The 135,000-nt window shown below is 43.1% G+C and overlaps 3 protein-coding genes and 1 long non-coding RNA gene across 5 annotated transcripts in view; 2 read left to right on the top strand and 2 right to left on the bottom strand.

Moving 5' to 3' along the window:
* Positions 1-13,352, top strand: part of LOC110506750 (sodium-dependent noradrenaline transporter) — a 96,565-nt gene extending 83,213 nt beyond the window's left edge. Inside the window, exons 11-15 of the mRNA XM_021586593.2 lie at positions 1-40; positions 1,547-1,647; positions 8,317-8,484; positions 10,562-10,636; positions 10,995-13,352. The exon at positions 1-40 is cut by the window's left edge and continues 60 nt beyond it. Of these exons, the coding sequence (XP_021442268.1) occupies positions 1-40; positions 1,547-1,647; positions 8,317-8,484; positions 10,562-10,636; positions 10,995-11,018 (408 nt within the window). The 3' untranslated portion in view covers positions 11,019-13,352. The remainder of the gene's footprint in view (positions 41-1,546; positions 1,648-8,316; positions 8,485-10,561; positions 10,637-10,994) is intronic.
* Positions 13,353-41,153: 27,801 nt separating this feature from the next.
* Positions 41,154-53,074, bottom strand: LOC110506748 (lysophosphatidylcholine acyltransferase 2). Its single transcript, XM_021586592.2, has 13 exons — positions 52,352-53,074; positions 51,695-51,837; positions 49,369-49,586; positions 47,911-48,023; positions 46,645-46,705; positions 45,278-45,371; positions 44,951-45,005; positions 44,674-44,756; positions 44,452-44,577; positions 44,040-44,193; positions 43,523-43,621; positions 43,057-43,198; positions 41,154-42,656 (listed from the first exon to the last, which is right to left on the bottom strand). The coding sequence occupies exons 1-13, from the start codon at positions 52,460-52,462 to the stop codon at positions 42,481-42,483; spliced, it is 1,575 nt and encodes a 524-aa protein (XP_021442267.1). The 5' UTR covers positions 52,463-53,074; the 3' UTR covers positions 41,154-42,480.
* Positions 53,075-53,829: 755 nt separating this feature from the next.
* On the bottom strand, positions 53,830-80,915 carry LOC100135793 (matrix metalloproteinase-2). Of its 2 annotated transcripts, XM_036963145.1 has the most exons (14): positions 80,767-80,915; positions 79,606-79,769; positions 78,971-79,197; positions 78,005-78,153; positions 77,312-77,440; positions 76,890-77,063; positions 75,850-76,023; positions 68,991-69,164; positions 68,563-68,718; positions 68,215-68,341; positions 62,427-62,563; positions 56,926-57,085; positions 56,403-56,512; positions 53,830-54,869 (listed from the first exon to the last, which is right to left on the bottom strand). In XM_036963145.1, exons 2-14 carry the CDS (start codon positions 79,747-79,749, stop codon positions 54,763-54,765), a joined length of 1,968 nt encoding a protein of 655 aa, XP_036819040.1. In that variant the 5' UTR covers positions 79,750-79,769; positions 80,767-80,915; the 3' UTR covers positions 53,830-54,762.
* Positions 80,419-83,302, top strand: LOC110506749. Its single transcript, XR_002471028.2, has 3 exons — positions 80,419-80,682; positions 80,770-80,811; positions 81,395-83,302. It is a non-coding gene; the product is annotated as an uncharacterized LOC110506749 (long non-coding RNA).
* Positions 83,303-135,000: the final 51,698 nt, after the last annotated feature.

The following is a 135,000-nucleotide window of genomic DNA, read 5'->3' as shown; positions in this document are numbered from 1 at the left end:
GGGGTGCTGATTGAGGCCATTGGGGTGTCCTGGTTCTACGGTATGTATAATCGGTCCCCCTTAGCCTAGTACAAAGGCACATACTAATTCTGACTTCTTACTGTGGTGAACCTGCTTATCTACTGTACCTTTCCTCATCCTCTTCTGTTGTTCATTAGAGCCCAGCCCTTTGTTCTGTCCATCCCTCCATCACCCCACCCTCCATCACCCCCTGCCCACAGTTGCCTCTCCTGGCCTGCCCTCTCCTCTGCTGGGCTTTCTCAACCTCCCTAACTCCCTGGCATCTTCACTACCAAGGCCCTGCAGCTACACCTGACATTTACTGGCAGTGTAGAGACACCGTGGTTCCCTTCCTTAGACCTCCACTGTTAACCCCCTTTCTCCATCTCTCCCAGTACTCCTCTTTCCATTTCTCCATGCACTCCCTCCCTCCTCTTATCTTCTAGACTGCCTCTCTTCACTAATAGATCTCCATCTCTCCCAGTACTCCTCTTTCCATTTCTCCATATACTCCCTCCCTCCTCTAATCTTCTAGACTGCCTCTCTTCACTAATAGATCTCCATCTCTCCCAATACTCCTCTTTCCATTTCTCCATACACTCCCTCCTCTAATCTTCTAGACTGCCTCTCTTCACTAATAGATCTCCATCTCTCTGCGTGAGGGAGTGTAGTGAATGATTATATGGTGTGTGAACAGTCGTATGCAGTCTGTTTAGTGTTTTATGTATTGCACAGAGATAATACTGTACATCGACAAGATGACTTGTGCTTTATCTATAAACTACAGCCCATCAATGTACACCATGATTTATAGTCAGCATTAACAGTTGAAACTGAACCTCATGAGGAGGTGAGACAGACAGAGCACGCCAGATGCTGAGCTGTTCTAGGGAGGAGATAAAAGGAGTGGGTCTTCTTGTAGATGTTAACAGGCCTGGGCTGCCCTGATAAAGAAACATTATGCCCAAGCTATAGAAACATCATGGTTGTGTACCACATTCCCTATATAGTGTACTACTTTTGCTCAAAAGTGCCGTTTGGGACACAGTCCATCTCCTATAGGCAGACTTAACCCTGTGTGAAATTATAATATAACATAATTGGAAGGCTCAGTGACTTTTATGAAACAGATATCATTGAGCTACATTTTTACTGCTGTGTGAACTCATAATTATACAAGAAATTGGAGTTGTGTGCCATGAAGCTCTTTCTCGGCCAATGCTCCACCTGTTATGTATGGAAATTGATGAGAGGAGCGTTAGTTCTCCTGTGAACTTGAGACATCAGAAGCAAAGCTGAGTGTGGGTGCAAATAGTATTTGAGTACGTTGAGTGTTTGATTCAACCTTCCCATAGTGCCAGATGGGCAGGGTTTATACTTTCGGGACTATTGGTTGTATTGCACCGGGCAAGCTCAATCAAGCTCAGCTTCAGTGTTTGTAAGGAAACAAGTACTATTTGAACCCAACCCCTGCCGGTGGTTTATGGGTCTGGTTCTGTGTGCGTGAGTTCAAGCCCTGGTCTTCTGTCCTGTGTTTCCTCTCCAGGCGTGGACCGCTTCAGTGAGGATATCGAGCGCATGATGGGCTTCAAGCCAGGTCTCTACTGGAGGCTGTGCTGGAAGTTTGTCAGCCCCACCTTCCTACTGGTGAGACCCCCGGGGGGGGCAAGAAAGGGCTGGTTGGTGGACTGGGGTGGGGTGGAAGCCTTTGGCATGGTGCTGGGAGTAGGGATGGGAGGGTAAAGTACCTGACACAAGCCTAAGTTATTAAACATACTGTAGGAATCATGATCTATGGTATGTCATTGTGTTTGAAGGAGGAAATGAGGAAATTCACAAGAGAGGTTTCTTAATTGTTACTGGCTGCTATATACTGTACTATAGTCTTTTAAACTCCTATTATGTGCCAGCAATTTGTAATTTGCCACAAGAAATATGTTTTCCTGTTTTTATAAAGGTTGTTCGCCTCCATGTTAGAAGTACTGTATCTCCAAGAATAGATTAGCATCACATGAACTCTGCATGAAAATGGATTAAACTACAATATAACTATGTTTGAACATCTTGGTCATACCCAGCCAACCCTGCACGGCCAGAAGAGGACTGCCCCCCCCCCCCCCCCCCCCCCCCCCTCAGAACCTGGTTCCTCTCTAGGTTTCTTCCTAGGTTCCTGCCTTTCTAGGGAGTTTTTCCTAGCCACAGTGCTTCTGCGTCTGCATTGCTTGCTGTTTGGGGTTTTAGTCTGAGTTTCTGTATAGCACTTTGTGACATTGGCTGATGTAAAAAGGGCTTTATAAATACATTTGATTGATTGATTGAACTACAACTTACTGAACATATTGATTAACAGAGTGTTTAGTGCACTAGGAGTTAGTTAAGGATGTTGTCGTGTCTTTGGCATCATTAAAGTGAAGACTTATTTTATCAAATCAATTCTCTGTAATAATAATTACATGATGAAACTAATCATGTAAATGTAATTAACTAGGAAGTCAGGGCACCAAGGAAAATATTCAGATTACAAAGTTATAATTTTCCTAATATAACTTTTCAGATATTTTAATATCTGATCAATTAGTCTTTTAATTAATTAATTATTCTTTACCTCACGTTAGTCTCATTCCAAACAAACCCAGTCTTTGCTATGAATCCTCCATACATCAATTGTCTTAATCATTTATTTACTAACTAACTAAATAATCACAGAAATGCATAACAAACAAACAAAGTAGATATGGTTACAAGGAAATGATAGGATAGGATGTGCCCTAGTGGGCTAAACCGGTATGGTGGCTTGATAGACAAAGGGACTGAGAAATAAAAAAGACACTACACAGTTGATAATTATAATACTTGAAATGTTAATCCTTTGCACATGAACACTCACTCATTCGGGAATAATTGCAATCAATATATATATTTACGCTCAGTGTGTCATCGTGATCTCTGTTGGAATCGTCCTTTTCTGTTGGAAAGTTTATCCGAGATTCTCTCTGCGTCCCTGGAGTCTGGTTAGAATGGTTACTTCAGAGTAACATTCAGAAATGTTCTTATCGGATAGATGTTTTGGCGGTTGTCAGTCTTCGCATTCAATGGTACATAATTCCTAGCTGCAGACTAGTAATTAGTATTGAAGATTTGCTCTTATTCTTTCGGTATCGATAGTCTCAGAGTAACCACGTGGTATGGTTAAGAATTCAGCAACCGAGGAATGCATGGTCTCCACTCAAACCTTAGCCCTCTCGATAATCGAGGTACGCTTGGTCGAAAGTGGGCTTCTCTAGGTGGAGGTTTTATTCGGAACAGCAGAAAAGAGAGAGAGAGAGAGAGTTGGTGCTTGCTATATCCAAAGAGGGCCACGTCATGACAATGTGTAGGTCTCTATATTTTATAATATTAGAAATATGCTATGTCAATGAAGCACAGATACTGTATGGGTTTGTATAGATAGGGATTACCGAAAGCACATTATCTGTCTTGTTGGGAAATTATGTTATTCCCTTAATGCTTTTATATTGATTATGATCAGTCATAAGTCAATATTCTTCCTTCCATGTGGGAAGTGCATATGTTTTATATGGCAAATAGGAAATAAAAAGAGCAGAGGAAGATTGAAAGCCAGGAAAGGAGGTAGATTAGATTGTAAACCAATATATCACCATGATCTTCAAACCTTATGTCTGAGGAGAGCTATCATTGTTTAGTTTTAATGTGTAGTGTATGCTACCATGGTTCTGCTAGCCTTACCTCCAGAAGCAAGGCAGAAACAGCAAACATCAGGAAGATAGCACGCAACTTTGGCTGTTGCATAGATGGCATTTGTAGAAGAAGGACATAGAAGAATGTTGTTGGCCTTTGATTTTCAGTTGTAGACGAGGAAGAGACACTTCCCTGACCTTCCAGTGTTGTATTATAACTACTAGTGATGTTTGCTGCTCTCTGGGGCAACAGTTACAAAGCTACAGAGCTACAGTTCAGTGGTGATGGGCCTCCAGTCTCTAGTCTACAGCAGCCTGGTGAACCAGAGTACTTACAGTGAAAGTCTATTACAGTATGTTCAAACCCCAGAGGGAGCGACCATGCCCTAGTCTGTTCTATTCAACTCAATTTCATCTCTGCAATGCTTTAATTTTTTTGTCAAAATGAAAAATGGCGGAGTGGAGGAGGAGTATTCATTATTTCTACAGAAGCTCTGTTTGATGTCTCGTTGGGAATATTATAACCACTGTTGTTTTTTCTCCTCTCCTTACTTTGTGGGGATTTGTTGTTCCTCCTGTCCTCTGTTGATATGGTGACCTAACTAACCATTCTGTTGTTCCTCCTGTCCTCTGTTGATATGGTGACCTAGCTAACCATTCTGTTGTTCCTCCTGTCCTCAGTTTATATGGTGACCTAGCTAACCATTCTGTTGTTTCTCCTGTCCTCAGTTTATATGGTGACCTAGCTAACCATTCTGTTGTTTCTCCTGTCCTCAGTTTATATGGTGACCTAGCTAACGGTTTGGTTGTTCCTCCTGTCCTCAGTTTATATGGTGACCTAGCTAACCATTCTGTTGTTTCTCCTGTCCTCAGTTTATATGGTGACCTAGCTAACCATTCTGTTGTTTCTCCTGTCCTCAGTTTATATGGTGACCTAGCTAACGGTTCGGTTGTTCCTCCTGTCCTCAGTTTATATGGTGACCTAGCTAACGGTTCGGTTGTTCCTCCTGTCCTCTGTTGATATGGTGACCTAGCTAACGGTTCTGTTGTTTCTCCTGTCCTCAGTTTATATGGTGACCTAGCTAACGGTTTGGTTGTTTCTCCTGTCCTCAGTTTATATGGTGACCTAGCTAACGGTTCTGTTGTTCCTCCTGTCCTCAGTTTATATGGTGACCTAGCTAACCATTCTGTTGTTTCTCCTGTCCTCAGTTTATATGGTGACCTAGCTAACGGTTTGGTTGTTCCTCCTGTCCTCAGTTTATATGGTGACCTAGCTAACCATTCTGTTGTTTCTCCTGTCCTCAGTTTATATGGTGACCTAGCTAACCATTCTGTTGTTCCTCCTGTCCTCAGTTTATATGGTGACCTAGCTAACCATTCTGTTGTTCCTCCTGTCCTCAGTTTATATGGTGACCTAGCTAACGGTTCTGTTGTTCCTCCTGTCCTCAGTTTATATGGTGACCTAGCTAACGGTTCGGTTGTTCCTCCTGTCCTCTGTTGATATGGTGACCTAGCTAACCGTTCTGTTGTTCCTCCTGTCCTCAGTTTATATGGTGACCTAGCTAACGGTTCTGTTGTTTCTCCTGTCCTCTGTTTATATGGTGACCTAGCTAACGGTTCGGTTGTTCCTCCTGTCCTCTGTTGATATGGTGACCTAGCTAACGGTTCGGTTGTTCCTCCTGTCCTCTGTTGATATGGTGACCTAGCTAACGGTTCTGTTGTTCCTCCTGTCCTCAGTTTATATGGTGACCTAGCTAACGGTTCTGTTGTTCCTCCTGTCCTCTGTTGATATGGTGACCTAGCTAACGGTTCTGTTGTTTCTCCTGTCCTCAGTTTATATGGTGACCTAGCTAACGGTTCTGTTGTTCCTCCTGTCCTCAGTTTATATGGTGACCTAGCTAACGGTTCTGTTGATTCTCCTGTCCTCAGTTTATATGGTGACCTAGCTAACCGTTCTGTTGTTCCTCCTGTCCTCTGTTTATATGGTGACCTAGCTAACCGTTCTGTTGTTCCTCCTGTCCTCAGTTTATATGGTGACCTAGCTAACGGTTCTGTTGTTCCTCCTGTCCTCTGTTGATATGGTGACCTAGCTAACGGTTCTGTTGTTCCTCCTGTCCTCAGTTTATATGGTGACCTAGCTAACCGTTCTGTTGTTCCTCCTGTCCTCAGTTTATATGGTGACCAAGCTAACGGTTCTGTTGTTTCTCCTGTCCTCTGTTGATATGGTGACCTAGCTAACGGTTCTGTTGTTTCTCCTGTCCTCAGTTTATATGGTGACCTAGCTAACCGTTCTGTTGTTCCTCCTGTCCTCAGTTTATATGGTGACCAAGCTAACGGTTCTGTTGTTTCTCCTGTCCTCTGTTGATATGGTGACCTAGCTAACCGTTCTGTTGTTCCTCCTGTCCTCTGTTTATATGGTGACCTAGCTAACCGTTCTGTTGTTCCTCCTGTCCTCAGTTTATATGGTGACCTAGCTAACGGTTCTGTTGTTCCTCCTGTCCTCAGTTTATATGGTGACCTAGCTAACGGTTTGGTTGTTCCTCCTGTCCTCAGTTTATATGGTGACCTAGCTAACGGTTCTGTTGTTCCTCCTGTCCTCAGTTTATATGGTGACCTAGCTAACCATTCTGTTGTTTCTCCTGTCCTCAGTTTATATGGTGACCTAGCTAACGGTTCTGTTGTTTCTCCTGTCCTCAGTTTATATGGTGACCTAGCTAACGGTTCTGTTGTTTCTCCTGTCCTCAGTTTATATGGTGACCTAGCTAACAGTTCTGTTGATTCTCCTGTCCTCAGTTTATATGGTGACCTAGCTAACGGTTCTGTTGTTCCTCCTGTCCTCAGTTTATATGGTGACCTAGCTAACCGTTCTGTTGTTCCTCCTGTCCTCAGTTTATATGGTGACCTAGCTAACGGTTCTGTTGTTCCTCCTGTCCTCTGTTGATATGGTGACCTAGCTAACCATTCTGTTGTTTCTCCTGTCCTCTGTTTATATGGTGACCTAGCTAACCATTCTGTTGTTCCTCCTGTCCTCAGTTTATATGGTGACCTAGCTAACGGTTCTGTTGTTTCTTCTGTCCTCAGTTTATATGGTGACCTAGCTAACCGTTCTGTTGTTCCTCCTGTCCTCAGTTTATATGGTGACCTAGCTAACCATTCTGTTGTTCCTCCTGTCCTCAGTTTATATGGTGACCTAGCTAACGGTTCTGTTGTTTCTTCTGTCCTCAGTTTATATGGTGACCTAGCTAACCGTTCTGTTGTTCCTCCTGTCCTCAGTTTATATGGTGACCTAGCTAACGGTTCTGTTGTTTCTCCTGTCCTCTGTTTATATGGTGACCTAGCTAACCGTTCTGTTGTTTCTCCTGTCCTCAGTTTATATGGTGACCTAGCTAAACTTTCTGTTGTTCCTCCTGTCCTCTGTTGATATGGTGACCTAGCTAACCGTTCTGTTGTTCCTCCTGTCCTCAGTTTATATGGTGACCTAGCTAACGGTTCGGTTGTTCCTCCTGTCCTCAGTTTATATGGTGACCTAGCTAACGGTTTGGTTGTTCCTCCTGTCCTCAGTTTATATGGTGACCTAGCTAACGGTTCTGTTGATTCTCCTGTCCTCAGTTTATATGGTGACCTAGCTAACGGTTCGGTTGTTCCTCCTGTCCTCAGTTTATATGGTGACCTAGCTAACGGTTTGGTTGTTCCTCCTGTCCTCAGTTTATATGGTGACCTAGCTAACGGTTCTGTTGATTCTCCTGTCCTCAGTTTATATGGTGACCTAGCTAACGGTTCTGTTGTTCCTCCTGTCCTCAGTTTATATGGTGACCTAGCTAACGGTTCTGTTGTTTCTCCTGTCCTCAGTTTATATGGTGACCTAGCTAACAGTTCTGTTGTTCCTCCTGTCCTCAGTTTATATGGTGACCTAGCTAACGGTTCTGTTGTTTCTTCTGTCCTCAGTTTATATGGTGACCTAGCTAACAGTTCTGTTGATTCTCCTGTCCTCAGTTTATATGGTGACCTAGCTAACGGTTTGGTTGTTCCTCCTGTCCTCTGTTGATATGGTGACCTAGCTAAACTTTCTGTTGTTCCTCCTGTCCTCTGTTGATATGGTGACCTAGCTAACCTTCTGTTGTTCCTCCTGTCCTCAGTTTATATGGTGACCTAGCTAACGGTTCGGTTGTTCCTCCTGTCCTCAGTTTATATGGTGACCTAGCTAACGGTTCTGTTGTTTCTCCTGTCCTCAGTTTATATGGTGACCTAGCTAAACTTTCTGTTGTTCCTCCTGTCCTCTGTTGATATGGTGACCTAGCTAACCGTTCTGTTGTTCCTCCTGTCCTCAGTTTATATGGTGACCTAGCTAACGGTTCGGTTGTTCCTCCTGTCCTCAGTTTATATGGTGACCTAGCTAACGGTTCTGTTTTTTCTCCTGTCCTCAGTTTATATGGTGACCTAGCTAACAGTTCTGTTGATTCTCCTGTCCTCAGTTTATATGGTGACCTAGCTAACCTTTCTGTTGTTCCTCCTGTCCTCTGTTGATATGGTGACCTAGCTAACCGTTCTGTTGTTCCTCCTGTCCTCAGTTTATATGATGACCTAGCTATCCGTTCTGTTGTTTCTCTCCTCTCCCCAGGTCGTGGTGATAGCCAGCATTGTGACGTCCACGGGCCTGAGTTATGATGACTATGTCTTTCCTTCATGGTCCAATGTGATTGGCTGGGGCGTAGCTCTGTCCTCCATGATGTTTGTGCCCATCTACGCCATCTACAAGTTCCTCAGTATGCCAGGGACATTCAAACAGGTCAGTGGAAAAACAAATCCCTCTCATCTGCATAGTTGTTGTTTATATAATGTAAAGATAACCTTAGATCGATTTGATTTATTAGGATGCCCATTAGCCATTGCCAATGGCGACAGCTAGTCTTACTGGGGTCAGACATATAACGTAAAAGGCATGACAGACAAACGACTGTACAATTTACATACATTAAAAACATTGTTGCTCGCATGCGATAATGTGACTAGAAAACGTTGTATACACCAGCAACTTTCCGGTCCATAGACACATCTTATATGGGCAGAAAGCTTCAATTCTTGTTAATCTAACTGCAGTGTCCAATTTACAGTAGCTATTACAGAAGAAAATGCCATTCTATTGTTTGAGGATAGTGCACAACAACAACAACACTGGTTTGAGACATTCACCTCTGAAGGTAAATCATGTACTTACATTCAGTAATCTTGCTCTGATTTGTCAGATAAAATGTGACTCACCATCTGGATTCTGTCTTATGTAGCAACATTTAAATTTCTGTTTTTTTACATGGGATAAAAGTAGAGACTTAGAGCTACACAATTGCATATCATACACTGCATTTGAGGAAACAATGAGAAAGTAATTCTGCTTTGAAAGTTTATCAACTTGTAAACTCACTAAATTACACATATGCTACTATCTTAATGTATGGCATTTCTCTTGCATTTTAAAGATTATGGAACAAAAAATAAATAGAATGTTTTCTTGTTTGAATTATCTTTTACCAGATCTAATGTGTTATATTCTCCTACATTCATTTCACATTTCCACAAAGTTCAAAGTGTTTCCTTTCAAATGGCTCCCAGGTGCCGCAGCGGTCTAAAGCACTGCATCTCAGTGCTAGAGGCGTCACTTCAGGCCCTGGTTTGATTCCAGGCTATAACACAACCAGCCGTGATTGGGAGTCCCAAAGGGCGGTGCACAATTGGCCCAGCATTGTCTGGGTTTGGCCGGGGTAGGCCATTATTGTAAATTTGTTCTTAATTAACTGACTTGCCCAGTTAAATAAAGGTAAAATAAATACATAAAAATAAAAAATGGTATTAAGAATATGCATATCCTTGCTTCAGGTTCTGAGCTACAGGCAGTTAGATTTGGGTATGTCATTTTAGGTGAAAAAGAGTACAATCCTTAAGAGGTTTTAACATGTAGTGTTAATGTTGGCAGGTACAGTATGTACTGTAGCTTGAAGTCATGTAGCTTGAAAGCTGTGGTAAATAGCAACCTCTTATCTGTATCCCAGCGGTCAAAACTGGTTGAAATGCCATCCTTATAACCAGATTATCATGTCATTTCAACCAGGGTTGCCCCCCTGGGATAGTATGTGTTTATTTTATGCAAAGATAATCTTAGATCAATGGTAAGCATTTAGCTTGGAGTCTTCACGGCTTGACATTGAACTGATACATAAACTGACTTTTTCCTTTTCAATGGTTGATGGTTGATGATGTCAGTACTTTTGGGATGCTGGTTAGAGATCTTGAGGGTTCAAAGACTGAACAGTGTTCAGTACAATCATAAAAACAACATTCCACAGCTTTGATTATCTTCCTGAGCAGTAAACAGTGTTACCTTGTGTTTTCTTACTCACTCCTCGTGGCATTTCCTTCTGATATCCTGGCAGTGTTTAGACTCCTTCCATGACTATCTCTCATGCTTTTCCTCCAGCTGAGATCACAGTTTATCATACTGTTATCACACCAAGTGCACTCAGTCAGATATGAAGATGGGGGCAATCTGGAAGAGACATCAGAGGTCATGCAGTACACACTACAGTACAGTGTACATCCAGTCCAGCCTGATCACATCAGAATCAGAACGCTGTTCGACGTATTTGAGCTGTCTGGAAGTTCCTAATCTATAGAGGAAATGGTGGATCTATAGAATAAACTGTGACCATAGATTAAAGCGCTAGTTTATTACAAGCTTCAGGATCATGTCTCTTGTGCTTGGGACAATGTGCATCTAAACTCTCTGGATTCTGTTTTATGCAGTGTAAGACTGTGTTTATTGTAAGGTATGACTTATGTAATATAATGTACTGTAATGGTTAATTTTCCAGAGGATCGCCTACTGCATCACACCAGAACACGAACATCATCTGGTGGCGGAGGGAGCTACCATCAGACAGTTCACGGTGAGTACAGATGTTGGATCTTCATTTGAGCCAGTGTGCTAGAGCACACAGGACATTTGAATTATTATGTGTATTATAATGAATGGACATTTTCGTAGGGGTTGATATATTTTTCATTATGGCATATTAAATCTGACATTTTAAAGGTTTTGCCCGACGACTCAGGAATCCTCCTGCAGATCAGAGCTCGTGGATGATAGATACACTTTATGGTTACCAACATACGTTATTAATTCAGTTTGAATGACAATGTCCTTTAGATATTCATCTTACAGCAGTAGAGGTTTTTCCCAGTTGCCTTCTCCAACTTTTGAAACCTACCTGAAACAGATGTGAAAGTCAACCTTTTCTATTTCAGCTCAAGCACTGGTTGGCTATCTGACAACCTGATGTCACCCAACCTTCCCCACTACTCACAATTCCGGGGTGTTGGAGTCATTGTGTTTCGACGGCAGATGTTCCTGCTGCTGAGCCTCCTGCCACTGGAGGATGGACAGGGATAACGCCATGCTCCTTTCTGCCTCTCTGTGTTCTGTTGGTTCTGACCCAACCTGTGACCTGCCATCCCCTCTTTTCCACTCGGCCCCTCATCTCCCTCTCTCTCTCTGTCGAGTGACTACAGATTCTCTCATCAACCTCTGCCTACAGAGTCAACTCAGTATCCTCCATGTTTTTGCTTTTGAAGTATCATTTTATTGAAAACTTTTTACCATGTGACATCGTCATCGTCGTCATTTTTTAAACGTATATACAACTCATAAGATGGAGACATTCCATGCAGAGCATGTACAGGTGTTTTCTGTGTTCATGGACACAGTTATTGTTTTTCATATCGTTTGTTGTTTTTACGACGACTGTTCTGTGTTCATTAGTTATACATGAGTTAGACACTTACACCAAGTCAAAAAGTACCAAATGACCACTTCTGTCATCATGTATGCTCTAGGCAGGGGGAGACAAACATGACTCACATTGCTTTTTATCTTCTTGATTCTTTTCAAAGAGGACCCTCAAGCTTTTAGGTGAATGAGAAAGGGAAGACATCTAGTTTCATTGCCCTCTTTGTATGTCTGACTGAGTAGGTCCCCAGTCACTACTCTAGATAACAGCAGCTCAACTGTGTCAGTGCCTTATCAAGCTAGACACTTCAGAACCTGTCAATGTTGTCATTGGTCCATACAGAAAGGTAAATGTTTTCATTGGTCCATACAGAAAGGTTTTGCCCGACGACTCAGGAATCCTCCTGCAGATCAGAGCTCGTGGATGATAGATACACTTTATGGTTACCAACATACGTTATTAATTCAGTTTGAATGACAATGTCCTTTAGATATTCATCTTACAGCAGTAGAGGTTTTTCCCAGTTGCCTTCTCCATCTTTTGAAACCTACCTGAAACAGATCTGAAGCTTTTGTCACCTGTCTCACAGAAAAGGGAACGATTTATGTTGAGACTCAGAAGTGTTTTGTCTTGCTAGTGGTCGTCCTTATGCTTTACACATGGCCTTTACACAGAGTAGAGGTCTATATTGTCCTGCTATGGTTACTAATGGTACTGTGTGTACCAACTTTAATGTGTTGCATAGTACTAGCATCCTCTTCAGAGAGGCTTGTGCCCTTGATCCAATGATTTGCCTTTGCCGTGCTTGTGGATAAACAGTAGTATTAAACAGTGGTGAAGACACAAAGGGAGGCTTTGATTAAATGAAGTTGAATCCAGCACTTTAACAGAAGTACTTGTTTCAGTTTTCTATGGATAGTAAGCACTCTTAGTGTTTTAGGGAACGTTTTCAGGCATGCTGTTTTATCAAAAACTGACTTACAGCACTAACACAGGTAGACTCAACAAAACAAGTGATTTCTTTACTTTTTCTATAATGTTCTCTTTGTTATGTTGCATCTTTCCAATGCATTCTTTTGTGGTCCATATGGGTGAGGGAAATCAGGAGCTTCTCCTTCAAAGAGTGTGTGTGTGTGTGTGTGTGTGTGTGTGTGTGTGTGTGTGTGTGTGTGTGTGTGTGCCCGCGCGTGTGGAAGGATAGCTAGTGTATTTTAAGTTTGAAATGCCTCATTCATTGTTACGTTAAATAGTTTATGGTGTCTTTATATGTTACTTTGTCATCTGTTGAAGCCTATTTTTTGTCAAACTCGACTTAAAGAAAATTCACCACCAAGGAAGTGCCAAACTGTTCACCCCTTTTTTTTTAGAGATGTCTACTGTTTTTGTCTTTCGTTTTCGTTTTGTTTCTCTTTTCTGTTTCTTTATTTATTCAAATGGAGTTGAAATGTAACTGAATTTTTCTTATTGTGAAATAACATTAATGGCAGGAAGCAAGCCACACACAACAATTATTATTGTATGTGGAGTATAAGACATGGAAAACTATATAAATATATTCTTTTGTTATATATCTAATCTTGTATTTATCAAATTGTTTATAAACGAAACGTGAATGTAAAGTATTTTAAACGTAACTGTCCACTGTTCCTGTTATATCATTGTGTTTGATGTAGGTAAGATGACTCTATTTACAGATGTGTTCTCCAGTGTAACTGGGGTGACTTTGCAACGTGAATGTAGAACCCTGGCATTACCTGAGCTACGTTTACAGAACACTGTGTACAATACAAAAGTCCTGTTGAACGTGAGTGACAACTATCTATGAAGAAGTCAAAATATGCACACTATTATAATAAAGACTTATTCTACACACACAGATGGGGGTATAAGCATTGATTTATTGTTGGAATGGGATTATAAGCTTCTGTGAACGGAATTGAATTCCTGGTCCATTGTGTTGTGTTAGAGAGGGTAGACTGTACAGTAGCCAAAGGATGAATGCATGGGGCTTAGATAATAGAGGAACCAGAAAGGGGGATGTTTGGAGCTCACTGATGTAAAGGGGATTCTTCTTCGCTCTCTCTCTCCCTCTGTATCTCTCTCTCTCTCGCTCTCTTTCTCTCTCTGTATCTCTCTCTCTCTCTCTCTCTCTCCCTCTGTCTCTCTCTCCCTCTGTCTCTCTCTCTATCTCTCTTTCCCTCTGTCTCTCTCTATCTCTCTTTCCCTCTGTCTCTCTCTCCCTCTGTCTCTCTCTCTCCCTCTGTCTCGCTCTCTCTCTCTCTCTCTCTCTCTCTCTCCCTCTGTCTCTCTCTCTCTCTCTCTCTCTCCCTCTGTCTCACTCTCTCTCGCTCTCGCTCTCTCTCTCTCTCTCTCTCTGTCTCTCTCTCTCTCTCTCTCTCTCTCTCTCCCTCTGTCTCACTCTCTCTCGCTCTCGCTCTCTCTCTCTCTCTCTGTCTCTCTCTCTCTCTCCCTCTGTCTCACTCTCTCTCGCTCTCGCTCTCTCTCTCTCTCTCTCTCTCTCCACTGATTCAGCAAGTGTTGCATTATTGTACTTCAACAGAAGAAAAAAAATAAACTTCCATTTTCACTGCTGGAGGCTCCAGCTCCCTGCATCATGCATTTATTCTCAGAGTTCTTCTTTGAAGTAAAGCTATGTGGGAATTGTATTGTTTATGTTTCATCGGGATATATATTCTGCAGCGTTGACTGACACCGATACAGCGAAGTGTCTCTGCCGGTGCATAGCATATTCTCAAGAGTAGAGAGGAATGCAGGTTCCTTAAATGTATTTTTCCATTTTAGTCTCGGCATCAAGTGAAGGATATACAGTACAAAGAGAAGCTAATGGCACTAGCTTTATACAGAGGTGAATAATTTATAACAACAACAACGCCTATTCATTTCTCTCACCTTACACAGACTGATGCAAATCAAATCAAATGTTATTTGTCACATGCGTCGAATGTGTTGTATACCGTGAAACGCTTACCTTAACCAACAATGCAGAGTTTTAAAAAAAAGTATAACAACATTTGCTAAATAAACTAAAGGAAAAATAGTAATACAATAACAATAACGAGTTAGTCAAACAAATCTCACATCTATCAGATCTAGTATCCATGATTCAAAGGCATCGGAATAACTGGACACGATACAGAGTTTTAGTACTCTCCACATATAAAATGAAGTCAACACGATACAGAGTTTTAGTACTCTCTACATATAATATGCAGTTAACACGATACAGAGTTTTAGTACTCTCCACATATGATATGAAGTCAACACGATACAGAGTTTTAGTACTCTCCACATATAATATGAAGTCAACACGATACAGAGTTTTAGTACTCTCCACATATAATATGAAGTCAACACAATACAGAGTTTTAGTACTCTCCACATATAATATGAAGTCAACACGATACAGAGTTTTAGTACTCTCCACATATAATATGAAGTCAACACGATACAGAGTTTTAGTACTCTCCACATATAAAATGAAGTCAACACGATAGAGAGTTTTAGTACTCTCCACATATAATATGAAGTTAACACGATACAGAGTTTTAGTACTCTCCACATATAAAATGAAGTCAACACGATAGAGAGTTTTAGTGCTCTCCACATATAATATGAAGTTAACACGATACAGAGTTTTAGTACTCTCCACATATAATATGAAGTCAACACGATACAGAGTTTTAGTACTCTCCACATATAAAATGAAGTCAACACGATACAGAGTTTTAGTACTCTCCACATATAATATGAAGTCAACACGATACAGAGTTTTAGTACTCTCCACATATAATATGAAGTCAACACGATACAGAGTTTTAGTACTCTCCACATATAATATGAAGTCAACACGATACAGAGTTTTAGCACTCTCCACATATAATATGAAGTCAACACAATACAGAGTTTTAGTACTCTCCACATATAATATGAAGTCAACTTGATACAGAGTTTTAGCACTCTCCACATATATTATGAAGTCAACACGATACAGAGTTTTAGCACTCCCACATATAATATTGAGTTAACACGATAGAGTTTTAGTACTCTCCACATATAATATGAAGTCAACTTGATACAGAGTTTTAGCACTCTCCACATATATTATGAAGTCAACACGATACAGAGTTTTAGCACTCTCCACATATAACATGAAGTTAACAGATGCTTAGTGTGTACATTTAACAACACGATTGATGCTGCTCTTTGACAGTATTTTGACAGTGTTCTCCTCTGTTTCTGCTGAGCAGGGATTTCTCATTGCAGTACTGTAGCTAACTGTGGTGTTCTGCTGTCGTGTCTCTTTTCTCTTCATGTGCGGCTGTTCTGTGCCCATGTCGTACCCCAAACCACACAATGACAGTAGTTATGACTGACACAGTACAGTAGTTATGACTGACACAGTACAGTAGTTATATCTAACACAGTACAGTAGTTATGTCTAACACAGTACAGTAGTTGTATCTAACACAGTACAGTAGTTATATCTAACACAGTTATGGCCAGGAGCATGTTAATCTTTCTCGCCCACATTGACACTTCCACTGCCTAATCACCTCATTAACGTCAAATAAATATGCTAACCTCTTTTTTTTTGCCCATGTTGACAGTTTCATGTCCTGCAAAGATCTGCAGCTGGTGCAGAGATCAACACCTTGGCACGGTGTGATAAACCTAATCAAATGAAGGGGAAATAAGGCTGATTAACGCATGTACAGCCAGTCATTGTGTAACATTACATTTAACTGACAAACATGGCGTATGACGGGTCAGGGGAGTGGGGGGTGTGCTGTAACAGCGGGGGTGTACCATGGTCCTTTATGACCTCAGGTAATCCCAGACTGCTGTTCAGTACATGTTCCTGGGAGAGCAATGCTACAGTTTATCTCTCTGCATTCAGGCATGTTCACGGCCACCATACACAGTTCATCCGTTTTGAAATGACAGCGATTGACAGGCGACAGGTCTCTTACTGTAGTGTAAAGTACTAGTAGTAGTGCACTACAGGGGGCCATTTGAGATGGAGCCTGAGAATCTGTGCCAGTCTGGGATTTGATAGAACAGTCTTTCTTTGATAGAACAGTCCGTCTTTGATAGATAGAACAGTCAGTCTTTGAGAGAACAGTCTTTCTTTGAGAGAACAGTTTTTCTTTGATAGAACAGTCAGTCTTTGATAGAACAGTCAGTCTTTGATAGAACAGTCAGTCTTTGAGAGAACAGTCTTTCTTTGAGAGAACATTTTTTCTTTGAGAGAACAGTCTTTCTTTGATAAAACAGTCAGTCAGTCTTTGAGAGAACAGTCTTTCTTTGAGAGAACAGTCTTTCTTTGAGAGAACAGTTTTTCTTTGAGAGAACAGTCTTTCTTTGAGAGAACAGTCTTTCTTTGAGAGAACAGTCTTTCTTTGAGAGAACAGTCTTTCTTTGAGAGAACAGTTTTTCTTTGATAGAACAGTCAGTCTTTGACAGAACAGTCTTTCTTTGAGAGAACAGTCTTTCTTTGACTGAACAGTCTTTCTTTGAGAGAACAGTCTTTCTTTGAGAGAACAGTCTTTCTTTGAGAGAACAGTCTTTCTTTGAGAGAACAGTCAGTCTTTGAGAGAACAGTTTTTCTTTGAGAGAACAGTCTTTCTTTGATAGAACAGTCAGTCTTTGAGAGAACAGTCTTTCTTTGAGAGAACAGTCTTTCTTTGATACAACAGTCTTTCTTTGAGAGAACAGTCTTTCTTTGAGAGAACAGTTTTTCTTTGAGAGAACAGTCTTTCTTTGAGAGAACAGTCTTTCTTTGAGAGAACAGTCTTTCTTTGAGAGAACAGTTTTTCTTTGAGAGAACAGTCTTTCTTTGAGAGAACAGTCTTTCTTTGAGAGAACAGTCTTTCTTTGAGAGAACAGTCTTTCTTTGAGAGAACAGTCAGTCTTTGAGAGAACAGTTTTTCTTTGAGAGAACAGTCTTTCTTTGATAGAACAGTCAGTCTTTGAGAGAACAGTCTTTCTTTGAGAGAACAGTCTTTCTTTGATACAACAGTCTTTCTTTGAGAGAACAGTCTTTCTTTGAGAGAACAGTTTTTCTTTGAGAGAACAGTCTTTCTTTGAGAGAACAGTCTTTCTTTGAGAGAACAGTCTTTCTTTGAGAGAACAGTTTTTCTTTGAGAGAACAGTCTTTCTTTGAGAGAACAGTCTTTCTTTGAGAGAACATTTTTTATTTGAGAGAACAGTCTTTCTTTGATAAAACAGTCAGTCAGTCTTTGAGAGAACAGTCTTTCTTTGAGAGAACAGTCTTTCTTTGAGAGAACAGTCTTTCTTTGAGATAACAGTTTTTCTTTGAGAGAACAGTCTTTCTTTGAGAGAACAGTCTTTCTTTGAGAGAACAGTCTTTCTTTGAGAGAACAGTCTTTCTTTGAGAGGAGGTTTCTTTACGTAGCAGGATACTTTGTAGCCAAAGGATTAAGACCTAAGCTGAAACTGAGAAAATCCTTTATTAACAGCGCTCCATGGTTTCTATTGGCAACAACATAGAAATATACTGTAACTCATTCCCCGTGTGGATAATGAGGGACTTACATGTTCTTCTCATGTGCCCTTCTATGCTGCCTCTCAGTTGCCTCAGTCTTAGGTTGGGCCTTTTCCCCATTATGACAACAATAAGAACCAAACACAATGTGTAGGCAATTGTCATATAAGAGGGGTTTTGTCAGCCATAAAGTAGACTGTTATCAACACAGGTGACATGGTTATTACCCGTACCGCTGGGTACCTAATGGGGGAAAAGTGCTGTGAGTGGAAGATAACACCGTTTCAAAAAGCAGGATGTCTTTCATTTTATTTAGAAGTCCATTATTGGACACTTCCATTGATATTTACAGGAGATGCCTGCCTCTCTCTCTCTCTCTCTCTCTCGCTCTCTCTCTCTCTCTCTCTCTCACTCTCTTGTGCTCTCTTCCTCTCCCTCTCCCTGCCCCTCACTCTCCCTCTCCTTCTTTCTCTATCCCTCACTCTTTCTCTCTCTCTCTCTCTCTCTCTCTCTCTCTCTCACTCACTCTCTTGTGCTCTCTCGTGCTCTCTCCCTCTCCCCCCTCCTTCTCCCTCTCCTTCTCTCTCTATCCCTCACTCTTTCTCTCTCCCTCTCTCTCTTTCTGGTGATCTGTTCTGATAAGGCCCTGACATCGTCTGCCGTTCCATTTCTTTCAGTCTTATCTCTGCCTGCCTCTCTGAACCTCCCGTTGTGTCTTAACACAATGCAGCAAAAAGGTCAAAACCACAAACTTTCATCAAATTTGTTTAGCCAATAAAAGTCAAGATGGAGCTGGCCTTCCACAGACAGCCTCCTAATTACTGGCTCTGTGCAGAGCTAATGCGATTGGGGAGAAAATAAGGAGTTTTTTTTAGGTTTACCTCCTCTTCATTTCCAAGCCTTGTTTTCTACTTATAATCCAATTGGCGGAGATTAATCCATGTGACCGACAGATCTTTCCTCCTGTTGATGGCAGGCAGCTAAAGAATCATTGATGGATGTAGCCTCTGAGAGAACAGAGAAGGTGTTGTTAAAAAATAGATAAATGCAGAAGTTTGCTTGGTGGAATTCAGAAGTGTGGTTGGCATAGAAGAGAACATTATTCGGCCAAATCTTTGTTGAGGCTTTACCCATGATAAATCAAGTACCATTGCAACCCTCGACCACAGTAGGTACACAATGTTGTAAATTGAAGGAATTGAGCAACTGAATGGAAATAGTAAAACAAATATCAGATTCCATGAGCTCACAAACGAATGCCAAGGTTAACATGAGTTATTGCACATTTCACTAGGATGACCACAATAACAAGCATCCCTGTTACGCAATGATATCTCTCCCCAGCGTACGTTCACGCCTGAGATGGTTCTAGGTATTAGGAAACTAAGTAGTAACCAGCATGATGTTCAATTCAATAGAAGTGCTTGTTTAAACATAGTTTGCCATTAGCAACACACTTGATCATTGTCCTCATAGTGTTATATGAAACATCAGTAGTGGCTCAATGACCATATGATGCCAATAGATCTTCTTTTACATGTTTTTATCTCCTTAGAAATGAATCTGAAAATGACACAAGGCAGTCGGTATAATAATGGTAGACTTTTTGGGATTCTACCTGCTATTTACAGGTGTTTATTTCAACTACTTAGAAAGAATGTTAAACCAGCCCATGCCTGAACTTGTAGCACCCAGAACTGAGAAGTGGCAGTGCCAGGAAATGACTTCTAAGAAATCACTTCTAAGAAATCACTTCTAAGAAAGCCCACCAGGATACAGGGTATTCTGCATGCTGCTGTGAAGCAAATTTGTCCTTCCAAGTGTTGGATGTAAGGGTCTAGAAAACATGTACTCGTACACACAGCAGTGTTCTAGAATATTGTACCATTGGCTTTCACATTTTTCGAACTCTCAGCGCAGCTCAAGCAACTTCTCCAGCTGTCAACACATTGAAATGAATAGAGGAACCGGAGTCGCATTAGTTGCGAACTGTGGGGAAGTGCGTGTTCTCCCGCTGGACTCTGGCCAGACAATTGCATCTCAGGAACATGATTTATGCTTTATTGAAGATTGACATTCTTTTGAAGCTCTGACATATTAAACTACTGGTATGCTAAGTGTACAGTTGTGTGTATAGGAAGCAGAGAGTCTGCTTTCTGTATGAGCCCTATGCACTCTCCTTGTGTCACGTGTGCTCCCTCTCCGGCCTCTAGGTCACCAGGCTGCTCGTTATGGCGCACACCTGTCACCATCGTTACGCACACCTGTCACCATCGTTACGCACACCTGTCACCATCGTTACGCACACCTGGACTTCAAAAGACTGATATTAAAGGGAAGGTCACAATTCTTCCGCACGCACGCACACACACACACACACACACACAATTGAGGAGACTTGCATCGACTGATATAAGAGGAAAGGTCATGCTGGGGTTCTTTCTCCCGTGATGGGGAGTATTTAGGGTGTGGTAAAAAACATGAGCTGGGGCACACCCAGAAAAATGATTTAATGTGGAGGTGCTGACGAACGGCGAATAAACTTTAAAAGAAGGCACAGTGACGCAGAGACGTAGGTGGAACGTATTCATTTCCAAAATGGACATTCTCCTGTAACATACAGTATATATATGTGACACATGCAAGCCCTTTACGGTTGCCCCTCCAGTTAATGACTGGGAGGTGATATATGGAGTGTGCGACTCTCTTTATTTTGATAGTTTATGGAGTATTTAGGGTGCAACACAGGAAGTCAGGCATCGATAGTCTTCTTTAGTACAGTAAATATTCCCTGTGGTTGTTTTTGTTTGACAGGGGAGGAAAGCTTATTGAAGGATGAGTGTTTTTCCTCTGCGCTCGACAATCTCCAGAAAAGACAAACATGTTGGATCAGTCTCTGGCTGCAGGCTCAATGACAGACTGTTTGCTGTTGCTTATAATACCAACACTGTTGATCTAATTGATATGTGTAATATGCCGTTAGCTTTTCCACCGCCATGTGCCGAAACATGTTGCATACCATACGATGTCACAACACTAGAATAGGCAGCAGAGTTGTTGTTGTGAGATTACTGCAAGTAGGTGAGTGAAGAGAGAGGAAACTTTAGAACAACAGTCAGTGTGTAATAGTAGTGACAGTACCATACATACAACATTCTGGGATTAAGGGGGTGGGGTGCAGTAGGACCACATTCCATTTTAATTCAGTGAGGGTCACAAAACCAGCGGTTGTAGCCAAGGCAAAAGGCAAGTCATGATGACAACGTTGTGGGTCTAACCAAGGCTAAACATGACCACATGACCAATATGACCATTAGACTCAGAGGAACCAATGAGAGTAGCTTGTGGGCACAGAGGGCGCAATTAACAGCTAGGCCAGAATTCCTTTCTGCTACAAAACACTTATCGTCACATTGGCACGGCCTCGGTGCACATGTTTCCTGTTTTCTCCCTGGACCACGGCAGTAACCTCTCCCCCCACCCCCATTACAACCATCATAACCACCACCAGCAGCAGACCTACACTGGACCCTGACCTGCCCCACAAGCAACCACATAGATGAGGGCTTTGAAGATGAGGTGTACAAAGGATGGATAGGGTGTCCACAGTGGCTGTGTTGGCCATAATGACAGGGATTGTTTTGTCCTGTCCCCAAAGCTAGTGTAGTGGGCCACACAAGTGTCTAATTAAACCCACTGGGAGACCCCATTATAGCAGTAACCTAGCAACTGGACATCTTCTTGGTAAAAGCTGAACGAACACAAGACTAAACTTTGTTTTAAAATATATAAACTTTAATTTGCTGGAAATGTTGTTTCCATCTATCATGTATTTCCATGACCTGAGGTTAAACATAAAAAGCTCATAGTAACCACAGACATTTTAACCAGACATCTCTCTAGTCAACTTCCTGCAAGGATGAAATAGACTTGATGAAAACTACATTTCCTTCAAATTGAAGTTTGGTTGTATGAAGATAAATGAGCAAGATGCACAATTTCCCATGCAGTTCTGTTTCTTCTGTGATTTGATTGAGCACTTTGTCAAAGCCAGGTGTCCGTGGTCTCTGATACAATAGAGTCCTCCCCTTATCTCTATACAGAGGCTGATAATAAGAGCAGTGTAATTAGCAGAGAAAGACAGAGACAGAGAGAGAGCGAGAGCAAATGAGAGTGAGAGAGAGAGCAAAATAGAGAGAGATGGCAAGAATGAGAGAAATATAGAAATGAAGAGAATCAGACTGAGAGCGAAAAATAGAGAAATAGAGAGAGAGAGGGAGACAAAGAGAAAGAAAGAAAGAAAGAGAGAGGGAAAAAGAGGAAGGAGAGAGAGCGAGAGAGAGAGAGAGAGAGAGAAAGAAAGAAGGAAAGAGAGAGAGAGGGAAAAAGAGGAAGCAGAGAGAGAGAGAGAGAGAGAAAGAGAGAGAGGGAAAAGAGGAAGGAGAGAGAGAGAGAGAGAGGAAGAAGGAGAGAGAGAGATAGATAAAGAGAGAGGGAGAAAGAGGAAGGAGAGAGAGAAATAGACGTGTGCTCCGGGCATGTGCTGACCTACTGGCAGGTGTCTTCACTAACGTTTTCAACATGTCCCTGAATGAGTCTGTAATACCAACATGCTTCAAGCAGACCATCATAGTCCCTGTGCCCAAGAACAGTAAGGCAACCTGCCTAAATGACTACAGACCCGTAGCACTCATGTCCGTAGCCATGAAGTGCTTTGAAAGGTTGGCAATGGCTCACATCAACACCATTATCCCAGAAACCCTAGACCCACTCCAATTTGCATTCCGCCCAAACAGATCCACAGATGATGCAATCTCTATTGCACTCGACACTGTCCTTTCCCACCTGGACAAAAGGAACACCTATGTGAGAATGCTGTTCATTGACTACAGCTCAGCATTCAACACCATATTACCCTCAAAGCTCATCACCAAGCTAAGGATCTTGGAACTAAACACCTCCCTCTGCAACTGGATCCTAGACTTCCTGACAGGCCGCCCCCAGGTGGTGAGGGTAGGTAGCAACACATCTGCCACGCTGATCCTCAACACTGGAGCTCCCCAGGGGTGCGTGCTCAGTCCCCTCCTGTACTCCCTGTTCACTCACGACTGTATGGCCAGGCATGACTCCAACACCATCATTAAGTTTGCTGACGACACAACAGTGGTAGGCCTGATCACCGACAATGATGAGACAGCTTACAGGAAGGAGGTCAGAGACCTGGACTGGTGGTGCCAGAATAACAACCTATCCCTCAACGTAACCAAGACTAAGGAGATGATTGTGGACTACAGGAAAAGGAGCACCAAGCACGTCCCCATTCTCATCGACGGGGCTGTAGTGGAGCAGGTTGAGAGCTTCAAATTCCTTGTTGTCCACATGAACAACAAACTAGATTGGTCCAAACACACCAAGACAGTCGTGAAGAGGGCACAACAAAGCTTATTCCCCCTCAGGAAACTAAAAAGATTTGGCATGGGTCCTGAGATCCTCAAAAGGTTCTGGTACGGCAATTGCTTGGCCTCGGACCGCAAGGCACTTCAGAGGGTAGTGCGTACGGCCCAGTACATCACTGGGGCTAAGCTGCCTGCCATCCAGGACCTCTACACCAGGCGGTGTCAGAGGAAGGCCCTAAAAATTGTCAAAGACCCCAGCCACCCCAGTCATAAACTGTTTTCTCTACTACCGCATGGCAAGCAGGACCGGAGTGCCAAGTCTATGACAAAAAGGCTTCTCAACAGTTTTTACCCCCAAGCCATAAGACTCCTGAACAGGTAACCAAATGGTTACCTGGACTATTTGCATTGTGTGCCCCCCTCCCCCCCAACCCCTCTTTTACGCTGCTGCTACTCTCTGTTTATCTTATATGCATAGTCACTTTAACTATACATGTACATACTACCTAAATTGGCCCAACCAACCAGTGCTCCAGCACATTGGCTAACCGGACTATCTGCATTGTGTCCCACCACCCGCCAACCCCTCTTTTACGCTGCTGCTACTCTCTGTTCATCATATATGCAGTCACTTTAACGATACCTACATGTACATACTACCTCAATCAGCCTGACTAACCGGTGTCTGTATATAGCCTCGCTACTCTTTTTCAAATGTCTTTTTACTGTTGTTTTATTTCTTTACTTACCTATACACACACACACACACACACACACACACCTTTTTCTGCACCATTGGTTAGAGCCTGTAAGGAAGCATTTCACTGTAAGGTCTACTACACCTGTTGTATTCGGCACACGTGACAAATACACTTGATTTGATTTGATTTGAGAGAGAGAGAAAGAGAGAGTGAGAGAAAGAGGAAGGAGAGAGAGAGAGAGAGAGAGAGAGAGAGAGAGAGAGAAGGAGAGAGAGAGAGATAGAGAAAGTACAGATGTATATTCTCCTACTCTTAGAGGACACCAGATGCTCTCCAAGGTTGTCCAGCCTCTTTAATGATCAGGCCTGGATTCATCTGTTATCAGACTTTACCACATTGGCATGGTCTAGGACTTTAGGTCCCTTTCTCTTTCTGTGGCACAGTGTGAATGACAGTATACTGTAGGTCAGGTATTCCCAAACTGGGGTACGCGCAAAGTCATTGGGGGTACGCCAAATAAAAATGTGATTCACATAAAAAATAACCCTTTTTTCACATTTTAAAACAGTGCATTTATATTTCCCAACGAGGCTATACATTTGGGTGAGTTTTTTTCTCGCCTGAGTAGCCTCGTTTCACTGCCAAAAATAAAATTAAACCATCTAGTGTTCAGCGACATAACAACACAAATACAGGTAGCCTAGTCAAATAATTAACATCCATAGAGACACATACCAGCTCTACTGGTAGTACTACACCTGCACCTGTCGACGACACAAGTTGTTCTGCTTCCACGAGCACATCCAATGCTGGCATCAGTAATTCTTCATTTGTTGTTAGCCCAGCTTACATGGACACTGACGGTTGTGAGATGCGTCTTATATGTTGAACTACCGAGTGGCTAGGACAAGCAAACTCCATACTATTGTGGAGGACTTCATTCTTCCTGCTGCCACGGATATGGCTGAGACAATGCTGGGGGAAAAGTTTTAAAAAACTATACAGACAATGACTTCATCAAATTACACTGTTTCACGATTGATCAGTGACATGGCAGGATATGTTTTGAAACAATTACTGCTTCGCATACAAGCCAGTTACAGCTGTGCATTACAGACGTGGCAGGCCTGGCACAGCTCCTGGTATATGTCCTTTACATTTATGGGGGGTCAATTAAGGAAGACATCCTCTTCTGCAAACCACTGGAAACCAGGACAACAGGTGAGGATATGTTTTAAGTACTGGACAGCTTTGTGACATCAAATGGACTTTGGTGGTCAAGATGTGCTGGTATCTGTACTGATGGTGCAAAAGCCATGACGGGGAGACATAGTGGAGTGGTAATGTGTGTGCAAGCAGTTGCTCCCGACGCCACTTGGGTACATTGCAGCATCCACTGAGAGGCCCTTGCTGCCAAGGGAATGTCTGACAGCTTGAAAGACGTTTTGGACACTACAGTGAAAATGGTTAACTTTGTTAAAACAAGGCCCCTGAACTCTTGTGTATTTTCTGAACTATGCAATGATATGGGCAGCAGACCACAATGTTCACTTGTCTGACCTCTTGCATGATAACGAGAAGGTCAGCATCAAGGTGTCGCCTCTTCACTGTGGATGTTGAGACTGGTGTTTTGCGGGTACTATTTAATGAAGCTGCCCCAAAAAATATCTGCTATAATTTCCATTTTTGGGTTGCTAAGAGCAGGCCAGTCTTAAAAATCGACAGGACAGAGATTTGTACTCATTCTAGTTAAATAAATGTTAAATAAAAAATGTTTTTATAGAATGAACTAGCAAATGTTTGAGGGAGATGTCTTTCCAACTAAGAGAAGTAACTCTTTCAATTAGATAGTGGGACACATGCATGACGAAATCTGTTCCATTGATTTTTGTAATTCCCAATGTGTGTACTTCAAAGGAACAGGAGGCTGTGTATTGTTGTGATTGTGGATGGCCAGATAACTAGCAACAATGACAATAAACTGCCATGTAGTAAATTGTAAGTGGATCGTTGCAGCTAGTTTAGTCTTGTTATTGATACCATGTCTTGTTTTGAGGTGTTTTGGCTGATGTCACATCTATGCTAATATGGCTCAAATTTGCTAACTAGCTAACCAACAACTGTAACAATGTATTTGAGACACAAGTGCTCCTTGTGCAACTTAATGTACGTTTTCAATAAACATTGGAGACGAAATATAGTCTACATGTTATCAACTATCTAAGCCAACCTACAGGTACTATCATTTTGAGACATATAGTTAGTAATGGAATAGACATTCAACATCCATATTGTTATTATTTCATTACTGCAATCTTTTTAGTCGTAAAAGTTAAGCAATGCTCTCTGACATAGCCAGACATGTCTGTCTACAACACCAAAGTTAGATAAGTATAGACATCCCTGTTGTGATTCTATAAGATACTTAAGAATGAACTCTTGGCCCTCTCCCTAGCATTTGTGTTTGCAGCGACAATGGCTTCTAATAACATTACAACTGTTCTGCTTAACTGCTCAGTTAATGTCCCCCTGCCAGAACAATGTCTTCTTTCATCATCAGACTACTATAACACATGATGTCACTGTTTGGAATAACATTGTAGGATTTTCACAGAAGACAGATCCAGGAGAAAATGAATTGGCAACGGCTCCTAAATCTTGTGGACTTGAGCTTGAACTCAGAGAGTCTCACGGCAGAAAACAAACTCTGATATGATTTAACATATTAGACTTCATGGATTTATTAGACTTAACCTCCAGAGAGGTTTGACTTTTGGCATATTATTGTAACAGGTTTCTTCTTCCTCCTCTGAGGAGGAGTAGTAGGAAGGATCGGAGGACCAAAATGCAGCGTGGTATGTATTCATAATGTGATTTCATGGAAAACGAATACAAAATACAAAACAAGCGACTCAAAATGAAAACCCGAAACAGTCCCGAATGGTGCAAACACTGAAACGGAAAAATAATCACCCACAACTCAAAGGTGAAACCAGTATGGTTCTCAATCAGGGACAACGATTGACAGCTGCCTCTGATTGAGAACCATACCAGGCCAAACACAAAAATCCTCAATTATAGAAAAAAGAACATAGACTGCCCACCCCAACTCACGCCCTGACAAACCAAAGACAAACCAAAGGAACTAAGGTCAGAACGTGACAATTATAGACGGAGTTCAAGCATAAATGATGTTCATTTAGAGATGATATGATCCACCTACACAAGGCTCTGGTCACAACCCTATCAATTTGCTGGAATATTAGTATTAGGCTCTGGACTTCAACAAACATGACATATTACCTATAAAGTATAACATGACATGAAGCACAACAATATTGAATAGTGCTGTTTCATTATGCTGAGAAAAGTATATGGTGAACGATATCTGGGTGAAAGGTTACCCCTTAATTTCATAACTAAGGGCAGGATTTGATCAAATCCGTGTTAAAATGTAAAGGAAATTTCCAATTGAGCCGACATATGCTGTGTTTAATGGGAAGGCAGTCCGCCAGAACGAAGGCAACATTGCCTTAAATTGTCAATCACGCTATAAAGTGGATCTTCAGCGCTATGGATTGAATAGAGCCCTAGAAAATCTCTAGTAGGAAAAACTGCATTTGATGGAGCTGTGAGAATGCAAAGAGGATTCTTAAAAAATAGATGTATTCTCTTGAGATGAGAATGCCTGTGAGATGACATGCATAAACAGAGTGAGATCACAGCTTGGATACACAATTGCTGCTGCTCTGCACTGTGTAGCCAGCCAGCAGGCTGTGGGCAGTCCTCACTCAGTCACTCCTCAGCTCTTCTAAGAGTATGTTAACGGTTCACATCACGTGTGTTTCCTCCACAGCTGTTTTTGTTTTGCAGTACTGTGTCTTGTTTTGTCTGTTGCCAGGGTGCGGTGACGTCTTTCAGAGGTCAAGCGGGTATCTGCTTGACCTTGCCATGTGGGGTTACATGTGTGTGAGCAGAGATTCAACTCTTGCAGATTTGGCCATGCGTTTCCTGTGCTGGTACAGTACTACTGTACTGGAAGTGTGCAACAAGATAAGAAGACAGTGGGTTGCTATCTTCCAACCCGTTCTGCTGTCAGGTAAAGATAAGTATCAACAGGAAATGTCTCCCAACTCTCGCTTGATTTTCTCTTGATTTCTCGTTGACGTACACCAAATTGAATCCTGAGTCAGGGTGAGTCAGGGGGGTTGTGTAAGTTTGTAGGCATGTCTTTGCTGTTTAACTTCCATTGAAACATATCAAGTCAGAATACAATGAAGTCTTACGTGACACGGCATCATAATGCACGTACTCCAATGTCCAGGTAAGAAAAGCAGGCTGTTCAGTCTAAAAGCTACTGTATCCCAATCATTGTTGTTTATTATGATGAGTGAGTTACAGTGCGTCACTGAAACTGAACCCACAATGAACTAGTTATCTGGCTATTTATCCCTGCTATGATAACAAACCCTAGCTTTTTATGTATTAGAAATTAAGATACATTCGGCCCGCAGAGCCTCGTGTGTCCTACAGTCACATGGTAGATTAATGTGTTGTAGCCTATTGTCGTCAAGAACCAATATACAAGACTATCTTTACTCAATCATCATGCACATAATAACAATGAGAAGCTGTTTCCTAAACAGTTCTAGGAGTTTATTTCATCAGCGTCTACAACAGTATATAATCTATGTCTGTAGGCTATATGAGAAGTCTGTGGAACATTTGAAGACCTCGGAACAAAGGACTTATGGACTTAAACCATTTTTGTAGCTGTCCCCCTTAAACCCTACTCTGCACATCTTGTAGTTATACAGTTACAGCATCATCTCCCCTATGGCCATGAATAATATCATTGCACTTGCACTATGAGGAATCCCTTTGAAATCCAATGATCTCATGAGCAAGGAGAAGTGGCACTTCAGCAATTTGCTAAAAATGTTGACCTCAGGGTACAGTAGAAAATCTTCTGCCCAAGAAGACGCAATGTATATTCAGGAACCAGAAGAACACACTATCACCACAGAAGGTGAACACATTGGTTGTGTCCCAAATTACATCATATTCCTTATATAGTGCACTACTTTTGACCAGGGTCATTTGGGACACAGACTGTTTGAACACTTTGAACCCAACATCAGCTATCTGAGCAGCTAACCGCTGCAGCTGTACATAGTCCATCTGTAAATAGCCCACCCAATCTACCTACCTCATCCCCATATTGTTTTTATTTACTGTATTGCTCTTTTGCACACCAGTATCACTACTTACACACCATCATCTGCTCATCATCATCTGCTCATTCATCACTCCAGTGTTAATCTGTTACTATTGCCTATTTATTGCCTTACCTCCTCATGCCATTTGCACACACTGTATATAGACTTTCTTTTTTTTCTATTGTGTTATTGACTTGTTTATTGTTTACTCCATGTGTAACTCTGTGTTGTTGTTTCTGTCACACTACTTTGCTTTATCTTGGCCAGGTCGCAGTTGCAAATGAGAACTTGTTCTCAACTAGCTTATCTGGTCAAGCTATAAAGGTAAAAAAAAAAGAGTTTTTAAAGAGTGATGGTGGTCACAACAGTTCCCACCATGTGCAACACTGCAACAGCATCCATGATATCGTTGCCAACACATAACACAAACAAGAGGAGGGAGGTGGAGAGAGACAGGGGGGGGGGGCAGAGACGTGGGCAGAGGGGATATGTGGCTACCACACACACACACACACAGAGAGAGAGAGAGAGAGAGAGAGAGAGAGAGAGAGAGAGACAGGGAGAGAGAGATAGATAGAGAAAGAGAGAAAGAGAGAGAGAAAGAGAGAGAGAGAGACAGTGAGAGAGAGACAGAGACAGGGAGAGAGAGAGGGAGAGACAGGGAGAGAGAGATAGAGAGAGAGACAGAGAGAGAAACAGACAGAGAGAGAGAGAGAGAGAGATATAGAGAGACAGAGAGAAAGAGACAGAGATAGAGATATAGAGAGATAGATAGATAGAGAGAGAGAGAGAGAGTGCTCTGTAGTGTTTGTCTCCCTGACTCAGAGTTATGGAGTATACTGTAGATCTTACCTCTCCCTCTTCTCTAATCCTTTCTAGTTCTAGTCCTCTGCTCAGCAGCTTCTCTCTCTGTGATCTGTTACAGCCATATCACAGGCTTGGGGAAGTGGGCTTGATGTTATCCTGTCCATCTGCAGCGAATTTCCTGGGAGGCCGAGGCGAGGTCCGACAATGTGTGTGTGTGTGTGAGGCCCCTGGAGCATCGTCAGACCAGGCTGTCTCTCTCTGTGTGTGTGTGTGTGTGTGTGTGTGTGTGTGTGTGTGTGTGTGTGTGTGTGTGTGTGTGTGTGTGTGTGTGTGTGTGTGTGTGTGTGTGTATGTGTGTGTGTGTGTGTGTATATATATACACACAGGCATCAGTCTATCCATAACACTTACACCTGCAGGCAGGCAATACAATATTGCGAAATAAAAGTACATAGGCAAAACATAGAGGAGTTCATATGCATGTTTTCATATCAAGTATTTGTGAAACACATGAGGTACTATTATAATACTACTACTATATGAATGAAGGGAGAAACAATAAGAATACATAAAGTAGCTATTAGATACTGTAAAATATGTGTTTGTTCTTGAAAGAGTTACAAAAACCCAGGGATGGGAACACAGTAGGATGCTTCTGTCAAAGGAAACAATCCATCTACTGTATAAGCACTGTTTTATCCTGAATTTTACAGAGAGGTCTCTTCATGTTACAATTAGTTACATACTCTGTAAAGTCCTAAGTGTGTTATCCTGTGTTTTACAGAGAGGTCTCTTCATGTTACAATTAGTTACATACTCTGTAAAGTCCCTAAGTGTTTTATCCTGTATTTTACAGAGAGGTCTCTTCATGTTACAATTAGTTACATACTCTGTAAAGTCCCTAAGTGTGTTATCCTGTATTTTACAGAGAGGTCTCTTCATGTTACAATTAGTTACATACTCTGTAAAGTCCCTAAGTGTGTTATCCTGTGTTTTACAGAGAGGTCTCTTCATGTTACAATTAGTTACATACTCTGTAAAGTCCCTAAGTGTGTTATTCTGTGGCAGAGTGTTTTCGTGATCTGAGGAAACAGTACAATAGGTGTTTGAGCCAGGACTTGAGTAAGATATCCATATTCCTTATCTGGTAGATTTCTATCCATGTCAGGGCATCTGGTTCGGGTAGCTCTGAGCTCTCTGCTGCTGTTCTACAGTGGCCATACAGTAGATGGAGTGGCACAGAGAATACAATTAGAAAAACAGTAGACCCTTGGTCCTTACAGTAACTACTATATTCACTACATTCCAGCTGTCAGTCCCCCCACACACTTACAGTATTATAGGCTTACACCATGCACACCCTGCATAAACTACCTGCACACCCTGCATAAACTACTTGCACACCCTGCACAAACTACCTAAACACTCTGCATAAACTACCTAAACACTCTGCATAAACTACCTGCACACCCTGCATAAACTACCTGCACACCCTGCATAAACTACCTGCACACCCTGCATAAACTACCTGCACACCCTGCATAAACTACCTAAACACCCTGCACAAACTACCTAAATACTCTGCATAAACTACCTGCACACCCTGCATAAACTACCTGCACACCCTGCATAAACTACCTGCACACCCTGCATAAACTACCTGCACACCCTGCATAAACTACCTGCACACCCTGCATAAACTACCTGCACACCCTGCATAAACTACCTGCACACCCTGCATAAACTACCTGCACACCCTGCATAAACTACCTAAATACTCTGCATAAACTACCTGCACACCCTGCATAAACTACCTAAACACCCTGCACAAACTACCTAAATACTCTGCATAAACTACCTGCACACCCTGCATAAACTACCTGCACACCCTGCATAAACTACCTGCACACCCTGCATAAACTACCTGCACACCCTGCATTAACTACCTGCACACCCTGCATAAACTACCTGCACACCCTGCATAAACTACCTGCACACCCTGCACAAACTACCTAAACACCCTGCATAAACTACCTGCACACCCTGCATAAACTACCTGCACACCCTGCATAAACTACCTAAATACTCTGCATAAACTACCTGCACACCCTGCATAAACTACCTGCACACCCTGCATAAACTACCTAAACACCCTGCACAAACTACCTAAATACTCTGCATAAACTACCTGCACACCCTGCATAAACTACCTGCACACCCTGCATAAACTACCTGCACACCCTGCATAAACTACCTGCACACCCTGCATAAACTACCTGCACACCCTGCATAAACTGCCTGCACACCCTGCATAAACTACCTGCACACCCTGCACAAACTACCTGCACACCCTGCATAAACTACCTGCACACCCTGCATAAACTACCTGCACACCCTGCACAAACTACCTAAACACCCTGCATAAACTACCTGCACACCCTGCATAAACTACCTGCACACCCTGCATAAACTACCTGCATACCCTGCATAAACTACCTGCACACCCTGCACAAACTACCTAAACACCCTGCATAAACTACCTGCACACCCTGCATAAACTGCCTGCACACCCTGCACAAACTACCTGCACACCCTGCATAAACTACCTGCACACCCTGCATAAACTGCCTGCACACCCTGCATAAACTACCTGCACACCCTGCACAAACTACCTAAACACCCTGCACAAACTACCTGCACACCCTGCATAAACTACCTGCACACCCTGTACAAACTACCTGCACACCCTGTACAAACTACCTAAACACCCTGCATAAACTACCTGCACACCCTGCATAAACTACCTGCACACCCTGTACAAACTACCTGCACACCCTGTACAAACTACCTAAACACCCTGCATAAACTACCTGCACACCCTGCACAAACTACCTAAACACCCTGCATAAACTACCTGCACACCCTGCATAAACTGCCTGCACACCCTGCACAAACTACCTGCACACCCTGCACAAACTACCTAAACACCCTGCATAAACTACCTGCACACCCTGCATAAACTGCCTGCACACCCTGCACAAACTACCTGCACACCCTGCATAAACTACCTGCACACCCTGCACAAACTACCTGCACACCCTGCACAAACTACCTGCACACCCTGTACAAACGTGTCACGCCCTGGCCATAGAGAGGCTTTTATTCTCTATTTTGGTTAGGCCAGGGTGTGAGTAGGGTGGGCATTCTAGTTTCTTTATTTCTATGTTTTCTGTTTCTATGTTTTGGCCGAGTATGGTTCTCAATCAGGGACAGCTGTCTATCGTTGTCTCTGATTGGGCATCATACTTATAGCCTTAGGAAGCTTCATGGTCATGTTTGTTGTTTCATGTTTTTGTTGGCGTCATTCATAATAAAAATAAATGTTTGCTCACAACGCTGCACCTTGGTCCGGTCATTTCCCTGATGACCTTTGTGACAAAACTATCTGCACACCCTGCATAAACCACCTAAACGCCCCTCAAACAATATATGATTCTAATCCTAAACACCTGTCAGCCAATTCAAGTAATTCTACTGAAATTCAAGCAATTTTGCATATTCTCACCAGTTCTGTCTAATTTAACTCTTATTTTAACTGGTCAATTGAGCTGAGAACATTCTCTTATACAGCAACGACCTGGAGAATTGCAGGGGAGACAAGAGTCCTTGAATGAGTCAATAGGAAGCTTGGCCAGAGCCCAGTTGGAGCTTGCCCTGTCCATCCAACAGGTGCAGAGTCAGTCAGTTAGGGTATGTGTTGGCCCTTTGATGGATCGGGTATTAACCTGTCCTTCCCTGACTACCTTAGTTTACCGTACTCAAACTCTGGGATTTAGATGTGAAAAGGAGGCAGCATGTTTTAATAGCCTAGAGAGACAAAAAGGCCAGCCTTGTGTGCCAGGCACACAGCAACAGACTACCTAACAGCAACAGGATACTGTAGTACTTAACTAGGATAAAGTGGATTTTTTGTCTCTGACTGTCGTCATGCTAGCTAGTAATAACTATTCCAGATAGAGACAAACTTTGAATGGAAGAAAACCTACTCTATCTGTCTCTGGCTGGTCCAAACTTACAATCTATGGTCCAAACAGATAATATATATGACACGTTTTACAGCAGCCTTTTCTAGGCTGGGAGCCTTCCTTTGCCTTCACTGTACTGGCAGCAGAATGTGGCTGCCTGACACAAATGGTACCATATTCTATAAAGTGCACTACTTTTGATCAGGGCCCACAGGGCTCTGGTCAAGAGTAGTGCACTACATAGGTAATAGGGTGTCATTTGGGACGCAGCCTGAAACTGAGACAGGTTGGAGATGGAGCAACACTCAGATTTTTTAAGAGGAAATGAAGAGACAGTCACTCTCCACATACCCCTCTCCTTCCAGACTCACATTAAGCATCTCCAATCCAAAATTCCTATTTTGCAACAAAGCCTCCTTCACTCATGCTGCCAAACATATCCTCGAAAAACGGACTATCCTACCGATCCATGACTTCGGCGATGCCATTTACAAAATAGCCTCCAACACTCAGCAAACTGGATGTAGTCTATCACAGTGCCATCCGTTTTGTCACCAAAGACCCATATACTACCCACCACTGCGACCTGTATGGTCTTGTTCGGCTGACCCTCGCTACATATTCTTCGTCAGACCCACTGGCTCCACGTCATCTATAAGTCTTTGCTAGGTAAAGCTCCGCCTTATCTCAGCTCACTGGTCACCATAGCAACACCCATCCGTAGCACTCGCTCCAGCAGGTATATCTCACTGGTCATCCCCAAAGTCAACACTTACTTTGTCCGCCTTTCCTTCCAGTTCTCTGCTGCCAATGACTGGAACGAACTGCAAAAATCACTGAAGCTGGAGACTTATATCTCCCTCTCTAACTTTAAGCATCAGCTGTCAGAGCACTGTACCTGTACACAGCCAATCTGTAAATAGCACACCCAACTACCTCATCCCCATATTGTTATTTATTTTCTTGTTCTTTTGCACCCCAGTATCTCTACTTGCACATCATCATCTGCACATCTATCATTCCAGTGTTAATGCTAAATTGTAATTAATTCGCCTCTATGGCCTATTTATTGCCTTACCTCCCTACTCTTCTACATTTGCACACACTGTACATATATTTTTCTATTGTGTTATTGACTGTACATTTGTTTATGTGTAACTCTGTGTTGTTGTTTTTGTCGCACTGCTTTGCTTTATCTTGGCCAGGTCGCAGTTGTAAATGAGAACTTGTTCTCAACTGGCCTACCTGGATAAATAAAGGTGAAATTAATCAATTTAAAAACGTAAAAATCCCACAGAAGAGATTGGTAAAACAGCTTTAGTTGAGAGGAGAGGTATTACCTTAGTAGAGGTTTTACATTGGAGGTATTAGCATACCCAGCCAGCAGCCTCTAATTAGGACCGTCTCACTGCATGGCAGCCATTGTCCCTGTGTTTGGCATCTCAGTAAAACAAGCTAACGATGGTGGCAGCCAAAGGTAATTGGATAGACTTTATCCTCCTTCGGACAGATCTTAGAGAATGGTAATCAATGCTATACTTTTCTTTCATAAACTATTAGATTTTCTTCTGCGGTTAGGTTTAAATCCCATTCATTTAAATCCACTCCTTTTCTGAGGGACAATTCTTCAGAAAAGTATTTTTGGGTCCATAGTCAACTAAGAGACTTACACAGAAAGAAGAGAGTAGAAAACAAACTACACAGAGCTAACTAATGCCCCTGACTGTGGGAAAAGAAGAGAGTAAAAAACAAAACTACACAGAGCTAACTAATGCCCCTGACTGTGGGAAAAGAAGAGAGTAAAAAACAAACTACACAGAGCTAACTAATGCCCCTGACTGTGGGAAAAGAAGAGAGTAAAAAACAAACTACACAGAGCTAACTAATGCCCCTGACTGTGGGAAAAGAAGAGAGTAAAAAACAAAACTACACAGAGCTAACTAATGCCCCTGACTGTGGGAAAAGAAGAGAGTAAAAAACAAACTACACAGAGCTAACTAATGCCCCTGACTGTGGGAAAAGAAGAGAGTAAAAAACAAAACTACACAGAGCTAACTAATGCCCCTGACTGTGGGAAAATAAGAGAGTAAAAAACAAACTACACAGAGCTAACTAATGCCCCTGACTGTGGGAAAAGAAGAGAGTAAAAAACAAACTACACAGAGCTAACTAATGCCCCTGACTGTGGGAAAAGAAGAGAGTAAAAAACAAAACTACACAGAGCTAACTAATGTCCCTGACTGTGGGAAAAGAAGAGAGTAAAAAACAAAACTACACAGAGCTAACTAATGCCCCTGACTGTGGGAAAAGAAGAGAGTAAAAAACAAACTACACAGAGCTAACTAATGCCCCTGACTGTGGGAAAAGAAGAGAGTAAAAAACAAACTACACAGAGCTAACTAATGTCCCTGACTGTGGGAAAAGAAGAGAGTAAAAAACAAACTACACAGAGCTAACTAATGCCCCTGACTGTGGGAAAAGAAGAGAGTAAAAAACAAACTACACAGAGCTAACTAATGCCCCTGACTGTGGGAAAAGAAGAGCAATTAATAAGGTATCAATGGTATCAACATCATAGCTATCCAATAGGTAAAAACTCTCAGTTATGTATTTATTGTGGTAATCTGGACACAAGTAAAAATGAAATTGAAATAGTTAACTAAAATGCATGTTGGTAAATAGATGCCAGTGAAAAGATGTTGTGCCAGTTTGGCTGCGTCTACACAGCCAGCCCAATTCAGATAACTTTTTTTTTACCAATTGATCTGTTGACCAATCACATCAGATCTTTTCACATCAGCTCCCCTTTGGGCTCCTGAGTGGTGCAGCGGTCTAAGGCATTGCATCTCAGCGCTAGAGGCGTCACTACAGACTCTGATTCTATCCGGGGCTGTATCACAACCGACCGTTATCGGGAGTCCCATAGCGGGCGCACAATTGGCCGGCGTCGTCCGGATTAGGGGAGGGTTTGGCAAGGTTAGGCTGTCATTGTAAAATAATAATTTGTTATTAACTGACCTGCCTAGTTAAAAAAATATATAAATAAATACAGCAGTGCTGATCTGATTGCTCAAAATAACAATTAGTGAAAAAAATATTAGCTGGGTTGCCTGTGTAAACGCAGCAATTGTGTGATACATACATCACTATCTCCACCATGGGGTTCAAAAGTTGTATTTGTCTCCGAGTTTACAATGAATGTGTCACACCCTGACCATAGTTTGCTTTGTATGTTTCTATGTTTTGGTTGGTCAGGGTGTGATCTGAGTGGGCATTCTATGTTACATGTCTAGTTTGTCTAGTTCTATGTTTGGCCTGATATGGTTCTCAATCAGAGGCAGGTGTTAGTCAATGTCTCTGATTGGGAACCATATTTAGGTAGCCTGTTTGGTGTTGGGTTTTGTGGGTGATTGTTCCTGTTTCTGCACCAGATAGGACTGGTTTAGGTTTTCTCACGTTTGTTGTTTTGTTAGTTTATTCATGTATCGTTTCTTTATTAAAGAACAATGAATAACAACCACGCTGCGTTTTGGTCCGCCTCTACATCACACCAAGAAAACCGTTACAGAATGTAGTAAGAAAGAATCAAGTAACAAAAGCTAAAAGAAAGCATTTTGTAGATGTGCACTGCACCACCTCTGCTGACACCGAATCTAAATTATAGCCACAATCATTCCGTGGCCATCATACAATAAGAAATGTAATCATCCCCAGCTTCCAATTGGCTTGTTCAACTCCTATCCTCTTCCCTTGGAGAGAGGGATGACGCTGGTCAAGTGGATGACTTCTGTCACCTGGTGGTGGGTTACAGAACAGAACATGCAGATAAACCACTGAACAGAAATACAAATGCAGCATGTAAAGTGTTGGTCCCATGTTTAATGAGGTGACAAAAAAAATCCCAGAAATGCTCCATATTTTTCTCAAATTTTGTGCACAAATTTGTTTACATCCCTGTTATTGAGCATTTTTTCCTTTACACCTGACCGATGTGGCATATCAATAAACTGATTAAAGAACATGATCATTACACAGGTGCACCTTGTGCTGGGGACAATAAAAGGCCACTTTAAAATGTGTAGTTTTGTCACAAAACACAATGCCACAGATGTCTCAAGTTTTGAGGGAGAGTTCATTACAGCTGCAGCTGTACATAATCTATTGGTAAATAGCCCACCCATTTTCACCTACCTCATCCCCATACTGTTTTTATTTATTTATTTTTCTGCTCTTTTGCACACCAATATCTCTACCTGTACATAACCATCTGATCATTTATCACTCGTGTTAATCTGCATAATTGTAATTATTCGCCTACCTTCTCATGCCTTTTGCACACAATGTATATAGACTCCCCTTTTTTCTACTGTGTTATTGACTTGTTAATTGTTTACTCCATGTGTATCTCTGTGTTGTCTGTTCACACTGCTTTGCTCTATCTTGGCCAGGTTGCAGTTGTAAATGAGAACTTGTTCTCAACTGGCCTACCTGGTTAAATAAAGGTGTTCTCAACTGGCCTACCTGGTTAAATAAAGGTGTTCTCAACTGGCCTACCTGGTTAAATAAAGGTGTTCTCAACTGGCCTACCTGGTTAAATAAAGGTGTTCTCAACTGGCCTACCTGGTTAAATAAAGGTGTTCTCAACTAGCCTACCTGGTTAAATAAAGGTGTTCTCAACTGGCCTACCTGGTTAAATAAAGGTGTTCTCAACTGGCCTACCTGGTTAAATAAAGGTGTTCTCAACTGGCCTACCTGGTTAAATAAAGGTGTTCTCAACTAGCCTACCTGGTTAAATAAAGGTGTTCTCAACTGGCCTACCTGGTTAAATAAAGGTGTTCTCAACTGGCCTACCTGGTTAAATAAAGGTGTTCTCAACTGGCCTACCTGGTTAAATAAAGGTGTTCTCAACTGGCCTACCTGGTTAAATAAAGGTGTTCTCAACTAGCCTACCTGGTTAAATAAAGGTGTTCTCAACTGGCCTACCTGGTTAAATAAAGGTGTTCTCAACTGGCCTACCTGGTTAAATAAAGGTGTTCTCAACTGGCCTACCTGGTTAAATAAAGGTGTTCTCAACTAGCCTACCTGGTTAAATAAAGGTGTTCTCAACTAGCCTACCTGGTTAAATAAAGGTGTTCTCAACTAGCCTACCTGGTTAAATAAAGGTGTTCTCAACTGGCCTACCTGGTTAAATAAAGGTGTTCTCAACTGGCCTACCTGGTTAAATAAAGGTGTTCTCAACTAGCCTACCTGGTTAAATAAAGGTGTTCTCAACTAGCCTACCTGGTTAAATAAAGGTGTTCTCAACTAGCCTACCTGGTTAAATAAAGGTGTTCTCAACTGGCCTACCTGGTTAAATAAAGGTGTTCTCAACTGGCCTACCTGGTTAAATAAAGGTGTTCTCAACTGGCCTACCTGGTTAAATAAAGGTGTTCTCAACTGGCCTACCTGGTTAAATAAAGGTGTTCTCAACTGGCCTACCTGGTTAAATAAAGGTGTTCTCAACTGGCCTACCTGGTTAAATAAAGGTGTTCTCAACTGGCCTACCTGGTTAAATAAAGGTGTTCTCAACTAGCCTACCTGGTTAAATAAAGGTGTTCTCAACTAGCCTACCTGGTTAAATAAAGGTGTTCTCAACTGGCCTACCTGGTTAAATAAAGGTGTTCTCAACTGGCCTACCTGGTTAAATAAAGGTGTTCTCAACTGGCCTACCTGGTTAAATAAAGGTGTTCTCAACTGGCCTACCTGGTTAAATAAAGGTGTTCTCAACTGGCCTACCTGGTTAAATAAAGGTGTTCTCAACTGGCCTACCTGGTTAAATAAAGGTGTTCTCAACTGGCCTACCTGGTTAAATAAAGGTGTTCTCAACTTGCCTACCTGGTTAAATAAAGGTGTTCTCAACTGGCCTACCTGGTTAAATAAAGGTGTTCTCAACTGGCCTACCTGGTTAAATAAAGGTGTTCTCAACTGGCCTACCTGGTTAAATAAAGGTGTTCTCAACTGGCCTACCTGGTTAAATAAAGGTGTTCTCAACTTGCCTACCTGGTTAAATAAAGGTGTTCTCAACTTGCCTACCTGGTTAAATAAAGGTGTTCTCAACTGGCCTACCTGGTTAAATAAAGGTGTTCTCAACTGGCCTACCTGGTTAAATAAAGGTGTTCTCAACTGGCCTACCTGGTTAAATAAAGGTGTTCTCAACTGGCCTACCTGGTTAAATAAAGGTGTTCTCAACTGGCCTACCTGGTTAAATAAAGGTGTTCTCAACTGGCCTACCTGGTTAAATAAAGGTGTTCTCAACTTGCCTACCTGGTTAAATAAAGGTGTTCTCAACTGGCCTACCTGGTTAAATAAAGGTGTTCTCAACTGGCCTACCTGGTTAAATAAAGGTGAAATAAATCAAAAATAAAAAATACAATTTGGCATGCTGACTGCCACCAGGGCTGCCATCAGAGAGTTGAATGTTAATTTCTCTACCAATGTCGTTTTAGATCATTTGGTAGTATGTCCAACCGGCCTCACTGCAGACCACGTGTAACCACGCCAGCCCAGGACCTCCAATTCTGGCCCTATGCCCTCACAGGCTCACCCATGGCTGCACCCCTGCCCAGTCATGTGGAATCCACAGATTAGGGCCTAATACATTTATTTAAATTGACTGATTTCCTAATATGAAATGTAACTCAGTAAAATCTTTAAAATTGTTGCATGTTGTGTTTATATTTTTGTTTAGTATATATATGCCATCCAGCAGACACTTTTTATACAAAGGGATTTACAGTGAAATGCGTGCACACAGGTATAGTATGTGATCCCTACAGGAATTGAACCCCCAACCTCAGAGTTTCTCATGCCAAGCTCGAATCAACTGAGTCAAACAACCATACATTTACATACACACAAGTAAGTACACTAACAGGGAGAATACACATAATTAGAACAAGACAGTTGAAAGCAAAAATACTAATTACAGAAGTTTAAAAGCTATAAAATACAAGTCATCGAAGAGTTAAAATTGTACTGGATTTTATTGCAAAAAAATTAAGTTTGCTGTGTTCACAAAAATTAACAGAATTGCAACAACGCACTCTGCTAAATAAACAACAATGCACGCTAGTTAACTTGAAACCATACATACCCCCTTGGGTACTGTTGTATTACAAGGCACACTTGCCTTTTTGCTCACAAATTGCCTTATTTTTCAATAGATGCTTGGGCTTTAGTTTGGCTAAAGCCATAAGGTTCCACTGCTGCCTCAGCAACATCACTCTTCAATGGAAATGCAAATAGAAACAGATGCAGAGCAAAACCTTTAGCTAATTATACAGCAGCACTACTTACAGTGTGTGTCCCTGAGCAGTGGAAAAACTGTAAAGCACAGCATGTATCCTTATAGCTTGTATTATTGTTCCTTTGCTGGGTTGCCAGATTGGGTTGATATCATTAGAAAAAGCGGGTATTAATGACGTTTCCTGCAATCCAGTCATACATTAAAGACTTTCAACTCATACAAAAGCAACGTTTGGCAGCCTTTCCAGTTATCTTCAAGGAAACTCTGTGGAAAACAGAACAGGTAGACACATTAAAGAGTACAGGATACAGTCATCTCAGAAGGGTATCCAGGTCATTTAAATACATTATGGGCTGGCACTAGGTAGTTTTCATCTGAAGAGGCAAAACTATGACAAAACAATGGGATGCCTTAAATCAAAATCAGCAGGGGTATCTACAAAAAACATTGGCAAAAAGTTCAACATTGCTATGAGCAACTTCCTAAAAGCGTTAGGATTAAGTGGATATCCGTATAATGTTCAACCTTCCTATGACCACATTACTGCCATAAACAAGGATCTGAAAAAATATACTTGGAGGTCTATGATTCCACCCCATCTGTACAGAAACACAAACAATAGCTCTTACAAACCTCGCTTACAAATCTTTTTAAGGCACTAAAAAAAAATCATAGAAAGAATTTTAGCAAAAAATATATTTATTTTCGCAAAAAAGCAACATTAATTTAAACATACATCATACTATTTCCTATGAGGTCAAAATGAGGTTCCAGTTCTCTAAAATCAGTGCAATAGAAAATATCCTGTTGTGGTTCATCAGACTCAGTAGTTCGTCTCTCTGTGTATTCAACTGAGAGCTCAAAAAGAGTTCCGTCTCTGTACATGATCTAGATCGACAACTGCAGACTTGATCAACAAATCACCTTGGATCTTAAATAACTGTATAATTAACAGTAGATCAGTCAGTTTGCTCAGTCCGTGATCAGCTACTGAACAAAATGTATGGTAATGCTCTCAAACACATCGACAGTCTCTGCCTCAGACTTAGTCGTCCTTCTTGTCAGAGATGCTCTCTTCCTGGTTGTCCTCAGAGGAGACGTGATTGGTGGAGGAGAATTCTGACTCCACCCCCTGGAGGGCCTGGTACCGCTGGAGCTCCAGATAGGTGGTGAACAGCTTGGCATACTCTGGGTGGTTCAGGGCAAACGCCTGGAACTCGGCTGGAGAGGGAAATGGAGAGACAGAGGATCAAATCAGAACTTACAGTAGAATATCTGGTATATTATCAATGCTCACAAAACTGGAGTTCAGTTTCAGAGAGGATCAGTGACTAAAGAAGCAATTCTGTTACATCATAAAAATTCTAACAAAATTCCACCAAGTTGTTGTTTAAAATGGCCTACTTTTGGTGAAAGTAATGTTAATTTCCTGTGGAAATTAAAACTAAAGGATAACAAAAACTATACAAATATTAATATCCCACTTTCAAATCCATATAGTATTTCTCTTTCTATATTTCTAGAATGGAGAGATCCAAGGCTCAACCCGGCCAGCTGCCTTTAGTTCATGCTGGAGTCCTCCACTTCAGATAACCTTTGACCTTCACAAGGGTCTACTTACAGAAAGTGATGAATTCAGAGCTGTCTGTATCTATCTCCTTAAAGAGTTTGGAGACGTTGAGGTCACACACGCCTAGAGCAGAGCGAAGCATGGAGGAGAACTCTTCATGAGTGATTCTTTGGTCCTCGTCAGTGTCAAACAGCTGAGAGGAGAGGGAGACAATTAGTTAAGTAATGACAACACATAGGCTTGATTATTGAAATCGAGACTGCTCTTATGACCGTGTGGCTTTCAAACCTACTTCATGTTCCCCTCAGACAACCACAAAATACAGTACCCCCCCCCCCCCCCCCCCCCCCCCCCACGTATTTGACTTTATCATAGCCACTGAGTGCTCCTCTATTGCTTCCAAACCTTGGGTAGACACATTCTGCGTCAGCTATGTTCCAACGCCCCAATGTCATGTGTTGTACAGCTAAATGTGACACGGCAACATTCGCAACAAGCAGGTTTTTTTTGGCCGAACCTGGAAAGCTGTGCGGAGGACCTCTTCGGTGTTAGCTGGCCGACATAAGATGGTTACACCGATGACATACTCTCTGAAGTCAATGGTGCCATCTCCATCCTAGAGAGACAGAGTGACAGCTACGTATCAGTTAACAAAGCCAGACTACACATTGCATTCAGTGGACGACAATACTCTACAAATACAGTATGTTTTGCCAAGATGAACAATGGTTCCTTTATTTCTTCAGACAGTTTGTTTACCCTCTCTATGAACAAAGCAGTGGGGGACAGCATACTAAATCCTCGGTTACTTAGCCCATCCAGTCACAGGTTGGAGAGAACAGACAGAATGGCTGTGGTCTGATTCTCTACGCTTCGAAAGAATAGTGTAGTCATACACTTCCCTTTGTGGATTTCAAAGGAATGTTGTAAGATATATGGTGTAGACTTCCTCCAGCCAAGCTTGCACCAGTCCAACACAACCTAGGAAAGCCTAGAAGAGAGATTGAACCGAACTAGATGTGACTGGCTCTCACCCTGTCAAATAGAGCAAACAGCTCCTGCAGGGCGGGGCTGATGGGCAGCTTGAGGAAGCTGGCGAACTCCTGGATGGTGATGCGGCCTCCTTTACAGGAGCAGGCCACAGCTGCAAAGCCCTCTAGCTCCTTCTTCACATTGTCCCACTTCAGGCTGAGGGGGACCGGGGAGGAAAGGAGGAGGGCAGGACACAAGGACTTACTCAGGGGCGGAAGAGAGTGTAGGTCTGTGTGTGTCCAACTATTACCAATTGCCGATGTAGCAGTTGGCCAAATAAAGCAGTATTGTGTAAGGCAGTGTTACTTCAGTGTGGAGCTTGCCAGTGGGTGACACAACAGTACATAACAGTACATAGTGTGTTGCCACAGTGGCAATAGAACAGTATTAGAGCGGTAGAGGAGCCAGTCTTACTCAAGTTTTTGGCTGATCTTAGTGAACTCCACTAGACCAGCCTCCATTGGCAGGGTGAGCTCCCCAGCCGAGATCATCAGTCTACAGTCCTCATATGTGTGGTCCGTCACTGGCACACCCAGGGCCCTGCACACACATAGGGATAGAATTGAAGAGATGGGTAAGAATATACATAAGGAAGATATTATTAAATGCTGTAATACCATTCACACACACACTTACTGGGCCATAACATTTCGTACTGTCCTGGCGAACAGCACAGGTCTTTTCTTTTCCTCCTCAGTAGGGGTAACTGGAGGAAGAAACTGGAGGAGAGGGCAAAGGTCAAAACAGGGACTAACCAGGAAGTACAGGCTAACTAGAGGGCTACCTAGATAAGGTCTTTATAATACATTCACAAGCCATACATAACACATAGGTACTGTTAATGAACGTGTTATGAAGTCATTATCTCTTGGCTTTCTAAGTAAGTATTCCTGTGTAGTGTGTTAATACTAACCTCTATCTCTACATTGGTGTAGAGCTGAGACAGAGTGAGAAGCAGCAGGGTTCTCCTGAAAGAACATCACCACCTCTATTCAAAGGGCATAACGGTAATCCCATACAAGATTGAAATGTAAGCCCACTAAACTGAAAAACAATTCATCGCTCAACAATGAAAATCTCTATTCCCAGAGTTTGAGGCCTAACTATGGCCCATGAGGAGAAGTCACAGGAACATAGTTGCAATATGAGACACGGTACAGAAAACAACAGGGGAAATGTAGCGTCGAAGCGTTGAGGCAACACTGATGATTGTAATCCACTGAGTGCACTGCAGACTTACGAGCTGAAGCCTTGCCAAGTCCAAGTCACAGTGTCCAGTCTGTTGGGATATCTCATGACCACAGGCTGCACCGGGACCCCAGGGACGAAGGCACCTGACGGGGAGAGAGGGACGGAGTGAGACCCTACTGACCTCCAGCACTGACTACTATTCTAACTTAATGAGCACACACACACACACACAACCTATATGTGCAAACACAGGAGCACAGACAGCCTACTAATTGGACAGAGTGCAGCCGATGACAACTAATTTACCCACAGTACACATCCAACCAATAACAAGACCTGAAGCTGGATTCAAACCCTGATCAATATACCAATCAGTACTGTAAGGAAGCCACTAGTATTAGGTCTGTTGGTTTGGCTATTGGCACTGTAGTAGAACAAAGTAATTCAGTTAGATGCAAATGTCTATGCAAAAACTGTAACATGCCATAGAGTGTAATTGATGGTCTTGTATGATGTTATTTGCATTGATTATTAGATGCATTCTCAGGTTTACAGCTTTAGGATTGAACCATAGCAATTGCTACTGTATAATTCCCTCAGATCCTAATAGCCTAGTTCTTGGTATTGAGTGAAGATGATCAGTCAGTCATTTCCTTCTGAAGTTAATTATCACATCGTGCAATCTATTCCATGTCGCTATGGCTACTGTTCTGTTTCAGGATGTTATGGATTCACTCAGGCCCCTTCACTCTGGAGATGCCCATTGAGTGTGCATCAGGTGACTGACCACACAATGAGGCAGATAGCATGTAGCATACTGGGAGTAAATGAAGAGGTGTTGTGTCAAAATAATTGTAACAGTGTTACTTCCGTCCCGCTCCTCACCCCAGCCTGGGCTTGAACCAGGAACCCTCTGCACACATCGACTACAGTCACTCTCGAGGCATCATTACCTTTCGCTCCACAAAAGCCACAGCCCTTGCAGAGCAAAGGAAACAACTACTTCAAGGTCTCAGAGCGGGTGAAGTCACTGATTGAAACTCTACTGGCATGCACAGCTAACTAGCTAGTCATTTCACACCGGTTACACAAGCACCCCAGAAAGAAGCTAAATGAACACCATTCTGCAACCGTATGATGGCACTATCTCTGCCATTAGTTTACGAGTGAATTTGCATTAAGTAAATGACACCACTAGTGTGGATGGTACTGTGTGTCTCTTCCAGCACACTGTCTGTCTCCACTATAAACAAATGACAACCAGCCTGTTAAGTGGGAATACAACATGGACATTGTAGGGTCCCACATGATTTTCATACCCTATCAACAGTACACTGTTTGGTTGATTCCTTGGATCCACACAAAGGTGTTTCTACTCCTATTTAAAAACAAACATGGTAGTGAAGTTCAACCTACCTTGTTTGAAAGTGATGAGACATGAGCGATTTGTACAAGTTCCCTCAGGGAAGACCAGGATCTGGAACATAAATAACTAAATGTTTATTTTAGGAAAGGGAGATACATTTCAGTTGTACAACTGAACAAGCATTTAACCTAATCCCTCTGAATCAGAGAGGTGCGGGGCGGTTGCCTTAATCAAATCCACGTCTTTGTTGCCCAGGGAACAGTGGGTTAACTGCCTTGCTCAGTGGCAGAACGACAGATTTTTACCTTGTCAGCTCGCTGATTTGATCCAGCAACCTTTCGGTTACTGGCCCAATGCTCTAACCACTAGGTTACCACCACTGACAATGTAGATGGATCTAGTCCAGTGTTTCATTTTATGCTGAATGAAGCAGAATTTCTGTCACAAAGAAGAAGCCGCATAAATTGTGTTCGAAAGGATATGTCACGTGAGAGGAAGTTTTTTTTTTTTTTTACCCCTTTTTCTCCCCAATTTCATGGTATCCAGTTGTTGTAGTAGCAACTATCTTGTCTCATTGCTACAACTCCCGTATGGGCTCGGGAGAGACGAAGGCTGAATGTCATGCGTCCTCCGATACACAACCCAACCAGCCGCACTGCTTCTTAACACAGCGCGCATCCAACCCAGAAGCCAGCCGCACCAATGTGTCGGAGGCCGTGCACCTGGCAACGTTGGTTAGCGCGCACTGCGCCCGGCCCGCCACAGGAGTCGCTGGTGCGCGATGAGACAATGACATCACTACTGATGTCCCTCCCTAACCCGGACGACGCTAGGCCAATTGTGCGTCACCCCACGGACCTCCCGGTCGCGGCCGGTTACGACAGAGCCTGGGCGCGAACCCAGGGACTCTGATGGCACAGTTGTACAACCTTAACCACTGCGCCACCCTGGAGGCCACGTGAGAGGAAGTTGACAAGCTAGACGAGACATGATAAATTATGATAAAAAATGTCAAATGGCTGTGTATGTGTGTGTATGTGTATGTGTTCAACAATACTTGTGGGGAACAGAAGTCCCCGACATGAATAGTAACCAAAAAAATAAAAAATGGACCCCAGTTGGTTAGGCCCCACAAGATCAAATGGTATTTATGGGGGGTTTAGGGTTAAGGTCAGAATTAGTGTTAGAATTAGGTTGAGGGTTAGGAGCTAGGGTTAGAGTTAGGGGTTAGGGAAAATATGATTTTGAATGGGACTGAATTGTGTGTCCCCACAAGGTTATTCAAGACTGTGTGTTTGTTTATGCATGCCACAGACCTGTGGCCAGCGGCCTCCAGACTTGGCTCTGCTGTCTATCTCCATAATGGTGTTCTTACGGGAGTCTGGGTCCTGTCTGGAGACCAGCACCGGCTGGAGACACCGCACAAACCCTGGATGGAGAAAGGAAAGACACATCAGATAAACTCACACACTAGTGCTGAGCAATTCGAGTTTTTTAGTGTTTCGAATACGATTCTTTTTTAAAAGATTAAATGCACTATGCATTATGTGGGTTGAATGCTGTTAAAACAATTAATAAAAGTCCCATGATGGTAGTGACTGCACATTACTGCTTATCACTTATTAACCATCATTTATTCACATTACTTTAATAAAATATTGCAGTTGTGTATATTACATCTGTTTTATTTGATGACTTTATTATTATTAGTTTTTTCCTCTCTATAGAGTTGCTATATATGCTGTCTGACAATATCACTATTTTGTAGTTCTTCAAAGTAAATAAGGCATACTTTATGACTGCTGAATACCAACTATCAATCCCCCAGATCATGTATTTTTAGTTAGAGATACTGCACAAAGCAACATCTGCTCTCTATATCACCTCACGATCTCGCATTCTTCTGTCTTCCGTTGCAGGCGTAAAATAAACACAGACCGGACAAGCAGATGCACAATAGATGATGGTCATTGTAGTTAATTACCATGTTTTATGCACTAAACTATGTATAATATTGACCTGTTGGAAACTACAACATCACACAGTTCAGGCTGGATCTGATTTATCTCTAGAGAATGTACGAGAATGTGTGCAATGTACGCATTGAGCTCACAGAATAAATGTATTGTTTTTAATGGAAATTAAATAATTGAACCACTGTTGGTCAATTAGTTGTTTAAACATGTCAGTTAATCGCTCAGCACTAACACACACCATTAGAGGCTGGAGGCCTGTAACCCTGGAGAGAGGAAACACACACATCAGATAAACACTAACGGATATTAAATCTGCAAACAGAATCAGCACAAATACCCACACTTATCGCTGACAGACCCACACACACTTATCGCTGACAGACCCACACACACTTATCGTTGACAGACCCACACACACTTATCGCTGACAGACCCACACACACTTATCGTTGACAGACCCACACACACTTATCGCTGACAGACCCACACACACTTATCGCTGACAGACCCACACACACTTATCGTTGACAGACCCACACACACTTATCGCTGACAGACCCACACACACTTACCGTTGACAGACCCACACACACTTATCGCTGACAGACCCACACACACTTATCGTTGACAGACCCACACACACTTATCGTTGACAGACCCACACACACTTATCGTTGACAGACCCACACACACACTTAGTGCTGACTCACAAACATACACTTACTGCTGACTCACAAACACACACTCTAAAACAAAAAATCCCTCTACTAAAAAACAACAGAAAGAAACAACACTCACTGCCGAATATAGGAGTGGCGAGGTTCTCAGTGCGGGACACAGTGGAGGGCAGGCCTGCTACGATGCACACAATGCCATCAAAGAAGGTGGAGTGTGGGGCCACAACCAGAATGGGGGCCTCTGCACTGCTCACCTGCTGGCCCTTCACCACCACCCTGAAGCCCATGAAGAAGTAGTAGGACCTCCCCAGGAAAGCCATCACATGCCGACACATGAACCTGGGGAACCAGAGAGTCAAACATCAACAGAGATTTAGCATGAAACTATACAGATTAAACTAACAGTTGTACACTGTCAGGAATATTCACCTAGAGACACTGAACATGGATACATATAGCCTACATCTGAATGGACCAATATTACAGTCAACATAGATCTGTGTGTTGTCAGGGCCTCAACTTAGCCTTTTGATGGTCAGTAGTACTGTACTAAGTTGTTGCTACATGTTCATCAGCTAGTTAGTGTTATCAACTATCAAATAAAACAGACCTGAACGCGAGCGATAAACAACCAGCAGCTGCATGTAGCTGTGGTCATATCAACACATACAATCAAAGAGAGAGGGAAGTGGGCTGCTTTTGAGTCACAGAAGAACACATTTGGTTTATTTATCATGTGTTGCTTTAGGCCTCATGCAACATATCTCTATGACCCCCTCCGTTCTGAGGAAATAAAGAAGAAGAGGTAGATAGTGTTTAGTTCGATACAGACAAGATCTAATGAAGACTGCTTCAGCTACACTCAAACTGGACAGTTTTATCTCCATCTCTGCATTCAAAGACTCAATCGTTTACACTTACTGAGACTTGTGGCTGCTTTGCATCATGTATTGCTGTCTCCTCCTTCTTGCCCTTTGTGCTGTTTTCTGTGCCTAATAATGTTTGTACCATGTTTGTGCTGCTACCATGTCGTGCTGCTGCCATGTGGTGTCGCTATCGTGTTGTTGTCATGTTGTGTTACTACCATGCTGCATTGTCATGTGTTGCTGTCTTAGGTCTCTCTTTACGTAGTGTTGTGGTGTCTCTCTTCTCGTGATGTGTTTTGTCCTACTTTGTATTTTATATCCCAGCCCCTGTCCCTGCAGGAGGCCTTTTGCCTCTTGGTAGGCCATCATTTTAAATAAGAATCTGCTCTTAGCTGACTTGTTTTGTTAAATAAAAACAAATAAATAAACACACAGAAAGGGCTTATGTAGGCTACATTCCTTTTAACAGCTTGACAGTTCATTTTTAGTTGAGGATGAACAAGAACTAGTGTGAAATTGCATAGTTGTTACTCCTCCCTCCTTCCTGCATTTCTCAGTGTGTGAAAATCCCACAGCTCTTGATGTATAGGGGCAATTCCATGGTAACAGAGTGATGCTGAGACAGATTTTTCACTTTCAAATCTAGGTCAAGCAACAACAAAGACTGCAAAGTTAAAGTTGCACTATGCAGGAATGTCTACGCCATTTCCTGGTTGCTAAAACGAATAGCTAGCCTAATTTCAGTTTATGTGACAAAATAAGCTAGTATAGTGTAGAGAATAATTGTACCATCGAAACCTCTGTGAAATAGTTTCCATAATCAAAATAATTGTTTTTTCAGCTGTTTGAAACTGGTGTACAAAACCGAAAGTAAAACACTAAAAAACAAAAATTAACGGGAAACATAGAAATAGTGCACACAGAACAGATTTACCGATTCCTATACTTGCTTTCATGTAGAATGATAGATCTATAACTCATATTTCTACGTGAATTTGGACCGTTGCCCAAAAATATACATATTTTCACTTTAAACAAACCACAGAACTATATGCACAATGACTACTTTGAACAATTTCAGCAGAAAATTGAACAAAAACACAGTGCACATGCAACATTTGGTAAAATAATGATGGTTTGTAATGTTTGTGCAGTACTGTTAATGTGGAAGTGCACATCAAGAGCTGTGGGATTTTCACACATTGAGAAACGCAGGAAGGAGGGAGGAGTAACAACTACGTAATTTCACACTAGTTTAACTCTTGTTCATCCTCAACTAAAAACGAACTGTCAAGCTGTTAAGGACTGTAGCCTACATCAGCTCGTTCTGTGTAGCTGAAGCTGTCTTCATTAGATATTGTCTGTATTGTCCAAAACACCAGCTAGCTCATCTTCTTTCCTTTCTCAAAACTCTGTTACCGTGTTACTGCAAATAGGCCTAACTACTTCAGTCATAAACAACAATGCTCTGTACATCCTCTGGAACTAATGACAAAAGTACTCATAGTGGATGCATAGTTGAAATCTAGTTATACATACAGACCAGTAGTGGCACAGGATGGTGTTTTGCAGTATATTTACCGTCTCCATCCGGTCATGGGTGCCACTGCTCCTTTGAGCGGGTGCAAGAATGTTGTTATGACAGCAACAGGCCATGTTACCATGAGAACCAGAGTCAGGAAGATGGCACGGATAGGTACCAGGAAGATTCCCCGGAATACACACTGCAAAAAGAGAGAAAAAAATCACACACACACCAGTTTTTTTTTTTTTTTTTACAGATCTACAACGTGTTAAGGTTACTGACTTCATGCCACTGAAAGGACTTTAAAGAGCCATTTTAAAACACACATTTCCTAACCAACATATATAATGCGCAACGATACAACCATTGACCAAGGGATACGCACGTTATAGACTTTTCATTCTGGAAATTCACGTGGTTGGAGGAATTTCTAGAGTGTAAATAAATGCCTCCATTGTTTGTGTTACACAATAACAAGGCATTACAAAAGGATTGTCAGGGTTTTATCGGTTTAGATTAGCTATGTACCTGTACTGTATGCTATAGTCACGCACCACCAGACACACACACAGCCGAGGAGCTATAGAGGACAACCACCCGGCTGCGCTCATCGGTGGGTAGTGGAGTAAAACTGTTTACGTTTGATAACCAACCCCAGTTCCGTGACCGATAAATGAATGAGTTAATTTATTTATTTTACATTTTATACTCACTTTAATAATGTCAGCCTTTGCCAATTTCACCTCCTGCACAAAAGGATTAAGGACGGCCGGAAGAAACAGGGATTGCTGCCTGGGTAACGCGAACACTCTCCGGGGAGTCATTCTTCTCGCTCGGGTCGCGGTATTGCGTCAAGAAGCTTTAGAATTGCACAGTAGTTCTGCAATCACCCCACTTCCTCGATTCGAATCTTGCTAATTCTGTTCGCTCTCCGAATGTTGCGATAACATCGTTCACAACAACCGTAGAGTGAGGACGAGAGTGATCTGGCACTCTGCCTCCGATTACTTTTAGGCCCCACCTACTGCACTGGGTTTACGTGGGATTGTAACCTTTTGCCTGGTGAGCAGTGGTGGGGTGAAACCACAAATACAATTACTTGACACATTGGAAAGAATTTACAAAATAACAGAACAAACTAGAATGCGATTTGAGCCTAAACAGAGTACACCGTGGCAGAATAACTGACCACTTTGACTGACCTAAAATTAAGGAAATCTTTGACTATGCACGCTGTACAGACTCACGGAGCATAGCATTGCTATTGAGAAAGGCCGCCGGAGGCAGACCTCTCAAGAGAAGACAGGCTATGTGCACACAAAATGAGTTGGAAACGGAGCGGGACTTCCTAACCTCCAAATGTATGATCATATTAGAGACACATATTTCCCTCAGATTTCACTGACACACAAAGAATTCGAAAACACAGTGTACCATCACAGCAGCAAGATTTGTGACCTGTTGCCACAAGGACAACCAGTGAAGAACAAACACCATTTTAAATACAACCTATATTTACGTTGATTTATTTTCCATTTTGTACTTTAACTATTTGCACACCATGCCAATAAAGCCCCTTACATTGAAATTGATTGACTGAAATAAATGGTGTTGAATTACAAAATGTATAATTTTGAAGCAACTTTACAAGATTAGGGTGGCATTCTATAGACTATATACAGGGCCTAAAGAAAATAAAACACAGAAATACCCATAGAAGAATAGGACGTTATTGAGGTTTATTTTCACAGTTTAGCAATTGGGGTGAAATTGTTGTGTTCATTTGTATGAAATAAACAAAGTCATATCTCAAAGTGCAAAGGCATACATACTGTGGCTGCGTGATGACATGCTCTGCTCAATAATAAAAACCACAGAAAAGCGTTTTTCAGACCTTCATCCATCCACAAGATGTCACCTGTTAGTCAAATATGGCATTTACATTGACCACAGAGGTACTGTATGTAAGGGCCCTCAGAACGGCTCAACAAGGACCGGAATACAAATGTACAGTATGAAGTGTACTTGAGAAAAAAACGTTTTAGAACTACACCTATTTATAAACTATTAATTTACTGATTACAAATTGTGTGCTAGTAGGCTACAGAAAGGCATAGTCATATCTAGTGTGACAGTCCTATCTGGTAAGAAACATCAAGGGCTTTTCTCTTACACTCACACACACAACATGTATTGACCATCCATCTTTATTATTTTACAGACAGAGAATGACACATTGCACAAAACATTATAAAAAAGCATACGAATCAAAACAAAATGACTAGTATCAAAACAACAATAGAAAAAGATTATTACACAATACTTCTGTGGTACTTCTCTTGTCATGACTCCATCATGCAACAAACCAGATAGTCTCTAGGCAGTCCATGCCTTTCATCTCCCTGTACCATCAGTGAAACAATAGACAGATCCTACAAAATGGAGAATTTGGTCTCCATATTTGTGCAGTACCCCTGTATAGTCTAATACAAAGTGCTAGCCCTATTTGAAGAATAAGGTGTGTCTATAAGTACTTACTTCTGAAAATAGTCTGAAAAGAATGTAGAAAAACTGCACATCAAATATAGGATCATGCAAATAAGCATTTTCTATAAGCACCATTATCTGTCCAGACATATTGTGCAAATTCATATTTTCAAATGTATTCCACAACACTGTAATTGCTATTGACTATTTCTCATTCTATTGCAGTATCATGTAGTCTCTAGAATGCAGACATAGCAGTAAATATAGACAGCATTCATTCTCCAGATGATGCAATACTGCTCAGGTGAAGCTACATTTATATAGGAGAATATCTTCCAGTACAACACTGCCTGTCTCTATGTAGTGTGGACATACCGGATGTCTGAGTTTCTAATAACAAACAACGAGGTGGAGAGATCCAAGTAAATCTGCATCATCATAACATAGAAACTGATAATATCACACAGTAATATAATACAACATCCTGATGCCTATGTTCAGCCTGTGTAGATGGTCCCACGGTGTGTTAGAGGGTGTCTTTAGTTTCTAGGCTAGGGTGCAGGATAGGCTGGTTGGATAGGGATGGGGGAATCAGTCTGCTGAGAGCTTAGCCAACGTCTATGCGTCTCACTGTTGCTTAGTGACAACCCAGCCAGTCCTTTGTAATCTCGCCCAGTTTGACGATCTTCAGGCTACTGTCATCCATTTTGAAGTAGTGGGCACCTTTGAAGAAGTAGGTGTAATCTGGAAAACACAAACATTATGATGAGAGACAAGGTACATCAAAATCATCACATTCAGTGCATCAAATATACATCTAATTTCACCTTGAGCAAGCCACGAGGCCTTACACACTAGAAGGGAAAATGTGAGTTAGTGTAAAATATGTCCCCTAGAAGCTTAGAAGCCAGAGGAAGAGGACATGATGATGTCACTCGTCTCCTCAGTAAAAACACCCAATCAGGAATCAGCGGTGGAGGAGCTCAGGCTAATTAGAATGAAGACAGAGGTACCTCTGTGAAGCAGCACAGGCTGGCTCTATCAAACACTGTTTCTTAGTCGGGAAGCGCGGTGTGTGATGTATAGTATATGTGTGTCAGAAGCAAGGGTATAAAAAAACCCTGGTTAACTGCCATAGACGTAAGATTTACCTCCTATATTATACTACTCTCGCTGCTTGCTCTCTACTTCCTCCTCTCTCTATTCTCTCCTCCTGCCTCTACTCTCTCTCCTTGCTCTCTCTCACCTCCTACCTCTACTTTCTCTCCTTGCTCTCGCTCTCCTCCTGCCTCTACTCTCTCTCCTTCTGCCTCTACTCTCTCTCCTTCTGCCTCTACTCTCTCTCCCCCTGCCTCTACTCTCTCTCCCCCTGCCTCTACTCTCTCTCCCCCTGCCTCTACTCTCTCTCCCCCTGCCTCTACTCTCTCTCCCCCTGCCTCTACTCTCTCTCCCCCTGCCTCTACTCTCTCTCCTCCTGCCTCTACTCTCTCTCCCCCTGCCTCTACTCTCTCTCCTCCTGCCTCTACTCTCTCTCCTCCTGCCTCTACTCTCTCTCCTCCTGCCTCTACTCTCTCTCCTCCTGCCTCTACTCTCTCTCCTCCTGCCTCTACTCTCCCTCCTCCTGCCTCTACTCTCTCTCCTCCTGCCTCTACTCTCTCTCCTCCTGCTTCTGCCCCCTCTCCTTGCTCTCTCTCCTCCTGCCTATCGGGCGTGCAATGATGTGCAGTGCAATAATGTCAGAGTGAATAAAACAGTTTTGGTTGTTTTAAGTAACGTCTTTGTTGTAATATCTAAACAGACGTGGCAGTTTCACCACTAAGGATTCCAGCTTTAAGGCCAGGTGCCAGTTCATAATAAGAGGACTGGCGGCGTCAGGTTGGGTTCTAACTGTCAGGAATGTAAGCCTGCAGCCAGTGGTGTGTCAGTACAGCTCAGACTGAAGCAGGAAGCAGTGCTCCCTCCATGTTCACACAGGCCCCAGCTACCTCTCCAGTTGACATCTCTCTCTCTATTTCTCTCTTCAGTAGATATCCCACTGGGCACACACTGGTTGAAGCAACATTGTTTCCACGTCAGATCAATTAAATTACATTGAACCAAAGTGGAATAGACGTTGAATTGATGTCTGTGTCCAGTGAGTATCTCTCTCTATATCCCTCCCCCCTCTCTGTCTCCTTCTCTACCTCTATCCCCCCTGCTCTGTGTGTGTGGTGATGTCACTCTAAGTGATGTTCAATAAAGTATCTATTATACAGTATTGTATTCTAGTATGCTTACCGATGCCATTCAGACTAAAGGCAGAGTCAATGCCGTCTGGGATTCCGTTCCAGGAGTCAGCGATGAGCTTGGGGAAGCCAGGGTCCATCTTTTTCTTGGCTTCATTGTACCTGGAGGGGCATGATGACACACAGAGGCCATGATATCAATGTTTAGTCATGAGTACATGATGCTATGTTAAGTACATAATACTATGTTAGTCTGTTAGGTATGAGAAGATTGGGCCGTTTTGGTTGACAAATCACAGCAGTCATGCAAGAGTTAAGTACATACAGCAACAGTATCTTACATTATCCCTGTATTAGGTAAGAGCAGAGTGAGCTGTTTTAACAGTCCATTGGAAGCTAAGGTCTCTCATTAAAAGCAGACATGGCTCAGCACAGCAGCACACCAACACATCAACACACAGTGACGTCTATAGAATTAGATTTTAAAGTAATTCTAATTCTATAGCGATGTCATCGCTACAATCCTGAGTGGATCAGACACAGGCTTTGATAGGGGTTGTGTTGTGGTGACTCACCTCCAGAACTGGTCTCCAGCGAACAGGTAGGTCTTCTGGCTCTTTCCAAAGGAGAAGGCTGCGTCAATGCCTTTCAGGTCTGTGGGCAGGCCTATAGAGGAGATCCTCTTGGGGTAGCCTTTCTCTATCTGGTCTGCATTGAAGATCCACATCTCATTGCCTATATGAGAGAGAGGAGGGGAGAGATGGCAAATGAGCACAGGTCAAGATGCTCACAGGGAAGGGTTTGTGAGGATAGAGTTTCTCTAAACTCTTACCTTTTCATTAGCCACAGAGACAATGATCATAGGAGTTAGAAAGACAGCACAAACAGATCTGGGGCCAGGCTAACATTTGATCATATCTTGTGGTTAGGGAGGACTGGATAAATGATTGAGGAAATGTGACTCCTAGCTTTACAATTGAAGGGCTGGATGGAAAATAAATGGTTCTGTTCTACAAGGCCAAGCATTCATCCTCTTAAATAGAGACACTATGTTTTGGAAGGGCTCTGATTTCATGGAGCTTTTCTAAAGGAGAATGGCATGCTTCTACAATGCATGGCATGCATTATAAACCACTAATAACTACTTACAGTACTAATGTCCAAAATGTCCAAACCACATACTAGCAGTTTACTTGACTGAAATACTAAAAGACACACTTATGATTCTCCTAACGGTGAACTTCTTAGAAATAGGATGTTATTTACTGGAAATTGTCACAGCCGTTTAACGGTGATAGAGAGAGGAAACAGACATTAAAATGTCATTGTGTGTTTTTCTGATCAAGTCAATAAGCACAAAAATGAAATGCATATATGCAAGCGTGCAATCCTGGATTGTTCTCCTGGGTATCAACAGTGAATGACAACTAATCTACATACTCTCCCATTCATACATACCAAAAAACTGTATGTATGTATTAGGGTTGAATGGTGGGAAACCGGTTACTGAGATTTACCACTCCCTTTTCCCAGGATAAATACAGTAACTGAGAAACCGGTTACTGAGATTTACCACTCCCTTTTCCCAGGATAAATACAGTAACTGAGAAACCGGTTACTGAGATTTACCACTCCCTTTTCCCAGGATAAATACAGTAACTGAGAAACCGGTTACCGAGATTTACCACTCCCTTTTCCCAGGATAAATACAGTAACTGAGAAACCGGTTACTGAGATTTACCACTCTCTTTTCCCAGGATAAATACAGTAACTGTGAGAAACCGGTTACCGAGATTTACCACTCCCTTTTCCCAGGATAAATACAGTAACTGAGAAACCGGTTACTGAGATTTACCACTCTCTTTTCCCAGGATAAATACAGTAACTGTGAGAAACCGGTTACCGAGATTTACCACTCCCTTTTCCCAGGATAAATACAGTAACTGTGAGAAACCAGTAAATTATAATAAATTATTTAGATAAACAGCATGGCGTGAAATGGAATTGTTAAATTATTAGCAATTTCTAAATCTGGCTATTCTATGGCCTCTGCATGATGAATCAACGCTCAGGGTGGGGACAGACAGCCCATCTCAGGGTGGGGACAGACAGTCCATCTCAGGGTGGGGACAGACAGCCCATCTCAGGGTGGGGACAGACAGCCCATCTCAGGGTGGGGACAGACAGCCCATCTCAGGGTGGGGACAGACAGCCCATCTCAGGGTGGGGACAGACAGCCCATCTCAGTATGGAGCGTAGTTCACTGTGCATATAGACCTATCATCTCATCATGGTAACTTTTCTTCTTGTGACAGGTGGGCCTACATTTGCTACAGCATAGTCTATGCTCAGTAATAGAAAGACTGAATGCACCATCTCCATCTGGCTTCCAGGGGTCGCCTTGTTTTTTAACTGTAAAGATAGAACATGTTTTGTATTGCAGCTGCAGAGTTTTAAAACAGCCTGTTGTTGCTTTAAATCAGTGCCCAAATCGCAGTCTCTCTCTCCATCAACTCCATTCAAAATAGATCATCCTGTTCTAGATTGACATACAGCCCTATATATAGGATGTCCTCACCTACCGCTATCAGGTAATACATTCAATAAGGTATTAACCTTATATTTAGCTAATTAATGATGGGTTATGCATAATAAGCTTATAACTTATAGCCTCTGTCTCTTGCGCAATACCCAAGCACCTCTGCTCCCCTGGCCTCCTTAAAAATGCCCCTTAGCTCTTGGAGTCCCATGCAGGAAAAGCCAGACTATAACTTTTTTAACAAATCAAAAACTGAAGAATTGGGCGTGCAAAATTATTCAGCCCCTTCACTTTCAGTGCAGCAAACTCTCTCCAGAAGTTCAGTGAGGATCTCTGAATGATCCAATGTTGACCTAAATGACTAATGATGATAAATACAATCCACCTGTGTGTAATCAAGTCTCCGTATAAATGCACCTGCACTGTGATAGTCTCAGAGGTCCGTTAAAAGCGCAGAGAGCATCATGAAGAACAAGGAACACGCCAGGCAGGTCCGAGATACTGTTGTGAAGAAGTTTAAAGCCGGATTTGGATACAAAAAGATTTCCCAAGCTTTAAACATCCCAAGGAGCACTGTGCAAGCGATAATATTGAAATGGAAGGAGTATCAGACCACTGCAAATCTACCAAGACCTGGCCGTCCCTCTAAACTTTCAGCTCATACAAGGAGAAGACTGATCAGAGATGCAGCCAAGAGGCCCATGATCACTCTGGATGAACTGCAGAGATCTACAGCTGAGGTGGGAGACTCTGTCCATAGGACAACAATCAGTCGTATATTGCACAAATCTGGCCTTTATGGAAGAGTGGCAAGAAGAAAGCCATTTCTTAAAGATATCCATAAAAAGTGTCGTTTAAAGTTTCCCAGGTGGCTTGTGGCAGACACACCAAACATGTGGAAGAAGGTGCTCTGGTCAGATGAAACCAAAATTGAACTTTTTGGCAACAATGCAAAACGTTATGTTTGGCGTAAAAGCAACACAGCTCATCACTCTGAACACACCATCCCCACTGTCAAACATGGTGGTGGCAGCATCATGGTTTGGGCCTGCTTTTCTTCAGCAGGGACAGGGAAGATGGTTAAAATTGATGGGAAGATGGATGGAGCCAAATACAGGACCATTCTGGAAGAAAACCTGATGGAGTCTGCAAAAGACCTGAGACTGGGACGGAGATTTGTCTTCCAACAAGACAATGATCCAAAACATAAAGCAAAATCTACAATGGAATGGTTCAAAAATAAACATATCCAGGTGTTAGAATGGCCAAGTCAAAGTCCAGACCTGAATCCAATCGAGAATCTGTGGAAAGAACTGAAAACTGCTGTTCACAAATGCTCTCCATCCAACCTCACTGAGCTCGAGCTGTTTTGCAAGGAGGAATGGGAAAAAATTTCAGTCTCTCGATGTGCAAAACTGATAGAGACATACCCCAAGCGACTTACAGCTGTAATCGCAGCAAAAGGTGGCGCTACAAAGTATTAACTTAAGGGGGCTGAATAATTTTGCACGCCCAATTTTTCAGTTTTTGATTTGTTAAAAAAGTTTGAAATATCCAATAAATGTCATTCCACTTCATGATTGTGTCCCACTTGTTGTTGATTCTTCACAAAAAAATACAGTTTTATATCTTTATGTTTGAAGCCTGAAATGTGGCAAAAGGTCGCAAAGTTCAAGGGGGCCGAATAGTTTCGCAAGGCACTGTAGCTAGCTACAACTATGGGCATTTATTGGATAACTGCACAATTACTTGGGCTTTTTTTGGGTTTGGGTTCATTAAAAGTGGCTCATAAAATGTATTTAATGTGTGTCTCATAAAATGTATTTAATATATGTCTCATTAAATGTATTTAATATATGGATGGCTCGTCAGGCTCAGGTAGCATCAGGTTTTAATCTTCATGCTGATCAACGCTCTAATCAAATCCAGACATATTTATATTCCTTATAATGCTTTTCAATGACACTTCTGGTTTTAGCCAAATTACCAGGAGAAAAGTGATTTATTCTAGGGATGGAACATTTGTAAAATACAGGGAAAATATTCAACCCTATTATGTACCGTATGTAATGTATGTACGTATGTACAGTGCAATCGGAAAGTATTCAGACCCTTTGACTTTTTCCACATTTTGATACGTTACAGCCTTATTCTAAAATTTATAAAATTGTGTTTTTTCCTCAACAATCTACACACAATACCCCATAATCACAAAGCAAAAACAGGACATTCAGAGACTTGTCCTGAAGCCACTCCTGCGTTGTCTTGGCTGTGTGCTTAGGGTCGTTGTCCTGTTTGAAGGGGACCCTTCGTCCCAGTCTGAGGTCCTGAGCACTCTGGGGCAGGTTTTCATCAAGGATCTCTCTGTACTTTACTCTATCCTGACTAGTCTCCCAGTCCCTGCCACTGAAAAACATCCTCACAGCATGATGCTGCCACCACCATGCTTCACCGTAGGGATGGTGCCAGGTTTCCTCCAGATGTGACGCTTGGCATTCAGACCAAAGAGTTTAATCTTGGTTTCATCAGACCAGTGAATCTTGTTTCTCATGGTCTGAGAGTCTTTAGGTGCCTTTTGGCAAACTCCAAGCGGGGTATCATGTGGCTTTTACTGAGGAGTGGCTTCCGTCTGGCCACTCTACCATAAAGGCCTGATTGGGGAGTGCTGCAGAGATGGTTGTTCTTCTGGAAGGTTCTCCCATCTCCACAGAGGAACTCTAGAGCTCTGTCAGCGTGACCATCGAGTTCTTGGTCACCTCCCTGACCAAGGCCCTTCTCCCCCATTGCTCAGTTTGGCCGGGCGGCCAACTCAAGGAAAAGTCTTGGTGGTTCCAAACTTCTTCCATTTAAGAATTATTGAGGCCACTGTGTTCTTGGGGACCTTCAATGCTGCAGAATTGTTTTGGTACCCTTACCCAGATCTGTGCCTCGACACAATCCTGTCTTGGAGCTCTATGGACAATGCCTTTGACATCATGGCTTGGTTTTTGCTCTGACATGCACTGTCCACTGTGGGACCTTAAATAGACAGGTATGTGTCTTACCAAATCATGTCCGAAATGGCACAGTGATGCTGAAACGTTGGTGATTTACCCAATAAATGACTGGAAGTTTATATATGGAGTGTGTGACTCTCTTTATTTTTATAGTTTATTTGCCGTTAGTCAGCACCTCCACACAAAAAAAAAAATGATGGGTGTGTGTGCGCCAGCTCATGTTTTTCAATCAATTGAATTTACCACAGGTGGACTCCAATCAAGTTGTAGAAACATCTCAAGGATGATCAATATAAACAGGATGCACCTGAGCTTAATTTTGAGTCTGAGAAAGGGTCTGAATACTTTTATTTTTAATACATTTCCCCCCAAATCTAAAAACCTGTTTTCGCTTTGTCATTATGGGATAGTGTGATTAAAAAAAAAGCAATTTTAGAATAAAGCTGTAACGTTACAAAATTTTGAAAAAGTCTGAATACTTTCTGAAGGTACTGTATCTCAACGGTGGATGACACAACTCAGTCTCACATACATACATTACCTGCAAAGAACACAGTCTTCTCCTCCAGTGGGTTCTCATAGGCAGCGTCGATGGTGACCGGGAGCTCAGGCCAGTAGGTGGCTACCAGCATGGGACCTGAAGGCTTGCCCCGGAAGTTGGTTGACCTGAATATGAACCTGATAGAGAGAGCAGAGAGAGAAGTTACCTACTGGTTCAAATCATGTAAGAGGGGGCTGAGAGGAGAGGAGAGAAGGGAGAAAGGGGCGGGGGGTCAGATGAAGGGAGAGTAGAGGGCAGTGGGGAAGAGAGGAGAGGGGGGAAGGGGATAGGGGAGATGGAAGAGAAGGAGCGAGGAAGGGGAGAAGAAAGAGAGCGGCGAGTAGGAAAGAGGGAGAGGGGAGAGGAGGGAAGAGTGAAAGAGAGAGGGGAAAGTGAAGGACAGTAAGAGATGTGAGAGGGGAAAGTAAAGGGAGAAAGAGAGAGTGGGGCAGTGAGTGAGAGGGAGAGTTTCAGCAGCCCAGGCAGCGAAGCCACAATAGCCTGATTCATTCAGCATCTGGTTCTCGTTAGGACCAGGGTTTTTCGAAGCCAGGGGAACAAGACCCGTCTTGCCCAGATTTCCAACAGGCAGCTGCATGAGCAACAACAGCAGCAGCAGCTCCACAAGTCTTGTCCATTGACCTATTTTTCAAAGAGCCAGATATTTCTCAGATAGATAAAGCCTGTTAATGGTTATAAAATGCTATGCAGATATGGACAAAGTAGTCATATGATGATCTGCTATAGCAATCTACTCAAGGTTGAGGTATGTTGAATTAGTCCCACAAAACAAGCCAACCTGACCCTGAATCAGACAGGAAGACAATTCATGTCCACCTCTGATTGTGAGATTACAGGAAATACTATATCTGGGTCACAGAGATTTCATCATTACACTCACTCTTGTCACATTCTGGATGCATATGTAATACACTTCCTGCATAAGATGTAGCCAGAGAGGTTAGAGAAACCTAGCTAGCAGGGCTGTCTGTGTTCAGTGTCAGTGATTGGGAGTTCCGTAGGGCGGTGCACAATTGCCCCAGCGTAGTCTGGGTTTGGCCGATGTAGGCCGTCATTGTAAATAAGAATGTGTTCTTAACTGACTTGCCTAGTTAAATAAAGGTTAAATAAAAAAAATAAAAAAAATCACTAGGCCAGTGAACAGTGACAGTGAACAGTGGGTTCAGTTCAGTGGATTATGCTGCAGACTTCCCACCCAGCCCTGTGCTGAGCCATTGACTGTAAATAAGGTGCTGAGCACACAATGAAGTTAGACCACCAGCATGTCTTACTCATCCTTCATGTCCAGATCTGCTTTCCATCAACATGCTGAGACAGGGGAGATTAGAGAGAGGATTCTACCTACACCAGAGAGATTAGAGAGAGGATTCTACCTACACCAGAGAGAGAGGATTCTACCTACACCAGAGAGAGAGGATTCTACCTACACCAGAGAGAGAGGATTCTACCTACACCAGAGAGAGAGGATTCTACCTACACCAGAGAGAGAGGATTCTACCTACACCAGAGAGAGAGGATTCTACCTACACCAGAGAGAGAGGATTCTACCTACACCAGAGAGAGAGGATTCTACCTACACCAGAGAGAGAGGATTCTACCTACACCAGAGAGATTTGAGAGAGGATTCTACCCACACCAGAGAGATTAGAGAGAGAATTCTACCTAGACCAGAGAGAGAGGATTCTAACTACACCAGAGAGAGAGGATTCTACCTACACCAGAGAGAAAGGATTCTACCTACACCAGAGAGAGAGGATTCTACCTACACCAGAGAGAGAGGATTCTAACTACACCAGAGAGAGGATTATACCTACACCAGAGAGAGAGGATTCTACCTACACCAGAGAGAGAGGATTCTAACTACACCAGAGAGAGGATTATACCTACACCAGGGAGATTAGAGAGAGGATTCTACCTACACCAGAGAGATTAGAGAGAGGATTCTACCTACACCAGAGAGATTAGAGAGAGGATTCTACCCACACCAGAGAGATTAGAGAGAGGATTCTACCTACACCAGAGAGATTAGAGAGAGGATTCTACCTACACCAGAGAGATTAGAGAGGATTCTACCTACACCAGAGAGATGATTCTACCTACACCAAAGATATTAGAGAGAGGATTCTACCTACACCAGAGAGAGAGGATTCTACCTACACCAGAGAGAGAGGATTCTACCTACACCAGAGAGAGAGGATTCTACCTACACCAGAGAGAGAGGATTCTACCTACACCAGAGAGAGAGGATTCTACCTACACCAGAGATATTAGAGAGAGGATTCTACCTACACCAGAGATATTAGAGAGGATTCTACCTACACCAGAGATATTAGAGAGAGGATTCTACCTACACCAGAGAAAATATAGAGAGGATTCTACCTACACCAGAGAGAGAGGATTCTACCTACACCAGAGAGAGAGGATTATACCTACACCAGAGAGAGAGGATTCTACCTACACCAGAGAGAGAGGATTATACCTACACCAGAGAGATTAGAGAGAGGATTCTACCTACACCAGAGATATTAAGAGAGGATTCTACCTACACCCGAGAGATTAGAGAGGATTCTACCTACACCAGAGACATTAGAGAGATGATCCTACCCACACCAACACTTTTAAACTGATGTACACATTGTCCAGCCCTCCAGACTCTAGACATTACATTGACCCACTAGACTTGTGATTGCCCTCCAGACTCCAGATATTACATTGACCCACTAGACTGGTGACTGCCCTCCAGACATTACATTGGCCCACTAGACTGGTGACTGCCCTCCAGACATTACATTGGCCCACTAGACTGGTGACTGCCCTCCAGACATTACATTGGCCCACTAGACTGGTGACTGCCCTCCAGACATTACATTGGCCCACTAGACTGGTGACTGCCCTCCAGACATTACATTGGCCCACTAGACTGGTGACTGCCCTCCAGACTCCAGACATTCCATTGGCCCACTAGACTGGTGGCTGCCCTCCAGACTCCAGACATTCCATTGACCCACTAGACTGGTGACTGCCCTCCAGACTCCAGACATTACATTGACCCACTAGACTGGTGACTGCCCTCCAGACTCCAGACATTACATTGACCCACTAGACTGGTGACTGCCCTCCAGACTCCAGACATTACATTGACCCACTAGACTGGTGACTGCCCTCCAGACTCCAGACATTACATTGACCCACTAGACTGGTGACTGCCCTCCAGACATTACATTGGCTCACTAGACTGGTGACTGCCCTCCAGACATTACATTGGCCCACTAGACTGGTGACTGCCCTCCAGACATTACATTGGCCCACTAGACTGGTGATTGTCCTCCAGACATTACATTGACCCACTAGACTGGTGACTGCCATCCAGACATTACATTGACCCACTAGACTGGTGACTGCCCTCCAGACATTACATTGACCCACTAGACTGGTGACTGCCCTCCAGTCTGTGACTTCCCTATTTATCTGTCTACTGACTAAAACTAGGGAGAAGCAGAACAAAACAAAACGGATGCACACAGAAATCAATATCCTAATGGGCCTAGGCTATTTTTATTAACCTTGATTGGTTGACAGCTCCACGAAAAACATTTGTCTGAGGAAACGAAATGCCAATAACCTTAGTAGTCTCTATCCTAATCTTTGCTTATTGACTTGAGTGTCCATCTCTCCTCACTCTTTGTCTCTATATTGAATCTCTTCTCACTCTCGCGTCTCTGTTCCATCTCTTCTCACTCCTCTGCTCTGATAGCTAAACCATCTGGTGACCTAGAGCCAACAATGAATAACTAGGGACCAAAGTCATCCCACCACTGAAACCTGAGATACAGCCTAACTGGCCCTCTGAGTCCAGATATCTTGCAGCCATGGGTTTGGTATTGTAACTCCTCCATAGAGATGTCGGATCTTAATTTGACCACTCTTTTGTTGATGAGAATTTTCCTGCACAGCAGTTTATTCACGTTTTTAAAAGGCTTCTAAAGTGTGTAATTTCCACTAACATCTCAGACTCGATTTGCACTAACTTAAAATGTATCAACACCTACAAAAATATCCATGAATTATGATCCACATAATTATTCACATTTCCTTTTGCTTCAGGATTATTTCCCTACTGTAGCAAACTGGCTCAAATTAAGATCCTACAGCCGTAACTCCGTAATGTCATTTCCCTCCATCTGAGAGACACACCCCATAATTATAGCTATCATTGAATATGTGTCATTGTTAATGATATCATGGAACTAGAAAACCGCAAATCATTTTGAATGAGACAATGATCTTGCTGATGAGGAAATGGAGAATCTCTCCTGAAATCCCCAGGTCCAGTGTCTTGTCCACAACACATCATTGTATAGGTATTCTCTAGGATGTTTGAGCAGCAGACAGATGAAATGCCTAAAAAATAACCAAACTAACCCAATCAAAGATATGACTTACAGGCATAGTCAAATCATTTCTAAACTAACTATTGAGACTGTTAAAACCATACTCCGGTTTTAATTGCCAGTTCTCCCTCCTTTAACAGTGAATATTACGTTGACACATCAACCAAACACGACACTGTTTATACAGTAGTTTATAGTCAACAGAACAGCCTTCAGCATGATGTTTGTCCCTGTTCCCTGAACAGTGTTAATGCATGGTGAACCACAGCGAGTAAAGACTTAACGCTTAACTAAAGCAGGACTCCATGAACTAAAGCAGGACTCCATGAACTAAAGCAGGACTCCATGAACTAAAGCAGGACTCCATGAACTAAAGCAGGACTCCATGAACTAAAGCAGGATTTGTAAGCATGATTTGAGGGTGGTTTCCCTCCAGCCCCTGACTCAGGGTGTGCAGGGGGCAAAGCCAGGCAGTCTACTTGTTTGCTTTGGACAGCGTTCCAAGTCAGCAATGACAGCTATATAGTAAAGCTGACCTTAAAACCTTGAAGGCTAAAAGATGTGGCGGTAAAGTCTGAGAAGGAACATATAAATGTCCAATGAATCCTAATCTAAACCTGCTTTTCAGTCAACATTTTGTCATTTGGATGGCATGCAATAGCTTATTGTTTGGGTTGAAAGTGTTCCTAACATAATTTGTCCCAGACAGGATTAATCTGTTGCGGTGAAGAGTTCATGTTTCAGAGGGAAAGTACACTGAGTCATGGAAAGCTGAGAATGAACCACAACAGATCATGTAAGATGGAGAGATACAGAAAGCCTATTCCTTTTCTACACTACATAGGACAATCCCAGTTGAAGTCTGTACCCTGTACTGTATAGTAGGCTCTCGTTTACAATCTGAATAACAGGCAGCCATTTTGGTTTACCATAGTTGATACAGGATTGTGAAAGTGGTTATTATTACCAGTTCTTTCATAACTGTATACTTATACTAAGCATTAGAGCTCAGACAAACAGAGATAACACCACCCCCTTCATTCAAACAAAACAACTGATTGCCAAGAGAAAGTAATTCATTCTGAGACCAAACAAAGCCCCCTATTTAACTACCCATTGTTTGTGGTGAAATGATTTAGTTGGGGATTGTGAGGTCTAACTTGTGGACTGGTCTGCTCCAATGACTAACCACAGAGTCTAAAATAAGAGTCATCAGGTTAAATGTTCCTTCTGCCTGTTTAGACAGATCAGTGGTCAGATTGGTCTTCTCAAAAAGCATGTTGCCAAACAAAAGTGAATTACCTAAAAAGGTCAAATGTTGCTCTAACCATTGGAAATCAGAAGTAATACTGTAGAATCCCCAGTAAATCATTTACCTGTCCTTGAAGAAGAAGGTCTCTCCTCTGATCTGGGCCACAGCATCAAACACCACAGGTTCATTACAGATGTCCATAGGAGTGACTGGGCCCTGGGTGGGAGGCACGGGCTTGTCTGTACCAGCACCTGAGAGGAAAAGGAGAGGCAACATGGTGAGCATTGAGTAGATGAGATTGATATCCTTCAACAAGGAGAAATACATTTGTTACCTGCAGGACATTCACCAAAGCACTCTGGTTATGAACAGCGGGTGAAGTCATGGTTACACATTATTTGAAAGGTACCTACATAATGACTTCATAACACATTCATAACCCATAAGCAGTACATAAGAATTTCAAACTGACCATAGAGCTCCTGGATGCCCTTGATGTCGTCGTTGGACAGTCTAAAGTTCTTGGTGAAGGTGTACATGGGGGCCATCAGAGCACCAGGGTCCTGGGAGTGTTCCAAGCCCAGGGCGTGGCCAAACTCATGGGCCGCAACCAGGAACAGACTGTAGCCTGGACAACACCAATAGGAGTGAGAGATACAGCAACACATATTCAAAGCATAACAAGTCAAGTTATATTCAGGGGAATGAAAATAGTTTCCATGTTGGGAAATTCCTGTTGGCCACTTTCCCTTCATTCTGCATAGACAATGACAATGACATTAATGAATAAAACAGAATAATAATACAAATGATTCAAATAAATAAACATGAATTGTCATTGTCCGCTAAACTGCTAAAACCACCTACAAACAAGCATAATGTCAAAGATGACATATTTACCTTGATCAGGACAGAAGCCCCACTTGCGGTCGTCGTCGTAGTTCTTGGTGGAGGCGCACCACATCTTACCGTCGCTACGTCCAGAAGCAGTGCAACTGTCATAAGTGTCTCCAAGGAACGTGAAGGGGAACACACAGGGGGAACCCTCAGAGTTTCCTCCAACGGTGGACATGGCTGCATGGGTGAACAACAATACATATTTCAGGACCAAATGGACTTTTCTTAATGTGCCGATGAGGTCGTGCTAAAAGTTATCAACTTGATTTGGGTTGAATTGCTAAATGGATTTGCTTGAGAAACTATCATGACTGTAATGACATTGACATCAGATGTGTTTTGTATCTACGGTATATCCAAAACAAAACCAAAAAGTGGCTTTTTTCCCCCTGCATGATAATATTATATCTGGGTTGGTACAGGACAATACTGGGCCTGTGTAGTTTTTATTTTAAGCAGGCTGTTTCTTATGCAGTGCTTCTTACACACAAGACTACACTGCACACCAGCATTCCCAACCAATTAGAACCAGATGACAACCTCAGCCTTCAACCCCCCCCCTCTCCCTTTCTGCCTCTCTTTCTCTCCCGATATCCCACTCTCGACTCTACCTCAAACCCCTAAGCCAGCCCCACTGACACAATGGAAAATAACCCCCGCCAGCAGCCACTCAGTAAAATACTTTTAGTCATTCAGGACTAGCTGCTGCAAGATTGGAAACCATACGTCTGGAACATTATAACATTCTCCACCAATACATGGCATCAGCACAGCACACCTTGACTAATAAATGTAAGCACCCACACTAGTGATGCGCAGGTTGACTCTTAACCTGCAGTCCCGGGAGGATGGGTTTAGGGTCATTAAATATTGTGTGGCTGAAGGGTGGGTGGGTAGGTGGGTGGGTTGAATAAAGAGAAACAATACCTTAAAAAAATCCATAAATGTATAATTCTTGTGCAATATATATAGGTTACACTGAGGTTCTTCTTTGATTATTTTAGGCTATCTGTTATTAGTGCATAAACCTAAGCTTCAGGGCTTAACTGTACGTGTGCCAAATAGCCTACACCGCCAATCACCAAATAATGCTTTTGAGAATGGGCAGAAAGCCAAATAATGCTTTTGGGAATGAGCAGAAAGCCAAATAATGCTTTTGGGAATGGGCAGAAAGCCAAATAATGCTTTTGGGAATGGGCAGAAAGCCAGATAATGCTTTTGGAAATGGGCAGAAAGCCAAATAATGCTTTTGGGAATGGGCAGAAAGCCAAATAATGCTTTTGGGAATGGGCAGAAAGCCAAATAATGCTTTTGGGAATGGGCAGAAAAAGTTCACGTCAATACACAGATGCAATAAAGGACATTGTCGAAGTTGAATTCAATAAGACAAAAGCTACGAAAGGAGAATTGAAAATAAATAGGAGGGAGGGCCAGAAAAGTCATGTTCAGAAAAGATTTGGTGAAGTGGTAAAAGAGGATTATAGCAGTACCGGCTACGTTATGTGTGATGATTGTGAGGTGGTACACAAATTCCACAGCCACAAGACGGGACTTCAAATAGGCCTATGGCATGTCAAGGGAACTGTAGCCTACTGTTCAGATTGGTTAATGGAAACTGAAATCTGGACACTGACTGTAGGTCTATAACCTCTCACATAGCCTTAAAAATAACTCCTGCAGAATTAAGCATTTCTTGCAATTCCTTTGACCTTAAGGCTTGGTTTTTGATCTGACATGTACTGTCAACTGTGGGACGTTATATAGACAGGTGTGTGCCTTTCCAAATAATGTCCAATTAACTGAATTTACCACAGGTAGACTTCAATAAAGTTGTAGAAACATCTCAAGGATGGTCAATTGAAACAGGATGCACCTGAGCTCAATTTCAAGTCTCATAGCAAAGGGTCTGAATACTTACACTACCGTTCAAAAGTTTGGGGTCACTTACAAATGTCCTTGTTTTTGAAAGAAAAGCACATTTTTTGTCCATTAAAATAACATCAAATTGATCAGAAATACAGCGTAGACATTGTTAATGTTGTAAATGACTAATGTAGCTGGAAACTAGCTAATCCAAGTTTATCATTTTAAAAGGCTAACTGATCATTAGAAAACCCCTTTGCAATTATGTTAGCACAACTGAAAACTGTTGTTGTAATTAAAGAATCAATAAAACTGGCCTTCTTTAGACTAGTTGTGTATCTGGAGCATGAAATCAAATCAAAGTTTATTTGTCAAGTGCGCCTGAATACAACAGATGTAGTATACCTTACAGTGAAATGCTTACTTACAGGCTCTAACCAACAGTACAAAAAAGGTATTAGGTGAACAATAGGTAGGTAAAGAAATAAAACAACAGTAAAAAGACAGTGAAAAATAACAGTAGCGAGGCTATATACAGTAGCGAGGCTACAGTGCCTTGCGAAAGTATTCGCCCCCCTTGAACTTTGCGACCTTTTGCCACATTTCAGGCTTCAAACATAAAGATATAAAACTGTATTTTACAATGACAATTATTTGTGAAGAATCAACAACAAGTGGGACACAATCATGAAGTGGAATGACATTTATTGGATATTTCAAACTTTTTTAACAAATCAAAAACTGAAAAATTGGGCGGGCAAAATTATTCAGCCCCTTTACTTTCAGTGTAGCAAACTCTCTCCAGAAGTTCAGTGAGGATCTCTGAATGATCCAATGTTGACCTAAATGACTAATGATGATAAATACAATCCACCTGTGTGTAATCAAGTCTCCGTATAAATGCACCTGCACTGTGATAGTCTCAGAGGTCCGTTAAAAGCGCAGAGAGCATCATGAAGAACAAGGAACACACCAGGCAGGTCCGAGATACTGTTGTGAAGAAGTTTAAAGCCGGATTTGGATACAAAAAGATTTCCCAAGCTTTAAACATCCCAAGGAGCACTGTGCAAGCGATAATATTGAAATGGAAGGAGTATCAGACCACTGCAAATCTACCAAGACCTGGCCGTCCCTCTAAACTTTCAGCTCATACAAGGAGAAGACTGATCAGAGATGCAGCCAAGAGGCCCATGATCACTCTGGATGAACTGCAGAGATCTACAGCTGAGGTGGGAGACTCTGTCCATAGGACAACAATCAGTCGTATATTGCACAAATCTGGCCTTTATGGAAGAGTGGCAAGAAGAAAGCCATTTCTTAAAGATATCCATAAAAAGTGTCGTTTAAAGTTTGCCACAAGCCACCTGGGAGACACACCAAACATGTGGAAGAAGGTGCTCTGGTCAGATGAAAACAAAATTGAACTTTTTGGCAACAATGCAAAACGTTATGTTTGTCGTAAAAGCAACACAGCTGAACACACCATCCCCACTGTCAAACATGGTGGTGGCAGCATCATGGTTTGGGCCTGCTTTTCTTCAGCAGGGACAGGGAAGATGGTTAAAATTGATGGGAAGATGGATGGAGCCAAATACAGGACCATTCTGGAAGAAAACCTGATGGAGTCTGCAAAAGACCTGAGACTGGGACGGAGATTTGTCTTCCAACAAGACAATGATCCAAAACATAAAGCAAAATCTACAATGGAATGGTTAAAAAATAAACATATCCAGGTGTTAGAATGGCCAAGTCAAAGTCCAGACCTGAATCCAATCGAGAATCTGTGGAAAGAACTGAAAACTGCTGTTCACAAATGCTCTCCATCCAACCTCACTGAGCTCGAGCTGTTTTGCAAGGAGGAATGGGAAAAAATGTCAGTCTCTCGATGTGCAAAACTGATAGAGACATACCCCAAGCGACTTACAGCTGTAATCGCAGCAAAAGGTGGCGCTACAAAGTATTAACTTAAGGGGGCTGAATAATTTTGCACGCCCAATTTTTCAGTTTTTGATTTGTTAAAAAAGTTTGAAATATCCAATAAATGTCATTCCACTTCATGATTGTGTCCCACTTGTTGTTGATTCTTCACAAAAAAATACAGTTTTATATCTTTATGTTTGAAGCCTGAAATGTGGCAAAAGGTCGCAAAGTTCAAGGCGGCCGAATACTTTCGCAAGGCACTGTATATACAGTAGTGAGGCTACATACAGACACCGGTTAGTCGGGCTGATTGATGTAGTATGTACATGTAGATATGGTTAAAGTGACTATGCATATATGATAAACAAAGAGCAGCAGTAGTGTAAAAAAGAGGTTGGCAGGTGGTGGGTGGTGAGACACAATGCAGACAGCCCGGTTAGCCAGAGCCCAACAGCCCGGTTAGCCAGAGCCCAACAGCCCGGTTAGCCAGAGCCCAACAGCCCGGTTGGACAGAGGAAAGTTTTTTTTGTTTTATGTGTTATGGACAGACAAATCTAAGTTTGAGGTGTTCGGGTCACAAAGAAGAACATTTGTGAGACTCAGAAAAAATGAAAAGATGCTGGAGAGTGCTTGACGCCATCTGTCAAGCATGGTGGAGGCATCTTGAAGAAGGAAGGCTATTCATTTTGCAAAGCCATGCCATTCCCTGTGGACGGCTCTTAATTTGAGCCTATTTCCTCCTACAACAGGACAATGACCCAAAACACAGCTCCAAACTATGCAAGAAGCAGTCAGCTGGTATTATGTCTATAATGAAGTGGCCAGCACAGTCACCGGATCTCAACCCTATTGAGCTGTTATGGGAGCAGCTTGACCGTAAGAAGTGCCCATCAAGCCAATCCAACTTGTGGGAGGTGCTTCAGGAAGCATGGGCTGAAATCTCTTCAGACTACCTAAACAAATTGACAACTAGAATGCCTAAGGTTTGCAAGGCTGTAGTTGCTGCAAATGGAGGATTATTTGACGAAAGCAAAGTTTGAAGGACACAATATTATTTCAATTCAAATTCATTATTTATCGCTGTACTGCAGCGCCAGCTGTGCCACCAGAGACTCTGGGTTCGTGCCCAGGCTCTGTCGCGACCGGGAGGTCCGTGGGGCGACGCACAATTGGCCTAGCGTCGTCCGGGTTAGGGAGGGTTTGGCCGGTAGGGATATCCTTGTCTCATCGCACACCAGCAACTCCTGTGGCGGGCCGGGCGCAGTGTGCGCTAACCAAGGTTGCCAGGTGCACGGTGTTTCCTCCGACACATTGGTGCGGCTGGCTTCCGGGTTGGATGCGCTCTGTGTTAAGAAGCAGTGTGGCTTGGTTGGGTTGTGTATCGGAGGACGCCTGACTTTCAACCTTCGTCTCTCCCAAGCCCGCACGGGAGTTGTAGCAATGAGACAAGATAGTAGCTACTAAAACAATTGGATACCACGAAATTGGGGAGAAAACGGGGTAAAAAAATATATATTTTAAAGAAAAATAATTATTTATAACCTTAATATTTCCTATTCATTTTGCAACTCATTTCATGTATGTTTTCATGGAAAATAAGGACATTTCTAAGTGACCCCAAACTTTTTAACATTAGTGTATGTAAATAAGGTATTTCAGATTTGTATTTTTAATAAATTTGCACAAAATTCTAAAAACCTGTTTTCACTGTCATTATGGGGTAAAACATATATTTTGTTTTTGAATAAGGCTGTAACGTAACAAAATGTGTGCACTGTATAATGACAGCTACATGTATCTAATTATAGACAAGTTGGCTAACAAATAGCCCACCAAAATGTCAAATTATAAGCAGACACATTTAAATCAGGCAAAAAAAATATCCTGTACCCCCTGTCAAAAAATTGTTCTGCCGTCTTTGACTGTAGCCTATAAAACATTTTCTACATTCACGGTGTCTGCCGAAGTCAATGCCTCTCCTTGTTCGGGCGGTGCTCGGCGGGCGACGGTCTTCTAGCCATTGCCGATCCATTTTAAATTTTCCATTTGTCTTGTCTTGTTTTCCCACACACCTGGTTCTCATTTCCTTCATTATGTGTTGTGTATTTAACCCTCTGTTTCCCTCATGTCTTTGTGTGGTATTGTTTATTCTGTTTCATGTTGTGCTCACGTTAGTCTGTTGCACTGGGTTGTGTTAACCCGTATTGTTATTTTGTGTACACTTTGCCGTGTGCTTTTGGTTCGCCTAAATAAAAGGCTCCGTTGGCTACCCAATATCTGCTCTCCTGCACCTGACACACGGGTTAGGGTTGGGTGAGGGCCTCAGATTCACATATAGTGAGGCGGTTGGGTTAGGGTTAGGGTTGGGTGAGGGCCTCAGATTCACATATAGTCGGGCGGTTGGGTTAGGGTTAGGGTTGGGTGAGGGCCTCAGATTCACATATAGTCGGGCGGTTGGGTTAGGGTTAGGGTTGGGTGAGGGCCTCAGATTCACATATAGTCGGGCGGTTGGGTTAGGGTTAGGGTTGGGTGAGGGCCTCAGATTCACATATAGTGAGGCGGTTGGGTTAGGGTTAGGGTTGGGTGAGGGCCTCAGATTCACATATAGTGAGGCGGTTGGGTTAGGGTTAGGGTTGGGTGAGGGCCTCAGATTCACATATAGTGAGGCGGTTGGGTTAGGGTTAGGGTTAGGGTTAGGGTTGGGTGAGGGCCTCAGATTCACATATAGTGAGGCGGTTGGGTTAGGGTTAGGGTTAGGGTTGGGTGAGGGCCTCAGATTCACATATAGTGAGGCGGTTGCGGATGAGTTAATAGCAATAGTGGGCGGGTGAAGAAACAGCTGACCCGCGCACCACTAACACACGCTAGCACACACACACACACACAACCTGGCTCAAGTACAATCGAAAGCACACACATATTTCAATATAATCCTCAGATGATGGTTTCCATGCAACAGTCAGGTCTGTTGGATGCATCAGTGCCCTTAGCTGTTTGGGTTAACACAGCTGATGAGGCTTGTATACTATATGGATGGAGAGACACCTTCGGGCATTGGCAGTATGAACTGGGAACCCACCTGTTTCAGGGCAGAACCCGTAGGACTTGTCATTGTCATAGTTCTCAGTCGTAGCACACCAGCGGTAGCCGTCGTCACGCCCCTGAGTGGTGCAACCATCATAGTTCTCCCCTTGGAACGTGAAGGGGAACTTACAGGGAGCTCCGTCCGCGTTTCCACCCAGGGTGAACAGCACTGTAACTCAGGAAGTTGAAGGAATTATCTATACAGTTTACAGTAGGTTTCCATAATTTAATCAAATGCCATGGCAGTTACGTTGAGCCTGAGTGATTTCACAGACTCAATCTTAAGCTAACTGAACCGCAAAATCATTGTTTGTCAGGGTGTTACACATCCACTCTGTCCAGACTAAAATGTTTATTGCTACAGTATATCAACGGTCTATAAAACTATCAACAAGAGAAATGTTTCACAAGACTTCACTGAGTGCGCCATTTTCTCAAGATCAAAGGATAACCAGTTAGGAAGTTTCATAAGACTGTTGGTCTCATATGAGTCGACTGTAAGCCTATATGTATCAATATGTCTTTGCGCTCATTTATGGTGAGGCTATACCCTAATGTCAGTACCATGGACAGCAGCACAAACAGACAGACAAAAGAATTTATGAAAAGGTTCATGAATCTTGCCCAGCAACACAGAGAAGTGGGAGTATTTTATGACCCAGACAACAACACTAGTTTCCCAGAATGTACTCCCACCCACTTGGTCCCAGTCCAACAGCAACACAGCTTATTCTAACTAATCACAAACCTCTCACCTGGAGTAACTCCTGGCCAACTCCTCGTCAGAAACTATAGCTAAAACACCACAATAGACGTTCCTTGAGGGACTGCTGAATGCAACACTCTTAATTTTATACAGTCCATGTAGATATCAAAATGCACACTATAACTGTTTTGCACAATACCATCACAGGAACTCTTTAGAGGAAAAAGAAAAACACAGCCATGTTGGCTCCTACTCACACTCATGGGGACAGAAACCCAGGAAGTCTTTAGAGGAAAAAGAAAAACACAGCCATGTTGGCTCCTACTCACACTCATGGGGACAGAAACCGTATTTGCCGTCGTCGTCAAAGTTGTATGTGGTGGAGCACCAGAGGAATCCATCATCACGGCCCTGATTGGTACAGCTGTTGTACTCCTTCCCCATAAACATGAAGGGGAACTTACAGAACTCCCCCTCTGCATTACCAAACTTCACCTTCACAACTGTGGAGAGGAGGGGATGGGGTTGAGGGGAGAGGTGATGATCCAAAGAGCTCAAACAGAGCTGTTTCAGATACTGTGTGGTTCAGCGATCTCCATTTCATTGGTGAAATGTTATCCGCAAATTGCTTTAAATGTGTGACCATGAATAAATAGGTGATTAGTAAAAACAAGTAGGTTTATATATTAGATCAGGATGAACTCGTATTTACAGACTTCATTTACAACTCAGACAGTACAGTCTCCAGTACCTTGTCCTTCTCCCAGGGTCCACTGCTCGTCGTCATCAAAGTGGGAGTCTCCTCCGGTGCCTGGTCCAGGAGCGAAGGCATGAGCCAGCAGACCATCTTTACCATCGAAGGGGTAGCCATCACCATGCTCTGTGGATTCACATAACAAGGGCTAAAACAAAAGGACTCAAGGCACAGATCAGTATACAATTACAGCCTTACTGGATGGATTCAACTCAGAATAGAACTGTTTCTGAAGTAGCTAGTGTTAGACTTCAACAGTGTAGATCACGTATGGGATGGTGCCATGAAGACATGTCATGAAAACACATCATTCTGGGCTTGTTTTGACCACAGACAGTGACCTCTATATGTTCTTACTTGATGTCTGGCCTCGCCACGAGAATATTGACTTTATGTGAGACACAGGGAACCCAGAGAAAGAGCAACTAGTAACTCACACATAGGCAGGCCTACGGTACTACACTATACGATTAGCAGCACTGAGCACCCATCATCTAATCTAGTTCCCAGCCACTTCCGCCCTTTTGCGCAATAGCCGGATGATGAGTAGCCTGGTTAAACCAGTCTGAACGAAGGTGAGAGCAGAATTAAGTCTGGTTTAACTAGGCTACTCATCATCTGGCATTGCTGACGTTTCATACAGTACATTCAGCAGGATATAAAAGTCAAAACTGTTCTGTAATACCGTACCGTTGCGGCCAAAGTTAATCATGATGTCAGCCTCTCCATCCATGAGGCGGGTGAACTTGAGTGGGGTGACGTCACTCCAGACTTTGAAGGCCCTTAAGAAGGCGTCATCAATAGTCTCCTCGTCCAGGTCAGGAGAGTGGCCTAGAATCCTGAGAGGTGGAACACAGAGAGGAGAAGAAACTGAGGAGGAGACTCATTAAACAGCTCATCCCTGGCTGAAGATGTGCTGCATGATACATCTTACATAAGGAATATATATGGAATATTACTGTGTGATTGACTAGGTATGCTTGAGGAAATATGTATTACATGTACTACAAGCAGAAGAGGGACCAACGTCAGCATATAAAACCCTCAAACGTGAGATTCAAAATGCAGAAGGCAAAAGCTTGTACACCCATCTCTCTTCTATTTACAGGACAAAAACAATAGATCAGAGCTTTCCTAAACTCCCCTTCTGGACATAAAGTCCATCAGTCTTCAGGCCTTGCCTATGACTCATGTGGTTAGAATGCTCCATGAGAGAGTCCAGCAACTAACCCCTGCTATGTGAGCCTGTCTGAGCAGGATAACGCTCTGTCTCTTGTTGTTTTGGTAAACTCCTCCCCATCTTTGTTTTTCTCCATGGTACATACAGTGAGTCTGAGTGGTCATGAGGACACAGAAAGGGCTGATGTAAACAACAGAACTTTACTCTCTTCTTAACCTCAAATAAAGCATATCAAACAAGCACACATTGTACAGGAATCTTGGAGTTAGCAGATTGTGGTTGGGTTGGTGGGCAGCACATAGTTGAGGTTTTCATCTCCCCAAAACAAACTGCAGGGGCTGGAGGAGTCATTTCCTTAGTTCAGCAGTCAGCACATTGCACAGCAACATAGGGAGATATATGGAGTACAACCCTATTGCACAACTCCCTATACCAAAACACTATTTGGGCCAAACGAACATGTTTTGACCACTGACCTGTAGGTGATGGCGTTTTGCTGCCACTTGGGTTTCCTGTGGAAGAAGTTGTATTGGGCAACATCAGGAACTCCACAGCGGGGCTTCTTCATGATCTCCACTGTCTTGGGGTCGATCTCGCCCGTCTCTTGCAGAGAGAAGAACTTCTGCATCTTCTTCAGGGTGTCTTTCAGCACCATGAGATTACATCTGTCTTGTGGGCAGCCATAGAACTTGTTCAGATAGTGCTGCAGAAGAGAATACAAGACAAGCCTATGAGTTGATATAGGATCTATTCTGATGCCTTCTTACTCTATATAGTGCATTCATCCATGTAGACATACTGTATCAATGAATACATGAACATTTGTGTGCATTACACAATGAAACATCCCCAATGGGGACAGATGTCAATTCAATGTCTGTTCCACGTTGGTTTAATGACATTTCATTGAAATGACTGGATACCCAGTGGGTATCTGAAGCCAAAACATTATGAGTTTCATGAATGATTTGTCATTTTAAAGTAACTCACAAATGGTAGAATGGCATTTAAGTTTGCTATTCCTGAATTTATTGAAAATAACCGATAAAGTATTTTGAAGCAAAAGTCACATTACATTCCCACTATGAAAAGTTGTTTAAGGAACACTTACCAGAGCCACTTCTTTGTCTGTTTTTGGACTATCGTCTCCTGGGAACTTGATAATGGGCGAGGGGGCTGCAGAGGTTTTCTGGAGAAAGGCGATTAACTGTACCAAAAACACTTTGAGGACAAGGTGTCGGGGGCTAAATGCCATCTTTCCCCGGTGGAGAATCGCTGTGTATGTAATGGAGAAAAACAGAACGTTTCTGGGTTGGATGTCCTCTTGCCTCTTCTGTTGCTTTATCTTCTCCTCAACGGGACATTCTGCACTGCAACCCAGGGCTGCTAACGAAGTTGTGCTTACACATGCAATTTTGTATGCTGCTTTCCACGGGAAGTGTAGGCTACAGACTGCGCAGTCTCCCCAAATCGTGGAACGTTGGAGAAATGTAACCCGATACCTGTTCCAATTACGAGTTTACTGGGTAATTCCTAGCTTCTGTGATCTGTTTTCTTTGCATTGTAGGTTGTATTCAGGCATACATTGAAGCGGGTACATTGAAGGCACGAATCCAGCATAAATAGTAGATAGATTAACAATGAAACCAAACAGATAGGGGAAATTCAGCATAAATTGCAATGAACACAGTTGTAACAAAGGTCTATGTCATAGCATAAAAATAACACAACGCGGAAAAAGAGCGCGCCTTTCCAGGCTACGGGCGAACAGAGGCCATCGGCCGCGGGACTACAGGGAATGTCTTGTGACGCTTCGATCACACCGACAGGGATTGCGCAAAATAGTACGCAGCATCATCTGGATATGTATTCAACAAAAATTCAACATTAGACTTCTGCTACCATTTCTGTCAAGCCGCTGTACATAGTTTGACCGCATATGTTCAATAAATCCAACACGCTGCAAGGCAAACGCAGCTCTCATTGATTAATTTAATTCTGGTGTACCAAAATGCAATGACTATGTCGGTGTGTTCAAAGCGGGAGTGTTAGAAAATGTTTATGAACTCCTATACACCGCATTCATCCACTCAGAGGACCAAACACCAGATAATGACATGAATTAAGGAAAGAGACAAATGTTGCGGCAAGGAATCAAAACAACCACTTTAACAGTGACAACGAAATGGTAACTAACGTGTGTAGCCTAATATCGCTAGAAATAGTTAAGTTTAACAAAATGTTAAAACCACTGAAAAAGTTGCTCTCTTACCAGGCCCTGAAGTTGAGAGTTCACCTGTTCTGTCCTGGTTACAAGGTGAGCAGCGCCTCTCTTAAGACCTTTCTGATTATGTTAGCAAAATGCCTACAAAAGGCGTTAGCAAAAATGTTTCCCTGACACCCGTTGCTGTAAGGAACAGTACATTTAGTATCATAGACCTAGGTGTGGCTTACTACTTCATTCATAGAAGAAACGATGCTATCTTGAAACTAAAGAGTTATTCGGCTGTCCCCATAAGGAGCACCCTTTGAAGAACCCTTTTGAGTTCCATGTAAAACTCTTTCCAGAGAGAGTTCTACATGGAACCAAAAAGGGTCCTACCTGAAAAAAAGGGTTCTCCTATGGGTCAGCTGAAGAACCCTTTTGGAACCCTTTTTCAAAGAATGTACCTTAGCAAACTTAGACCATCTCCTAATACTATATCTTACCATAACCCAAAATACATTATTATTTTTTTTTAATGTTAACTAAAAAATTATGTATAGCTCCAAATCATGATAAGAATAGTGATGTTGCTCTCATGGACTAGGCTACATCAATCACCAGCTATATCAAGCACTAGTTCCATGTGAACATGTCATGGAATGGAATGCACTTTATTCTGCTCTTTTTTTCACAGCTTCTGAGAGTTTGCTATTGGACCGTTTGCTGTTCGGACTCCGATGGTGAACAGTGGTGCCAATGCCAACCAATGGATGCAAAGTAAATCATCCCTTAATCTGTTCACACAGCCTCTGTGCTGATCTTGTGGGACTGTCTTTTTATTCCAAAATGTGCCTCTTGGAAAATGTATTATGGAAAACAAATGATCATCTTGGAAAATAAGTAGTCTATGGCAAAACGAAGGCAATTTCATAATTCAACCACGATGGTGACATTACATCATCTCTAGTGTTGTCATGGAGATTAGAGCTGATCTATCGATATCGTGTGACAATCCCACCGATAACCGATATTCAAAAAATGTTAGTCTCATGCTTATCATTCTCATGATGTGTCATTATTGTCACTGTGTAAGAAATCAACATTTTAAACTAATTTCTTGGACAATTGCGCTTTGGGATGGCAATTTAAGAGAACTCAGTGTGGAACAACGGCACTTTTTAATTTCCTGCTGTAATTGGCAGATATATCGGTATTGGTACATTTTGTCCTCACAAAAATCACAATCTGACCCACAAACCCAATTTCAGTCGAATTCTAATGAAGATTGGACTAGGACCCATTGGCCCAATAATAGGCCTATGTTCATAGGCTGCTCAGTATGACAGGGTTGGTAGAGTATAGCAGCCTATACAACATAATGGCGGTTTGTTGAATGTGTCGAATGGCTCAACAACAGTCATTGAGCAGCTTCTGCTTTGATCTTTTCCTTTCATTAGGACTTTACTTAAATTGTATTTGTATTTATTGTATTTATTTAAATTGTAGTAGACCAAGGTAACCACCAAAGAAAGTAATAAAATGTAACTCATTCAACATTGCATACATGGAGGTCCTCTCAGTCTGGGCCAGATTATGCTCCATCTCTAAACTCTCAGTGTGATGCAATATGAGGTGAAAGGCTGACATCTGGTGGTCATGCAGTGTAAATACATTATGTACTGAAAGAAGTGCAGTCAGGAAAGTCATGGGGAACTATTTAATTGGGCACCACACAAGGCAACATAGACTTTGGCTTGTTGTCATTACCTCACTTAGAAATGTGTTTTGTTTAAAGACATAGCTGTTTCTTGACTCATGTTTGCTACCTCTGTTTCCATACAGTATGCTACTGTACATTGTGATGTATTGAACCAATGGCAGGCTTACTTGGACCTTATTATCAAGCTGAATGCAGTCCCTTTAACATCATATCCATGAACTGTTGTTATACTCTAGAACAGATATATAGTAAGTAGCCTTCCACAAGCCAGATCAGCTCATAGTAGCAGGAGCCTGTCCTGTTTGATGAGGCAGCTTGATGTGAAGGATTGTGGTGAGGCAGCTTCATCATTAAAGGGTTGTGGATTTGTATCATTTCCCTCTAGTGGCTGAACAAAGCCATGCATCTCTTTCTCATCAGTAGCTCACATAGAGCAACGCTAGGCCAGCCACATCACATAGGCTCAGGATCTCTAAGAGATATCCTAACTCCATTTGACATCTCTTTGTTTCTCCTATCACCGTGGATTACCCCTGACAGTATGACTGTGGACTGACTCCTTAATAGAGGAAGCCAAAGGACTTTACCCAGAGATCTGACAGACAGACATACGGATATACTGTAGCTAGCAAATAGGATTTCTGTGGCTTATCTCATAAACCAATTTCCTGTGCTTTTAGCCAAGAGTACAGTTAATTTTTCATAGCATAGGCCTGTTTGTGGCTGAAGCAGAGTAAATGTAACATCCATTTGCCTACAATATCCTGGGCCTGTCACTGCAGAGCAGGGCTTAATTTCATGCACTGATACATGCAGCCATCTGCGCAGACTGACACGCAGGGAGTGGGACACACACGCACGCACTGACGCAGGTGCACACACACACACACACACACACAAACACACACACACACACAAAGATTTCTCACAGCTCTGACAAATAGAGAGGGATGCCCATTAAATGTACATGCACCCTGCCTTTTCCAAATAGAAAATGCTGAGGCGTGTAAACTTGGGTAACAGCTAAGTGAATGCCTTTGTGCATATGAATGCACATTTGCGGGGGATACGGGCATAAAGAGATTGAGATGATAAACTTTGATTTGCATGTAAATTGTTTCTTTTATTCTCTGTTTACTGCCACAGCTCCTTTAGATTGAAGGCAGCGACTCTCAAGTTCTCGCTCCTCCATGTGTGTGTGTACGTGCGTGTGTGTTGTTCTTGTTGTTTTGATTGCAAATGTCTGCATGTGATGATCTCCTCCTTTGTATTTTATGTCGTCCTGATGGTTGACTTTTAAAGGGAAACAAACCTGATTGTAATAGAATATGCCGTATAGTACTTCTATAATTTACAGTATATAACTTCATACATAGCACAGGGCCTAAATATAATCATAAACATCCCACATATATTTGATTTAATGGCTAACAGATATTTTGTTTTACATAGGGAAGATGTTCAGTTTGTGTGCAATATGCTTACTCAAATTGTATTTGTCACGTGCCAAATACAACACCTTATCATGAAATGCTTACTTACAAGCCATTAACCAACAATGCAGTTCAAGAAAGAGTTAAGAAAATATTTACTAAAAAACCTAAAGTATAAAATTAAAAGTAAGTAAATCAAATATCAATAACAAGGCTATATACAGGGTTACAGCTTAGTCAAGGTAAATTGTACAAGTAGGTAGGGGTAAAGTGACCATGCATAGATAAACAGCGAGTAGTAGCAGTGTAAAAACGGGAAGTGTCAATGTAAATAGTCCGGGTGGCCATGTGATTTATTGTTCAGCAATTTTATGGCTTGGGTGTGAACCTTCTAAGAAGCCTTTTGGACCTAGACTTGGTTTTTCGGTACAGCTTGCCGTGCGCTAGCAGAGAGAACAGTCTATGACTTAGGTGACTGGGGACTTCAACACATTTTTTTGCGCCTTCCTCTGACACAGCCTAGTATATACAGTGGGGCAAAAAAGTATTTAGTCAGCCACCAATTGTGCAAGTTCTCCCACTTAAAGATGAGAGGCCTGTAATTTTCATCATAGGTACACTTCAACTATGACAGACAAAATGAGAAATAAAAATCCAGAAAATCACATTGTAGGATTTAATGAATTTATTTGCAAATTATGCTGGAAAATAAGTATTTGGTCAATAACAAAAGTTTCTCAATACTTTGTTATATACCCTTTGTTGGCAATGACAGAGGTCAAACGTTTTCTGTAAGACTTCACAAGGTTCACACACACTGTTGCTGGTATTTTGGCCCATTCCTCCATGCAGATCTCCTCTAGAACAGTGATGTTTTGGGGCTGTTGCTGGGCAACATGGACTTTCAACTCCCTCCAAAGATTTTCTATGGGGTTGAGATCTGGGGACTGGCTAGGCCACTCCAGGACCTTGAAATGCTTCTTACGAAGCCACTCCTTTGTTGCCCGGGCGGTGTGTTTGGGATCATTGTCATGCTGAAAGACCCAGCCACGTTTCATCTTCAATGCTGCCACATCTTTGTTGTGGTGCCATATTCTTTACATTTTATAATAATAGATTTCATGGTGCTCCGTGGGATGTTCAAAGTTTCTGATATTTTTTATAACCCAACCCTGATCTGTACTTCTCCACAACTTTGTCCCTGACATGTTTGGAGAGCTCCTTGGTCTTCATGGTGCCGCTTGCTTGGTGGTGCCCCTTGCTTAGTGGTGTTGCAGATTCTGGGGCCTTTCAGAACAGGTGTATATATACTGAGATCATGTGACACTTAGATTGCACACAGGTGGGCTTTATTTAACTAATTATGTTACTTCTGAAGGTAATTGGTTGCACCAGATCTTATTTAGGGGCTTCATAGTAAAGGGGGTGAATACATATGCACCCACCACTTTTCCGTTTATTATTTTTTTGACTTTTTTGGAACAAGTACGTTTTTTCATTTCACTTCACACATTTGGACTATTTTGTGTCTGTCCATTACATGAAATCCAAATAAAAAATATATTTAAATTACAGGTTGTAGTGCAACAAAATAGGAAAAATGCCAAGGGGGTGAATACTCTTGCAAGGCACTGTATATAAATCACTGGATGGGAATGGGACAGACTGGACATTGAGTTTCTTCTACTGTATCAAGCCTCTCCAGTGGTCCTTGGTCTGCTCAAGTACTACTGATTGACCCCAGTCCAACAGAAGACACACACACACACACACACACACACACACACACAAACACCCCTTCCTTTGGTCCTCTGGCTCTTCTTAGAAGCCTGATGAATCACCAAACCTCTTCATGATTCTCTAAATGTCCAACCTGGTAAAAGTCACAGTTCCTCTACATACACTTCCACCCTCTCCTCTCACTCAAAGTTGTATAGAGGTTCTGGTAGTAGTAGAACTTAGGAGGATGGAGTGGCACACACAGCTTTGAGTGAAACAGACTGGAACTGGAAAAGCCATGTCCCTCCTTGCATGCCTTAGTATTCAAGTCGATGTGGTGGAATGGAATCGTAGTTGTTATGTTGAGAGCAATTAAGACTGACGCAGAGAGGTTGATAATCAGTCTGGTAGGATTGGTTGTTTGAAATGATTAAGCAATGGTTGCTGAGTAAAGAAAACCCAACATCTTCCCCCTGACCAATTAATTTATTTTAATTTGGCTAAGCACTGTGTTCGCAAATAGTATGATACATATTATATCACTCAGTCTGAAACATTGTGATGATGAATTATAGAACATACATCCATTATCTTGGACATATTTAATTTATAAGCACGCTAAGACACTTCAGCACTGCTGGGTCATTATTGTTGCATATTGTGTCACTGCTCCTCTCCACACCTAGGTTCAAATATTATTTAAAAACATTTAAAATCCTTAATATGTACTTGGTAGAACTTGCCTGTCGTAATTAACCAATAGAATAGTCTCAAAAGTGTAAACCCTTCCCATCTGGCACTTTTATATAATACACTTTTATTAATATTTCACTTGTTTGAAATATTTCAAATAGTATTTGAACCCAGGTCTGCTCCTCTTGGATGCTTGCAAACTACCAAAGTTAGTTGAAATGCAATGAATCACAGCTTTTGACTGACTGGCGTGTTGTATGTGAAATCTGAGAGTCTGGCCCAGAGAACAACATGAACAGAACTGTTTTATTTAATGCTTTTCCCCTCCATTCTGTTTCTCTTTTAGTGTTGATGTGTAAACACTGATGCAATAACGCATTCCATTATAGCGCTGAGAGGAAGAGACTTGCGTCTCGTCTCCCGTGGCTCCTCTCCATCTCAATAATAGGTCAACAGCTGTATTTGAAAAATGTATAACATTTTGATCAGTTGCAAAGGTTAGCAGCGGTGGCGGCGCTCCGAGATTGGAGCTCAGATCAGCAGTGAATCTCTATGGAGATGAGGGAGGAAGAGGTGGCTTTGATGAGTGCAGCATGTAAATGATTTGAATTGTGTTTATAGGACATGGGGCCGACCCCGGCCCTGCGTCACTACAAGGCGGAGATCCTCATGCTCCTGCTGCTCCACTCTGTGGTGGGGCCTCGCAAATACACATCATAGAAATGACCAAGAGAGAGCAAGGCATCAGAACCCAGTCTTTGGGCTTTATTCTCTCTCTCTCATTTATTTGTTTTCTTCCTTAACCTCCATGACTGTCAGACAACAGGGATTTAGATTAGGCATCAGAGTTTTTAATGTGAAGTAGTACATATATCATCTTGTCATCTCAATAGAAGACAGCTAAACAATCAGTTTGTAAAATAATCAGCACCACTAGGTAATGATGGCACCGTTGGGCCTGTATGTATACGTTTTAGAGAAATTCAAATATTGATGCCCTTTTCACGTCTAAGACAAATTACTCTCAAAAGTTATCCCAGAGAGGTACATACCCAGACATGGAAATGAAATATGAATGGTTACCTTGAATTGCTTTTAGTAATTGTAAAATATTCAAAGTGGTATTTATGGAATGAAAGCCTCACTCCCCTGCTTGCTATGCACAAGCTGGCAGGTTGACAGTAGGGGATTACTTTGTCAGTGGTTGTTCTGATTTGGCCATCACAGAAGAAAATGAATAGCCTTGATAAGTCATGTTCAGGTTTGGATGTACCTGCACCGATGGTAAGGGATGTGAATGAAATATGATGTAAGTGAGTGAACGCATTCAGTCTGACAGTTCTAAGAGCTCTGCTGCAGATTAGCTCCTGGTGCTGTTTGTACATGTCAGGTGGGGACAGGGACAATTGTGTTTCTAGTGATTACTGTTTGTTAAGGAAATTAGCATGATGAGTAGAAATTACATGTAGTCATGTGTATGATTTAAAGAGCATATCACATTTTGTTTTAAAGAGCTATAATGTATTTTTCCAGAGTCCTATTTCTGATCCCAAGCTAGTAATTTAGCTTCCTTCCTTCTTCGAAAGATTTACATTTTTCATAAGTGCTTTGTGAAAAAAGAAACATGAGTTTCCTTATTTTAGTAAATGCGCTCCAGTTGTTAGGTTTGACCTATAGTAAATCTCATGAGAAAAATAAAATGATGGTAGAATAGTAACTACCTGATGACTGACTCTTAATGGAGGGTATGTATAGGCACTTTAGAAGGACATGTTCCCAGGCCCCATTACCTTGTCTCTGGGGAGAGGGAGAGCAGATGCCAAGTCCCAGGCTAGGAGAACACAAATCCCTCTTTGAACATTAGGTGGTGGAGCGTCTCTCTAATCCATTCTCCCTTCTCTCCTTCTTTCCAGGGGGCTCGTATCATCACCTGGCTGGCACTAATGTATTCCAACCCTAGTCTGTCGTCTTAATAATGTGTTGTTTTTTGTGTATGGGAGTGTGACGTGTGTGTGTGTGTGACACTGTGTGTGCGACACAGTGTGTGTGTGTGTGTGATTGTGATGTGTGTGACACTGTTTGTGTCTGTGTGTGCTTAGTGGCTGAAATGACCTCATCATTGAGTATAGCCGGTCTGCCTCTCTCTAGTCTACTATGAGGTCTCCAGCAGCTTGTCCCTCAGGCTCGACTCTTAATTCAGAGAATGTGTAATACACCCAGGTAAGCAGGTTTAATCTGCTTTGGGCTTGCATACAGGGCAGATAGATTTGATTTGATTTGATGTGTATCTACCTGCTTTACATCAAACAGCACATTTCAACAGCTGGCCTCTATGAGTTTTAACATGTTTTGACATGTTTTATTTTAAACTTAAATCTCTCTCACAACCCGAACTGCTTGAAACAAATGTCCCTCAGTCACCTTATTGGTCCGGCTTCCTAGAAAACGTAATAGCTTTAAAGCTCAATATGGCATTGTTATGGTTTCGTACCCTCTGTCACAAATTCCAGACAGAAGTGGATTTCCTATTCCCTGTCAATAACGCCCAGAGTATCACCTCTGAAAATGAGGAAGCATGATTCAATAAACCTGTCACTTATTTATTTCACTTTGACCCCGTGTTACCCTTGTTAGTCCAGGGGAGTTGGATTACCGTTGCTTTTCCACCATGTATGTAACCTTTATAGCCTTCCCAAGAAACAGAAACACATCAGACTGGCTACATCAGTTCCTCTTTGGCCTACACTGTCCACAGACCCCAGTCATTGTGCAGCTGTTTTCAAGCCCCTCTCAGAATCACACACTGGTAAAGAAGTCGCCTGTGCTGGACATTTTTTATGTTTGTGCTTTTCTAATAATTCATTTCTGTGTTCTATTCATGTGCTTTTCTAATAACCATTTTCTATGTTCATGCAAGTGACTGACTGAACGAATCCTCACTATCAGTAGCTGCAATTTGGCAGTACGCCCAGACCTTTGTTTTGAGAACAAAAGATATCTCAGTTTCAAGGTCTCGGCTTAGAGAGAAGAAGCCTTGTGAGGTATTGGTCTGCCACATGAATGAAACAAAACGGTAATGATGAATTAATTATGCTAAATCATGCAAATATAACTTGTCTGTGTATTGCCGTATACAGTATAAGACAACTGCTGGGACTGCCACAGCAGAGCTCCTGATTGACATGTGTACTGTGGTGCATTGAGTTGGTTGGAACCTTTCCAGCGCACTGATAGTACCTAGTAAAATAAATGTATATATATATATATATATATATATATATATATATATATACATTTATTTTACTAGGCAAGTCAGTTAAGAACAAATTCTTATTTACAATGACGGCCTACCCCGGATGACACTGGACCAATTGTGCGCCACCCTATGGGACTCCCAATCACAGCTGGATGTGATGCAGCCTGGATTCAAACCAGGCACTGCAGTGATACCTCTTGCACTGAGATGCAGTGCCTTAGACCACTGCACCACCTTATATCACTGATTCACTTTTAGTCACATTTTTTGATCCAGATATGAAGACACTATTACTCATCATGCAGCTCTTCAGACTGCAGAGGCATGCTACTGTATGTTGTCACCACAGAGACTCTACCCTGGCCTGGCCTGCATGGTAGGTTATGAAAACAGCATTGTGTTGTGATGCGTGTTAGCAGGCGGCGGCCCGGAGGTGGTTCCATGTATGAGTAAGTGTTCTGGTCATGGAAGCCCATGCCTCCTCCTATTTCTGCAGCCTGTGATCTAGGATCTGGGTCCTGTTGTATAGGCCTGCCAGTCTGTGGCCCGTAGGCCCCGTCTCTAACTAAGCACCGGATGGCACGCCACCTCTCTTTCCTTTCTCCACCCGCCCGCCCACCCACCAGGGATGATAGTTTACGGGATATTGGAAAATACCTGTGTCAGGAAGTGGAGGCCCACAGGCCATTGGGAAGCGGAGGTGGTGTTGCTCTAGATTACTGTATCACCTCTCTCTCTCTCTCCAGGTAACAGCAGAAGTTGTGTCTGATGGGTAACAGGTTTGTGTGTTTGAGGGATTGTAAAGCACTGGGATCAGAGCCTTGTGTTAAGCACAGGAGGTTGGTAGCACCTTAATTGAGGAGGACGGGCTCGTGGTAATGGCTGGAGAGGGATTGGTGAAATGGTATCAAACACATGGATTGATGCCTTTCCATTGGCTCCGTTCCATCCATTATTATGAGCCGTCCCTCCTCAGCAGCCCCCACTGGTGTTGAGATACCCAAATATAAGGATGTCAAGAATGAACTCTATATCTATATAATAAAGATGGGTTTGTGTAGTGGGTTTGTGTAGTAGGTTTGTGTAGTGGGTTTGTGTAGTAGGTTTGTGTAGTGGGTGTGTGTTTTAAGTTTGTGTAGTAGGTTTGTGTAGTGAGTTTGTGTATTAAGTTTGTGTAGCAGGTCTGTTATCCTCTAGTTTTCAGTGCATGTTTCCTAGTTAGGGTATGAACATTTTATGTCTATGTAAAATAACTAAAGGCACATGACAGGCCTTTGACATGACATGTTAGACAGAGTGTATTTTATCTTTAATTTGGGAATGTGACAGGGAATGAAATGAATCAGTGCTCTGTGCTAACCCCAGCAGCATTAATATGCAACCCGGATAGACGGCCTAACTGTCATTTATATGATATTCCCAGAAGAATCATTATTATTCCCAGGTCTTGGCAGGAACATTTGGCCTATAAAGAAATTAACTTTGTCTCTTTGCTAAGTACACCAATACATCAGGCTGTAATCTCTCCCATAGATGAATCATATTTCATATTATGCAAGGCAAATGTATTCATATTGCATATTTTTCAAATTTCTCCTGTCTGACCATCTGTATGTATTTAGTCTTACCATGATGAATCCTCTGATCCTATTGGGTCAGGACTGGAGGCAGGTGTTTTTATTATACCAATAGGAGGAAGTAAGAGCTGGTATCAAGACGTAATCCTACACATATTTTTTTATAGCTCTGTAATATATCAGGGACAGTGATTTCCCTCACCAACAACATTGTTAGACCCACTTTGGTGAATACGGTGTGTGTTTATGTGTGTGTGTGTGTAGTGTGTGTTTTGAACAACGGTGAATGGGTGGGGGTGGACAATATGCCCTGACATTTCCTACAGCATTGTGAATATCACTGACGTATGAAATTGCAGTCTGTTTCCTCAGATCAGAGTGCTTAATAATTTAAGAGGACCAATCCTTGAAAGGATTACAGGGAGGGGGTGAGAATGGGGAAGGGAGGGGTGAGGAGGGGTCTGAGAGAGGGGGGATATTGAGGCCTTTTGGGTTTGAGTGAGGAAAGTGCAGAGGTCACCATTCTACATTGCCTCTGTTGACCCAAATTCTACAATACCCTGATTATAATTTTCCCAGGAAATGGAAGTATTAATTCTGATCTCTTTTCTCTGGTTAAATGTATAACCTGTTTGATAATAGTACTACTCAAGACGACTAGATGATGAAATTGATCAGGTCAGGTTATGTATGATTTGAGGTTTACTTGACACAGGTTGTGCACACTCACCTAACAGCAAATAACACTAACTGCAGGTACACAAACAGGTACAGTTTGTTACTGTATGTTCGCAGTCTTACAGTACATTTGCACTCTGCAATTCACTGATGTTCTACACTTGTCTGGTCTTCCCTAAGGCATCTCCCCTAGTGTTAGACAGGACGTGTAGATGGAGGTACAGACAGATTGCTACTGGTGTTAATGTTAATGTAAACGATCGGCCTGTCAGGCAGAGCTTGTCTTTCTTAATCTCCTGCTTCTGCCTTAACATGATCAAAGTGATGCAAATAGAAGCCTGTATTGATTTACGGCACCAGGCCTGTTTATGCATTTATGTCACCTATCTGCAGTTCCCATCTGTTTTTAAAAGTCCTGTGAAACTGCCTGGAACCCATAGATGTCAGTCTCCGTAAAGCAGTGATTCTCTGGCCCCATGGGTCGCATGTTCCTGTCACAATTAGGTTATGAGTGAGGATTTAGATACAGGCAGATGATTATTTTGACCTTATGTTTGGTTTGGGTTACAGATGGGATGCTATTCAGACTATAATCCCCCAGTTCCTCATCCTGTCAACCTTTACTCATACCCTACTTTCTGTCTGGTGAGTTACAAAATACAGTAAAGTGCCCATGTTGGGTCTTCATTTGAGCCAGTTTGCTATAGCAGGAAAATAATCCTGCAGCAACAGGAAAAATTAATTATTATGTGGATTAAATTTAATGGACATTTTTTTAGGGGTTGACATTTTTTCATAGGGGAAAAAAATAAATAAAAATAAAGTGTAATTTACAAACTTCAGAAGCCTTTATAAATGACAAATACAGTACACTTTTGACATTTCCTGCATTACAGGAAAGTTTTAACTCCCAGGCCCAGCGGTCTGAACAGCACCCATAGGCTCCTCTAACTCCCAGGCCCAGCGGTCTGAACAGCACCCATAGACTCCTCTAACTCCCAGGCCCAGCGATCTGAACAGCACCCATAGGCTCCTCTAACTCCCAGGCCCAGCGGTCTGAACAGCACCCATAGGCTCCTCTAACTCCCAGGCCCAGCGATCTGAACAGCACCCATAGGCTCCTCTAACTCCCAGGCCCAGCGATCTGAACAGCACCCATAGGCTCCTCTAACTACAAGGCCCAGCGATCTGAACAGCACCCATAGGCTCCTGTAGCACCCAGGAAATCTGAACAGCAATAATGAACCCTCTGTCACAATATGGCATGCTGATTAGGACAGCCTTTGCAGGAAAATGAAAATGAATTCATATGGCTCTGGAGAAGTGTCGTATGGAATTGTTGCCAGCCAGGGTCAGCCTTCCAGACGGCTAGTGTATGCAAAGTAATTCATCCACTCGCATTATCCCAATAATGATATATTTCAAGGATTATGAATTGGGATGTTTCCTCGCTATAACGCTTTAAATTATATTTAGGAGAGGGGAGCGAAGATTACTGCTGCCCTTTAATTTCAGAGACGGAGCACGTTGTCACCATCTGCATGAAATCTTATTCTAATAGCAAAGAGCAATTTGTGGGGTATAATCACCTAGGCGACCATTACACCAATGACCCGGCCCGCCCGCCTTCCAATCACATTCTTCAACAGAGCGTTTAGTGCCTTTGTGGGGGAATGTGTCGTGCTTTAAGACTGGTTGAATTAGAAAAGAAAAATGAAAGAGCGGAATGATATTTATTCATGTGAGTTCCTCTCATTGAACATTACTGCACTTCATTGCTACCTTTGGAAATGTATGCAGAATGAGAAACGTATTCATTTCCAACTGCTTCTGCATGATTGTATAGCCTCTCCTCTTCTGTTTTTTCAAGTATTCTCTATGCAGTATATCCTGTGATCAATCATTGATTATTTTAACAGTCACATTTTGTTGCAATATGTTTTCATTTCTGCAAAAAAGTAGCTGAGTGTAGGTCTAACATGTGAAAGTAGTACTGTACATGTCAAAGTAGAAAGTCTATTCCCGCTATAGCTCTGTGAGTGGGCCCCAGTGTATAGCCTTCTATATCAGATTTCCAGCTTCAGTAAAGGTGTGTATTTTCCACACGCTAGGTTCGTCAGTCGGGTAGTGTGTGTGTGTGTGTTCGTGCGTGGATGGATGGTGGCCGTCAGGTTCCTAATTGATGACTGGTGGGTGAGTATCGGAAGCAGTCAGCTGGCAGCTGAGGAGAGATCCGCTGGTAGGTTGGTACCCCCTTCTATCAGAGATTTATTTGAACCTCCAGATTAGGAGGTGCAGACACACGTTTAGACGCCACATGGGGGAGCACAGCAGTGTCGCCCTGCACCCCCTCTCCTTCCTTCCTCTGGTCCAAAATCCAGGGACCCCGCGGCATACTACAAAGCCAACAGTTGAGTCTGAAGACGGGAAACGTCCCACGGTTTTTCTCCCAGCAAATATGTCTACCCTGTGATTCTTGGCTTTAGTCTCTAAATGGAAACAGTGTTGTTTCTTTTCTTTCACACTACAGCCAGCAGCTAGAGTAGAATGTCAAGGTAGTTTCCTCAGGATCCTCTCAGACATGAGAGGCTTGTTTGAGCCCTGCGTCGCCCCCTAGTCTGCCCCCGCCTGGCCTTCATTAGGCCTGCTTATTGGTCACAGACTAGACTTGTGTGTTATTCCTCACGCGAAAGGTGCCAAGGAAATTGCTGAGTCCTATCGGCCGTAAGACATCTCCTGGCTGCGATTTCCTGGGCTTGCTTTGCACGCGTGGCCGGCGTCTGCCTGCCCGATGGCAGGGGGGATAAAGAGAGCTTACAGAGAACTGGGGCTCAGACTGGCCCTGGCAGGCCCCTCACACACCACACAGGCCTCAGCCTCACTGGAACCTGATCGCCACATCATCAGTGGGCCGGACACACAGCCCTGAGGGGCTCCACTCACTCTGTCTTATGGGAGTTTGGCTTTGCTAACCCTTGTACCTTTGAAAGTTCCTGTGCTCACACTTAAAGGAAAATACAGAAACAATATATAAATTGATGTGCTGAATGTAAACATCATGTTTTAATGTAGTTAGTAGATTATTGTTGGATGCTTTTCAAGCTCACACACTGCATTATTTATTTACTGCTAATGCAGTCTGCTATCCATACAAAATGTGCTCTCATAACTTTAGGCCTATTCATCATGGGAACATATAACATTGCTAGAACATGCAATCAGCTGACAGTAGATACACAGTGTATCTACTGTGTTCCACCCTGTGTCAATACTATTTGTGTACTGTGATCCAGTAACGGAAGTATGTCATGTCATTGCTATACTGAGCATATGGTGTGCGTATGCGTGTGCGTGTGTGTGTGTGTGTCTGTATGTCTATGTGTGTGTGCTCTGTGCCCTGGACGAAGATGAAAAGTTGTGTGGACTTGTAACCCCTCTTCCCCCGCCGGTAATCACCCGGGAGCCCTGTAATCCCTGGTGCATGCAGATGCTGCTGCTAGGAATATTACTGTTCGTAATATTCATCTGCTCTCATATTCCTTTCTTTTACCAAGATGAGGCTTCCTCACGCGCCATGTTCTTATGGGAATTAACTGTACTACAAGGGGATTCATCCAGAGGTAGATTTCTCCTCCTCGTCAGAGAAGGGATCAAGCCTTAACCCAGCCTGAGGTCGTTTCAGTATCAGTGCTTAAAGGAATGGAACACCGTCCTTTACGTTCCCATATCCTCATAAACACTCCTCAGAGACATGAAAGACGACGTTCCTCCACAGTAGGGACTCTCCAATCCACGTCCCGGCCCACATGAATCATGTCAGCTGAATGCCGATCCAGAGGGAGGTGGGCTAAAGCTGCTTTAAGGTGCTATGTCGTCCCCCAGCAGGCTGTGATACCTGGCTTAGCAGCAGGTAAACCCAGTACCACAGGCTGGGGACAGCTACTATTGTCTCCATCCAGCTGATCAAAGACACTGACACAGCACCTGTATCACTAGAACAGGAATGAATGGGAATCATCATCAACCAGGCAGATGGGTTCAGTTCAGGCGTGTGGTTGAAACCTCTTTCCATCAGTCTTGAGACTATCATTTGGTTGGGTACTCTCTGTCAAACATGTCTCTCGGAGGCAAGGTGGATTTGTGCTTTTTCATGTATCTTTGAACAACTGCCGGTCGAATGGTAACACATAAATGTATGAAGAATTAGTGAAGCTAATGACTGAAATTAGTTTAACCATGGAGTGGCTTTCATTGAGGTGTGATTACACTCATACTGGGGCGGCAGGGTATCTAGTGGTTAGACTTTTGGACTCGTAACGGAAAGGTTGGCAAGATCAAATCCCTGAGGTGACAAGGTAAAAAGTATGTTGTTCTGCCCCTGAACAAGGCAGTTAACCCACTGTTCCTAGGCTGTCATTGAAAATAAGAATTTGTTCTTAACTGTTAACACTATCGTTTTCACTATATATTTTACCTCTTGGGGATGTCATTCGAAAACATAATGTTAACTTTCACTGCTATGCGGATGACACACAGCTGTACATTTCAATGAAACATGGTGAAGCCCCAAAATTGCCCTCGCTAGAAGCCTGTGTTTCAGACATAAGGAAGTGGATGGCTGCAAACGTTCTACTTTTAAACTCGGACAAAACAGAGATGTTTGTTCGTCCCAAGAAACAAAGAGATCTTCTGTTGAATCTGACAATTAATCTTGATGGTTGTACAGTCGTCTCAAATAAAACTGTGAAGGACCTCGGCGTTACTCTGGACGCTGATCTCTCTTTTGAAGAACATATCAAGACTGTTTCAAGGACAGCTTTTTTTCATCTACGTAACATTGCAAAAATCAGAAACTTTGTGTCCAAAAATGATGCAGAAAAATTAATGAATGCTTTTGTTACTTCTAGGTTAGACTACTGCAATGCTCTACTTTCCGGCTACCCGGATAAAGCACTAAATAAACTTCAGTTAGTGCTAAATACGGCTGCTAGAATCCTGACTAGAACCCAAAAAAATGATCATATTACTCCAGTGCTAGCCTCCCTACATTGTCTTCCTGTCAAGGCAAGGGCTGATTTCAAGGTTTTACTGCTAACCTACAAAGGATTACATGGGCTTGCTCCTACCAATCTCTCTGATTTGGTCCTGCCGTACATACCTACACGTACGCTACGGTCACAAGACACAGGCCTCCTAATTGTCCCTAGAATTTTTAAGCAAACAGCTGGAGGCAGGGCTTTCTCCTACAGAGCTCCATTTTTATGGAATGGTCTGCCTACCCATGTGAATGACGCAAACTCGGTCTCAACCTTTAAGTCTTTACTGAAGACTCATCTCTTCAGTGGGTCATATGTATGAGTGTAGTCTGGCCCAGGAGTGTGAAGATGAACGGAAAGGCTCTGGAGCAACGAATCGCCCTTGCTGTCTCTGCCTGGCCGGTTCCCCTCTTTCCACTGAGATTCTCTGCCTCTAACCCTATTATAGGGGCTGAGTCACTGGCTTACTGGTGCTCTTTCATGCTGTCCCTAGGAGGGGTGCGTCACTTGAGTGGGTTGAGTCACTGATGTGATCTTCCTGTCTGGGTTGGGACCCCCCCTTGGGTTGTGCCGTGTCTGAGATCTTTGTGGGCTATACTCGGCCTTGTCTCAGGATGGTAAGTTGGTGGTTGAAGGTATCCCTCTAGTGGTGTGGGGGCTGTGCTTTGGCAAAGTGGGTGGGGTTATATCCTTCCTGTTTGGCCCTGTCCGGGGGTATCATCGGATGGGGCCACAGTGTCTCCTGACCCCTCCTGTCTCAGCCTCCAGTATTTATGCTGCAGTAGTTTATGTGTCGGGGGGCTAGGGTCAGTTTGTTATATCTGGAGTACTTCTCCTGTCTTATCCGGTGTCCCGTGTGAATTTAAGTATGCTCTTTCTAATTCTCTCTCTCTTTCTCTCTTGGAGGACCTGAGCCCTAGGACCATGCCTTAGGACTACCTGGCATGATGACTCCTTGCTGTCCCCAGTCCACCTGGCCGTGCTGCTGCTCCAGTTTCAACTGTTCTGCCTGTGATTAATATTATTTGACCATGCTGGTCATTTATGAACATTTGAACATCTTGGCCATGTTCTGTTATAATCTCCACCCGGCACAGCCAGAAGAAGGCCACCCCTCGTAGCCTGGTTCTTCTCTAGGTTTCTTCCTAGGTTTTGGTCTTTCTAGGGAGTTTTTCCTAGCCACCGTGCTTCTACACCTGCATTGCTTGCTGTTTGGGGTTTTAGGCTGGGTTTCTGTACAGCACTTTGAGATATCAGCTGATGTACGAAGGGATATATAAATCAATTTTGTTTGAACTGACTTGCCTAGTTAAAAAAGGTAAAAACAATTTTAAAAAAAACTGTTTGCATTACTCAGTGTTGTACCTCTCACTCCCCCTCTCTCTCTTGTTTCGTCACTGTAGTGGAGTGAGTTCATCCACAGTCCTGCTTCACATCACAACACAGTAACTAATAATTGTGAGTGGATCTGTAGTCTTGCGAGCTGGAACAACCACCACAATCCCACAGTCCCACCATCCTCAAATGGCTTCCTACTGTTTATTAGTTGATGGTTTCCTTCCTCTGATGGCCTGTGCATGTACTTGCATGAAATGTTTGAGTTGCTGTGGAATTGGATGCAGTCAGTCCACTGTGGAACAGACTGGCGGGTGTATATATAAATGCAATCAGGAAGTGGAGGTGAGATGCAGAGTGTGTGTGTGTGAATATGTGTGTGAGTGTGAGGTGCGACTACGGAGCAGAGGTGGCAGTGGCGTGTGAAATCTGTTGTGCAGGATTGACAGCAGGATGACTGATACCTGTAAAATAAAATATACCTCTGAGAGAGGAGATGATTCTCCTTTGTGTTTTACAAAACACCCTCCATGACACCACTGAAGGATTGCTTCATCCCTGAGGAGAGAGATGGAAAGGAAGAGAGGAGAAGAGAGAGAAAACAAAGCCTATCCGAAGTTAGGCTGATATGATGAAGAGAGAGAGAGACAGAGCGGCCCAAAGCCGACACATTCTGATTGTTTTGATGTCTGGGAAACACACAGTCAATTATAAAGGCTCAGTGCATAGTAGAGCTGTTTGTTCTGTTTCCAGACAGAGCAGAACAACTCAACTGATAACTTGTAATGGAAAATCATTCTATTGAAACAGTGGAGCATTTACATGGCTCTACGTTGATGTATCGACTTCACTATGTAAAACCTAGGGAGTCGATTAGAACATCGACATTATTTCTACATTACCAGGATGTGTTTCCTCGCTAGATTTTGAAGGAATGGGACAAAGAAGAAAGGTAGAGGGATGTGTAGTTTCCCCTATTGATCCATGATGTGAACTCGTGTTGGTCTGGGTGTAAATGGCCTGGCACCTGGTAACCCCTGGCTTCTCTCTACAGGCGTATTAGTCACCATTAGGTGCTCTGGGGTCACCTTGCTATGAGCTTCTTTATCCCCGATGGAGGTGACATAGTCAGAGTGCCACTTTGCATAACATTAGGCTAGTGTCTTAACCTTGATCCAGGAAAATCTATTTTCCCATAGTTAGTGAAGATTTCCAATGCCCTGCTATAAGGCCTTTGAGATTTAACCATCACCATCGTCACACCATCTGACCCCCCCATCTCCCTTTTATGCATATCCTGGCTGTAGCGTGGGGAGGTGGGCGGGTGTCCTGTTAGCTATCAGTATTAATGCAGACCACCAGCCATGCATCCACTGGGTAATTATTCAATTTCCAAGATAAATCTGGTGTATAGTGTCAAATCCATCATGGCTGTCACCTCTTATACAGAGAGGTAGGGCACTAAATGGAAGGCTTTTTGCTCATATGCACTTCTATATAGTCATCAATTCTGAGCAGTCCATTCATTGTTTCGTTTGACAGACGGGAGCTAATAATGAACGATCAGCTAATGCCCCTCAAACTGAACAGAGGAGTGAGAACACAGAGGCCTGTGTGTGTGTGCGTGCGTGCGTGTGTGTATTTGGTGCCATAATTCTGTGGGCACATACAGTATTAGACAGGGCCTGTTCCCGTTTCTCTCTTCCATCCAGAGAGAGAATCCTATCCTCATCTCCACTTTAAAGGTTGCTGTCCTGTATACACGCAGACAATGTCCAAAATGTGTAACGATCAATATTTTGACCAGCTATCTAATCAAGAGAAACCACCTATAAACAAGTGTTAACAAAGGTTTCCGTCTGATACCAGCGTGGGTTTACAGCGTGTAGACATTGGGAATGGATGTGAAAACAGTGGTTTGGTCTTCAGACCGTGTCTACAGGGGGATCCTAAACCTTGTCCCTGCCTTGTTTGACAGTAATAAACATTGCTTGTCCACTCAGGAGCAACATGGGAAAAAGATTTAGGCGGAGGCGGTGGGATGATGTTATGGGATGATGTTATTGTGATGTGTTATTTTGGTGGACATCAGATTAGGGATGTTACTCTTGATATAAAGCTAAAGAAAGGCTTTTGGGCTGATTGGGGTCACGGCAGGTTATGTGATGTTCTGAACAGCTATATTCAGGCAATATTGGGGAGATTTGGAGTAGGCTAAAAGATGACAACAACATTTCCTCTTTCCTTAATGTTTTTTAGGCTCTAATGTTCTGAAATGTTTTCAGAAGACACAACTGAATCCTATGCTCAGTAATGTTATGTTGTGTCTTTTGAATACATTTTGAGACTATAGTGCATCAATGACAAATGATAATCTATTGTACAGGCATCAAAATATTGTTGTAAGCAAAATAAACTAAACAATGTTTTTAATACAAACATTGTATGACCACATAAAATTATAAGCAAACCATGACTTTCTTTTTTTACAAGGAAGAAAAATGTGATTGGCTCAGTCAACGACTTTCGTTTCTCAGAAAGATGGGTTTGTGTTGAAAGGGGGGGTCATTTTACTCCTATGAGTGAAAAACAGCCTGAAAACATCCACCATACAACTAATGTACTATTTGGTGCCAGACACAAGACATCTCATCTGACACTCTTTGATATTAGTTGTTCAACAAAAGAGGGAGCAACAATTCATCGTAAAAAGTGTAATTTAATGACATACACTTGCCTATATATTAGGGATATTAGTTTAGAATATGGATACCCTCCATATCTACCACCTCCACAATCACACAATAGATAGCAATAGCCCCCGTGATGGTAGTCCAGGAGGCCCAGGCTGGCTGAAATGCTAAGATATGTCATGTGTTTCATGCATGGCTGCTCCTGATGTATTTACAGTAATTGATTCTTTTCACCGATTTCCAAAGCCGCCTTGAGATCCCGCTGGCTCTAGCTCTCTCTTGCATGTTTTAAAGGGGAGTGCAGTCACGTCACGCATGGCTTAATTCCATAGATACGCACGCCACGTTGAGCCACCTCTCCGGTAATTCAGTCTGGCCTTTTCACACAGAGGTAATCACCTCGCCCCTGGACAGGACACAGGAGTAACAGACACAGGGGTAACAGACACAGGGGTACAGGCGGGCTGGGACTGTCCCCTATAGAGCCCCATACTGTGGCTAATGCCCACACCACTCACACACACTCCTGATCTCTAGTTAATCCTTACACACACACACACACACTGATACACACACCCACACACATACACTAATACACACAGACCTAGATACCCAACCATCTTCAACAACAAAACCTGTCCTCATATTTTCCTCTGTGGCATATTAACATAGGTTGAGTAGTGACACTGTAAGGAGGTTCTTTCTCTAGATGTGCATTGTGTTGGGGTCACATGTGGCAGGTGAGATAAGATGGCCTGCTGGATCTTGACTGTTCCTCCTATGAGCATGAGAGAGGCCAGTTCAGAACCTTGACTTATCAGAATGTTGTTGAGTGACTTGAAGTCTTTTGTGACTCTTACATTCACTCAAATAGAACTGAGAGCTATGAATATCATCAACATAAATGATCAAATTTAACTCTAAATAAGATAAGTTCAGTCAAATTCCAAGATTGTTTTGTTTAGCTTTTGTTTGAAATGGCACACCTATATGTCATATTGTTCTAGTCTACAGTAACCTATATGTCATATTGTTCTAGTCTACAGTAACCTATATGTCATATTGTTAGAGTCTACAGTAACCTATATGTCATATTGTTCTAGTCTACAGTAACCTATATGTCATATTGTTCTAGTCTACAGTAACCTATATGTCATATTGTTCTAGTCTACAGTAACCTATATGTCATATTGTTAGAGTCTACAGTAACCTATATGTCATATTGTTCTAGTCTACAGTAACCTATATGTCATATTGTTCTAGTCTACAGTAACCTATATGTCATATTGTTCTAGTCTACAGTAACCTATATGTCATATTGTTCTAGTCTACAGTAACCTACAGTGGGGCAAAAAAGTATTTAGTCAGCCACCAATTGTGCAAGTTCTCCCACTTAAAGATGAGAGAGGCCTGTAATTTTCATCATAAGTACACTTCAACTATGCCAGACAAAATGAGAAAAAAAAATCCAGAAAATCACATTGTAGGATTTTTAATGAATTTATTTGCAAATTATGGTGGAAAATAAGTATTTGGTCAATAACAAAAGTTTCTCAATACTTTGTAATATACCCTTTGTTGGCAATGACAGAGGTCAAACGTTTTCTGTAAGTCTTCACAAGGTTTTCACATACTGTTGCTGGTATTTTGGCCCATTCCTCCATGCAGATCTCCTCTAGAGCATTGATGTTTTGGGGCTGTTGCCTGGCAACACGGACTTTCAACTCCCTCCAAAGATGTTCTATGGGGTTGAGATCTGGAGACTGGCTAGGCCACTCCAGGACCTTGAAATGCTTCTTATGAAGCCACTCCTTCGTTGCCCGGGCGGTGTGTTTGGGATCATTGTCATGCTGAAAGATCCAGCCACGTTTCATCTTCAATGCCCTTGCTGATGGAAGGAGGATTTCAATCAAAATCTCATGATACATGGCCCCATTCATTCTTTCCTTTACAGGGATCAGTCGTCCTGGTCCCTTTGCAGAAAAACAGCCCCAAAGCATGATGTTTCCACCCCCATGCTTCACAGTAGGTATGGTGTTCTTTGGATGCAACTCAGCATTCTTTGTCCTCCAAACACGACGAGTTGAGTTTTTACCAAAAAGTTATATTTTGGTTTCATCTGACCATATGACATTCTCCCAATCTTCTTCTGGATCATCCAAATGCTCGCTAGCAAACTTCAGACGGGCCTGGACATGTACTGGCTTAAGCAGCGGGACACGTCTGGCACTGCAGGATTTGAGTCCCTGGCGGCGTAGTGTGTTACTGATGGTAGGCTTTGTTACTTTGGTCCCAGCTCTCTGCAGGTCATTCACTAGGTCCCCGTGTGGTTCTGGGATTTTTGCTCACCGTTCTTGTGATCATTTTGACGCCACTGGGTGAGATCTTGCGTGGAGCCCCAGATCGAGGGAGATTATCAGTGGTCTTGTATGTCTTCCATTTCCTAATAATTGCTCCCACAGTTGATTTCTTCAAACCAAGCTGCTTACCTATTGCAGATTCAGTCTTCCCAGCCTGGTGCAGGTCTACAATTTTGTTTCTGGTGTCTTTTGACAGCTCTTTGGTCTTGGCCATAGTGGAGTTTGGAGTGTGACTGTTTGAGGTTGTGTCTTTTATACTGATAACAAGTTCAAACAGGTGCCATTAATACAGGTAACGAGTGGAGGACAGAGGAGCCTCTTAAAGAAGAAGTTACAAGTCTGTGAGAGCCAGAAATCTTGCTTGTTTGTAGGTGACTAAATACTTATTTTCCACCATAATTTGCAAATAAATTCATTAAAAATCCTGCAATGTGATTTTCTGGATTTATTTTTATTTTTGTCTGTCATAGTTGAAGTGTACCTATGATGATAAATTACAGGCCTCTCTCATCTTTTTAAGTGGGAGAACTTGCACAATTGGTGGCTGACTAAATACTTTTTTTGCCCCACTGTATATGTCATATTGTTTTAGAGTCTACATTAACCTATATGTCATATTGTTCTAGTCTACATTAACCTATATGTCATATTGTTCTAGTCTACATTAACCTATATGTCATATTGTTCTAGAGTCTACAGTAACCTATATGTCATATTGTTCTAGTCTACATTAACCTATATGTCATATTGTTGTAGTCTAGAGTAACTTATATGAATGTCTGATATACAGAGCCTTCCCACCCAGTGAAATGATGCACACACAATGCAACAACAGACATATCCAATGGCTTACAACTCCTCCTGTACACTACAACAGCTTTTATACGTAGTGTATTGTTGCTGGTAAACAACAGAGAAGTTATTTTAGAAATGAGGCAATTAAGCAGCTCCAAAATGAATACAACCCCCTTCTGAAACCAGCACATGGCGGGCGATGTCATTTGCATGCCTTTGAATAGCTAATCTCTGAGGGGATTTCCTTCACATGGAATTCTCAATGCCATGCGCCCTTTGTTTTAAACACTGCAAACAAACAAACAAAAGCAAGCAGCATCCTGGGTACAGCAGAGTAGTTTCAGCTCCCTCCTCCAACACCCCCCCCCCCCCCCCCCCTTCTCCCTCCTGTCTGGTCAGATGACCTACAGTAGACTGACAGTGGCTGCAAAGACCATTACTCACCAGCTCTTTAAAAAAGAAGGCTGGACTCTTATTAGATGAACAGAGAGAGGAGGGAGAGAAAAAGAAAAAGTGTGGTCTCAAGTTGAGCGCAGATCTTTTCTTTGGGTCTTAATTAGAAAGCTCATCCATCATGGTCGGAGCGTTTCTATTCATCGCAGTGATTGGGGGACATGACAAATGAATGTGGGAATAAACGGAGTGTCAGGGCCGAGCGGGAGATGGATGTTCTCCTGGCAAGAGGAGAGGGATAAGTACAGTGAGCGCTGGCCGCTAGCCAAGGCCCCGTGCTCCCATCTCTCCACGGATCACCCTTGGGCCAGCACTAGGACTACAGCACATCACGGCCCTCCCACAGACCCCACCTCACCCCCTATTTATTAGTAAATGAACACCTTGTCAGAGATACGCTGACTACCCCCGGCCCCCCAGCTCCCCTGCCACCTCCCCCCACCCCACTCCCCTAACTCACCTTCCTGAGAATAAAATAATTGGACGTCAATCACAGAATTAAAGAGCTGTGTGTGTGTGCATGGGTGTGTGTGTATGTGTGTCTATGTGTGTGTGTGTCTGTGTGTGTGTGTGTGTCTGTTCGTGTGTGTCTGTGTGTGTCTGTGTGCGTGTGTGTGTCTGTTCATGTGTCTGTGTGTGTGTGTGTCTCTTACAGAAGTGACTTCTCTTAGAACTTCTGTGGTGTGGAACTCAACACCCTGAGAGATGTAGCAACATGAATGTTGAAGAGTCGTACCAGTTGTTGACTCAACATAGTTATAAAACAAACGTATTGAACATTACCCAGCCATTTAAAGTGAATAGATTAAAGACTGTGTAATAGGACAATGCTCTGCTTTATTCTGCTCTGCTGTGTTCGCTGCAGGAGTCAGTCAGTCAGAGACCCAATGTGCCCATTGAAGTGTTAACTAAGCAGGCAGAGTAGAGGAGTAGAGGGTTGGGAGTTCAGAGTGTACTAGTATTAGACGCCATTAGAAAACAGTCTGAGTGACACACTGTAAGTCGCCTTCTTCTCCAGACTTTATTAGCCAAACTCCGTTTGATCATATAATACAGGAGACAATTGTTAATCTAGAAATTAAGAAAAAATAATAAGGTTATAATGATCAATGTACTCCCTCCACTTCATTCATCCAGTCCACCCACTTTTTTGCATAGAGGCTCGGCTCTCATAAAATTTTGAATTGGTTTTTCAATTATTGGAGTGCCTCTGCTCTCTCTGGCTAGACAAAGACTTTCCCGCGGAGCCATTGAGATGAAGTTAGATTATGCATTACCGCAATATCCAATTTAATAACTCAGATTTCTCTTTATTGTTTTCCTGTTTTCATTGTATTTAAGCTTCAACAGCTGAATCAAGCCAGCGTGCTGTCTGGCGTAGACGGGAATTCTGCCAGCGCTGCCACTCTGCCACTAACAAAGACATACACACATTAAGACCCAAAGATCCAATGAGACAGTAGGAGTGACTGCACAATCATGAATAAATACAGTCTCTTCAATGAGGCCGACAATAAATTGGATTCATAGTTCAAGCGGTGAGAGGAGAAGAAAAGGGGAAAAAAATGATTACATTAATTATGAAGAAGCAAATGAATATTAGTCACAGACTCAAATGGCTTTTAATATATTCACGATCGTTGTCAGTTTGTCGGTTTAGCTTTTATTAATGGTATTTCATCACACAGCCAGCTGTTCTTGTTCACTTCTTGGTGTGTTGCCTTTTATTCCACAGTTTGAATTAGTAGAGTTTTACATGCAAATGAGAGGGGTTCTTTTTCCATTTTCCATTTGATCTGTTCGTCTATTCTACTGCCTACTGGTTACAGGCCTAACGTTGAACTATCAGTGAGACTTGTTTCTACTCTAGTACGGAAGTAGATTCACACCAAACAAATACAAATAAAAACCTGGAATCTAATTGTTACAGCACACCCGCCATTAAAGAGCAGGTGTGTATCTTGAGAAATGTGTCAATCTCCCAAAATGTAAGACTTAAAAAAATATATATAATAAATAATACTTCTGTCTGAAAATCGAGTGTCATGGTGGATTTTGTGCAATGACAGGTGAACAACCTCTGATATCTCTCACTGCTCTAGAATCAGTCATTCTTCTAAATGGGAATATGTCAATGATGTCATATTGAATTTGGAAGCATTAAAGTGACGGATCCATGGATCAGCATAAACAAACTGCAGAGGTAGTTGGATGTTCTGTCTATCTGTCATATCACATCCAGACAGTTTTAGTCTAAGACAAAGGAAACTGTAAAAAGGGATTGGGATCGCAGCAGCCGCTCTATGGCACATTGGAACAAAACCTCTTACCTGAATGATTTATCATAACACACTCTCTCTCTCTCTCTCCATCATATCTCTCTCTCTCTCTCTCTCTCTCTCGCTCTCTCCATCATATCTCTCTCTCTCTCTCACTCACTCTCTTTCTCTCTCTCTCGCTCTCTTTCTCTCTCTCTCTCTAAAGAGCAGACATTAGGTGAAACGCCTTGGGAATAGATGGGGCAGCACTGTGGATGATAGTGGATTGTGAAGCTCATGTCCCTGTGTTTGTAACCCAGAGAGAAAGGAAGTACTGTAAGAAAGGGAAAGGGAACACTACAGTGTTTTTGGCCTGAGGCTATCTAGTACAGGGCTCCCCAAGCGGCAGGAAAGAGTGGAGACATTTGTGAACACAGATATACATTTTGTTGGAAGAACAGAACTGATGCAAAGTTATTATAGCGTCTCATGAGAAATAAAACAGCGTCCTGCCTGCGTATTATGTCCTACTAGGATTTCCTGGTGTTCCTCTATGATTTTACTGTCCTCCTGCATGCAACACCTCACTTTTTAAGATGTGCCCCAGATAGGCTAAAAGCAGAGAGACGGTGTAGATTATAGATTAAGGCCATTTGATATAAACCTGTCATGTGAGTATCCCTCTGGTATTTTGGCATTGAAGGATGTAAGTGACAAGCTCTTGAGCTTTTGAGGACAGTCCTCCATAGTACTTTGGAGTTTCTTGAGGTAATCAGTATTTCTACAGTATATTCTTATATACTACAGTATATTCTTACCAGAAGGGCGGCAGGAATTGTGAACACATCTGTTATGTTATTAATTTAACATAAATCTTAAGCTCCTCGATGCTTGAAATGAGGCTTCATTCAAGCCAAGTTAATGAAACACGATTGTAAGTTTCTCACGTGGATGGGGCTGTCATACAATATACAGTAGAGTTGCCTATAATCATTGTGTATTTCAGTGTCGACCAGGGGAGGGTGGTGGGTGCAGAGCAGAGAGACCTCCATAAAACAATGTCTTGAGATCAGAACAGTATCTGTATCCGGCAGGAGGATTAAAAGGCCATGAATCTGGTGTGTGAGATGAATTAGATGACTCGTTGGTCCTCAGTAGAAACAGACACCAGATCTATAAGGTGTAATAAATCACTTTGGTTTTGCTTTAATTGTTCAGATAAGGGAGAGGTGTGTACGCTTGTGGCAGGATGTCTGTGGAGGATGTCCCTTTCAATTGTGAAAATATTCAGACACACACACACACACACACCTGCCACACCACTGTCTGGAGCAGTGTCATCACATTCCTCTGCAAGGCTTGTCACACACTCACCTGCCCCCGTATGAGCTCTGAAATAGTTGTTGTGTAAAATCCCATCCCAGTGTTGAACCCCTTAGCCATACATGCTGTTTACCCAGTGTTAATACACAACTGTCCTATAAGGTTCTTTATCTTCTACATCAGTCAAGGGAACATAACATAGAGGATTTATCTCTAGTTCTCCACCTCTCCTCACAAGCCGCCTAATTATTTTTGATGCAAACACAATACAGGCAGAGCGGTGGTGGTGACACAACACACACAGTAGAAATCAGGGGTAGACATTGATTGCATCCCAAATGACACCCTATTCCCATAGGGCTCTGGTCAAAAGGAGAGCACTATACAGGAATAGGGTCCCAATTGGGACGCACACCTTATTGTCTGGCTGCATGTGCCCACGACTTAATTAAGATTCACAAGGAGCCCGTCTCCTTTGTTCCAGGCTGTGTCTTGCAGCAGTGTTCCTCAGAAGTGAGCAGGAGTAACAAATAATGGAGTGCTGCAGTAACACTTCCTCCCAGCCCCAGATAACCCTTCTCTAGAGGTTTAGCCTACTTTACTTCTCAAACTGACAGAAATGGGTTGTCTCAAATACAGCATGGTACGGCGCTGACTCCAACCAACCGCTTCATTAAAGAAGTAGCCTGGTCTGAAAACAAACAATACACCCCACCCATGCAAACACACACACACACACACAACCCCTCCAAAAAGTGTCACTTCAACCAGCAATCTGTAATTTTGGACTCAAGGGGTTAATTGCTTGCTGTGGCATCAAAGGAGAGTTTTGATGTGCTTTTTGAGGGCTGTCTTTAGCTGAGAGAGAGAGAGAGAGAGGCACTTTAGATTTCACTCCCGGCATAGCAGAGTTAGCAGGCGTCTCCTCAGGTAATCCTGCCTCTCTAAGGCATTATTGAATTTTCTTGTTTTTCTTCTTCTTTGTGGAGGTGGGAGGGGTAGTGGTAGGTGTGTGGAGGGGAGCAGGGGGTTAAAGAGAGTGAGCCTGACTTCTGAAGGGTCTAGCAGCGGCTGCTTGATTCTCATTCACCTCTGCAGATCCACGTCAAAACACAGCCAGACCTTTTAAGGCGCCAGGCTTTGAAGTGAGGAGGAGAGCCTCTCAAATCCAAGCTCTTTGACACAAATGCGCCGGCCTGAAAAATTAGCAGCCATACATGTCTCCCTGGCCTCTTTGATGTCTCCCTTGGCCAGGCCCACTCCGCTCCTCTCTATCATCTCCCCTGGTTGTAACACAGAAACCAGACAGAATGCAATGCAGCCTGACTCCTAGATTAAGATGGTGATTTCAGGGGGATGGCAGCAGAAGCAGTCAGACAGACTAGAGCACCTCTTTTCCAGGCTTTTGTTCACTTATAAGAACCTACAAGAGTTTCTGTCTTTCTTGTTAACACTGTTTACTTAGCTCTGCTCTGAAAAGTTGGAACACCAAGTTGGAACACAGTGAAACACACACAAAAACAAATCTCCTTCAGAAGGCAGGACTGGTTACCATTAGATGCTGGGATGGATCTAGTTTGGTTGGGTTCAATTTAGTTTTGCCAAGACTAGGCCCAAATTGATGCTTAACGAGACAGGATGTTGACATCAATGGGCAAATGCCAAAGGGCATCAATGGGCAGAGCATTCATCTGCCCCCAGCACAGATACAAGGGGGAGGGGAAATAGCAGGGCCCTACTTTCTCCTTCTTAATACTTCCAGTTCCTTATGGTTCCTACAGTACTCCTCAGCGGAACAGAAGGGTCTGAGAAAACTAGGGTAGATAAGGTAAAGAGCAGACCCTCCTTGGGACTCCTAATGGCCCTACTCAGCAGCATAAGGCCTTGACAATACTTGACAATAGTCTGGCCCAGGAGGAGAAAGTAATTCTCCTTGGGAGACGAATCAGGAGTATTAACCTCAACCACACAATGCTCTCAAGCAGCTCCCTGTACTCTACTATTGTAATCTGGCCTGATTGGATGGGTTTGATTAAAATGGAAGGGGGACACGAGCCGCTCTAAGAGGCTAAGACCCCAGCTGAGATATGCTAGGCCCCCCCGTGTCCCAACAGGCCAGTCCTGTCCTGTCAAGATGGCTCAGTGCTTAGCTCCAGACGCAGAGTTTAAGGTAATTAATCCCTAGGCGTTTTGTCCCTTTCTCTCTATCCACATCATTGGCACTTACTCTCCCTGCAAGCAGATTTGGGGATACAACTGCTATTTTTGTAGCCTGGTGGTCACAGATCTGTGTTACTGTTGATCTGTTTGTGTATGGGAGTTGACAGGACAGCACAAACAGTTCTGGGATCAGGCTTCTATGGTTGAACATTCCCAAGGCTGATACAATGGAACGTTCCCAAGGCTGATACAATGGAACGTTCCCAAGGCTGATACAATGGAACGTTCCCAATTGGAAAATGGCGCCGGAGGAGATGGCCGCCGTTTTATGGTCTCCTAACCAATTGTGCTATAATGTGGGGGGTTTTCGCAATATTTGTAAATTATTTTGTACATAATGTTTCTGCAACCGTATGTTATGGCAGAAAAGAGCTTCTAAATCAAATCAAATCAAATCAAATTTTATTTGTCACATACACATGGTTAGCAGATGTTAATGCGAGTGTAGCGAAATGCTTGTGCTTCTAGTTCCGACAATGCAGTAATAACAAGTAATCTAACTAACAATTCCAAAACTACTGTCTTGTACACAGTGTAAGGGGATAAAGAATATGTACATAAGGATATATGAATGAGTGATGGTACAGAGCAGCATAGGCAAGATACAGTAGATGGTATCGGGTACAGTATGTACAAATGAGATGAGTATGTAAACAAAGTGGCATAGTATAGTATAAAGTGGCTAGTGATACATGTATTACATAAGGATACCGTCGATGATATAGAGTACAGTATATACGTATGCATATGAGATGAATAATGTAGGGTAAGTAACATTTATATAAGGTAGCATTGTTTAAAGTGGCTAGTGATATATTTACATCATTTCCCATCAATTCCCATTATTAAAGTGGCTGGAGTTGAGTCAGTGTCAGTGTGTTGGCAGCAGCCACTCAGTGTTAGTGGTGGCTGTTTAACAGTCTGATGGCCTTGAGATAGAAGCTGTTTTTCAGTCTCTCGGTCCCAGCTTTGATGCACCTGTACTGACCTCGCCTTCTGGATGATAGCGGGGTGAACAGGCAGTGGCTCGGGTGGTTGATGTCCTTGATGATCTTTATGGCCTTCCTGTGACATCGGGTGGTGTAGGTGTCCTGGAGGGCAGGTAGTTTGCCCCCGGTGATGCGTTGTGCAGACCTACCTCACTGCACCTCACTACCCTCTGGAGAGCCTTACGGTAGATATCAGGACAGCGATCACTCGGATTAGACAAAGATTTTTTTAACAACAACAACAGCAAGCTGGACACGATATTCTCCAAACACCCCACAGGGCAGACATCCCAATTATTCGCAAAAGGAAGCGACACAGAGGAAGAAGAGCCGGATGCCTCGTCCGGACCCGCAGAAGGCGAGTAAGAAAGCTGCCGTTACCGTCAATATTACTCGCCAACGTGCAAACATTGGTCAATAAACTAGACGAGGTACGATCACGAATATCCTACCAACCGGACATCAAAAACTGTAATATCCTATGTTTTACGGAATCGTGGCTGAATGACGACATGGATATTGAGCCAGCGGGATACACGCTGCACCGGCAGGATGCAACAGCACACTCAGCACACGAGACGAGGAGGAGGGGGGGGGGGGGGGGGGGGGGGGGTTGTGCATATTTGTAAACAACAGCTGGTGCACGAAATCTAAGGAAGTCTCTTGATTTTGCTCGCCTGAAGTAGAGTATATTGTAATAAATTGCAGGCCACACTACTTGCCTAGAGTGTTCTCAGATATACTTTTCGTGGCTGTTTATTTACCACCACAGACAGATGCTGGCACTAAGACCGCACTCAGTCAGCTGTATAAGGAAATAAGCAAACAGGAAACCACTCACCCAGGGGCGGCGCTCCTAGTGGCAGGAGACTTTAATGCAGGGAAACGTAAATCAGTTCTACCTAATTTCTATCAACATGTTAAATGTGCATCCAGAGAAAAAACAATTCTAGATCACCTGTACTCCACACACAGAGACGCGTACAAAGCTCTCCCTCGCCCTCCATTTGGTAAATCTGACCACAACTCCATCCTCCTGATTCCTGATTACAAGCCAAAATTAAAGCAGGAAGCAGCAGTGACTAGGTTTATAAAAAAATGGTCAGATGAAGCAGATGCTAAACTACAGGACTGTTTTGCTATCACAGACTGGAACATGTTCCGGGATTCTTCTGATGACATTGAGGAGTACACCACATCAGTCACTGGCTTTATCAATAAGTGCATTGAGGACTTCGTCCCCACAGTGACTGTACGTACATACCCCAACCAGAAGCCATGGATTACAGGCAACATTCACACTGAGCTAAAGGGTAGAGCTGCCGCTTTCAAGGTGCGGGACTCTAACCCAGAAGCTTACAAGATATCCAGCTATGCCCTGCGACGAACCATCAAACAGGCAAAGCGTCAATACAGGGCTAAGATTGAATCATACTACACCGGCGCCGACGCTCGTCTTATGTGGCAGGGCTTGCAAACTATTACAGACTACAAAGGGAAGCCCAGGAGGCGAGCTGCCCAGTGACACGAGCCTACCAGATGAGCTAAATCACTTCTATGCTCGCTTCGAGGCAAGCAACACTGAGGCATGCATGAGAGCATCAGCAGTTACGGACGACTGTGTGATCACGCGCTCCATAGCCGACGTGAGTAAGACCTTTAAACAGGTCAACATTCACAAGGCTGCGGGGCCAGATGGATTACCAGGACGTGTGCTCCGTGCATGTGCTGACCAACTGGCAGGTGTCTTCAATGTCCCTGATTGAGTCTGTAATACCAACCTGCTTCAAGCAGACCACCATATTCCCTGTGCCCAAGAACACAAAGGCAACCTGCCTAAATGACTACAGACCCGTAGCACTCACGTCCTTAGCCATGAAGTGCTTTGAAAGGCTGGTCATGGCTCACATCAACACCACTATCCCAGAAACCCTAGACCCACTCCAATTTGCATACCGCCCAAACAGATCCACAGATGATGCAATCTCTATTGTACTCCACACTGCCCTTTCCCACCTGGACAAAAGGTACACACCTATGTGAGAATGCTATTCATTACAGCTCAGCGTTCAACAACATAGTACCCTCAAAGCTCATCATTAAGCTAAGGATCCTTGGACTAAACACCTCCCTCTGCAACTGGATCCTGGACTTTCTGATGGGCCTCCCCCAGGTGGTGAGGGTAGGTAACAACACATCTGCCATGCTGATCCTCAACACTAGAGCTCCCCAGGGGTGTGTGCTCAGTCCCCTCCTGTACTCCCTGTTCACCCACGACTGCATGGCCAGGCACGACTCCAACACCATCATTAAGTTTGCTGATGACACAACAGTGGTAGTATCCTGATCACCGACAACGACGAGACAGCCTATAGGGAGGAGGTCAGAGATCTGGCCGGGTGGTACCAAAATAACAACCTATCCCTCAACATAACCAAGACTAAGGAGATGATTGCGGACTACAGGAAAAGGTGCACCGAGCACGTCTCCATTCTCATCAATGGGGCTGTAGTGGAGCAGGTTGAGAGCTTCAAATTCCTTGGTGTCCACATCACCAACAAACTAGAATGGTCCTAACACACCACGACAAAGCCTATTCCCCTTCAGGAAACTAAAATGATTTGGCATGGGTCCTGAGATCCTCAAAAGGTTCTACAGCTGCAACATCGAGAGCATCCTGATCAGTTGCATCACTGCCTGGTACGGAAATTGCTCAGCCTCCGACCGCAAGGCACTTCAGAGGGTAGTGCGTACGGCCCAGTACATCACTGGGCAAAGCTGCCCGCCATCCAGGACCTCTACACCAGGCGGTGTCAGAGGAAGGCCCTGAAAATTATCAAAATCCCCAGCCACCCCAGTCGGGCCAATTGAGGTAGTATGTTCTCTTTACTACCGTATGGCAAGAGGAACCAGAGTGCCAAGTCTAGGACAAAAAGGCTTCTCAACAGTTTTAACCCCAAGCCATAAGACTCCTGAACAGGTAACCAAATGGTTACCCGGACTATTTGCATTGTGTGCCCCCCAACCCCTCTTTTACGCTGCTGCTACTCTCTGTTTATCTTATATGCATAGTCACTTTAACTATACATTCATGTGCATACTACCTCAATTGGCCCGACCAACCAGTTCTCCCGCACATTGGCTTAACGGGCTATCTGCATTGTGTCCCACCACCCACCCCCCGCCAACCCCTCTTTTACGCTGCTGCTACTCTCTGTTTATCTTATATGCATAGTCACTTTAACTATACATTCATGTACATACTACCTCAATCAGCCTGACTAACCGGTGTCTGTATATAGCCTTGCTACTGTTATTTTCAAATGTCTTTTTACTGTTGTTGTATTTCTTTACTCCCCCCCCCCCCCCCCCCCCCCCCACACACACACACACACACACACGCACCTTTTTCTTTCGCACTATTGGTTAGAGCCTGTAAGTAAGCATTTCATTGTAACCTGTTGTATTCGGCGCACGTGACGAATAAACTTTGATTTGATTTGATTTGAAGGCTGAGACAAGGGAAGTCTCAAGGCTTATTCTCTGTGTTGGTTGGGGCGTGATAGTGACTTGGGTGGTTCATCTAGGTGTTTTGTATTTCTATGGTGGCCTGATATGGTTCCCAATCAGAGGCAGCTGTTTGTCTCTGATTGGGGATAATATTTAGGTAGCCATTTCCCCATGGTTATTCGTGGGATCTTATCTACAGACAGTTGCCTGTGTGCACCAGTAGCTTCACGTTTCATTTGTGCTTGTTTGTTTTGTTTCGGTTTATTAAAGATATGTGGAACTCTACTCACGCTGCGCCTTGGTCAATTCATTACGACGAAAGTGACAGCTGAGACAATTGAACGTTCCCAAGGCTGAGACAATGGAACGTTCCCAAGGCTGATACAGTGGAACGTTCCCAAGACTGATTCAATGGAACATTCTCAAGGCTGATACAATGGAACGTTCCCAAGGCTGAGGCAATGGAACGTTCCCAAGACTGATACAATGGAACGTTCCCAAGGCTGAGACAATGGAACGTTCCCAAGACTGATCCAATGGAACGTTCCCAAGGCTGAGACAATGGAACGTTCAACAGGCTGAAACAATGGAACGTTCCCAAGGCTGAGACAATGGAACGTTCAACAGGCTGAAACAATGGAACGTTCAACAGGCTGAGACAATGGAACGTTCCCAAGGCTGATACCATGTAATGTTCGCAAGACTGATACCATGGAATGTTCCCCAGACTGATACAATGGAATGTTCCCAAGGCTGAGACAATGGAACGTTCCCAAGGCTGATACAATGGAATGTTCGCAAGACTGATACCATGGAATGTTCCCAAGACTGATACATTGGAATGTTCCCAAGGCTGAGACAATGGAACGTTCAACAGGCTGAGACAATGGAACGTTCAACAGGCTGAGACAATGGAATGTTCAACAGGCTGATACAATGGAATGTTCAACAGGCTGAGACAATGGAATGTTCAACAGGCTGATACAATGGAATGTTCAACAGGCTGAGACAATGGAATGTTCCCAAGGCTGAGACAATGGAATGTTCCCAAGGCTGAGACAATGGAACGTTCAACAGGCTGAGACAATGGAATGTTCAACAGGCTGAGACAATGGAACGTTCAACAGGCTGAGACAATGGATCGTTCAACAGGCTGAGACAATGGAATGTTCAACAGACTGAGACAATGGAACGTTCAACAGGCTGAGACAATGGAACGTTCCCAAGGCTGAGACAATGGAATGTTCAACAGGCTGAGACAATGGAACGTTCAACAGGCTGAGACAATGGAACGTTCAACAGACTGAGACAATGGAACGTTCAACAGGCTGAGACAATGGAATGTTCCCAAGGCTGAGACAATGGAACGTTCAACAGGCTGAGACAATGGAACGTTCAACAGACTGAGACAATGGAACGTTCAACAGGCTGAGACAATGGAACGTTCAACAGGCTGAGACAATGGAACGTTCAACAGGCTGAGACAATGGAACGTTCAACAGGCTGAGACAATGGAACGTTCAACAGACTGAGACAATGGAACGTTCAACAGACTGAGACAATGGAACGTTCAACAGGCTGAAACAATGGAACGTTCAACAGGCTGAGACAATGGAACGTTCAACAGGCTGAGACAATGGAACGTTCCCAAGGCTGTGACAATGGAACGTTCAACAGGCTGATACAATGGAATGTTCCCAAGGCTGAGACAGTGGAACGTTCAACAGGCTGAGACAATGGATCGTTCCCAAGGCTGTGACAATGGAACGTTCAACAGGCTGATACAATGGAATGTTCCCAAGGCTGAGACAGTGGAACGTTCAACAGGCTGATACAATGGAATGTTCCCAAGGCTGATACAATGGAATGTTCCCAAGGCTGAGACAATGGAACGTTCAACAGGCTGAGACAATGGAACGTTCCCAAGGCTGAGACAATGGAATGTTCCCAAGGCTGAGACAATGGAACGTTCAACAGGCTGAGACAAAGGAACGTTCAACAGGCTGAGACAATGGAATGTTCCCAAGGCTGAGACAATGGAACGTTCAACAGGCTGAGACAATGGAATGTTCAACAGGCTGAGACAATGGATCGTTCAACAGGCTGAGACAATGGAACGTTCAACAGACTGAGACAATGGAATGTTCAACAGACTGAGACAATGGAATGTTCCCAAGGCTGAGACAATGGAATGTTCCCCAGACTGAGACAATGGAACGTTCAACAGGCTGAGACAATGGAATGTTCCCAAGGCTGAGACAATGGAACGTTCAACAGACTGAGACAATGGAATGTTCCCAAGACTGATACAATGGAACGTTCCCAAGGCTGAGACAATGGAACGTTCAACAGGCTGAGGCAATGGAACGTTCCCAAGACTGATACAATGGAACGTTCCCAAGGTTGAGACAATGGAATGTTCCCAAGGCTGAGACAATGGAACGTTCAACAGGCTGAGACAATGGAATGTTCCCAAGGCTGAGACAATGGAACGTTCCCAAGGCTGAGACAATGGAATGTTCAACAGGCTGAGGCAATGGAACGTTCAACAGGCTGAGACAATGGAACGTTCAACAGGCTGATACAATGGAATGTTCCCAAGGCTGATACAATGGAATGTTCCCAAGGCTGAGACAATGGAACGTTCAACAGGCTGAGACAATGGAATGTTCAACAGGCTGAGACAATGGAACGTTCAACAGGCTGAAACAATGGAACGTTCAACAGACTGATACAATGGAACGTTCAACAGGCTGAAACAATGGAATGTTCCCAAGGCTGAGACAATGGAACGTTCCCAAGGCTGAGACAATGGAACGTTCAACAGGCTGAGACAATGGAACGTTCAACAGGCTGAGACAATGGAATGTTCCCAAGGCTGAGACAATGGAACGTTCAACAGGCTGAGACAATGGAACGTTCAACAGGCTGAGACAATGGAATGTTCCCAAGGCTGAGACAATGGAACGTTCAACAGACTGAGACAATGGAATGTTCCCAAGGCTGAGACAATGGAACGTTCAACAGGCTGAGACAATGGAACGTTCCCAAGGCTGAGACAATGGAATGTTCAACAGACTGAGACAATGGAACGTTCAACAGACTGAGACAATGGAATGTTCCCAAGGCTGAGACAATGGAATGTTCCCAAGGCTGTGACAATGGAACGTTCAACAGGCTGAGACAATGGAACGTTCAACAGGCTGAGACAATGGAACGTTCAACAGGCTGAGACAATGGAATGTTCAACAGACTGAGACAATGGAATGTTCAACAGACTGAGACAATGGAATGTTCCCAAGGCTGAGACAATGGAACGTCCCCAAGGCTGAGACAATGGAATGTTCAACAGGCTGAGGCAATGGAACGTTCAACAGGCTGAGACAATGGAACGTTCAACAGGCTGAGACAATGGAATGTTCCCAAGGCTGAGACAATGGAACGTTCCCAAGGCTGAGACAATGGAACGTTCAACAGGCTGAGGCAATGGAACGTTCAACAGGCTGAGACAATGGAATGTTCCCAAGGCTGAGACAATGGAACGTTCCCAAGGCTGAGACAATGGAATGTTCAACAGGCTGAGGCAATGGAACGTTCAACAGGCTGAGACAATGGAACGTTCAACAGGCTGAGACAATGGAATGTTCAACAGGCTGATACAATGGAACGTTCAACAGGCTGAGGCAATGGAACGTTCAACAGGCTGAGACAATGGAATGTTCCCAAGGCTGAGACAATGGAACGTTCCCAAGGCTGAGACAATGGAATGTTCAACAGGCTGAGACAATGGAACGTTCAACAGGCTGATACAATGGAATGTTCAACAGGCTGAGACAATGGAATGTTCAACAGGCTGAGACAATGGAATGTTCAACAGACTGAGACAATGGAACGTTCAACAGGCTGATACAATGGAACGTTCAACAGACTGATACAATGGATCGTTCAACAGACTGATACAATGGAATGTTCCCAAGGCTGAGACAATGGAACGTTCAACAGGCTGAGACAATGGAACGTTCAACAGGCTGAGACAATGGAACGTTCAACAGGCTGAGACAATGGAACGTTCAACAGGCTGAGACAATGGAACGTTCAACAGGCTGAGACAATGGAACGTTCCCAAGGCTGAGACAATGGAACGTTCAACAGGCTGAGACAATGGAACGTTCAACAGGCTGAGACAATGGAACGTTCAACAGGCTGTGACAATGGAATGTTCAACAGACTGAGACAATGGAATGTTCCCAAGGCTGAGACAATGGAACGTTCCCAAGGCTGAGACAATGGAACGTTCAACAGGCTGAGACAATGGAACGTTCAACAGACTGAGACAATGGAATGTTCCCAAGGCTGATACAATGGAACGTTCAACAGACTGAGACAATGGAATGTTCCCAAGGCTGATACAATGGAACGTTCAACAGACTGAGACAATGGAATGTTCAACAGACTGAGACAATGGAACGTTCAACAGACTGAGACAATGGAATGTTCCCAAGGCTGAGACAATGGAACGTTCCCAAGGCTGTGACAATGGAACGTTCAACAGGCTGATACAATGGAATGTTCAACAGGCTGAGACAATGGAACGTTCAACAGGCTGAGACAATGGAATGTTCAACAGACTGAGACAATGGAATGTTCCCAAGGCTGAGACAATGGAACGTTCAACAGGCTGAGACAATGGAACGTTCAACAGACTGAGACAATGGAACGTTCAACAGGCTGAGACAATGGAACGTTCAACAGACTGAGACAATGGAACGTTCAACAGACTGAGACAATGGAATGTTCCCAAGGCTGAGACAATGGAATGTTCCCCAGACTGAGACAATGGAACGTTCAACAGGCTGAGACAATGGAACGTTCAACAGGCTGAGACAATGGAACGTTCAACAGGCTGAGACAATGGAACGTTCAACAGGCTGAGACAATGGAACGTTCAACAGGCTGAGACAATGGAACGTTCAACAGGCTGAGACAATGGAACGTTCAACAGACTGAGACAATGGAACGTTCAACAGGCTGAGACAATGGAACGTTCAACAGGCTGAGACAATGGAACGTTCAACAGGCTGAGACAAAGGAACGTTCAACAGGCTGAGACAATGGAACGTTCCCAAGGCTGAGACAATGGAACGTTCAACAGGCTGAGACAATGGAACGTTCAACAGGCTGAGACAATGGAACGTTCAACAGGCTGAGACAATGGAACGTTCAACAGGATGAGACAATGGAACGTTCAACAGGCTGATACAATGGAACGTTCAACAGGCTGAAACAATGGAATGTTCCCAAGGCTGAGACAATGGAACGTTCAACAGGCTGAGACAATGGAACGTTCAACAGGCTGAGACAATGGAACGTTCAACAGACTGAGACAATGGAATGTTCAACAGACTGAGACAATGGAATGTTCCCAAGGCTGAGACAATGGAACGTTCAACAGACTGATACAATGGATCGTTCAACAGACTGATACAATGGAATGTTCCCAAGGCTGATACAATGGAATGTTCCCAAGGATGAGACAATGGAATGTTCCCTAGGCTGATACAATGGAATGTTCCCAAGGATGAGACAATGGAACGTTCAACAGACTGATACAATGGAACGTTCAACAGACTGATACAATGGAATGTTCCCAAGGATGAGACAATGGAATGTCCCAAGGCTGAGACAATGGAATTTGTTTAGATGAATAGGTCTGACACCTTAGACAAACAGATATGACTATCAGTGTTTCCCCATGAGGAAATCAGGTGTGTATTAAATGTTTGGCTCAGAGACACATTTCACCTTGTTGTCAGCTGCTGTTCAAACACGCATCACAATGATTCCCTGTCATATCAATCTCACTGCAGTGGGTATCAATTAAATGTCCCTGTCTGTCAACCATCATCACAGCTTCCTTCCACTGTGTGGATACAAAACCTGAGGAGGATCGTAGTTTGTCTTCAATAAAAACCCACATGAGTTTAGTGTCTGAGTGAACTGTGAAGACACCTCTACACAGGGGTGGATTTCGAGTTGTTTTCCCTTTTCACAGCAGTGTGTGTTACTGTTTCCTCCAGGCCCCCTCTCCTCACCGGTAGTGGGGTTTGTGTGCCTCCTCTGTAGGAGGACTCCCGTTTAGAGAGCCTTTGTTGTGCCTTCGCCTGGAGGTGGGCGTCGGAAGTGATCGCAGATCTCTCTTCTCCTCCGTTTGACTACAATCAGAGAAATTGCCGGGCAGGGAGAGATGTGTGTGTGTGTGTGTGTGTGTGTGTGTGTGTGTGTGTGTGTGTGCGCGCGCACAGAGATGGGTTAGGTTTCAGTTTCCCATCAGTCTGTAATGGTTGCCTGTTAGTGAGTTGAGTGAGGCAGGGGGTAGGACGGGCTGTGAGTGGCTGAGGGGTACCGGTGCGCCGCAGGCGGCCTGCCGCTTTGCTCAGATCTTATCAGAGACTAGAGAGGAGGTGGTTGGCGGTTGGTTCAAGGTCTGGGCCCACTGGGCTGCGCTCGAGGGTCCGCTTCACGTGTCAGAGAGGAGAAAGGAAGAAAGATTAATGGTGTGTTTGAAACACGAGGCCTGATCCCTGTCGCCTCACCCCTCGCCCTGTCTATCAGGGAGGTGTGTGTAGGTGTGTGTGTTAGTGTGTGTAGATGCTAGCTAACAGTATGAGTATCACATGGAACAGGTAGTAGGGGATTTCTGTAGTATGTTGGGGTCATTGAGTGATGGAGTGGCAAGGAGACAGCAGCCTGGTCCAGTTGCACTCGCTAAACAGCTCTCCCATTCATAACACTGTCTGAACCAGGCCTCAGGAGGCAACCACATATGAAAAGAGCCCTAATGGGCATTAGTGAGGCTCAAGATGGCTACTAGCCTTAAGCTTTCACAAGCTATTATTTAATGAGAATGTGAAAGGAACAGCTACATTTGGTTTTAATGTTAAACTAACCCCCCTTCTTAGTTTCTGTCTGTCTTTATGTTTTGAAAGTTCTTTGACATCACCCATACTGTGTGAAACATTTTGGGAAGAAAAAATTAATATTTTCCTTTTAGTGGGATTTGTGATGGAGGAGAAGAAACATGTTTTGGCTAGGTCTGCTAGAACTATGACATGACAGTGCTTAACTCCTCACGACATTCACAAAGAGTTTCTGTTCTATTTCCTAATCTAAGACTTGAGTTCACAACCACAGAGGATTGTCTAATAATTATTCCTAATTATCTCAGAAATGGTCCTACCATGTCACGACAGATCAGATCAAGGCCAGGGGAGGCTTAGGTGTTAGGAGAGGCGGTCTCTCTCTCTCTCTCTCTCTCTCTCTCTCTCTCTCTCTCTCTCTCTCTCTCTCTCTCTCTCTCTCTCTCCCTCTCTCCCTCTCTCTCTCTCTCTCTCTCTCTCTCTGTGTTTCAGTCTCTTGGACTATGTCAGGATTATTATCTTTGGCTGTGTGACACTTGGGCTTTGGTCCAGCTTGGCTTCACTAAAGGCTTTTATCTTTTCTTAACGGGCCTGGAGAAAAGGTTCCAAGGCTTACCTTTCAGTTACATTGTTGATCTCAGTTACATTTGGAATATAGCCGATAATTCAAGGCATGTCTTTACATTACAATTGCATACCTAGGTAACTACAAGATATCATGTGTAATTTACCTTATACTAGGTAGATAATTACAGATAACTACATAGCTCTTACCACGGTTCCATGTGTTTTCTACATGAACACAAAAGAGAGCAAAAATGGTTTGTAGAACTACATAAGTGCATGCTTGTAGCTTGTCACAGAGTCATTACTTGGAGTTATTGATATTCTGTAGATTTTGGTATGTGAGTTACAGTTATATAGTGAAATACAGTTTGAAGTAATATAAAGTTAACACAAATTCTAGTTTGTACTTTTGAGCAAGTTTTAGTATAGTTGAACATGTTTTTTCTTTGATTAGACTACATCAGTGTTTATACCAGTCTGTAAGTGTTTAGGCCTTATTTGCATACAGAAGCTGAATGTGTGAGATTCCCTGGTTTCATAGTGTTTACTAAGCAAATAAATGAAGTAATTAAGTAATGTAATTTAAGATTAAATGAATATGTTTTGTGCCGGAGCGCTTGCCTCGGGGGTCCATGAGAAGGCTGGGTAAAACCGTCAGGGTTGCCAGATTGTGAGGAACACTTTTCTAATGAACACTGTTTTCTAACTTAATTTAATTGGAGAGAGCAGCTCAGGGACAGGAGGGAGAGTGAGATTGTGTGTGTGTGTGTGTGTGTGTGTGTCTGTGGTGTGTGTGTGTGTGTGTGTGTGTGTGTGTGTGTGTGTGTGTGTGTGTGTCTGTGGTGTGTGTGTGTGTGTGTGTGTGTGTGTGTGTGTGTCTGTGGTGTTTGTGTGTGTGTGTAGGTAGGTAGGAAGCCATATGATGGCAAGGTCCTTGGTGGAAATGAATACGTAAGAGTCTGTTGTATTGTAACTGTTCAACAGCCCCAATCATCTCACCTTACACACAATCCAACTGAGGCCTGGTACCTGGCTCTTTGTGCCTCCACCACAGAAGCACCAGCACCAGCACATCTCCCAGTCCCCACAAGGTTGTTTTGTTGTGTCTTATAAACAGCAAATCCCAGACTAGATGCTGTTTTTCTCCTTTACTTTCCATTCCCCTATGGGGATTTAATTCAAACCTATTTTTTTTGCTTTCGTCACCATAGTTATAAGTATTTATGGTGTAAACATGTTGACAAATGGTTCTTTGTTGAACTTTGTTGCCGGCAACATTTATTCAGTAACAACGCAGTTACTTGAGCTGGCTCACTGAGCTTGCTTTTTCATTCAGAGTAGTGATCAGTTGTCTGCACGCCAGCCAGCCAGACGCCCCCAGCTCCAACGCCCCATCGCCCTGCTGCCCCCTTGGCCCAGCGGCCCGGCCACCAGCCCACCCATGACGGGGGCTTCTCTCCATGAAGGAACTTATTTATAATTGCAACTGAGGCAAGGTTTCCTAAAAGCATTCTATAGCGCTTAATGAAGTTTACTGGCACACCGGCAGGGCCGAGGACTGGAGCCAAAATGTTTAGTATTCTTTAGTAACATGTTAATATGATTTGTCTTGGCATATGGCACAGAAAAAAAGGGGAACTGGCATGGCGAGTAGCCATGAGCCTGAATCCCAATGCCAAATTTGTCGTCAATGTGTTTTACTTTGAAGATAGGAGGGGTTGGAGACATATAATGTCAAATGTAATTAAGTCCCATTGTTGTTGCGTCTCTACAGGGAGGGTTGGCGTGAGGCTTTGAGTGAGGGTTGTATAATTATGAATGATATTTCCTCTTTGGCCCTGAGATACTTTTGTCCCTGCCGCCAAATTGAATTTGCTCCACATACCCTGGTAAGATGTGAGATAACCTTTGACCTGGATTGTCATCACCAGCATTCACCAGTCAAAGACTCAAAGCCAAAAACCCTTCTCATTCATTTAGCTCCATTCACTTAAAAGCCCTGCGTCTCATCGCTCTTGCTAACACGATGATCATTGAAGTGACCGCCCTGCTAGCTGAAAAGCTGAGTGGTCCCATCAGCGTAGTGTTACAGCTATGTACCTGGCTCCCAAAGCCCTGTGCCCTTGTCTCCGCAGCCCTGCTCACTGTACCTGTTGAGAAATGCATTAGTGGTGGAGCTATGCTAGGCTAAGGGCTAAAGCAGTGAAGCAGGGTGACCTGTGAGGGTTTGGTGACGGTGTGAATGGGATCCGCAGACCTGAGTGCTCCCTCTCAGTGGATGTCTCACCTGACCCAGCCCAGATCTAGCCCAGATCCAGCCCAGACCCAACCAGGTAGCAGCCAAGTAGCACAGCACAGATCAGCCTTTCATAGGCCCCCGTTCAGGGGCTTCAACCTGCAATAAAGGCACCATTTGATCCCCTTGAATTCCCATGAAATCGCTCTCTTTTTGATTCCTTCTTAACTCGCTCTCTGCGCTTTCCACTTTGTTCAGAACGCAGGGTCAGGTTTCCTGTCATGAATGATGGTGTGTGCATTTAGCAGAAAATTGGTTTACCTCAAAAACGATATGCCTGAAATGATTAGGCTTTTGTAGCCTAGTTAGAAATAAATAGCCTACCGCATTTCAGATTTGAGAGATTTTAATCTAGATCTAGTTTTGAAACATATCGACGACCTCCTACATGGTGTGATACTGTACCAGTGAATGGAGAGGGGCAGATAGTCAGAGGCAGAATACAGCTGCTCTGAACATCCACTGCTGCTGCAGTAACCTATGCTTTTCACTGGTTGCTTGGCAAAATAACAGCTGGCAAATATTGTTGTAAATAAGCCAATGGCTCCAAAATGTACACATGCTTTTAAAATAACTACAATCAACAGATAATTTCACCTGTTCCTCTGGATCCCACATAAACTCTAATGAACTGTGTGTGTGTGGTCAACCCCCCCTCTACAGTTCTGTCAGTGAATGAGCCCCCCCCCCTCACCCTAACGCCTCTACACCACCCTCTAACCAAGTGTCTTGTCACTATAAATCTGTCGCTCTCTGATAAGTGCCTTATTATTGTAGCAGAAGGTCAGTGAGCTGTGTATGTGTGTGTGTGTGCGCACACATGCCTGTGTGTCTGCTGGCCTGTGTTTGTGCGCCTGTGGGTGTGTGTGTGTGTGTGTACCTGCGTGTGTGTATCTCTCTCTTTGTGTGGGCTGACTGGGTCTGTCAGAAGGACGATGAGGCTAAATGATATGAATAGGCCTGGCTGACTGACTGGCTGGCTGGCTGACTGGCTGTGGACTTCAGAGGCATCAGAGGCCCAGGAGGAAATGACAGGTTTGTTTAAAGGCTGATTATCCCCTGGTGTAATGAGCAAAGTGCACCCATAAATGTACCCACTGCAGGCGCCTCCAGGCATCGTGGACACCCTGTTTCTCTATAACGCCCCTCTTTAACTGCTTGGTAGGATGGCGTTTAAGGAAATTACACCCCAGGTACTAGACACACTCCCAGTCTGTCCCAAATGGAACACTATTCCCTTTATAGTGCACGTCTTTTGAAGTGAAGATCCATAGGGCTCTGTATAGGAAATAGGGTGCCATTTGGGATGCATAATCCAGGCTCTATGCTAATTCATGCCCATTTCATCACTGTTGTCCAACGGATTCCTACTGCGAGCTTTGTTTGGGTAATTATTGCTTTAAATACACACATTAAATCAGCATTATCATGTTTTAGCTCAGAGCAGAGTGAGGGGGAGTAGAGGGAGTGGAGTGGAGCAGGGGGTAGCTATGGAGCTGGAGCTGCTAGTAGTTTAGTGGAGACATTTAACTGAGATGTAAAGACCTTATCATCAGATGAGAGGAAGACAAAACCCCTTTTTGATTAACCCCCATTATTAAAGGAGTATAAACAAATTTAAAGTCCTACTCCAGTCTCCCTTTCACCTCATTTAACACCTGATTTACTTAACAAAAGGAAGCTCCCAATAGGGGGTTCAGGTGCCTCCTGACATGGCATAAACTCCTCTATTGTTCCTCAAGCAAGACGGAGGCCGATGATACTTGAAGTTTACAGTTGTGCCTTAAAAACACTACTTTGCTCAAAACATATTTAGTGTGTGTACTTTACTGTATTTATACTTGGGATATTGCTTTTCAACAGGAAAAGTTTAAACAGTTTTAAGACATGCCAGGCACAGCAGATAAAGTATAGATTATTTCAGTTATCCAGTTATCCGTGTTTCAGTTATCCAGTTATCCGTGTTTCAGTTATCCAGTTATCCGTGTTTTAGTTATCCAGTGTTTAGAATAGACAGGGTTAACAATGCCAGGCACAGCAGATAAAGTATAGATTATTTCAGTTATCCAGTTATCCGTGTTTCAGTTATCCAGTTATCCGTGTTTCAGTTATCCAGTGTTTAGAATAGACAGGGTTAACAATGCCAGGCACAGCAGATAAAGTATAGATTATTTCAGTTATCCAGTTATCCGTGTTTCAGTTATCCAGTTATCCGTGTTTCAGTTATCCAGTGTTTAGAATCGACAGGGTTAACAATGCCAGGCACAGCAGATAAAGTATAGATTATTTCAGTTATCCAGTTATCCGTGTTTCAGTTATCCAGTTATCCGTGTTTCAGTTATCCAGTGTTTAGAATCGACAGGGTTAACAATGCCAGGCACAGCAGATAAAGTATAGATTATTTCAGTTATCCAGTTATCCGTGTTTCAGTTATCCAGTTATCCGTGTTTCAGTTATCCGTGTTTAGAATAGACAGGGTTAACAATGCCAGGCACAGCAGATAAAGTATAGATTATTTCAGTTATCCAGTTATCCGTGTTTCAGTTATCCAGTTATCCGTGTTTCAGTTATCTGTGTTTAGAATCGACAGGGTTAACAATGCCAGGCACAGCAGATAAAGTATAGATTATTTCAGTTATCCAGTTATCCGTGTTTCAGTTATCCAGTTATCCGTGTTTCAGTTATCCAGTGTTTAGAATCGACAGGGTTAACAATGCCAGGCACAGCAGATAAAGTATAGATTATTTCAGTTATCCGTGTTTCAGTTATCCGTGTTTAGAATAGACAGGGTTAACAATGCCAGGCACAGCAGATAAAGTATAGATTATTTCAGTTATCCGTGTTTCAGTTATCCAGTTATCCGTGTTTTAGTTATCCAGTGTTTAGAATCGACAGGGTTAACAATGCCAGGCACAGCAGATAAAGTATAGATTATTTCAGTTATCCGTGTTTAGAATCGACAGGGTTAACAATGCCAGGCACAGCAGATAAAGTATAGATTATTTCAGTTATCCAGTTATCCGTGTTTCAGTTATCCAGTTATCCGTGTTTCAGTTATCCAGTGTTTAGAATCGACAGGGTTAACAATGCCAGGCACAGCAGATAAAGTATAGATTATTTCAGTTATCCAGTTATCCGTGTTTCAGTTATCCAGTTATCCGTGTTTCAGTTATCTGTGTTTAGAATCGACAGGGTTAACAATGCCAGGCACAGCAGATAAAGTATAGATTATTTCAGTTATCCGTGTTTCAGTTATCCAGTTATCCGCGTTTCAGTTATCCGTGTTTGTTATCCGTGTTTCAGTTATCCAGTGTTTAGAATAGACAGGGTTAACAATGCCAGGAGATACATAATGGGCTGAAATGCATTCAGAAGAGTGCATACAAGTACGTCATATATAATCCATTGTTACCAAATGAGTTTATGATCACATCCATTGGCTGATATGTTATTTTCAGGGGATTTACACAGCTAGCTTCCATGCTTACCCTCTTACTTGACACATCACCAATGCAGACAGAGCATGAAGTTACTCCCTGTGACCCAGATCACAGAGAAAGCATTTCCTGATATGTGTCAGTACCCTTCCTGGCCTGAACCCATGTATCCGTGGCCAGTTCAGCATGGGTGCCCATGGCACTCTCTCTCCAACACGAAGAACTGAGAGGCCTCTTAAAGTCACTGCAAGCCTGCCCAACCAGCTCCTGCTATTTTCCCCTCTGACAGTGTTCGGACGGGGGCCCGACGCAGGGCTGCAGGTGGCCCCATTAAAAGGGAAAGTGTGTCACTGGAGCCTCAGGGACCATGGACACACCAGGCTGTTCCTGTGTTGTACCCAGCCCAACCTGGCTCAGACTACCTCCCTGCCTGGGAAAGGCCTGTGGAGGAGACAGACCTGGGCTCAAATTCTATTTGAAATCTTTGAAATACTTTCAGTGTTTGCTTTAGTCTGTATGGAGTGCCAGATGGGCAGAGTTTATGGTATTTGAACCGAGGTCTGTGTGGAGGAGGGATGGAGGAGAAGCAACCAGAACCAGGCCCAGGAACCAGGCCCAGAACCTCACAGCTATCTGTTCCACAAGCATAGATCAAAGCGATGGGGCTGGCATATCCACATGGGCCCTCATACTCATCACAGCGCCATGCTCTACCAGCTGTTGAACAGGAAGAGCCCCACTCCACCCAGCCTGGTTGGGGGAGAAGAGAGGGAGGGACTTGTTGGTGAAAGATTCATAGGCTGGATGTGCCATTAACTCTTGCATGATTGATGCCCAGCTCCGCTAATATGTCCAGACTCAAAGTTGCACAAGAGAAGGAACATATTTAAGAACATATCATCTTGTTCATTTTCTTTTTTTCTCTCTCTCCCAGCCAGCAGTGAGTTTGGCCCATGTACAGTACAGTACGGTAGTTATGGCACTCCCTCTGAGATGTCACTCACTCTTGTGAGAAGCTCTCCAGCACTGGTTGGCAGTAGTTTGGATGCTAACAGTACAGTACCCTTCATTGGCCACTGTGGCACAGCAAACTGTGTATATACTGTACTGTAAGTTAGTAGTTTGTTCTGGCTTCGGGCCCTTGTTGTCAGTGTAGAGGAGGGGAGGTATGACATCATAGACCCTAGGCCTCCTATAGACTCGCTGGCTGGCTGGCTGGCTGGCTCACTGGCTGACTGGCTGGCTGGCTGGCTGGCTGGCTGGCTGGCTGGCTGATTGATTGACTACCTGGCTGACTGGCGGGCTTGCTAGCTGACTAAATGGCTGACTACTTGGCTGACTGGCTGGCTGACTACTTGACTGGCTGGCTGACTACCTGGCTGGTTGGCTGGCTAGCTGGCTGACTGGCTGGCTGGCTATCCCTGCTGCTGTAGTCCCTAATAGTCTCTCCTCATATATATTAAGTTGAGTGGTTACTGACATTTCATATTGCTGATATTTCATATGGCAATTCATAAAACAACCCCCAGTATTATTAATACAACTGAAAGGGGGGTTCCCACTCCCCAGTCTATTCAGTATAGCTACTGATACTAGTATTTAACCAGTATTTTCATCAATATATTATATTGAGTTCAGGGGGGTTTCACACATCTAAATAACAACAAGGCCCCAAACTTTAGTTTATTGCTGACATGATGTTTTGGTGCTGTATGACTGAACCATTCTGGCCAGCCCATCTCATGTATTTCTCTTTTCAATAAAGTCTCTCCAGGGGGAAGGAGGTGTAGGGAGACAGACACGTCTGTGACTGTCTACTCATTAATTAGTCCAGGGAATTCCACCAGGCCGTGTTCTGAAGGGGAGTAGAGGTACCAGATGGATCCTAGGAGGGGGGTTCAGAAGACAGGAAACAAAACGGACAGAAAGAGGAGTGAGAAGAGAGAGAACAACAACAATTGCAGCATGGTCAGTAGAGGCAAAACAAAAAAGACCCCCTCCCTCCTTCTCCTCAATCCCCTGTACCAATCCTTTAGCATTGTGCCAATGTGCCCCTAATAAGGTTTATTTATGAAACGCTATAAAATGTTATCAAACTGCTATCAAACTGAATTTGTGAAAATGGTCATAATCTGTCCATAAAGCCAGCTAGGCTGTGTTTGACCCATTAATACCCTGTTTGTATGCTCATAAATCTCCCTCTCTACCCTCTCTACCCAGTAGTAAACACAAAGCTAAAGAAGCTTAAGAAAAGATAAGTGTATTTATTTCTCAGTGAATTAATACAGTTAATGTTGTTTTTTTCAGTTCATATGCTCCTTGATTTGATATTCTGTTATTGTTATTTTTGACACTTAATCTTTTATGGGTTTGAATTCTCCAGAGTACAAGGGAAGTGTCATTTTGGCATGGCTTTTAGACATAACATTATAACTACATGGGTTATACTGTTGTTCAGTTTTGGGGGGGGGGGGGGGGGATATTCATGAAATTGTTTTTACTTAAACATAGTTGTTTGGCATTGAGGTGCGTAAACATGAAGATATTTTAGGCCTGATAATCCCACAGAATATATAACATTTGGGGGTATTATTGTTGAGTAGTATCATAGTCCTTATCTTGAATGTTAGTGCATGCATCTACACTGTCCCTGAGCACTAAACTGCTGGGCCTCTGTCCTCCATTTTGCAGACACCAGAATTCCTGTCTATTATATTATTTTTCAAAGAATGTAACAAGGGGAAAGAAAAGCCAGTAATAATAAGATACAGAGATTGAGAGCGAGACAGATATGAGGGAACAGAATACAGAGACTGAGACAGTCCAATAGTCAATGAGAGGAAGCAGGTGGGAAAGAAAATGAGAGAGAGAGAGAGAGGGAGAGAAGGAAGCTCTCCAGCAGGCAGCTTTGAGTGGTCTTTGACAGCAGCATGCTCCTACTCCGACCATACGGCCTGTCTCTTTAGCTAACAACACACATGCAAACACACACACACGCACGCACTCACACATACACACAATGTCAACAGTCCTCCTAGCTGCTCAGACCATACGGCCTGTCTCTTTAGCTAACAGGCCAGCTGTATGGGGAATGTCCCTGGGCCTGACACTTTGACATGGGGCGCCACGTTGACAAATAGCTGGAGTTTTCACCTCCTGCCACACTGTCTGCTTCCTGCTAAATCAGTTGGTGCTGACTGTATGAAGGGAGTGACAGATCTGCTGTCAGAGCGGGCCGGGCCGGGTGGAGGCGGAGGGGAGGCTGCTGATCGAGGTCTCTCTGGGTGGCGGGCTCCATCAGAGGGGGTCGAGATCCGGGGACCCAGCCTGGGCTCAGCCTGGACAGGATGGGATACTCCTCCTGCTTTATGGTGTGTGTGTCTGCAGCCGTACTGTACTGTAACTCCCAGCTGAGAGGGCTTATCAGTCTTGTATCTAGGCAGCACTGCTGTAATTGCAGCACAGTGTGGCGCTATTGCAGACAGACACATCCACATTCTGAGGGTGACTGAGGCTTGGTTAGGCTAGGAGGACTGTTGTGTGTGTGTGTGTGTGTGTGTGTGTGTGTGTGTGTGTGTGTGTGTGTGTGTGTACTGTGTGTTTGTACCAGAGTGGTTTAAGAGTCGCCAGGACCCCATGTTATTATGGGGTCCTTATTGATTAATCCCCATGCCTGCATAACCTCCAACTCACTTTGAGGTGTCCCCGGTGTGCCTGGTCTCTCTCCGTTCGCATACTCGGCAGCAGCAAACACACTGTGATTAATGCCCATCTCCAGAGTACAGCCCACCACACACACACACATGCACACACACCACCGTCCGCCATTGAGCAGTGTGTCAGGTCAGATTTGTCAGCTCACAACTATAGATTATTTTATTTAGCTATTGGTGCCATCAGTGTCTATAGTGCAGGATTGTTAAATCTCTCCTTTCCTCTCCCCCTTCCCCTCCGGACCCCCTCCCCTGGGTGAAGAGATGCCAGATGCATTAAACAACCCACTTAATAGATAAGATACAGTATGCTTGACTTTCTTTTTTCGTCCCTCCCTCCCCATCCCCCCGTCCCTTTCTCCTCCACTCCTCCCCTCATATCTCCTCCACTCCTCCCCTCATATCTCCTCTCCTCATATCTCCTCCACTCCTCCCCTCATATCTCCTCCCCTCATATCTCCTGCTGCTGAGATGGAATTGGATCAAAGAGGGGGGGGGGGGGGAAGACTCCCTCATCGGGTTTTGTTGAAATATTTATAGGTCAGGGTTGACTGGCTAAATTGAATATCTATGCCGATCTCACTTGCCTGTTTAACTTGTGCTTAGGCAAATATGTTTCCTAGGTGATAACCTTTTATGTACCAGTCTGACTTCATTGAAATGCATAGAGATAAAAATGTGTCACACTTCACAGAGGCAGCTAGGCAGCCGACGTCTCGGCTCCATTATTCAAATGATAATTGACCTCCACCTATAGCTGCTTATAAGCTTCTATAAATATTCTGTAGTCAATCACTCCATCCACTGTTTGAGATAGAACAGAATTTTCTCCCTGTCATTTACATTATAAACCACTGGTGAATGTCAAGTACCCCGGGCAACGCTATTTGGTGCAGAAGAATGGGGAGAAAATATATGGCCAATTATTATTTCCAATCTTTTTAATAATTTAAATGCTGTTGATGTGTGAATTACTGGCAGCATAGCTCTCAGTCCTCTGTGCTCGGTTCAATCGGGGTATTTTCTTCCTAACAAATTAGTTGATGTTAATCTTCATATATAATTTTCATTTCTCTGATATAATGGCTTCTAGTGGCTTGCTGTCAAATGGTGATAAATTGACAACCACTGTCACAGCACTGAAATCGACAATGCAGAAATGTTTTGCTGTGTGGGTTGCCAAGACACAGACAAAGGAAAAATACGTAATCTTCTTCAGCGTTTTCTATAGAGGGTACTCATAGTAATGATTGAATGCACAAATGCACACGTGCATGCACGCTCGTGCGCACACACACTCTACATAAATATGAATATGATCAATTCATGCTTATACAATTTTTCGATTCTTATTTTACAGCTAAGTAATCATAGTGGATATTCAATATGAAAGCCATTTCATGAAAAAACATCAATACCATAGATATTATTCTCCCTCTGAAAGCTAATATTGTCGTTGAATCTCCCTCTAAATGCCTAATTCATTCCACCGTCAGATCTACTGTACCTAGTGTGAATGAGCAATGTGTGTAAATGTTGTCAGTAGTTTCATCTGTGAAAACACATTAGCCAGGGGTCTGATTTGCATAGATTTCCAAATGGAAGGCGTCAGGCATCAAGCCTCACTCCTGCTCAGCTCCACTCCGCGCCTCAGCGAGGCTTGTTTGTTTAAAGTCAGCCAAAGCTCTATAATTAGCAGTGTTTAATTATGGAAATGGCTGCTGAGGAGAATTTCAAACACACTCCTTCCCCAGATCATTAGTTACACAGGGAGGGCAAAAGGAAAGGAAAAATATAAAATGCTTTCAGCAATGAAGGGTTCATATTTCAAGCTTATAGCTACTAAAAGGGTGTACTCAGAAAATCAATTTTATGAAAGTCCGTTCAGCACTAAAGGGAGTTCCATGCAACTAAGCAATTTTGAAATAGTGTCGGCTGGTCCTGATTCATGGTTGGTAACAGGACTTTGCTCTCCTTGCCTGAGACATTATCCTCTAAGCCCAGTTCAAAGGTCAACCCCTGGTTTAAATCAACCTCTGTTTAGCATAACTCGATTCTTAACGGGCTGCCGGCAATCCAGCGCTGAATAGATAAGTAGTGTTTCATGAGGGATCGGTGTGTGTAGTGTGTGTTAGTGTCTGTGTGTGTGTGTGTGTTTCTCATGTGTGTGTGTGTGTGTGTGTGTGTGTCAATATGGGAACTGTAAGAGATCAAAGCATTAAAGAGCTGTCTGAAGAGACTAGGAAGGGACTAGACTTTGGGTGTCAAACCTTACCTTGACCCCATTTAGTTGAGGTTATTCTACTCCACAGGATAACAACCATGGAGCCTGGTCACAAGCTCACACACTTAGAATAAACTAAACACACAATCCTCTCAATGCATAACACAGACTCAAACCAAAATAGCCGTTGGCCAATAAATCTCATCCCTATCACCTCTTTGATGGTCCTCCACATCAAGCACTAAGCAAGGGTCTTTCCTGGCGTGGCGTGGTGTGATGAATATGGCCGCCACATGTGGGGATTGCAGCTAGCCTGGCGACACTCTACTCTGAGGACCCAGGCAGCTCCATCTGCCACGTGGGATACGCCAGGTCTTCTAAGCCTGCTCTGGAAACCTCATCAACACACACACACACACACACACAGGCTGTGTGTGTGGCGCACATGTCTGTTTGTCTGTCTTTATTTATTTTGTGTGTGTTACACAGCCTTGTGGTTCTCAGAGTCTCAGTAGTGAATCTGAACATAGTGACGTTCCGGACACTTCGGTGGCTGGTGTGTGTTTAAGTCTGGGAGTTCACACTGAGAGACTACAGCTGGGTCTACCACCACCACCAGGCCCCACAGCCCGGCCCACGCTCCTCACACAGGGATTCCCATTAGGCTGATTGATGGTTTCCTCCCCTCCACCCTTTGATTCATGCATTAGATCTGGGCTTTAATGAGCCACAGGCCGTATGGCACTGTACTGGACATCTGTGGTCTGATAAAGTGTACAGTATTTAGCTAATAGAAACCACATACAGTATATACACCACCAGGACCATCATTATTGACACCCTTGATAAAGATGAGCAAAAAACACTGATATATTGAGCTATATTGTATGCTTCATTGTTTGTGGAAATGATATTCATTTATACTAATACACTTGAGAGAGCTCTATTTTCATGTAATCTGACCATAGCACCGCCTGGAGTTTGATAAACGGCATTGGCACTTGGATTGGAACCGGTGCTATGGTCAGATGACATGAAAATAGAGCTTTTTGGCGACTCACACCAGTGGTGGGCTTAGCATTGAAAAACAGAAGCATA

The sequence above is a fragment of the Oncorhynchus mykiss genome, chromosome 26 (assembly GCF_013265735.2).
Source record: "Oncorhynchus mykiss isolate Arlee chromosome 26, USDA_OmykA_1.1, whole genome shotgun sequence".
Lineage (NCBI taxonomy): Eukaryota > Metazoa > Chordata > Actinopteri > Salmoniformes > Salmonidae > Oncorhynchus > Oncorhynchus mykiss.
The sequence above is the reverse complement of the archived record's forward strand: the minus strand, read 5'-3'. Positions and strand labels throughout refer to the sequence as shown.

Bases quoted from the DNA above. Each gene is read 5' to 3' on its own strand.
- LOC110506748 (XM_021586592.2), bottom strand. From the start codon at position 52,462: ATGACTCCCCGGAGAGTGTTCGCGTTACCCAGGCAGCAATCCCTGTTT. The intron at 46,706-47,910 runs GTCTGTGGCATG...TTTATGTTCCAG, and splicing joins CTGGAGGCCGCTGGCCACAG to ATCCTGGTCTTCCCTGAGGG. The intron at 44,194-44,451 runs GTAAGACTGGCT...GGTCCCCCTCAG, and splicing joins AAGATCAGCCAAAAACTTGA to CCTGAAGTGGGACAATGTGA.
- LOC100135793 (XM_036963145.1), bottom strand. From the start codon at position 79,749: ATGGCATTTAGCCCCCGACACCTTGTCCTCAAAGTGTTTTTGGTACAG. The intron at 77,064-77,311 runs GTACTGGAGACT...TCCTCTCCACAG, and splicing joins GACCCTGGGAGAAGGACAAG to TTGTGAAGGTGAAGTTTGGT. The intron at 56,513-56,925 runs GTGAGTCACCAC...ATGCCCCTCCAG, and splicing joins GCTGGAGACCAGTTCTGGAG to GTACAATGAAGCCAAGAAAA.